The 144,179-nt window shown below is 37.5% G+C and overlaps 2 protein-coding genes and 1 long non-coding RNA gene across 6 annotated transcripts in view; all 3 read right to left on the bottom strand.

Annotated features, from left to right (window-relative positions):
• Window positions 1–9,815: 9,815 nt before the first annotated feature.
• Window positions 9,816–22,788, bottom strand: POLR1F (RNA polymerase I subunit F). Its single transcript, XM_017659418.3, is given in 5 exon segments — window positions 9,816–12,308; window positions 12,310–12,676; window positions 13,927–14,135; window positions 17,747–17,888; window positions 22,339–22,788. Coding segments are annotated over 5 exon segments (1,038 nt in total). The 5' UTR covers window positions 22,593–22,788; the 3' UTR covers window positions 9,816–12,242.
• A 16,810-nt stretch (window positions 22,789–39,598) lies between these two features.
• TMEM196 (transmembrane protein 196) lies at window positions 39,599–95,829 on the bottom strand. 4 transcript variants are annotated; one of them, XM_017659414.3, is made up of 5 exons: window positions 95,590–95,829; window positions 49,090–49,146; window positions 44,908–45,162; window positions 43,698–43,771; window positions 39,599–42,540 (listed from the first exon to the last, which is right to left on the bottom strand). In XM_017659414.3, the coding sequence occupies exons 1-5, from the start codon at window positions 95,752–95,754 to the stop codon at window positions 42,534–42,536; spliced, it is 558 nt and encodes a 185-aa protein (XP_017514903.1). In that variant the 5' UTR covers window positions 95,755–95,829; the 3' UTR covers window positions 39,599–42,533. The 4 variants fall into 4 exon arrangements, with proteins under 4 accessions (XP_017514903.1, XP_017514904.1, XP_017514905.1 ...); XM_017659415.3 differs by having other exon boundaries at window positions 95,608–95,829; XM_017659416.3 differs by lacking the exon at window positions 43,698–43,771.
• Window positions 95,830–142,469: 46,640 nt separating this feature from the next.
• The window catches only part of LOC140850087 (uncharacterized), a 12,588-nt gene continuing 10,878 nt past the window's right edge, over window positions 142,470–144,179 (bottom strand). The window contains exon 3 of the long non-coding RNA XR_012132832.1: window positions 142,470–144,179. This exon is cut by the window's right edge and continues 2,788 nt beyond it. This is a non-coding gene — a long non-coding RNA (uncharacterized lncRNA).

Raw genomic sequence — 144,179 nt, 5'->3', positions numbered from 1 at the left:
CATATTTCTGTGTATTAGTTTTGTATCATTCAACTTTGCTTAATTCAGTTATTAGTCTAGTAGTTTTTAGTGGATTCTTTAGGGTTTTCTATGTATAATATCATGTCATCTGCAAATAGTGACAATTTAACTTCTTCCTTACTAATTTGGGTGCCTTTTACCTCTTTGTGTTGTCTGATTGCCATGGCTAAGACCTCCAGTACTATATTGAATAAAAATGGTGAGAGTGGGTATCCTTGTCTTGTTCCCAGTCATAGAGGAAAAGCTTTCAACTTTTTGCTATTAAGTATGATGTTGGCTATGGGTTTGTCATATATGGCCCTTCTTATGTTCAGGTATGTACCCTCTGTAGCCATTTTTTAAAGAGTTTTTATCATGAATGGATGTTTTTTCAGCATCTATGGAGATGATCATGTGGTTTTTTTCTTCTTTTTGTTAATGTGGTATATGATATTGACTTACAAATATTTTACCATTCTTGCATCCCTGGAATAAATCCCACTTGGTCCTGATGGTTGACCTTTTTGATGTATTTTTTAATTCAGTTTGCTAATATTTTGTTGAGTATTTTTGCATCTATGTTCATGAGGGATATTGGTGTGTAATTTTCTTTTTTTTATGGTGTCTGGTTTTGGTAGTAGAGTGATGCTGGCCTCATAGAATGAAGTATTCTCTCCTTTTTTACTTTTCAGATTATTTAAGGAGGATGGGTATTAAGTCTTCTTTAAATGTTTGGTAGCATGTTTTTTTGGGAGTTTTTGGATTATCAAGTCAATTTCATTGCTGGTAATTGGTCTGTTCAGATTTTCTGTTTCCTCTTGGGTCAATCTTGGAAGTTTTTTTTTTATAGGAAGTTGTACATTTCTTCTAGGTTCTCCAATTTATTGACATACAACTTTTCATAGTATTCTCTAATAATTCTTTGTATTTCTGTGGTATTCATTGTGATTCCTTCTTTGTCTCTGATTCTGTTTGTGAAAGTACTCTTTTCTTGATAAGTCTGTCTTGGGGTTTATCTATTTTGCTTATTTTCTCAAAAAAAAAAGCTCTTGATTTCATTGATTTTCTTCTATTGTTTTATTCTTCCCAATTTTATTTTTTCTTCTCTGATCTTTATTTTGTCCCTCCTTCAATTGACTATGGGCTTCATTTGTTCTTTTTCTACTTTCTTTAATTGTGATTTTAGACTATTTATTTAGGATTGTTCTTGTTTCCTGAAGTAAGCATGTATATGCTATATACTTTGCTCTTAAATCTGCCTTTGCCACCTCCCAAAGATTTGGGGCTGTTGTGTTTTAATTTTCATTTGTCTCCATGTATTGCCTGATTTTGTTTTAATTTGTTCATTGATCCATTATTTAGAAGCATGTTGTTTAGCCTCCATGTGTTTGTAGGTCTTTTTCTTTTTCTAATTTATTTAGTTTCATACATTGTGTTCTGAGATGCTGCTTAATACAGTTTCAGTCTTTTCGAATTTGAGTTTCTTTTTGTGGCCTAGTATGTGATCTATTCTGGATAATGATCCATGTACACTTGAGAAAATGTGTATACTGCTGCTTTTGGGTGGAGTGTTCTATAGATTTCTAGTAAGTCCATTTGACCTAATGTATTGTTCAGTGCCTCTTATCCTTATTTATTTTCTCCCTGGTTGATCGGTCTTTTTGGTATGAATGGTTATGTTTAAGTCTCCTAAAATGAATCCATTGCATTCTGTTTCCCCCTTTAATTCTTTTAGTATTTGTTTCTGATGTTTAAGTGATCCTATATTGGTTGCATACATATTTATAATGGTTATATCCTCTTGTTGGACTGATTTTTTTATCATTATGAAATGTCTTTGCCTCTTGTTACTTTGTTTTGAAATCTGTTTTAAGTACTGCTAATCCTGCTTTATTCACCCTATTATTTGCATGCAATATCTTTTTCCATCCCTTCACTTTCAGTCTCTGTATGTGTTTGGGTTTGAAATGAGTCTTCTGCAGACAGCATAGAGATGGGTCTTGTTTCCTTATCCATTCTGCCACTCTGTGTCTTTTGATTGGTGCAGTCAGTCCATTTACATTTAAGGTGATTACTGGTATGTACTTATAGCCATTTTATTAATTATTCCCTGGCTGTTTTTTTAAAATTTTATTTTGGTATCATTAAGCTACAATTACATGAAGAACATTATGTTTACTAGGCTCCCCCCTTAACCAAGTCCCGCCCACATCCCCATTCACAGTCACTGTCTATCATCAACATAGTAAGATGCTGTAAAATCACTACTTGTCTTCTCTGTGTTGCACAGCCCTCCCCATGCCCCCCCACACTATACATGTTAATCGTAATGCCCCCTTTCTTTTTTTCCCGCCCTTATCCCTCCCTTCCCACCCATCCTCCCCAGTCCCTTTCCCTTTGGTAACTGTTAGTCCATTCTTGGGTTCTGTACTTCTGCTGCAGTTTTGTTCCTTCAGTTTTCTTTTGTTCTTATACTCCACATATGAGTGAAATCATTTGGTACTTGTCTTTCTCCACCTGGCTTATTTCACTGAGCATAATACCCTCTAGCTCCATCTATGTTGTTGCGAATGGTAGGATCTGTTTTCTTCTTATGGCTGAGTAGTATTCCATTGTGTATATGTACATCTTTATCCATTCATCTACTGATGGACATTTAGATTGCTTCCATGTCTTGCCTATTGTAAATAGTGCAGTGATAAACATAGGCGTACATCTGTCTTTTTCAAACTGGAGTGCTGCATTCTTGGGGTAAATTCCTAGAAGTGGAATTCCTGGGTCAAATGGTATTTCTATTTTGAGCATTTTGAGGAACCTCCATACTGCTTTCCACAATGGTTGAACTAACTTACATTCCCACCAGCAGAGTAGGAGGGTTCCCCTTTCTCCACAACCTCGCCAACATTTGTTGTTGTTTGTCTTTTGGATGGTAGCCAACCTTATTGGTGTGAGATGTTATCTCACTGTGATTTTAATTTGCATTTCCCTGATGACAAGCGATGTGGAGCATCTTTACATGTGTCTGTTGACCATCTGAATTACTTCTTTAGAGAACTGTCTATTCAGCTCCTCTGCCCATTTTTTTAATTGGATTATTTGCTTTTTGTTTGTTGAGGTGTGTGAGCTCTTTATATATTTTAGATGTCAACCCTTTATCGGATCTGTCATTTATGAATATGTTCTCCCATACTGTAGGATACCTTTTTGTTCTATTGACGGTGTCCTTTGCTGTACAGAAACTTTTCAGCTTGATATAGTCCCCTTTGTTCATTTGTACTTTTGTTTCCCTTGGCCGGGGAGATATGTTCAAGAAGAAGTCACTCATGTTTATGTCTAAGAGATTTTTGCTTATGTTTTTTTCTAAGAGTTTTATGGTTTCATGACTTACATTCAAGTCTTTGATCCATTTCGAATTTACTTTTGTGTATGGGGTTAGACAGTGATCCAGTTTCATTCTCTTACATGTAGCTGTCCAGTTTTGCCAGCACCATCTGTTGAAGAGACTGTCATTTCCCCATTGTATGTCCATGGCCCCTTTATCGAATATTAGTTGACCATATATGTTTGGGTTAATGTTTGGAGTCTCTATTCTGTTCCATTGTCTGTGGCTCTGTTTTTGTGCCAGTACCAAATTGTCTTGATTACTGTGACTTTGTAGTAAAGCTTGAAGTTGGGGAGTGAGATCCCCCCACTTTATTCTTCCTTCTCAGGATTGCTTTAGCTATTCGGGGTCTTTGGTGTTTCCATATGAATTTTTGAACTATTTGTTCCAGTTCATTGAAGAATGCTGTTGGTAATTTGCATAGAATCTGTGTATTGCTTTGGGCAGGATGGCCATTTTGACGATATTAATTCTTCCAAGCCAGGAGCATGGGATGAGTTTCCATTTGTTAGTGACCTCTTTAATTTCTCTTAAGAGTGTCTTATAGTCTTCAGGGTATAGGTCTTTCACTTCCTTGGTTAGGTTTAATCCTAGGTATTTTATTCTTTTTGATGCTAATGTGAATGGAATTGTCTACCTGATTTCTCTTTCTATTAATTTATTGTTAGTGTATAGGAAAGCCACAGATTTCTGTGTGTTAATTTTGTATCCTGCAACTTTGCTGAATTCCGATATTAGCTCTGGTAGATTCGGAGTGGAGTCTATAGGGTTTTTTATGTACAATATCATGTCATCTGCAAATAGTGACAGTTTAACTTCTTCTTTACCAACATGGATTCCTTGTTTCTTTGTTTTGTCTAATTGCCATGGCTAGGACCGCCAGTACTATGCTGAATAACAGTGGGGATAGTGGGCATCCCTGTCTTGTTCCCGACTGCAGAGGAAAATCTTTCAGCTTCTCGCTGTTCAGTATGATGTTGGCTCTGGGTTTATCATATATTGCCTTTATTATGTTGAGGTACTTGCCCTCTATACCATTTTGTTGAGAGTTTTTATCATGAATGGATGTTGAATTATGTCGAATGCTTTTTCAGCATCTATGGAGATGATCATGTGCTTTTTGTCTTTCTTTTTGTTGATGTGGTGGATAATGTTGATGGATTTTCGAATGTTGTACCATCCTTGCATCCCTGGGATGAATCCCTCGTGGTCTTGGTCATGGTGTATTATCCTTTTGATGTATTTTGAATTCGGTTTGCTAATATTTTGTTGAGTATTTTTGCATCTACATTCATCAGGGATATTGGTCTGTAGTTTTCTTTTTTGGTGGAGTCTTTGCCTGCTTTTGGTATTAGGGTGATGTTGGCTTCATAGAATGAGTTTGGGAGTATTCCCTCCTCTTCTATTTTTTGGAAAGCTTTAAGGAGATGGGGTATTATGTCTTCTCTGTATGTCTGATATAATTCTGAGGTAAATCCATCTGGCCCGGAGGTTTTGTTCTTGGGTAGTTTTTTGATTACCGCTTCAATTTTGTTGCTGGTAATTGGTCTGTTTATATTTTCTGTTTCTTTCTGGGTCAGTCTTGGAAGGTTGTATTTTTCTAGGAAGTTGTCTATTTCTCCTAGGTTTCCCAGCTTGTTAGCATGTAAGTTTTCATAGTACTCTCTAATAATTCTTTGTATTTTTGTGGGGTCCGTCTTGATTTTTCCTTTCTCGTTTCTGATTCTGTTAATGTGTGTTGACTCTCTTTTCCTCTTAATAAGTCTCGCTAGAGGGTTATCTATTTTGTTTATTTTCTCAAAGAACCAGCTCTTGGTTTCATAGATTTTTGCTATTGTTTTATTCTTCTCAATTTTATTTATTTCTTCTCTGATCTTTATTATGTCCCTCCTTCTGCTAACCTTAGGCCTCATTTGTTCTTTTTTTTCCAATATCGATAATTGTGACATTAGACCATTCATTTGGGATTGTTCTTCCTTCTTTAAATATGCCTGGATTGCTATATACTTTCTTCTTAAGACTGCTTTTGCTGTATCCCACAGTAGTTGGGGCTTTGTGTTGTTGTTGTCATCATTTGTTTCCATGTATTGCTGGATATCCATTTTAATTTGGTCATTGATCCATTGATTATTTAGGAGCGTGTTGTTAAGTCTCCATGTGTTTGTGAGCCTTTCTGCTTTCTTTGTACAATTTATTTCTAGTTTTATGCCTTTGTGGTCTGAAAAGTTGGTTGGTAGGATTTCAGTCTTTTGGAATTTACTGAGGCTCTTTTTGTGGCCTAGTATGTGGTCTCTTCTGGAGAATGTTCCATGTGTACTTGAGAGGAATGTGTATCCTGTTGCTTTTGGATGTAGAGCTCTATAGATGTCTATTAGGTCCATCTGTTCTAGTGTGTTGTTCAGTGCCTCTGTGTCCTTACTTATTTTCTGTCTGGTGGATCTGTTGTTTGGAGTGAGTGGTGTGTTGAAGTCTCCTAAAATGAATGCATTGCATTCTATTTCCTCCTTTAATTCTGTTAGTGTTTGTTTCATATAAATTGGTGCTCCTGTATTGGGTGCATATATATTTATAATGGTTATATCCTCTTATTGGACTGACCCCTTTATCATTATGTAATGTCCTTCTTTGTCTTTTGTTACTTTCTTTATTTTGAAATCTATTTTGTCTGATACTAGTATTGCAACACCTGCTTTTTTCTCTCTATTGTTTGCATGATACATCTTTTTCCATCCCTTGACTTTAAGTCTGTGCATGTCTTTGGGTTTAAGTTGAGTCTCTTGTAAGCAGCATATGGATGGGTCTTGCTTTTTTATCCATTCTGTTACTCTGTGTCTTTTGAATGTTGCATTCAGTCCATTTACATTCAGGGTGATTATTGAAAGGTATGTACTTATTGCCATTGCAGGCTTTAAGTTTGTGGTTACCAAAGGTTCAAGGTTAGCTTCTTTACTATCTTACTGTGTAACTTAACTCACTTATTGAGCTATTATAAACATGGTCTGATGATTCTTCATTTCTCTCTCTTCTTATTCCTCCTCCTCCCTTCTTCATATGTTGGGTGTTTTGTTCTGTGCTCTTTTTAGGAGTGCTCCCATCTAGAGCAGTCCCTGTAAGATGCCCTGTAGAGGTGGTTTGTGGGAGGCAAATTCCCTCAACTTTTGCTTGTCTGGGAATTGTTTAATCCCTCCTTCATATTTAAATGATAGTCGTGCTGGATATAGTATTCTTGGTTCGAGGCCCTTCTGTTTCATTGCATTAAGTATATCATGCCATTCTCTTCTGGCCTGTAGGATTTCTGTTGAGAAGTGTGATGATAGCCTGATGGGTTTTCCTTTGTAGGTGATCTTTTTTTTCTCTCTGGCTGCCTTTAATACTCTGTCCTTGTCTTTGATCTTTGCCATTTTAATTATTATGTGTCTTGGTGTTGCCCTCCTTGGATCCCTTGTCATGGGAGTTCTGTGTACCTCTGTGGTCTGAGAGGCCATTTCCTTCCCTAGTTTGGGGAAGTTTTCAACAATTATTTCTTCAAAGACACTTTCTATCCCTTTTTCTCTCTCTTATTCTGGTACGCCTATAATGCGGATATTGTTCTGTTTCAATTGGTCACACAGTTCTCTTAATATTCTTTCATTCCTGGAGATCCTCTTATCCCTCTCTGCATCAGCTTCTCTGCATTCCTGTTCTCTGTTTTCTAGACCATTATTGGTCTCTTGCATCTCATCAATTCTGCTTTGAAGTCCTTCCAGAGATTGTTTTATTTCTGTATTCTCCCTTCTTAGTTCTTGCATATTTATCTGCAAGTCCATCAGCATAGTTATGACTTTTGTTTCGAATTCTTTTTCAGGAAGACTGGTTAAATCTATCTCCCCAGGTTCCTTCTCAGGGGAAGATGTAGAAGATGTCAAAGATGTCTGGGTTAGTCTTGTCTGGATCAAATTTTTTTGCCTTTTCATGTTGATAGGTGCAACTTATCAAGCTATGGACTCGTCTTTCTGCTAGGAGAGCCAACATTCTTTCCAGTTACTCCTGGCCTTTCTTTACTAGGACAACTGCGTCCCCTAGTGGCTTGTGTTGGGCAATTGCATGTAGACTGGGTCTCTGTATCTTGCCTGCCGGTATGGAGTAAGCTCCCTTGCTGTGGGCGTGGCCAGCCTCAGTCTGCTGCTCTGCTATGGCGGGGCCCCAGAGGGTTAATGGACGAGGGGCTGTTTGGCTGTTTACCTCTGTGAGGGTTCTCAGAGCTGTTGCCCAGTGGGTTAGTGCCCCCGGAGTTCCCTGGAATTTCCAACTGCTGGACTGTGATCCGGGATGCTTCCGTCCAGCTGTGCGGTCTCTGTCCCTTTAAGACTTTCAAAAAGCACTCGCTTTACTTTGTCCCAGGGGCACTGGTTGCAGGACCCGCTCACAGGTCTTACTGTCCTGCTTCCCTAGTTTCCAGCACCCCACACATGCACTGTGTGTCTGTGCTCTCGTGCGGATAGCTAGGGCTGGTTGTTTAGCAGTCCTGGGCTCCTTCTCCCCACTCCGACTCCTCTCCTCCTGCTGGGAGCTGTGGTGAGGGGTCTCGGGTCCCACCAGGCTTCGGCTTGTATCTTACCCCTTTAACCAAGCGCTGGGTTCTCATAGGTGTGGATGTGGTCTGGCTGTTGTTCTGTGTCTTCTGGTCTCTCTTTTAGGGCTAGTTGTGTTGTATTTTCAAAAATATGTTTTTGGGAGGAGATTCCCACTGTCCTACTCATGGTGCCATACTGGCTCCGCCCCCTCTCTGGCTGTTTTTTATAGCTCCTCTCTGTTCCTTTCTTCTACTCTTCTCTTGTTATTGATGGTTTCCTTTAGTGTTGTAATAGAATTTATTATTTATTTGTTTGTGGGTTTGTTATCGTAGGCTTTAATTTTGTTGTTACCAAAGGTTCAAAGGCAGCTTCCTTACTATATAATAGTCTATCTTAAGTTGCTGATTACTCTTATTTCAAACACAATCTAAAGGTACATTTTTTCTCCTCCTTCTCCTCCACATTTTTCATATTAGATAGATGTCATAATCAGCACTTTTTTGTGTATCCCTTCATTGATTTTGTATATAGCTGATTTTGCTTTTTTTGGTTTAATTTCATACTTGCTTGGTAATTGGTCTACTACCTTTACTGTGGGTTTATTGTTATTGGTGAAAGCTATTTAATTTTAGGGTCATTTCCATCTACAGTAGTCCCTTTAAGGCTGGTGGTGGCAAATCCCTTCAACTTTTATCTGGAAATTGTTTAATACCTGCTTCAAATTTAAATGATAATCTTGCTGGGTAGAGGGTTCTTGGTTGAATGTGCTTCTGTTTCAGTACATTAAATATATCATGCCATTCCCTTCTGCCCTGTAGTCTCTGTTGAGAAGTCTGCTGATAGAGCTAATAAAATTTTAAAAGTACATAATAATGTATTTTAACCAGCTATCAAGTTTTACTCCAGAATTATGCATATTACTTTCCTATTGCTATTTAACAAATTACCACAAACTTACTGGCCTCAAAGAATATCCACTCAATTTACAGTTCTCTAAGTTAGAAGTCCAGCAGGTGTGGGTGGTTTATCTGCTCAGGATTTTCTAAGACTGAGATCAGGGTATTAGTTGCCTGAATTCTCATCTTAAGAATTTGGAGGAAAATCTTCCAATATCATGGGTATAATTCAATTCCTTATGGATGCAGGACTGAGGTCCTTGTTTTCCTGCTGGCTTTTGGCAAGGGGTAGCTCTCAGCTGCTCAGACCTTTGCCACATTGTCCCTTCATCTTCACTAAGGGAGATTCTCCCTTCCAACAAATCCTTCTCAAGCTGCAAATTTCAATTCTGCCACCAGCTGGAGAAAACTGATTGTAAGGGGCTCATGTGATTAAGGTTAAGGGCACCCAGATCATCTCTTTCTTAAAGCCAATTGTGCTGTATTATACATTATAATATAATAAGTATAATGTAAGATAACATAATAATAACCAGTGGAATAAAATTCTTCATCTCCAGTTATGATTAGGAGGGTGGAAAATCACAAGGGCCATCTAAGAATTCTGCCTACCACATTCTAAACAAACAGTGTGGTTCTGTACCAGAATCCATAAGTACATCAAAAGAGAAACAGGAGGACTTATTTAAAGTCTGTGGAATGTAGTGTAAACTAATATAGGTCTTCAAATCTACAGAGAAATTGTGGATTAATCAGAAAATAGTTTGGGAACATATGAACATCAGTTGGAGAAAAAATTAATTCCTGTATCAAACCATACTCTATTTCCAGATGGGCTAAAATTTTAAACATAAAAAAGTAAAAGTAGAAATACTGGAAGAAAGTATGAGTATTTTACAATGTTAGGATGGAAGTGCCTTTATGAAAACACTAAGATAAACTCAAAATAGGTAATTATGTAAAATAAACATTGTGAACAGCAAATGACAGTTAAAATATAACAGATTTAAAAAATAGAACATGAATAGAAAAATACATAATCCCTAATATTCAGAGAGCTGTTAAAAATAATAAACAGAAAAACATCCTATGAGAGTGATAAAAGGATATGAAGAGCAATTCACAAGAAAATAAATGCACAGACAGTAAACTTACAAGTGTTCCAAGCTCACTAATAATCAAATAAATATAAATTACTGTTTACATCATCTGTTTCCAATGACTAATGAGATGTCTTACAAAGTTAGTGAATAATAGGAATTGGAGAGGATAAAGGGGTCTAGTCTAGGCCAAAGGATTTTAATAAAGCAAATTGTGAGAGAAGATAGCACCTTTGTTAACATAGCATGTGACAAATATTTTGAAGAATTATACAGAGGGCATCATCAGAACTTTGTATCAGATAAAAAAAAACAGTCATTGTATTCTAGGCAAAGCAAGTAACTATATATGCCTTTTCAAAGCTACTCACATTGTGAAAAAGCATGAGTAAATCTAGTTTCAAGTTTAGCATGTTTTCTTAAAAAAGTGCAAATTAATTTGTAATACAACCTGATTGACAAAAGTACCAAGTTAAGCAAAATACAAATAACATGGGAATTTGCCTCTTTTGCTAAGCCACAATGTATTTTTCATTAATAACATAAAGTTGCCAGCTTCCTTGGCATTTATGAGGGGGGGATTTAGAAATATTTCACGTAAACTGATTTCCTATATATAAAAGTCAGACATAATCACAATTATGTATTCAAACTTAAAATGTTTAAGGAAGCATTTATGAAACATTTCCTGGGACTACCACTAACTTAATCCCTAAGAATATAATCTAGCTTGTTTTATACCTTTTTTGACTCACCCTCAGTGCTGTCCAAAAGAAAAAATGTGAACCTTATTGAACTTTTTAATCTTTTTTAGTAAAAAACAAACTGAAAAAACCCTAAATTTTAACATTTTAATTAACCCATAATTCCAAAAAATAATTATGCCAATATACAAAATTGAATTATTTTACTTCTTGGCACATTTTCAAAATCTGTTGTGTATTTTATGCTGACACCACATCTCAATTTTGACTAGCCACATTTCAAGGGCTCAAAACCCACATCAAAAGAAGCTATATGGCACGACATTGGCCTGCATCTTTCCACCATCTGGCAACCTACTTGTAGATAAACATTGTGAATGTCTGTCACTCTGCAAAGTCTAGATTCTAGTTTTATAGATTTGGATCAAAATACATTACTAGCAGATTTGTAATTAACAAAAATTGAGCAATGTGAGACCAGTAGTATGTCTGATACTGGATAAATCACTGTCATGTGGAGTTCAGTCATTCACATGTTTTACAGACAGTAACACAACTAACGGTGAGTGGACAATTTTCTTCTTTGTAGGATATATCACAATGACTAATTTTCTGTATGTTCTTACTTACATTGTATTTGTATGCATCTGTTTCTCCTATGAGACTCTATGAGGGAAGTAAGTACATCTACTTTGTTTGCTACTATATCCCTGGACCTTGGTAGAATGTATTATATTACATGTAGCAGATGGTCAAATACATGTTAAATGAATAAATATGACCATGCCTTGACTAGCAGCCTAAACCAGCTTGTCATTTCTGTTATCAGTGCTTTCCATTAGTTAGGACATAGTGCATATTTTCTCAGTGACAGCAGTGAACAGCTGTTTTCAGAGTAATTTCTAGTAACCTAATCCAATTATTACAAAGCAATTGAAGAATTCCCCACTAGTCAAACTCATTTTACCCTGTCTTCATCAAATGACTCCTCCAACACAACAAAAGCATAATGGTTGAGGCACAAATGAACAGATATGGACACGCGAATGCCCTCTCCACCAACTCACCCAGGAGAACAGTGAGGATGGTTTCCTGCCACCCGGTCAGTAGCGACACAGTTGTGATGATCTTTGGCAACTTCAGAAGCTCCTTTTTCTAAGGTAAACCACAGCAATACTGCAGTACCCATGATAAAGGAATATCTAAAACAGGCAAATGCCTTGAATTTTAAAAAAAGCAGTTTCAAATGGCATGTAATATTATGACTAAAGGTGAAAGCTATTAAAAAAAAAAACCCTAGCTCAAACTCCTTTTTTAATGATAAAAGTAACACTATAAGTCCTTTTGTTAGTCTTGACACTGTAGAAATAATTTTATTTACAATGTAAAAGTTGGAAGACTATTAGAGTTGAGAGTGAAATCAGCTCCTACTTTATTCTGTATACAATAAAATTGCACTTTAATAATATTGGTATTTCCCAGATTACCAGTTTTATAATTTTAGCACCAAAGACTCAACTCCCTATCAATGTTTCCTGTTTTGTAAACTACTAAAAAGTATAAGCATTTCATAGCATTCAAATATTTATTCATCTGTTGTATGTAAATCAATCTTTTAAAAATGGAACCATATTTAAAATGCACTGAAGAAAATTACTTTTCCCTTTTCTTTTTATGGGAGCGTTCCACCAGGGGGGTAAGTTCAGCCTCCTCACGGTGCCTTCTTTTCTTTTTATGGTCACTCTGGTAGCCACTGGAGTCACTGCCATGGAAAACAGGATCCTGCTCGTCCTGCTTCTTCTTCTTCTTCCTCTTCTTCCTCGGCTCCTCCTCCCAGAGGCCATTCACATTATCATTACTCTGCAGATCTGATTCTTCCTTCATGGTGACATCTGAAACACCAGCTGTGCTACCACCTTCCGCTTCACATGGCTCTGGGGCTTTCTTCTTCTTCTTTTTCTTCTTTGGAGGTTTTCCAACAGCTTCTTCGGTACCAGTTTCCGTTACTTCTTCAGCAGGTACAGAACACTTGGTTTGTACACTGTAAATTAACAGTTTAAAAAATTTACAGAGCAATAAGCAAAAATAAAAGAACAAAGTGAGATCAAGTATATCCCAACATGCTAGATGTTTCTAAATGACAGTAGTATCAGAAACATAATGATGGCACAAATTTCAAATATTCTATCCTATTATCCTCTGCCCATGAAATGTCTTGGAAATGTTAAAATTTTTGTTTCTAAAGTGCTTCTCTCAGTACACACAAAAATGACACAAAAATTTTGTGAAAACATGGCTTCTAGATTTTTATTTGGTTAAGAAAAATTTGGTCACTGAACATTAAACATCACAATATCCAAGCCTCTTAGCCAAACCACTGCCTTTTGACAGAAAATATACTTCTGGTATCTAGCAAAGTAATGGAGTCTCCAGTCTACTGTCTCAATCCTTGTTTCAAATAATAGTTCATTGTTCTTAGCCTATGCTGAAGTAGCATAACTTCAAAGGTATGAATTATTTCCTATCACTAAAATAAAAACAAGGATCAACGAAGCACTTTCTCTAGAACTGTACAGTCCTATATATACAGAAGCACTAGCCATACGTAATTATTTAAATTAAGTAATTTTGGTGAGATGACTTTAAAAATTCCATTCCTCAGTCACACTCATCACATTAGGTTATTGTATTGCCCAAAAACAACATATTTCTATCATCACAGGAAGTTCTACTGGGCAGCTGCTCTAGAACTTTAACCCATACTCTTGTTATTTATCAAGGCACAATATGGAAAACAGTTAACACCAGCAGTATTCCAAGAGGTATTTTTCTTCCCCCCCTTAAACTTGCCTCTCATGGAATCAAGCTCCAGATTAGAGGAATTCTTCTAATAATTTAATACAGAAACATACAGAAATTACCTAGTGGACATAATGACAATAACCAAATTATTTTCGTTTCAACTGTGTAAAAATAAAAGCAGGCTAACAGACATGATTTAGCTTTTGGTAGTTTCAAGCTCAGGGATCAACTTTTTAAAAAATTAACAAAAACACAGAATATACTCAGCAAAATTGAGTTATTAAATATAGACCAGCTAGCTAGATGCAGAGCTTCAGAATATTCAATGCACTTAAGTCATAGCACTTAAGATTCCAATTTATACTGATATTATGATTTGAAAGCATGAATATTCTTATAAACAAAATTAATTTTTAAAAAATGGGGCTATGATCTCTAAATTCAGAATTAAACAAGTATCAAAATGATGTAATGTGATTAAGAACTGACCTAGTGACATTTAGTTTTCCCCGAATGCAGAAAACTCCAGCAGCATCTGAGTCTAAACGAAATACTTCAAATTCTAGTTCATCACCCATGTTTATCTCCAGGGTCTGCCACTGCTCAGCTGGCATCTGCTCAGGTTTAGGGATGGAGGCATTGAAACACCCATGTACTAAACAGCCAATGTGGCTGGAAGACACTTTATTAACCGTACCCTAGGGAGAAGAAGTATAGCATCAGAAGAGATCCAAAGAGTTAAAAGGTGAATCTAACCTTACAAACTTCAAACTGATTTCAAAGAGAAAACACCAATATAATGGTATAATTTAATATGGAAAAGTTTATTTCAATTAAAATTTACCACATGTTATACTAAACATCATTTTGGAGCATTGTAGAGATTTTGGAAAGCTCAAACTTTATCAGATAAGTAACTGCATATCAATTGCCTAACTGGATCTCGTCCTACCCCACAAATACACCCTAGCTCCTACTGCAGGTGAGGATATTATTCAATAACCACATTGACACCAAGCAGAAAATACTTTCTAACATGACCTACATGTTAAAATACCTCAAAGCAGGAAGCATATGCTTTTTATAACTAGTATCCACATTATATTTCTATAAGTGGTCTGAATTTAAAGCTTAAAGAGCATTCTTCAACAATTAAACAGCACTATTAGAGGGCAGCCTACCTTGTATATGTAAATCTTGAGCATGGTTATTTTGACTAAATCACAAAAACACTATTAGAAACTTTAAAACTAATGTGCTATATCATTTCAAGTTTAAAATGAAATCTTCCAAAATAGTTCTCTATTGTTCCCCTAGGAATCAACATATATAAGGTATATGAATGAAACTTTTTTTAAAGTCACATTTAAAATTTTAGAACTATAGGTAATATTAACATATATGCAATGCTGTTTAATGTCAGCATCTCCTTATGTATGTGACAAAAATAAACTTTCTTGTCTGTCATTATCAGGATCTGGCATCCCCAGTGGTACCTTCTGGATGGTCTAGATACATGTATACATGTATACAATGGAATATTATTCAGCACTAAAGAGCTATGAGCTATTAAGCCATGAAAAGACTTGAAGGAACTTTAAATAATACTGCTAAGTTAAAGAAGCTAGTCTGCGAAGGCTATATGCAGTAAGATTCCAGCTATGACACTCTGGAAAAGGCAAAACTACGGAGACGATAAAAAGATCTGTAGTTGTTGGGGAGTTTTAGAGGGAAGGGAGGGAAGGATGAATAGGTAGAGCACAGAGGATTTTTAGAGCAGTTACCAATTATTCTACAGGATACTGTAATGGTGGATACATGCCATTCATTATACCTTTATCAAAACCCACATAATGTATAAAACAAAGTGAGCTCTAATGTAAACTAGATTTTATTTAATAATCATGTATCAATATGGGCTCAACAACTGCAACAAATGTACCACACTAATTCAAGATGACAATAGGAAAAGCAGTATATTTGTGTGTGTTTTGGGGCGGACGGGTGAGGAGAGGTTATTCAATTGCTCTTCACTCAATTTTTCTATAAATCTAAAACTATATAAAAAAATAAAGCCTATTATATATATCAAAATATTCAATGGGAAAAGGAAAGTCTTTTCAGTATATAAGTCTGGAACAACTGGAAAAGCTATACAGAAAAGAAAATGGATCTCAAGGGCCTATCTCACATTGCTCACAAAAATTCAGAATGATCATAGACCTAAATGAAAAATCTAAAAACTACAAAAATCCTAGAAGCTTACTGAAGAGTATGTTCACAACCTAAGGGTAGGCAAGGGTCTTACATAGGGTCTAGAAATTAATAACCACAGAAGTATAACATGATAAATTGGACCTCATCAAAATCAAAAGCTTCTGTTTGGCAAATGATTCCATTAAAAGCTAATAGATAAGCTACATTGAAAAAATTCACAATACATTTATTTGAAAAAAAGATTTAAAAACTATAAAAAGAACTACTACACCTCAATAGTAATGCAAAACCCCACTGAAGTGGGCAAAATACTCAACAGACCCTTCCCATTGAAACACTTGAAAAGGACCTCATAAAGAAAACAAATTAAAACCACAATGAGAAACTACTATATGCCCACCAGTACGATTAAAAGACTGACAACACCAATGTAGACAAGGATGCAAGGCAACTGGAAGAGCTGAATGGGAAATTAGCCCAACTAGTTTTTCATAAAGTTAAACATCCATCTTTTCTGTGACCTAGCAATACTGCTTCTAGTTTTTCACCTAGGAGAAAGGAAAACATATGTTCACAACAGCCTTATCCTTAATAGCTCCAGAATGGAAACAACTCAAATGTCCATCAGTGAAAATGTAAAATCAAATTGTGATGTATTATTATAACGAAATACCATGAGCAATAAAAAGGAACAAACCACCAAACTACCAATACATGCCAACAGCAGAGATAAAACTCAAAATCATGCTAAGCAAGAGGCCAGATTTTAAAAGTATATAATGAAACATTCTATTACTAGAGAATTAAGAACAAGCAAAACTAATCTATGATAAATAAAATCAGAATAATGGTTTTATGTAAGATAGAGAGGATTGACCAGGAAAGGGCATGAGGGTCATTTCTAAGGAAACAGAATGGTATATGCACTTGTCAAAATTTACCTAACTGCATGCTATGGTCTGTGCATGATAATTTTATTATGTATAAATTGTTATTGTACATAAATTATATCTCATATTATTAAAAACAAACACACAATAGGGAAAACTGGTCAAGTGTATTTGAGGTCCAGATCATGTTGTAGAGGACAGAGCAAAAAGGATAGTTTTACTTTTTATTTCATACTTTCTATACAACTTATTTCCATGCATATATTTACATTTATGATAATTTCACAAAGCACATTGACAGCTAAGTTTGGGGATTTTAAAATACAAATCTACTGCCAACTTAACAGTATGGAAGCTGGTTGAAGGATCACAGTTTGGCAGGCCACGGATACTATTTCTACCAGTGTAACTAATATTGAAAAAATTTTTAAATTAGGAATGCCTTGTATATTGTCATAGCGAAATTTGACCTATATTTTTATTAACAGTATCAATAGTCAGTTAACAGTTCTTATCTTTAGGTTAAGTAATTCCTATAAAAATTTTTCTTTTTTAAAGAACAAAATATATACATGTACATAAAACTACATATACACATATAAGCATACATACACACACACATACAGAACTTCTGCTGGAAGAGAGGGGCAAGTGAGGAGGATAAAAGGATAGGCTTTACTAGATTTCAGATCAATTTCTGCATTCCCAGCTTCTCTTGAAAAACTTTAAGACCCTTCTCACAGGTCCTTCATTTCTATCAGTTTGGATACCCTGCCCCATCCTTCATTCATTTTCATTATCTGCCTGGTCCTGCAACCATTTGAATTTGCAACTACTGTTTTATATACTGCTATACTGTTTGAATCTTTTATAAAGAAACTGTGTTTGTATAATTGAGAAATTGTAAAATAATAAAAATTGACTTTTTACCCCTTAAGACCATTCTGGTGCTAAACACAGAAAAGAATAAATTGGATGGGACACAAACTCTGTACATGCGTCTGAGCTTCAGGAGGATAGAATTTAAAAATTCACCTAGACTGAACTGATGGAAAGTAATTTTCATTTTCATTTTGAAGTAATTTTTAGTTACCCACAATACCAACCTATTTGAATCCTAAGGTGTACTGGCTCTTAAAATTTTTCCAAAGTACATAATTATATAAGTTTAAAAGGAAAGCTAGATAAAAAGATATACATACCATAAGCTTTTGTCCTGGTTCAGGGCAGAAAATAACAAAATCCGCTTCAATGTTAAGATGAATGTGTCCTTGATCATCATAAATATCTCCCAGTTCGCCTACTACTTTGATATTATCATATGCAATGGGGACACCTAAAAGGCTATAAAGAAAGAAGAAAAATTATGTTTATCCTCTTTTAAATGAGGCCATTGTAGTACTGATTAGCTATTCTGAATCTAAAAAGTAATACATCTCCTAAATATCACCACCCATGCTAAAAACATGATAGCATATGATTTATCTGTACTTTACTAGTCCACTTTCAAAGGGTTCCAATATATTGGCCAAGTTAAAAAATGACTATTCACAATTGGCACCCAGAAACAAAATTATGCATGAGCAACAAGTTGACCCTTCTTCCCTATTTGCTACTCATGTGAATTCCAGTTATGCTACAATGAGAGAAAAAAATAGGACTTGGCATGAAAAATGTCTGTGTACTTCTGTGAGTATGGCTCAATCAAGGCAATTTGGGTATTATTCACCGTTACTGAATTTTGGTACTGGATGGCATATAGCAAGAGAAGTATTAGGGTTAAAGCTTACATCCTGAAGATTGAAGCCAATGACTTAATGAGAGAAATCCCCAAAATGTAACTGTTGCTAGGAAATGGAAATGTTAAGAAATACAACTATATCATTTATTAAGAACTGACTGGACACTTTACATGTTTGACAGTCAAGATAAGGGGGCAACTACTACTTCAAAATGTTATACTTATGTTCTTAAGGAATTACACTACTAAGGAGGCAGTACTGGTGGCTTCATTACCATATCACTACTTGTTCAGGAAAACTTTCCTGACTCCCCGAGGCAAGGCTGAATCACTCCCCCTCTACTCCTGCAGAACTATTCCATATTACAACGTGCTTACTGTTGGCAATCTCATTTTATTGAATCTGTATGTATGTATGTTTGGATTTCACACAGGAGTCTGAGGCCGTTGAGAGTACAGAGCATTTTTTTAACTCAAATTTCTATGATTCATGTAGAATAAAGGAAGAATTTATCCCTAATTGCTGTTGTTTAAGTAAAAAAGCCAGGAGCCACTGGAAAAAACTTCAATAACTGTAACTACCAAATTCAGAAAACTATAAACTCAGAGACTTACTCTGAAAAGCACTCTTTTGAGTTGTTAATTTCTGCCTGCATGGCTTTCCTGGTAAGCAGGAGCTAAACCATCATTTAAGACAATATCGGGCACAGATAACAGAGTTACAGAGTAAGAAGGAGGGGGAAGAAGAAAAGTTTCTGCCATTTGACAGAAAATCAAAGTTAAGAGTGTTTCCCCTCATCAATGATTAGAGAGTGAGTTTCTGGTGGGGGAAATATTCTACAGGGCATTTGGGAATTTGTTGTATTAATCAGTCATCAAAGACCAGGGACAGAAGACATTCTGCCATGTACCGAACAGTCCTGCACAAGGTAGAAATGTCCCTAGCTCTACAGAGCTTCTGAATGAAGGGACAGACCTATTTATAAATAGCTGGACACAGAATCTAACTTAAAAGAAAAAAATCAACATAAAGTCATCTTTGCACAGTTTTAATGTAAGTTAAAATTTTTGTAAATAAATTCAAAGTAGATTGTTTTGTATGGAACTTTACTGAGATTGTCATTATTTCAGAAAATCATTTCACCATTGGAGACACTGTGTGTGTTATCTGAGCTGTCAACTGAAAACCCCTGCATGATCCACACTTGTCATTGACACAATGAATCTAATAAAGGAGCAGGAGACATCTACTTCAGGTTTCCCAGGTCATCATGCTTGAGAATTACCAGTTTAATGTACTGTATCAGAGCACTACATATATATATATATATTTTGCAATTGTGTACATAAGTTGTATTATCATTAAGTTTCACTTCAGCACAGTGAAGAGTTTTCATGATGGTAAAGGTAGTACTGCAAAATATTTCTTACCAGAGAGAGGTACTGGGTTTGGGAAGTGTAAATACTGCTGACTAGAGAGAGAATGCGACCAGGGAGGCTGAGCCAAAAGGATTTGTATAAACCCATCAAACCTTTGGGAAGGCAACTCAGAGCATGAAATTTACTAAAAGGTCATCAGAGATACAAAGACAGACATCTCAGTGCTATCTATCTATCTTGCTTACTTTTGTTTTCCTAAAACCATCCTAAGTAGGTTTCAGTGCTGGGTGGAAGTCTCACCTGAGATATGTAGAGAACAATAGATTGTGTTATTTAAGACTTCTTTGGGACTACTAGAAGGGAACATATTTGCCACTTTCAAATAACTCAGTTGTCATATACAAGAGAGAAGATTTTCTTAATGGCCTCTCAAAGATATAACTTAGTCAAAGTCACATGATTTTAGAAAACTACTTACTTTCTTTAAGCAGACTTTCCAAAACTGAAATGGGATGTCTTTAAAAAATTCTGTCACTGGGAAAAAAAGGTGGATAGTGCAAATAGGGGATAGCTGCTGAGATAATTTTTACACTAGAATGAGTGCCATTCTCAATTCCTCCCCTTTCCTCATTTCTTAATCAAAAGAAGCAAGTCCTGATTCTACAGATGGCCCCCAAATCTAGAAACATAAATAACAACACATGATAAATGGTTGATATTACAGTTTTTGACAGGTCCAATATTGTGTCCCTCCTTAGTAATGCATAATTTAATGTGTAGTGTCTGATTTGCACTGAATAAACAGAAGTCTTTAACATAAGCCACAAGTAATAGGGGGTGTGGAGTGGAACCTGCTCTACACGCCACACTGTCCAATGCCGTTACAGAAATTATCATTCAATCAGTTCCTCATCTTTTTCGTATAATGGCTCCTGCTGGACCCACTCTGGGTGACTTTCCCCAAGCCGTCAAGTGAAGGCATTAACTGGTTACAAAAAATCATAAAACATAGCAAACTGTTGCCTGCGTTTCCAGATTTTATAATCACCTTGTAAAAACCTTAAATCTCTCAAATCAGTCCTCTCTACTTTCTTCTCTTGGACAATTATAACAATCTCTTAATTGGTCTCCATGTCTACTGTCTCACCCTCCTTAAACCATCATCTAATGCTACCAAGTGCCTTTCTTAAACTGTGTATCTAATTATGTCCCAGAGATTATGAATATGTACTATTTCAAAAGTGTGCCAAGTTTCAGAGTAGGAGGGTATTGAGAAGAGTAAGTGCTAATCCTACATAAGCAAACACCCCATCTGTGACCCATTCCCCTCCTCTCCTGACACAAACCTTACTCCAGTTATGCCATACTTACAATTCTCTGGTCAAAGCATTCTATTTCACATCTACTATCCATTTGTTTATGCCACTCTTTTTGCCTAGAATGCTACCATCTGAAAATACTCTCTTATCAATTGTTTTCAAAAGTCCTATGATCCAATTTACAATTTGTCTTGGTTTAACTTATTTTAGATTTCTGTCAAATTCTAACACTTTATTACATTTATCTAGCTTATATTTGTATCCCTATTAGATGTGATTCATGGAGAAGTGACCACTTGAGCTAAAGCCAACCATATCTCTATTAGAGTTTAAAACGGCTTGAAACAGGGGTCTTGTTTTTTGTTTTTCATAAAACAAAAAGTCTCTAGTATACAAAGGTGTGTGTTGGTGCGTGGAGGAAGCTATGTATTCTAGATTTGCTTGATTCTTAACCTGCGTAGAGTTCAGGATCCCTTGATAAAGCGGTCAAAGTTTGAATACTTTGCCCAAAAAACTTATATAGGAAATTGCTGCAATTTCTATGAGTTCATTTAATTCCCAAAGAGCAGTAACAAGTTCCCAGGGAATCCATTCACCCTAAATTGACCCCTTGCTTTTGAGCTAGAATAGTCTAGAGGGAATATTGATGTACATCTGCCCCGTCCCTCTGACTCTCCAGACTTGTAGTTTTTAAAATTTTCAAGTTATTTTGAATATATTCATGTGAATGCACCAAGTTTTTTCACCCTTATGAGCAATAGGCAGGCCAGACAGACTAAACTGTCTGCTCTTAGAAACAAAACAAAATAAAAATACTATTTCTCTCGTCACTGATCAGATCCAAGAGAAGGGAACTCAGGGAAAACACCAGGGCAAAACATCCATCAAAAACTGCTCCTTCACGGTTTACCAATAAATGATTGTACTAATGCTTTATGTGCAATTTCCTATAGAATGAGAGACTATCTACTGAATACTGCAGTCCAACCTTCATTGTCAAAGGGAAAAACAGAGAACTGGGCCTTCGGGTCTCCAGACCCCACACCCGGGTTCTGCAGCGAGCTCTCCACCCCCTGCGCTCACGCAATTCACGTCACCTTACGTTTTCTTCCACGCCTATGAAAAGGATCCTACACAAATCTTGACCAGCGAGGTACGGCCTTTCCGGGAGGAGCTCAGCCCTAGAACGCCTCGGGGCTGAGCTCGCGGTGGGCGGAGAGACCTCGTCCATTCGCCCCTTTCCTGCTGCGCCATCAGCGCGCCCGCGCGGAGCCCCTCCCGAGCCCAAGCGAAGGGCAGACGGCTACTTTACGGCGTTGTCCGCTCGGCGGAGGAAAGGCTAAGAGACTGGTACCTCTCAGAATAGCGCAGGAGCTCAGCGTCGAGCTGTTCTCTGATACCCGTGCGTTTCCGGTGAAGGTAGCGCGGCGACAGCGCGATGTGCCTTCGGTGCGGCCCCGCCACCAGGCAGGAGTAGCGGCTGTTCACCAGGGCGCAAGCGGCAGCGTAGGTCGGCAGCTCGAGGCAAGGCAGGGCGCCGGCCGGTCCCACCCCCGGCCCCTCAGAGGCCGCCTTCGGCCGCGGAGCCTCTGAACTACCTGCAGCCATGAGGCTTGCCAGCTTTCCCACGGCGCGCGCCACTGACGCATCAGAACCTCCTTTCTCCTGACGCCCGGTCTTACGTCATCCACCAGCTGACACGCCCCTAGAAAATTTCTCTCCTTGCGTTGCCTTACTCAGTTCCGACCAGCAGGGGGAAACAACTCCTGACGCTTGGAGGATTCGGGGAGGGGGAGCCTATCGTTACGTATTGCGCGTGCTCGAAAGCCAATCACCTTGTCTCTTAGGTACCAAAAAACCTGTGTTTTTGCTAACGTCCCCATTAGATTTATTTTGTATATTTGATAGGGGTTCACACTTTAGTCATTTACAAAAGTACGGTGATTGGTGAACTTTACAAGCTTGGACAGTATAATAAATTTTAAAATATTTATGGAATATCTTGAAGGTGGGGAATGCAATTCTAAAAAGCAAGCCAGACACCTCAAATGCAGCACGTCTGAAAACAAACCATCATTTCTCACTGGTCTGGCTTCCCTCCTCATTCTGTAATCACTGAGGTAATTGTACTGCTGCTTTCCAAATGGCCAAGTCCAGCTGTCATGGTTGGGACCTCTCTTGTACCTTCAAACATCAAATTAGTCCCAAGGCCTGTGAGGCACAAAGCTGAAACATCACCTTTTTGGACATTTTCCATCCTCGCTTCCAAAACTACAGAAATGCCTGTGGAAGCTTAGCCCGATGGTCAAGAGGACACTCTGGAGAGACACAAGTATGTACATGATTTGACCTGTTTAAAGCCCCACACAGGTGTCCCATTGTCCTCAAGATGATTCAAACTCCTTCATATGGCACTGAAGTTTCAAGGCTATTTTATGATCTGCCCCCAGCAGTTTCATTTATCACACTCCGCACAGTTTATGTTATGTGTTAGTTGGCCACCACTGATGCTGTTTGATCTATTTTCAGCTGACTCACTATCTCTTCAGTTTCATGCTGCTCCTTCTACTTGGGAGTATGGTAGCTTCTCTCATGTGGGGAAATTCTACTCATGCATCAAATTTCAGCTTAGATTTTTACATTCTCTTCTGTAGAGTTTACTACCCCCTTTCCCTTCCACCCCCCCAGCCCCATTAAGGATTAAGTAGATCCCATCTTTGCAAACTACCACCATCAAGCATTTTTTATGTTAATTTGATGTTAATTAACTGCCTGTTCCTTCACTAGACTATAAGATCACTAAGGCAGGGACCATGATTCACTGCAACCCCATATGACACAAAAAATAAAAATAAAACATACCAGTGCACCTTGAATGAATGAATGAAGTAACAGGTGATTAAAAAGCACACAGTCTAAGTAAGGAAATAGGATCTAAACGTAAGCATATAGCATGGATTACCGTGTATTAAGTGCCAAGAGAAATGTAAGCAGTTAGTGGTATAGGTACTAGCATACAACCACCTCACCTAAGTCTTGCAAAAAGCCTCTAACCTCTGTAAACCTGTTTTTATGCCTATAAAATAGAGGCATTTGCCCTACCTACTGTAGGACATGGTTGGAGGTTCACATTAAGATAAGTAAAGAGCCTTTTCTTTAGCATTCTTTAACTTCAAATGATGTGATAATGAGATAACATTCCTTCCAAAGAGCAATGATAAACAAGTCCATAAATGGGAACTTTAACAGCCTTTATCTTGATTTTGGGGGAAAGTCCCACCACAACCTTGTGCAGGACCCCTTTATTCAGTGTTCTTAACCTTGGTTAAACATTGAAATCACCTGAGGAACTTAAAATCTTATACCTAGACAGCACCCCAAACCAATTATATCAAAATCCCTCCTGTAGTCGACATACATATAGATTGCCTGGAGATGATTTTAGTAAAAACGATTTGTCCAAAAGTAATTTAGTAAAAAAAACAAGCTGGACATCAAGACAATTCAGTCAAAATAAAACCTGACATCAATTACCCAGGAAATGATTTTTCACAAATTTTAAATATGGAGTAGTTTTGTAACTGTAACTCTGAGGAACAAATAAGTTCCCACAGGGACAAAATACCTTTGAAGCCAAAAATCAGTCAAAGGGAGAAATAAAGTGGGATAAAATAATTTATTACTGAACTTATTCACTATGTAAGAATTTGTTCACCATGTAAGAACTTGTTTGTTATGCTTCAGAAGATTGGAGACTGTTGAGAATTAGGCTTGGGGTGGATTAATGATTGTGCATTGAGTCCCCTATACAGAATTTTATTGTTGTTAACAACCATTTGATCAATAAATATGAGAGATGCCCTCTCAAAAAATAATAATAATAATAATTTATTACAAGCAGTCATCCACTTTTGCTCACCCATGTCTCTCACAACCTGGCTACAAAAACAGGACCCACCGCCCCAACCTCTTGGGTCCAGATATGTCCTCATTATCCCTCTAATCACCTAGTGGAGATGGACTATTCTCGATCCCTTGGCAACACCTATTAATATGTAGATGCACTAAGGCCAGGCAAGAGATTCTGGAAATATTGCAATTTTATCCACAGCCCACCACTCCAGAAATCTTGCCTCACAATCTACTCACTCCCCATCTTTTGCAATGGCCCCTGTGTGAGAAAACTGGAGCACTGTAAACAGATACAATAACAACAGCAATAAAATCGTGATAATCCTCAAACCAGAGGATTCAGCTAGGTTCAAAGTCCTATGCAGATTTAGTCCATAGCTGCCCATTCCACAGGCAGGCAGTAGGTGAATGGGTAGGGAGATCAGAGTAATCATCAAGTGGCAGCTGCAGCCAGGGGACAGGTCCAGGCCACAGGAACTATAGAAGAAAATAACCACAAGGGCAATAAGATACATGCTTTAATGATACCAGCACAGACAAATCTTGTCCATCAGGTAGGATACATGCAAGAGAGTGGTCCTGTGATAGGACAGTGGCAGGAATGGGATTTCATCCTTGTCTAGTATACCAGACCTTCACCCCCTTCCCTGTGGGACTTACAGATGGGTCAGTATATAGGACTATGAGAGGTACATACACTGGCCATAAAGATCAAACAAAACTTCCCTGTAAGATGCTCTTTCTGCCCAGATGTTTTGTGTACACTGCCATGATCATTGGGGGCCACTCTGCTGTTATTCCAGGAATACACAGGAGGCCAGCTTCCAGGCCTTTTCCCCAAGGTGCCAGAGGCCCAGCCATCACTGGTCCATGTGTCAAATGTCCACGGCCACATCCACTCAACAGTGTGTCCAGGATTTAATGCGATTGGGGCTGGCAGCAGGATGTTGCTCTGCTGGCCATATCCTGGCTTCAATAACTCCTCTTTGGTTTGCACATGCAGTTGTATAGGAGAGGCAGCAATGTGTGTTAGCATGTCCACAGGGCTAAAGACTCCTTTTTGTGGCTTTTCAAATGCCGTAGCCCTGTCCATAAGCAAACTGACCAGCCCCTTGGACTATTGGTGTCTGACTTCAGGCCAGATTTCAACAAACCAGGCTGCCTCTCTATCATGCCTGCCCTGGTAGGGTTATATGGTACATGAAACTTCCACTTTATTCCTAATTGCTCCCATTCTTGTAACAGGTGTCCAGTAAAGTGGGTGCCTTGATCACTCTCAGCACCTGCGGCTGGCCATAGGCTGCAAAGAGACGCTCCAGGCCCCTCTTTGTAGTTTGCTGATCTGCATGTCGTGCAGGAAAGGCAATCCATAGGCCAGTAGCTGTGTCCACAGAAGTCATGGCATACCGATACCCTTCTGATATGGGCAGAGGCCAAACATAAGTCTATCTGCCTCCTGACAAGGGATATCAGCCCCTTTACTATTGTCCCATGTTCCTGTGGAACTCGGTGTAAGTCCCTCTTAGAGCACATAAAGCACTCCTTTCAGGCTATGCTGACTTCTGCAAAAGTCAGCAGTTTGCCCCACTGACAGGCTACAACTCACATTGTCTTTTGCCCTGCGTGCAACAATCACTGATGTAACCATTGGTCTACATCAGAGGTAGGCTTTCTTTCTAGCCAACATACCTGGGTTGATGTGTCTGCTTCATCATTCCCTGAGGCTGCCAAAGGCAAAGGGTCAGTCACATGATATACAGTAACTGTCTTAGTCTGACCAGAGATCCATAGGTCTTACTACAGTCTTGCCCCCAGTGGGGCTGGTGACCAGCCAGCCAGTTGGCATGGTATCATGTCAGTACCCACAGGGTCAAGCCCCAATAGATGGCCTAGCTGTTAGTGCAGACAAGTATAGAGGAGGGCTCCTGGGTGATCATGAACCATACTGCCCACAACTCAGCCCATTGGCTGCTCTTCCCCTCTCCATCCTCCATCCATATTGTCTCAGTCTTAGGATGGAAAGCCACAGCCCTCCACCTTGGGGGCTGCCCGTGACTGGAGCTCTCTGTATACCAAGCATCTTCAGGTACAGGGGCTTTTCCCTCCTGATAAGGACTCTCGACTACCAATGGCTCAAAGCAAGTTCTTCCTGCTTTCCACTGGTATATGTCACTATCCCCAATAAGTGTTGGAGTTCTCCACTTAAGGGGCTAGTAGAGAAGGCACTATGCTGCTGTAAATATGCTCCCCATTTGCCCAGTGTAGGCATCTATGCCATGCCACTCCATGGCCTTTGGGTCCAGTCTTGCATCCACCTTGCAATGGGATAGGTAGTAATTACTTTGGTCAGAGCTGTTCTCATAATGTGCTCTGTAGCCAGCAAGGCATGGTACACAGTAGCCAGTTGATTCTCTATCAAGGTGTACCAGACCTCTGCTCCTTTCCATAGCTGTGACCAGAATCCAGTGGGTTGGCGTGTCCATTCAAGCTGCTGCCAAAGACTCCACGCATAACCATCTTTGGTTATATTAACATCTAGCTCACAGGACCTTGATGGTCCATTACACTCAAGGCCTATATGGCCTTGACTGCCTGCTTGGCAGCAGTAAAAGCAGCTACACGTTTCATCCCAGTCCCACCTGTGGCCCTTTCGTACCAACCAGTATAAGTGCTTCAGGATTTGTGCCAAGTGCAGGATAAGCACTCTCCAGTAACCCAAAAGACCCCAAAACTCTTGTAACATTGCCATAGTGGTAGGGATGGGGAAAGCCTGGACCTTGTCTATGACTGTTTTCTAGGAGTAACTTTAGTTTTACCTGATCAGACAACCCCTAAGAACTTTACTGACAAACCAGGTCCCTGACTCTTGGTGCTGTTCACAGTCCATTCTTTCTCATGTAGGTGTTGCAGCAGTCTAGGAACTGCCCCTTCTAAATTTGCAAGAGAATCAGACATGATCATGGTATCAGCAATGTAGTGATATAGTCGCACTGTTTACGGTTTCTTATGTGTGGCTACAAGTCTGTGACAAATGGTGGGACTTTGGAGGTATCCCTGTGGAAGGACAGTGAATGTCCACTGCCAGCCTTCCTACATGAAGGCAAACTGTTCCTGACTTTCCTGTGCTATGTCAGTAGAAAATAAAGCATTATCAAAGTTCACAACATAATTATATGCCCCTAGTTCATGACTGAGGGTGTCGATAAGGGTTGCTATAGAGGGGACAAGCAGTATGCAAAGGGGGTGTGACTATTCAATTTCCTGTAATCCATGATCATACAGCAAGAGCTGTCTGGCTTTTTCACTGGCCACACCAGGGAATTAAAAAGGCCTGTGGGTGGGCCTTATGATGCCCACCTTCTCTAACTCCTGTAGAGTTTCTCCAATTTCCTTGTATCCCCCAGGCAATTTATACTGCTTAGTATTTGTCACCTGCCAAGGTACAGGAAGAGCTACAGGTGGCTGTTTAGCATGTCCCCTCAAAACTGCCTTTACTACTTATACCCTAAGTCTGAGCTCACCAGCAGTGGTCTATAACCACAGGCCCTGCAGGATATCAACTCCCAAAATACACTAAGGAATGGGAGAAATGTACACGGTATACTCCTTTGGGGGTAAATGCCCTATCCCCAGTGGGATTTGGACTTTCTTCCCTCTAATTGCCTTATCCCCATAGATATTTATCACAGCAGGGGTCCCAGGAAATCACTCAGGGTCGTCATAAATCAAAGAACATTCAGTTCCTGTGTCCATCAGTGCCAGGACACATTGTATAGACATGGGGGACCAATGAATTGCTAATTCTACATGTGGTGTCTGGTCTTCACCATATAACCCAAGGTAGGGGCCTTGAACTCCCCCTCAGTCAAACTGTGATGCCCAATCATCCTTCTGTGGGGGCGAGGGCCCAGGCAGAGCCTGAGTGCTGTCCCCTAGGACATCTTGTAGGGACCCAGGCCAGACAAGGGGCTTTGTGTCCAGCTTCTGTGTCCTGGACCTCAGTGGCTGGAACTGCTTCTCTGGCTTTAACTGGTGCCACAGTTCTCACAAGATTCTCTTTCACTACCCGGCTTTTATAAAATCAACCCACATCTGGGTCCTCAAGACCTCTCTTTTCAGTTGTAGCCTGCACTTACTTCCATGCTCTTATTGTTTCAACCTCCCCCAGATCTGCTAAAGTATGAGTAGCCTCACTTATGGGTTGCCCTATGTCAGGGGCAAGAATGGTCATGAGGGACCCAAAGAGAGATGGGGGAGCTGTGTGGAGCACCAGATTTCTCATTCCTGCGGTGAAAAACTCCTCATTGGAGCCCTGGGAGTCCATATTATAGATGATATTTTCTTGTGCTCAACTATGTAACACCCGCTGGAGCTCTACACAGTTTTCCAGTTAGTGGGTAAATATGGTAAATGACCCTGATTAGGCCAAACTGCCCTGATGGCTGCTGTCAGCCAATCCAGAAGTGCCTGATTCCCTGAGGTGTGACAGGCACTTTGCAACCACTGATGGAGGGAAGGGTGAGTTGTTAGGGAAGCCAGTCTACCCATTTAAGAACCGGACATAACAATGTTTGACATTCCCATATCCCAGAGACACAAAAGCCATGTAGGCAGGCGTTCTGATGGCTTCTGCCAAAACCAGATGCTCCTATGCACCAGCTCATCCTGGGTATAGGGGCAGAGCATGGAGTGCTCCACAAACTGTGGAGGGGGTGGCTTCTCCCCCTGAGGAGCCCACGGTTGTTGAGTTTTTATTTTCTTAATTACAACTGGGTGGGCCTTTAATAGAGAGGCTGGTACCCTAATGCAGTGGCCTTGGCAACAGATCAGCCCTCAGCCCCACCCCCTCATCCTCCTCTGACATCTCCTCCACCATCTCCAGAGCTGAGGGCACCGCTCTTTCCTCCCCCTCCCCCATGGCCTCCAGCAAGCAGATCCTCTGACTGCCTCCTCCCTCCCTGCTAATATATCTTCCAGGAGCATCACCTATTTTCTCAATAACTGTCTCTCTTTCTTAAAGGCATCCCATAGGTCATCACCCAGCTCCTCCAAGCAATGCTGAAGTCTTTCTCTCTCCTCAATAACACTTTCCACTATCTTGAGAAACAGACATCCCACAACCCCGGCTGCTACATGGCCACTCAGGGCCTCTTAACAGTCTTCTATCTCACAGATGGCTAATTCCACAGCTTCCAGTGTCTCCACCTTTCCCTATTCTGTGGAAGGCCCCACCCCTCTAGGAGTTCCTTTGCCCTAGATCAGTTCCCTACTACGGGCTCCCCAATTGGAAGCCACATGGATAGGGAGCTCCCGGGTGAAGCTGCACCCTCTACCGCTGCGGCCACTGGGGGCTCCCCACCATCTACTGTGGTGGGGGGTTCCAGGTATCTCACCACCATCTCTAGGGGCAGCCCACCCAAGGGTCGCACCCATGAAAACAGATTTCAGGCTCAGAGGTCCTGCCAACTACTGCTAGATGTAACTTTGGTGATAATATGTTACCAGCCTTGGGAAAATTACCTTTGAAACTGAAACCAGTCAAAGAGAGAAATAAAGTGGGAGAAACCCATTTACTGCTTACAAGCCGGTGTTCACTCCTGCTCTCCCATGTCTCTTGTGACCCAGATGCAAAAAGACATCCCACCCAATGTGTCCAGTCTAGATATGCCCTCACTCCCCTTCGTAATCACCTATTTATATGGAGATGGACTACAGCTCTTCACCCCTTCATATGGAGATGAAATACCTATTGATATGGAGATGCGCTAAGGCTAGGTGAGAGAGTCTAGAAATATTGCAGTTTTACCTGCAATAACTCTTTAGGTGTTCATAAGCAATTTAGTGATTTGCTTGGTGAATTTGGAAGTTCTTTTCTACTTTTTGGTCTTTTAAATTCTGGCTTGATTTTTAGTGGCTATCTACACTCTGCACTGTTTGGAAGTGTGAAAAGGATATTCAGCCTACATGTAAATGTTCACCATTATGGAGTTACTTTACTAAAGTAACCTGTTCTACCTACAACCCAGGGAAGAAGAAAACCTGGCAATGAGATCTCTCCTCCCTATCTGCCATTACGCACAAAATGTTTATTTCATCAAGGACCTACAGTTGGACTGCACCATTTTCTTTTTCTCTAAAATTTGATCAAAGTGCCCCAGAAGGCCAGATATCTGGTGATCCCTGTCTCATGAAAACCCGTCAAAGTAGGTATTAAGGAAATCCCCTTTCTACAAGGAGAGAGGGGTAGAAGTGACTTTGACCCCATGTCCATGGGCCCTAGAGAAAGAGAAAGAAGTGCTCCAGCAACTCTGTACTTTCTTAAACCATTGACCTCTCCCTGTCCATTATGCCCACACATCCAGGTATTACGTTAGTGTGTTTCTGTCCTCAGAACTAAAGAATCCTTGAAGCAATGTAAATGTGCAATAACTGTGGTTTCCTGAAATAAATTACAAAGTAATTTGTGTCATATGCACTGATTTTTATAGGAAACATGCACATTTACATGATTAGAAGAAAAGCTGGATCTATAAATATAATGTGTAGTATTAGCTATATCTGGAGGGTGGGTTTATGGCTTTTTTAATTTTTATAAATTTTTATATGTTATGGTAATGATCATGCATTTTTTTATCCTAAACAAAAAATCAGAAATCTAATCAGTGAAAAGATCCCTATTGTTAAACATTTTGGTTGTTACAAGAAATCCTTTATTTTTAGATGGCTTAATATAGTTCAAGGTGAAGTGCCTGGGTGCTAAAGTCACACTGTTTAGTCACACTAAATCCTGGCTCTGCTGCTTATTAAATGTGTGACATTAAGCAAGTTTTTTTCTTTTCTTTTTTAAAACTGGGATTATTAGAGTGATTTCTACACTTTAGTGAAGAAATGGAATTAAAGGTTTACATAAGAGTTTCACATAAAGGGCATTTGGAATAAAAATGACATTGCATCAGTTCGCTTTTGCTGCATAACAAACATTCCCAAATTTAGTGGTTTTAAATAGCTACCATTAATTTAGTTCATGAATCTGTGGATACAAATTTGAGCTGGGCCCAGCTGGACTTGCTTGTGTATCTGTGGTCAGATGTGGCTCCATAAGTCTCATCCTCCATCAGGCTAGAGAGGGCTGGCTTTCCTGGCAGCGGTTCAGGTTCCTGAGAGAGGGAAAAACACGCACACACATACACACATCACACACACAAACAACCTCTTGCCTAGACTCTGGAACTTACACAATAGCAATTCAGAATTCTTCTGATCTCAAGTACTTTTTTCCTTTCTCTAAGACAGGATAAAGGGCTACTCCTATTATATACCAAATGTGTATTAGAAGTCTCTAGAAATGCCTACCCTGGATAATTAATAATAGTATTAGGAATAGTAATAGAAAGGGTTTCATCACACTTGTAGGTTGATTTTATCAAGCTGAAAGAATGAGTGATGATTTCATCAACATCAGAACAGCCACCATGATCATCATTTCATAGTTAAGCTGTATTACAAACGGGCCAGAACTGGTACTTGGTACAAATCACCAACATAGGATCTTTTTGTGCTTATTACAGTCATTATGTATATTTACATATGAGAAGGCTACATTCTAGGGAAAATTTTAAAATATTGGCCCCGTGAAGGTGGCAATCCTATCTGTATTGTTAACAGCTACAAGCCTGGTCCCTAGCATGTATTTCTTGAATCAGTGAATGAATGGCTTTCCCAAGAACACATGGTTGTTAACCAAGGAAGCTAACCCAGCATGACTTATTCTATAAGTAATGCATTATCACCAAAAATCCTCACTTTTCTACACACATGACCAAAGCTTAATAAAAGAAGAAATTCTATGAGTCTGGAAAATGGGTAACTTATTTTATTTAGACTCTATCTAAAAAATGTTAAAGTGGGAATCAGACCACTTTAACATACTCCCATTTTGGCAGGTTTGGGAAGATGTCAGAGAAACACTGGTTTTGGCCAAAGTGTGAATGCTGACAGTCTTGCAGAAAATAATTCAGGCAATATGGCATAGCTGGAAGGAGCCAGGTGCTAAAGTCAGGCCTTCTGGGTGTCAGCCTTGACTCTGTCACCTTGGACAATTTGCCTAGTCCTTTACAGTTGCAACTTCCTGACATGTAGTGTAGAAGTACAATGATCTGATAAGTGAGAATTCAGCAAGGTAACAGTAGTGCAGTGCTCAGCATGCTGACTGGCCTGTATTATGTATTCAATAATACATCCTTTTGAGTCCATAATCAACACTTCAGGTGTAATATGCTTGATTCAGACTGATTAAGGCTATAAAGTCAAACTTGAGCATAGGAGCATATGACCTCCTTCAATGAATAGCAAGGCAGAGCCCTAAATTTAAGAGGAAAATTTGAATAAGTGTATCAATAAAAACTGGCCAAATTTCTTGGCCTGGTCTCTGAGAATTACTTTTTTGTTTGGTTTTGATGTTATCAGCTTGATTAGTTTCAGCACCTCTTCAATGTACTCCCATTCTAAGCATCTGTATATATAAATATTTGATTCAGCCTAAAACAGTTAAAGATTTCTATAGAGTATGCTCTTAAAATATTACCATTGATAAAATTCACCATTTAAACTATGCTTACTAAGATACAACTTTGAAATTTCATTTTTCAGTATGAAGAGTTCAAATAGGTTCAGTATCAACTGAAATAAATGCGTTGAGTTTGGAAAATAGTTTTCTCAGTAGCTCAATAAATTATGAAATGCAGTGTTTTAGGGAAATATACCTGTTTAAGATTTGCCTGTTGGGTTTTGGAAATGAAGAAAAAAACAAACAAAAATCTGAACAAAAAAATCTGAACACTGTACACCAACCAGCGCTTCATGCACACTGCCTGTAATTCACAAATATGTCAGCAGATGGCAGACGTGAGCTTTAAGTTTGTAAAGTTTTCTTTTAGCCCAAAGTACTATAGAAGTGGCAAAAATCAAGACAACTATTGATGGCTTGTTTTTACCTACAATTATTCAAAATAGAATTTAGGATTAATTTTTGACTCTTCAAGTCCTTGCTGTTGCTTATTAGGTTGTTGAACGAACAGATGTACACCCTGCTTCCAATGAGGAAAAAATATAATAGAGCACATTACATTACATTTTATTGAATGTAATAGATTTTACATTTTTCAAGCAATAGCTGTTGCTGAAAACACATAGAAATTAAATGATTCAACTGTATCAGTCTATAGGTTAAGACCCAGCTCCTTTGATAAGGCTATGTCTTATTGGTGGTCCTCAAAGTCAGGTCCTTGGGAGGATCAGCGTCCTCTGGGAAGTAGTTAGAAATGCAGGTTCTCAGACCCCATCCCAGGCTTACTGAATCAGAACTCTGGAGATGGAGACCAGCAGTCTGTTTTACCGAGCCTCCCAGGTGATTATAATACCCGCTGAAGTTGGAGAACCAGTGTCTCTAAATAGTCTTGAAATATAGAAGAGAGGCTCTGAATTACTCATTTTTATTCAATATAATTGATGTAAATGTAGTAATAATTACTAATGTAGATGATTGTTTCTCTCATATGAGTTCATGTTAAGATACAGTAAAGTTTGTAAATAAGAACATAAAATAGTACACAATTTACATAGATTCAGAAAGGTAGAATGCCATTTCTTAATTTCCACAAATTCTTATACTGAATAAAGAATTTCAGTTTATGTTTCCCTTTGGATTATACTGAAAGGAAGAACGTTATGTTAATTCTTTGCATTAGTACTTAACTGATGAAACAAATGAAAACCAAGTCAAAATACAATTATTTTCAAGGAGTATAGAACAATCTGCAGAAAGGAAACAGTTCTTTATAAAACATGTATTACTATTTGTATTAACAGGTGTGGGTGTTTCATTCCCTCTTATGCATAAGCCAAACCCTCCTGCAATTCTTCTGTCACTGAAGGCACAACCGTTTTAAATTAACAACAAATATACCCAAGGCATATTTTCATTTGTAAATAAGAGAAAGTATACATATTGTTTGTCTATGTGGAAATTTTATCCTAAGTACTACTTTACTTAATTATCTTACTAACTGAAAATTTTTTATTACTTCTGAGTTTCTTAAAGAGCACACAAACTACCAGTTCCCATAAAGAGGTAGTCTTTGTTCGACTTCCTCAGTCTAGAGGCAGCCTTTCTTCTTATCCATAATGTACAAATAGTTTGTACACAGTTTTAATAAATGGGTTATTTGTAAATCACATCAGCTGCTTATGAGGGTAATAAGAGCAAAACATGTAAGTAATCATTGTATTCTCACTCTTTATATATGTAATTATTTGTGTCTTTCTCACCCGTGATAGCCAGATATAAGATGTTGAAACACGCTGATCTTTGTGCTTGTGTTTTATCATTGGCCATAGCTTAGGTGTTCTGAAATATTACCTAAGAATGTGTATGTTAGAATTCTTTCTCTCTCTCTATAAATACATGTATTTATATATACATATATATTTACACATTTATGTACATGTAGTATATATACGAAGTACATATGTTAGTATACACATACACACAAATGTTAATGTGTGTATACATACATATATATATATACATGTATATATATATATATGGAAAGAGAGATTGAGTTTAAACCTGAACTTTAAAATATGGATTTAGATAAAAACATATGAATATTTTAGTTCCATCTACCTGAGGTTGCAAATATCTACCTATATATCTATCAATCATTACCAGGAAGGCAACTACATAGCCCTTTTGGATGAAAGATTCTAGTTGAAAAGGATTGGCTTAAAGAATAAACGTAATTTGTGTGTGTGTGTGTGTGTGTGTGTGTGTGTGTGTGTGTGCACGCCCCTGTAGCTGTGAGCACTGATGATGGTTAGGAAGAAGTAAAGAAGGTAACAGAGTGGGTGGGGGTACTTTCTGAGGATATGATGCCATATTTATATAATTTACTGTTATTTTATGAAAGCTAAGATCAGTATTTCTTCTTAGACCCTTGTTCCCTCCCAGTTAGACCTTACTGCAGTGGAGTGTCCACACCCCTCTTCCAAGGTTTTCAAATCCAAATAATCTGACTGTTAAAAGTAACCATGGTGCTTGCAAGAGTGCCTATGGAAATTCTCACTTCCTCCCATCTGTCTTTAGCTTACTGCAGAACAAAAATAGAAAACCATTTCCTTTTTCTATTTTTTGAATATTAATTTAAAGCTGTACATTAATAAACCACCTGCTAGCTAACTGCAGAGTTTATGTGGGTGTTAACTTGCAGACCCTTGACATTAAATATATTCCAAAGACTGTGGTATGGAAAGTTTGAGGGTGGAAAGTAGATAATGAAATTTAGCTGTGGTGCACTTTGATATAACCATTAAAAAAGCACATATTAATAGATTATATTCAGGATTTCCTCTTATGGGCACAGGGTTCTCTTAATACTTCTATGTTTGGAAATTATCACAATAATGAATTTATCTTTGTCCAGGGGCAAGATGGACTTCCCCAGTCATAGAAATGCAACAATGTGCAGAACTTTACAGGGAAAGACATTATATGAAATAAAATAGTAAAATAAAAATCTGGAACTCCCAAGATTTACACTGAGAGGGCTCTTTCTTGGTGAGGAGGACCACTGATTAAATGAAAGCAGCTCTATTCCCCTGTGTCTCGCTTCCTCTTGACATTTCTTGTGATTGCTGCCATCATGCACCCTTATCAGCTGGAGAGTGACACTGCCAGGGTTAGCTCCACTTGAATAAAACCTCTTCCTCTGACGCTCTTTGGCACAGGTGAGTAGACTAAACTAGGGATTTAAAATAAGAAAAAGACTGATGGTACAAGAAATGCACATACCTGACATATTTTAAAGGCAGGATTTTGTTCATGACAAAATTAGTTTTCTCAATAGCTTACTGATCTAATTCCCTTATGAAGCCACTGTGAAAAACGATCTTGCCTTATCTGCAAGTGCCCATTTGCCAGGTGACAACACTGTGAAGTGGCTTCTGTCACTAGCTGCTGTTGGCTTGGGGATCAAGGCTGAATTTCAGGAGTTGGGAACACTGGTAAACACTCCTGAGCGCTAGAATGAATGGAGTGGTTGCAGCGGTCAAAGCTTGACAGCTAGAGAGTCTCAGGTTCAAGTGCAGGCGCCAGAAACTGACATCAGGGCAATACCACAGAACTAGAAATCTGGATATGAAATCAGAAGCACAGGAAGTAAAAGGGAGTAGCTCAGAAGGAATGGAGTTGTGATTTGTTTCATGGACCTAAGTGTGTATAATTTGTATGATTTGGTTGAATAGTTTTAAGATTCATGGGTCTAGCCAGAAATGACTTCACTTTTCAGGTGAAATATTGATGTCTCCCCATTTTTTCCTTATTTCATATTTAAAAAATGATATTAAATATATTGATGGAGGAATGCTCACATTTATAGGCAGTGTACACTATAATTGCCCTTGATAAATGGTTATCTTTTACCTGCCACACCACTATCCTTTTTGCTGGTAGGTAGCAGTAGGCTAATATTAACACTACTCACTCTGTTGTGACTTGGTAACTTGATATTCTCTCCAGTGTTCATTTTATTATAGAGGATACGGAGCCTTTATTTTATTTTATTTTTCTCAGAGATTGATGTAAAAGTATTCATATACTTAGAAGACATAAAAGTACAGATCTCAAAGGACAGAGAAGTCCAGATCTCAGAAGACTTTTTGGATAGTCATGAGGGCAGTGGACATCTAGACTGCATAGGGCCCTCAAGTACATTTATATGCATAAGGTCGGGTGTTACCTCTTTTCTTGGCTGATTTATAATGAGGCACAGAGTGAGAGAGAATGTTGCCTGGCAGAGCTATCCACAAAGGAATCTGTAGACTTTCTTTCCTTGGCAGTGAACTCAAGAGGGTGCAAGGGGTGTCTTCTAGCCTCTCTCAGGGTATTGTGGGCTGACATTGAGGACCTTTGTTCTAGTGAGAAGGCAGGGACCAATATCCTGATACATTAATAACAAGGAAGAGCCGTGAGTCCTTATTCCTTGCGATTTCTAATAAAAGGCTTGATGCAAATTTGACATGATTTTAGGTTTTTCTGTGAAAATTCAACCAAGTTCTAGACTTTCTCTGGCAGTTTTCAGTAACACAATACATTTTGGCTTTTGGGGTAGGGCTTGCCATGTATTGTGTGGCCAAAGAAGTACAGCCTTTGGGTGTTTATGAAGAAAATACTTTGACGTAAGTAGTACCGAGTTGATGTGAAGGAAAGTTAGCATGGATCCTAGTTCTTAAAGATTTCCAATTAAATGATAAAGCTTTCTGCCTATAATTAGTTGATGTTGATAATATTGAACTGTTAAAATATTGAAATAAATTTTTTTAGTTCTGGAGTTTGACTTTTTACAATATATTTTTTGGGAAATACATTCCTAGGAAAAGACTCTTGTGCTGTGAATAATTTTCCTGGCAAAAAAAAGCTTAAAAAAAAGCATTTTGTATAATATTACTAAACACCCACATTTCCAGCAATTTCTGAATTGGTTTCCACTGCTGTAACTAACAACCTGTGATTTATGGATTTGGAATAAATGAATTTCTTGGCTGTCATATACTTTGAGTAGGAAATATGTTTCTAGAAAAATGATTTAAGGAAGAAAAGAGCGAAGTGATGCCAAGTCCTGAAACTTTACTTGGCAACTGTGTTCCAGCCAAATGGTACTTAAAATGCTTCTCTAAATTTCTGAAATGTGTTTGCTAAATAATCTTTGAAACTGTAGTTTTGGACATAAGGTTTCTAAACATGCCACTTTTGAGCTAATGCCATGAAAAAGGGGGAAGGCAGCATATTGTGGCTCTCACCTTCCCAAGCACAAGAAATGCTTGATATGCTGAGTAAATTTCTTCAAAAGTGAAAGTTACACAACATCTCATTTTATCTGTCAAACATAAAATATTTAAGTGGAATCTTTGGATGAGTAGCACTGTTTTTAACGTGAAATTTTTAAAGCAGCTTCTCAACTTTATTGTGGGTTTGATCTACACTGTATTTTTGCTAGTTTTTACTAGTTTTGCTCAGTCCATGGATTTAACTGGTCCACCAACTTCAAATTCCATGAAGCATTTGCCAACTCTTTTCACACATTCTATTACAATAATAATTGGTTGACGATGGAAGAGTCTGCTAAGTACTGAGGGTTAGGAACCTCTGTGTGCTTTTTCACTATTACCTATGTGAGGGTTTGCCTCTGTGTGCTTTTTGACTATTATTGTCCAACAGGACTTTCTGAGATGATGGAAATATTCTACAGTGATTGTCTGTATGTGGCTATTCAGCAGTTGGAATATGGCTAGTTCAACTGAGAAGCTGAATATTTGATTTTGTTTTAATTAATTCACATGTAAATTTTAATAATCACATGTGGCTAGAATAGTGACTACTGTATCAGATAATAAAGGTAGACCTTAGAACAGTGAGTTTATGTATATGACCCTACGCAATTCTAGTCTTCCCTCAGAGGTAGCAGTAGCATTGGTCTTCTATGATCTGTATTTCCTCCTGCCTCCCCAGAGACATTGCCATCTTATGCTCATTCTGTCTGTAGCTTCACCTACTCCCTCTCTACATTTGAACACACATTTATTTTCCTACCTCAAAGAATATCCTTTCTTACTTCCATATCCTCTCGCTGGCACTCTGCCTGCTCATTCACAGCATCCTGTCCCTGCCAATCTCCAAACAGCACATTTGTTCATCTAGCTATTGGGGGAAAGTATTTTTTGGTATCATGCTGAAAAGAAAACTCACAGCATATGTAGTTTCAAAACACACCATTTTATTACATAAACATATCAATAAAGTCATCATACTGTGTTCCACTTCTAAACAATTATATGTGTGTATGTGGACACACACACACACATTTAAAGATTTCCAAGCGGAGTCCACTTTTATTCTCCCACGCTTGTAACTGCACCTTTTTGTAGCTAGTCTCTGCAGCACACCACCACACTAGTTTTACATATTTGTTCTAATGTAGTATCACATTACTTTTCCCAAGTATAGGCTCATACTAAAACTGTAATGTAGTCACTTAAAATAGTCTAGTTCATAGCTCAATGTATTGTGAAAATTAAATTTTTAAATACTTGAACAATCTCTTCCCAACTTTCCCTACATATCTCAAAAAGAATCACTACACATTCCAAATAAAGCACACTAAATAACTGAGCCCTGAAAGTACTGGGTTAAAACAATTACGTTTAAAGACATACCTATACTGTTTATTTACACTGTAGACTATTTGGATAACTGTGATGATTGCATCTCTTAACTCTATGTCAAAGCAGTGATATGCCCACTTTTGTCCTTTAATGGGTGGTTTCATAAATTATTTCAAAAGGTGTTAAAACAAATTATGGTGTATTCTAACTCTGTATTGTATAAACCTGTCTACAAAGAAATATCACCTAAAATTAGTGTTGGTGGTTATTCTTTCAGTACAAAGCACACCCATGCATAAACTCAGTGGAACCACAAACACCCAAAATATCTGCATTGTATAGATTTTCAGTGACAAAGATCACACCTGCTTGTGGCACCAAATGAACAGTGATGGTATTGATTCACCACTTGAGGTTGCATGTATGGGCAACTTCTGTAATCTACTGGAGAGTGAAGTTATCTGTGTGAGTTGGGAGACTTCAAAAATCACACCGAACAGTCACAGTCCAGCTACTTCTTTTGATTATATACATTCAGAATTTTTCTGTGAGCTGATTTAAATAGGGTGGGTGATGATCATGTTGCTCTAAAACTAAAAGACCCTCAGATTTCCACTAACTGGAATTACTGTTATCTTGTTAGCACAATAACCCCATATTTCGCTTATATTTATAACATGTTCTTATCCTGAGTATTAAAGATGTTAACTTACCTATGACTTAATAAGTAACTCATAAAAATGACTTGAAAATTGATTAGCTTTGGAGAAAAATAAAAGTATACAAAACAGTGAGAGTTAAACATTTAAAAATAATAGAGTTCTTTATCTGTTAACAGAGGTTATATTCTCATAAATGTTTTCAAAGACCATGCTATTTTCTTGCTTATACATATTGTCGTAGGTTGCTATTTTAACATTCCATGATGGAAGAGAAGGATTGGATCTAGCTCTATAAATGTAAGCCTATCTTTTCATTTCCTCCTACAGATAAGTCTTTCAGGTTCTTTGGATATATGCATTCTTAAAAATGGTCTCTCTGTATTATTCCAGATGAATTGTAAAATAAATAAACAAAAAACCTAAATTAAATTTTAACAAAGCTAATGGTAACTTCACCTTTTGTGCATCATTATCATCATTGTCCTTTTATGTAACTTAATTGGGCTGTGAAGTGTTTGAAATATAAGTACCATGAATAATAACAAGTCATTATATCTATCTATATATATATATATATTATAAATGTGGAAGTGTGTGATTTCAAGTTGTGTTTATGATCAGTATTAGTAGTTGTTATTACATAAATTCCATAATAATAGTAAAAGAGACAAATAGTTAACCTATCTTTACACTACACTATTTAGATCATTCAACTCCATAAATATCAGCCACATATTTACTCATAGCAGACAGAATACAAAGAATAAAAATGAACAAATTTAGCAGAAATTAAATATGTGATTTTTGTGGGCATAAAAAAGCCTTGAATAATTGTTTTCCGATCTCTGTGGGAATAGAATATTGATAATACCCCCACCGTGTCACGATTTCTTTTCTACTACCTGTTTACATTAATATTGCTATAAATATATGCTGTGTATATTTTCAATATTTACAATATATATACACACACACACACAGACACACACACTTTATTCTTAGGCTCATTCATGAACATGCAGACAAATCTGCACTGTATGATCAAAACATATTTATTTTCCTTAAATGATATTAATTTACAACTTGTCACTCTTGTGCAAAAATGCAAAAATATTGTACAGATTAGTATTGTCTCTCTCTAAAAAAAATCTCTCTTTTATGCTTTAGAATTTTTGTCATTTACAAATAAATTATGAAATATAGTTCATTCACAAATTGGAAATAATTACAATGTTTTTACAACAAGGCATTGCTGAGGTTTTGAATTGTGGCATTCTTGAAGCCATTGTCTTTCAAAACAAAGACATTAATAAGTTATTGTTATTTCTTGATATTTCTGATCTTACTTTTTAATTACTTTTATGAAATATGTCATTACAAATCTAATACTCATGCTAGGCAAATAGTGCTTGAATATGTAGACTATGAATCTGTTTTATCTCTTCCTCTTTTTTTTGACTGGAAAGTCTTCTTTAGAACAATCTGGAAAGCCTGTTGAAATTACTGTTCTAGAACATTTCTGGGAAGTTTTTCATCCAATGAAAAAACTGAAGAAATAAATGAGGCAAATTGAGAACAATTTTAGAGGGTGCTCAGGAGAAGAAACAACAAATGCAAAAAATGTTTTCATTTTATCTCCTAGTCTTTTGGTATTTCCTTGCCTCATGAAAATCCTTAAAAAAGTTCAAAATTCTTTAACACCTTGATTATACTCTTCCATTAAATATCAGGTGGGGTCCTCCATTGCTCATGCTGTCTGTCATTTCCTGTTAGGAAAATAACATGCATTAATTAAAATTCACTTTCAGAGTAAGTCAGTGATTTGGTTAATGGATTTGCAAAACAAATTTCAAGCCACTGAAAAACTTGCCAAGTTTTGAAGAATCCTTGATTGATCAAGGACTGATATCGTTGTTACATCTGAGGAAATGAAATTTCATGGCATCTTGGAGCACATGAAAATGCTGAGTGACAGTCTTAGACCAAAGTCTTCTACCCACAAAAATAGTTCAGCATCTCCCCAGCCCCCTGAGCCTCCCCTTTGGATCAGCTCTGTTTTGGAAAGACCTCACCTAGAAAGAAGATGGTTAAATGCTCATTTTTCTCCCACTGTATAGGCTCCTCTGCTGAGTATGTCAGCAAAGTGCCCATATATTCTAGGGGTTACTTTTATTCTAGACAGAAATGTGCGACCTTTCATGAAGAACGGAAAGAGACTCACAAGTGGATTGTTGCTTATTTGTGACTGGGGATCACTGATAAATCACAGTGGGAAAGATTGTTTTTCATGATGCTATCACTCATACAGTAAAAAAAATAAAACAATTGGAAAGTCTCTTAACATATTTTTTAGGGATGAATTACTAAGAAGTTACTATTTCCAATAATACTATTTAACCAAAGCAAGAAAGGTAACTACTTTAAGCAATCCAAAATATGGGAAATAAATTTGAAAATATCACATCAAGTAATTTTACCAGAAGAAATCTTTCATATGGAACTTTTACTGTATTAGTGCCAAACTTTGTTATCTGCTCATGCAATTTTGGCATGAGGGAGATACAGTTTGTCTTTATTAGACACATCTATTATTAAATACAAAACTCTGGTCTGTGAATGATGATATTGAGTCAGAATCATGATGTAGCAGAGAATAGAAGGAGCCATGAGTCATCCAAGCAGAATGTGTTTGGATGCTTACAGACAGGCTGACTATTTCAAATACTCAACCAACTTGCAGGCTACAAGCCTCTGCCATATAGGTTTATGTCAGGTCCTCAAAGAAGTTCTCTTGAAATTGATCCTTTGAGGAACAACATACCAGCATCAGTCCAGACTGATGTGCTGACATCATGGCTTTCAGGAAGACCCAGCGCTTCCTGGAGTGACAGTCCAACATGTAACTCCCTAGAGATCAGCGTACCTTGTAGGTAACTCTGGTGTCGGGGGCACCACCGGGCAGCTGGGCAAGTCGGTTATTTCAATAGCCCTCAATCTCTAATATAAATATAACAATCATACAATAAATATTGCACAAACATGAATACAGAAAACTAAATCACACATGTATAAAAATAGAGCACAGAAGAGCTACTATGCAAATGTATAATGATAATCTAATTTTACCCATTTCTTGAAGTTTTCAGTCCTGCTGTTTGTACCTTTAACTCTTTTTTAAGGACGTGGGGATCTGTTTAAAATTGCTTTCTTGAAACAGTTTAAGAGCATTTACTTTCCTTAGCTGATTGTATAGATAGTGTACAAAATGGAAACATAAAAATACAAAATACTTTTTTCTTCAAAATAACATTTTAAAGAAATATGCAATAGCACTTCTTGCTACTCTTTCTCCCACTTTGTGGCTAACAGTTGTTATTTCCATGCTCTCAAGTAAAATGTGATGTGGCCGTTATATTAACGAGTTTATTTTACAGGTGTTGTATCTTTTCCTTAGTAGATGTAGTAGCAGGAACTGAATTATGAAATATGTGCAAACTGTAGTAGAAACACAGCTCACTGCATCATTTGTCCTTTTATGCAATAAATGTAACTTCCTGTTTGAATGGGTTCCATGAAACAATTATGTAAGGAACCTTATTTAGAATAGAGGCAGAACCACCTAAATATGCATGAAGTTTAGATGAGAATTAAATGAAGCTTTATGTGGATTGTAATATCTACTCTGATAGGCGAGGCTTTTTGTCGCCTTATTAAAAGACCCCTTTATGCTTGAAAATCTCATTTACATAATCAAATGCATCTGCTTACAAGCATAAGGAGTGAACTAGAAAGGGGATTTCATACAGTTTTGAAAACCAGTATTACTGAGTTGAGACTGTATTTAGTTTATGTGTTTTTCCTCAGTATAATACATAAAAATTTGTATTTATAATGCATTCTATATGTTATGAAATGCTATTTTGGGAACAGTGCTTTTGTATAGAAAGACTACAAAATCATGTTGAGAATAGGTGTACCCCAAATTGCAGAGAAAAATAATAATAAAAAAATACCTATTCGTACACAAAATCCAATTCATCAAATTCTCATCTAAGGCTGCAAATGGATTCACCTCGATTTGACTGCAGTCTTCATCACCTGAGAGCAGTGAGAGGAAAAGGCACAGAACTCACTTTCTCAGCCATTTCATGAGAGTGATGCAGCGAGTGCTCCCTTTCTGAGAACATCCTCCTCTGTTCGTAGCTGGCTAGCCGGCAAGTGAGCCATGAAGAGAGGGTGCAGCCGCCAATCCCAATGCACGCAAGAGACATGGAGGCAAGATGCAGAGGGTAGAGGGAAGAGGTCTTCTTGGTCACTGCCCGGAGGAACTGGAAATTCAGGATGCCCCCTATCAGTCCACAGATGCAGCAGGCAGAAAAGAGGATCATCTGATAAGGAAAAGAAAGTGGGTGTTAAAGGGGAAGGAACAACAAAGCTGGCAAGGATGCACGGTACAGTCCTGTTGCGGGCGGAGGGTGGCTGCGCTGTCCTGAAGAGAAGTGCCTGGGTGCTTCTCAAAAGACGGGAGCTTCCCTTTCACCAAGTTTCTATGCCCTCTGACTCAACAGGGAGGGCGCAGGCCCAGCCCTTCTGGAATTAACAGCTGACTATATACAGAACGAGGAATGCTCATGAAACCTCTGAACTCTGAAGTAGGAAAATTTGTCTTCTAGGTAGCTTTAGATTTAAATAATATTTTTATCTATTGTGTGTGCCACTATGGAATTGGAACAGGTATCATAGCAATGAACCCACCCAGCAATCCTCTGAGAGAGAGAGTATTACGCATTTTGGAAAACAAATGGTGAGCAGATAACACTCACATTTAGGGACGGAACTCAGATTCTCTGACTCCATCCTGTTTCACTATGTTAACCCCCCCAAAATATCTAAATTTCTTCTCATCAAATTGTCATTAGTTCTGTTAAGCTTCAAATCTTTATATACTGCTCTAGCTAGGTGAGCTTAGGGAATTTACTTAACTCCTTTTTTTCACTCATAAGAATTTTATTGTATGGGTATCTATTTCCCCAAAAGGTAGTTTAGGGACTCACAGTGAACTGGCCCTTGATTTTACAAATCTTTTGTTACTCTGTGGCACCACAATGAAGAATATACAATAGATATTTCAAAACTATTGTTGGGTTGGTAATTTTGGAGAAACACAGGATGTGGCTTGTTTTTAATGCTACTATTGGTTTAACCTGGGTCTCTATTAATAGAACTAGGGGATTTTATTTAACTTAAAGATCACAGAATCCCCAGAAGAACCAAGCACAATGTTATTATCTGCATCATATATGTTTGGACAATATTTAATGAACTTAATTGAATATTCCAATAGCTTTAATAATTTTATTTTATATTTGCATCTAGCCTAAATTCTCCTGTGAGCTATCATGACACTAATAACTGATAATATGATACTAATTTAATTATCCAAACATTTCCATTTTTCTCTGGAACACAGTCTCTTCATCAGTCACTTCTCTTGTTCATCAGTATAGCTTGTTCATTCTCACCTTAAGGATGTTTTTCATTTCCTGGAAATTATTTTGCTTTTTTCTTGGACTCCTAGATGGAAGACCAAATAGTCCTAACTTCCTCAGAAAGCCTTCCTGGACTTTACTAATCTTCTTTGGCAAATTTCCACAGGGCAAACAGCTGTATAACTTATTTTAGCATTTAACCTTAAACTATCAGGTATTATTTGCTGTTAACAGTTGTGTTTAACAAGCACTTGTTGAGTCCCTAGCATCTGTTAGACCCTGAGCGAGGCAGGAGCTGGCTTTTCAAGAATACCTCATAGTTATAACCCTTGAGAACACTGTAGTCTTGTGTGAGAAAAGATACAACATTCCAACATGGCATGGCATCTATGGAGAAGGAAGGATGAATGGGTTGCCCTCAGAGTAGGAAGGAGGGGAATTTAGCCCAACTAGGGGTTTCAGACAAGGTCTCCTTGACAACACGTCATCTGAGCTATGTACATGCAGTTCCCAGCAAATTGTAGGCCTTGGATGTGTGAAATAGCACAATGAGGTAGCATGTGGGGAGTAGTTTGCTGTGTTCCCGTAACTTAAATTCAGCATTCCTTATTGTGTGTCTCACAGTACTTATTACCAAAACTGAAAGCCCAGAGATGGATAAGTATATTCCTTTTAAAACTGATTAAAATAATCCTAGGCGTCAATTGCCAAGTAATTTAATCATTAACTATTTGAAATAGTTTTATTCCCTTTTAAAGTATACTCAGATGGCATGCAGTCTTTGGGGAGTATATTTTGGTGTTTACCTATTCTCAGAAAATAGAGAAAGATATTACATTGTAGTCTTCAAATAATGAATTACTACTAATTAAGAAAATAAATTATAAATTTAATTGACAATCACAGAAAAACACTCTCCTGATGTTATTCTTATTAATTCTTTAAAGGCATGACACTTCATCAACCTGTGCAGATGGGACATTCTTACCTAGGAATTAGCATGTTAAAAATCTGTACCCAAGTGTATAACCATATACTATTTTCACATCTCACCAGACTGGAGATCCTAGACTCCAGAGATAAATGGAGTAGAGAAATTTTCACACTTTGATTGAAGGGTAGTGAATCCTTGACAGCGAAATGTCTGTGAGAACTTCATATGCTACAGGAGGATACAGTAGATGGTAGTTCCTAAAAAGTTCAAATCTTAATGATTTTTTTCCTCTAATAGCTTGTAAGAGAATTAGAAAGACAGAAGAAAGTCACGTCTTTAAAAAAAATCTCTTCCCTTCTGCTACGAACCGAGTGTCTATGTCCCTGAAAAACTCACATGTTAAAGGCTCAACCCCAGTATGATGGTATTTGGAGTTGGGACTTCTGGAAGATTATAAGGTCATGTAGGTAAGACCCTTGTGAATGGGGTCAGTGCCTTCCTAAAAGAGATTCTAGAGCGCTCTCTTTCCCCTTTTGCCATTGGAGGACACAGCCAGGAATTTGCAGCTTAGAAGAGTGTTACCACAGCCCAACTCTGCTGGCACCTGATCTGGGACATCTAGTCTCCCAGACTGCAAACGATAAATTTCTGTTGTTTATAAGCCAGCCAGTCTATGATACTTTGTTATATCAGCTCAAACTGACTTAAACATCATCCTGCCCCTCTTGTCCCTCCCCCACTCCTCCCTTTCTCTCTTTTTCTCCCTCCTTCCCTCTTTTCCTTCTTTCTTTTTCCAAGAAATCATTCATATATAGACATAAAGATTCTTGGCAGAGGAAAAGCTTAGAAAGAATGAAGACCATGTGTGAAAAGTGATGGGAGAATCATAGATGCAAATTATAAGCCTCCAAAAAATTTTTTGCCCAAAGGTCTCCCTCTATGTAACTAAAAAAAATTACATCTCACATGTCTAAGCAACGGGGACCTCCATCTGTTTTGTTGCAACAGGTATTCTCACAAAGAAAGATACAACTAGAAAAGGAAATTAAACAAAACTACTTGTAATATTCTGCATTCCTTGTCCCCCAGATGACTGGCCTCTCCTGGAAAACTCTTTCCAGGCTCCAAGGCTACTTTCTATGGTCCATATGTAGTATTAATATATAATACTATATATCTTTGCCAAAATAAAGATCTATGATCTTTCCTGTTGTACTTAACAAAATAAACTATGCTTTTCTCTTCTTTCCAGCTCTCAAAAAATGTCATGGAAGGCAGTGGGGAATCCACACACCAGTCTGCCTTTCTTTCTCTTGCAGCCAGTGTGAGAGTCAACTGGGACAGAGTTCCACAGCCCCCAAAACCCACAACAGTACCATAAAACATCTGATAACACTTATATTTGCATGTACAGTAATCAAATATAATTAAATAAAAAATATTCTGGAATTAATTGTAACTATAACAACACAGCTGTTTTGTAAAATTAACTTCACAAAGTCAGTAATCCGTAGACCCAGTTCCATATTTAAACAGTTAAATTCCCCATGAACTCAAGTTATGTCTTTTTCAGCTTACTGAAGGATTCATCTGAGTGTCTGGGAGCCTATAAACTGGAAAAGTGGAGATTCATCCACAGAAGTCATTGAGTGTTGCATGCTCATGTATTTAAAGAGCATATCAAAGCTTTCCTTTCTTGTTCTTTGTCACAATCTCAGATAATCTTGATGGTTTTCTTTGAAAATGAAAAACCCAGGGTTTATTTGTCAGTTTTCCTTTTATCCTAAATGAGTAACATTCAGCATGTGAAAGTTGGCTAGTCATCATTTTCTTTTCTGAGTTCTTACATTTCACATACTTCAATGCACAATACAAACAAGGCAGAAACTTACGACAAGTCCAGATTTTTTTTTGGCGCACAAGATTCCACATATGCCACAGAGAAGAAACTGAAAAAAAAAAGAATAACAATTATTTCATATCCAAAAATAAGAGAACCCTTCATTTTTAGCTCATGGTTCACTCATGACACTTGCTCCAGGGAAACTAAACATTTTATGTTACCATCAAAAGCTACAAAGGAAAATAATCTCATTCTAAAACATGAGACAAAAATGCAAACTCTAATGAAAACTGTGTTTTTGCAAGGTTAATATAGGTATTGAGGGGTTTAAGCAAAACTTGAATCAGTTTTACCACCAGGCAAAATTTTGAGGTAAATGAATTTAGAGTTTTGTTTCTTCTATTTCCTTTCACTGTTTTCTTATCCCTTCTTTCTTTTTCAGGGAGAAAAGTGGTGTGATACATTCATTCATGCTAAGCAACTAGAAATCCATGGGTTCTATTAAGGTAGGAAATATAGCACAAATGAAAAGCTGAGGCTTCAGACAGGAAGATTTTTTTCTTGTAGAGACATTCTTCATACCTTTCAAACTATGTCAGGTAAAATAGCTACCTCTTCATTCTACCAGAAATATTGTCCTTGTGGATGTGTCAGAAGAACACATGGGGATGAAGCTATGGATGATATGTAATTCCTTGTAAATAAGTACACTGGTGACATAATTGTTTTGCAAAAGCAGTTGCATAAAATCATCTACCAACAACACACTATTAGACATTTTCATTATCAGAAAATGATAACTTGTTTAACTTGGATAGAATTATTAGGGTCTGTTTGAATGCACATTTATACATACTTCTGGCTGGAGGTAAGCCATATAAATAAAATAATACATTCATTAATAAATAATAAGCCCACTAAAGGCTTTCAGATTAGCAAAGAAAACTTTGAATGTAGCTAAGTTCATTTCCATTTGAGTTTTCTTTTAAATGTTGCTATCTCAAATCAGAATTAATAACATAAATAGTTTGAACTGATATTTCACACATGGATATATTTTTGAATATACATATCAAAATATTCCAAGGATTATCTGAAATAAATCATATACTTGTGAGAAGCACCAACAAAATTTGATTTTAAAAAATAGTTAAGGGGAGTTTCCCTTTGCAGGGAATTTTCTGGAGAAGGGAACAAAAGGATTATAAAGGAGGTAATGTTGCATTAAGACAATTAGATCAGAATACAAGGATATATAAGACTTGGGTATATAATATAAATGATCTTTCAAATGAATGGTGAAAAAATGAAGACCATTTATTCAATAAATGGAATTAAGACAATTTATTAACTTTCCCTAACATCATATACTAAAAGGTGTATGAAACAGTTTGAATACTTAAATGCATAAAAAATATAAATGTAGTAGAAGATAGTAAGGGTAAATACTTATATAATTTTAGAGGAGTGGAAAGCATTTTCTATACATAGCAGCAAAGTCATAGACCAAAATGGAAATTACATATAAGTATTAATACATAAAATTAAAATTCTGATACTAAAAAATATAATTCTCAAAGGCAAAAAAATAATTAAGATTATATTCAGAAAGCATTTAACATGCAAAGGTTTAACATTTTATGTGCATAAATGTATCAAAATAATTTTAATATCCTAAAACTGTTAGAAAATAAGAACTCAGAACTTTATGATACTTGAATACTTGCATTATTTTCAGAAGCCTTAAAAAGTTACTTTTGAATGACCATTTCCCCACCCCACTCCTTTTTTTCCTAGGTCTAGATGATCTTGTCCTTTTTTGGGCTTTTTCTTACTGTCTTATATCTTCTAAGGTTGTGCCAAGACATTCCAGTTTGGACCAATTCTGTACCTGTCAGTGCTTCCAAGCTTCAAATCAAAGCTGTAGCATGTCCTTCTCCTTGCTTTTCTGCTAACCTGTTATTCACTCTGTAAGTCAACTCACCCAGAACTCATTTTTAAATAATCTGAAAGTAGTGTAGTTCTGTGTTCCTTGGATCTTCAGAAATCTATGAACATTGCCATGTTTATTCACAGCAAATCCTGAAGGCACCTCAGGACCATAAGCAGAGTTCTTCATGCCAGCCCCTTGGGTAGAACATCTATGTGGCAATAAAATTGCTTCTCTCTATTGTCCCACTAAGACAAGGAAATTCAGGGCTTGGAAGGAGGAAGGTAGAGTAGAAGGGGAATCAAACAATATTTTTCCACTCTCCATCAGGCATGGAAATACATCCCAACAGTTACTTCTCTTAGGCTAGCTCAAATCCACATTCTTTAGAGGAAACCTGTAATCTGAGAAAAAAGAGACCCATATAATGGGAAGGATATAAAACTGTGGAATTTCTGAGGTGGCTTTAAGGGATCTTGGCTGAAGTTTAACTAATTCACAGTTTATAGAGAAGAGTAAATGAAGTACAAAAAAGCAGTAAATAATTTCTATTTCATTGGCTACTTTACCCCAAATCAGAGCACCAGAAGCTCTTATAAGATGACTCAATTCAGCCATTGAAGTTTGCACATGGGGAATGAGAGGTCCAGACAAATTTAGCGACTTGCTCAAGGTCACACATCAGAATCACAAATCACATATAATCTAAGGCTTTATTAAGTGTGTAAGTTAATTTATTTCTAATAATGTGATAGAAACACTTTTCCAAAGGATTTTAGTGCTAGCAGTGGGCACTCTAACTGGAAGTGTTCAATGAATATCTGATCATCTATAATCCCTCTTCTTGCCCTTGCCATTGTTAATGTTTGCTGTGATAAATAGATTAGTTGATTAAAGTCTAAAATTATGTTATTAAACAGGGAATGTGCTATAATATTTCAAGATACTTTTTTTGCTCAACATAACTTTACCCAGGAGGCAAAGCTGTCACCCACATTTTGTAAATTATAAAGCAGGTGAAAAACAAATTAGTTTAAAATAAGTAAAACCAATGGCTGGGAATACATATCTGAATTAAACAGAATTTTGTATAATATACAATTGTACATGATAAAATACAATTTTATTTCTGAGAAGATGTGCTGTTTAAATCCAGGGAGAGTTATTTGTTTTGCTCTTACTACGAAGTTATATAAATGAAAACATCTAATGATAGGGCATCAAGTGCAACTATGTTATAAAGCTAGTCCTCTGCATGGAACTCATTTGATTCCAATTTAGATTAAATTCAATAGACAACTAAGGTTGTGAGTCATAGGATTAAATGGAGCTATGATGGAAATAGTGTTCTATATTTTGAGTGGATTTTCTTAAAGGGCCATGGAGCCTTCTTCTTTTGTTTAGGATGTAGAAAGACCAAAGACGTCATTCTCACCTTAACAGTAAGGAAAAGTGGATAAATTATAGACCGGTAACTTCTCGAGCCCATCAGAGAGCTGAGGCTCCAAGGCAACAGAATGAGCCCCTGGAAAGACAGACTGTAGACGCAAACTGATCACCTGTTGTGGAGATGGGAGGAGATGCTGGTTGTCACACAAGGGGCGCAGAGGGGGTGCAAAGCCCTGATCCGTCCTTAGGCCTCCTTTCTCATGAATCAAATGCTTTAAGCCCCTGGCAAAGGGGTAGCAAAGCCTGTCATTTCAGGCTTTTTAAATGAATTGCTATTATAATTAGAAGAAAAGTAGAAAAAAAAATTATTTATACAGGGGGAGGGGCAAAAACTCATCTAAGGCCTAACGTCCTCTGCGTATGCTAAAAGGGAGTCATTAGCCACTGCAGGAGGGGCCTGAACCTCCTATACAAGGCCAACTTCGGCTGTCGCAAGGAGGCCAGCACAGAATGCTGAGCAAGTCCCGCCCTGAGGTCAGAGGCACAGCACCTTGTTAAGCAGTAGTTGGATTAGAACAACCAAGAAGCCTCTCCACTACTCCTTCCCGCTCTTCACCAGAGCCCAACAGGTAGGAGTAGTCTACACTGACAGGCAAGAGCATCACAGGAGGGGACTCGCTCGGTAGGGGAGGCAAGCAGGGACAATGAAAAGCTGAGGCAGAAGCACCAGATGCTGAACAGTTAAGGCGCCATCAATGGGCTTGGAAGACTACGTGCACCAGGGGCGATCAGTCCAACAACAAAATCAATTCCTCTCGACAATGACTCCACCTTTCACACTAACGGCCTAAAAGTAGATAGTAAGATATAATACTTCCAAGGTTCTGAAAAGAAGGACTTTTGAACTTTGAGCTGGGCATTCAGCCAACTCTTACTGACACAAGAGATTACAAGAAAGGCATGCGCATTTGGGCGAAACACGGAATCAGGCTGGGCTGATTTATGGCTCTCCAGAGGTAGACATATCCTAGTCCCCGGACCTTAGATGGTGACAAAAGCCTTTGCAGATGTGATTGAACTAAGAATCTCGAGATGAGGAGATTTTTGTGAATTATCCAGGTAGGCTCTAAGCATAATCACAAAGGTCCTTCAAAAGAAAGACAAGAAGGTCAAAAGAGACAGAAGGCTATATGAAGACACATGAGACAGAGAGAAAGACATTTGGAGAGGCTACACTGCTGGCTTTGAAAATGCAGGAAGAGAGACATGAGGCCAAAGAGGCAGGTGCCCTCGGAGAGCTGGAAATGGATTCTCCCAGGGGACCTCCTGAAGGAACGCAGCTCTGCAGACTTCTGGCCTCCAGAACTTGAGAGAATAAATTTCTGTTGTTTTAAGCCACTAACTTTGTGATAATTTGTTCCAGCAGCAATAGGAAACTAATACAGGCTCCAAAACATTATTTTATATGAGAATCTCTAAAAGATTTACTAGAAGCTGCTCTTCAGGAAAACAAATAGGAAAAGAAATAGGGAAAGAATGTTGTAGCAAAAGCAAAAAACAAAACAGTGAATCTTTTAAATCAAGAAGTATTTTGGGGAAAATTAATACCTGTTTAGAAGGAATATCCCCAGTGATTTGGGCATGAGAGATGGTGGGTTGGGGATAAGATGTAAGTAAAGTTTTCTAGGATTCTTGTATCATTAAGTAGAATAATAGGGGAGCTAACTGTTTCTAGATAATTATAGACAAGTAGAGCTTTAAATTTGTTCATTGAAATATAGAAAACTGGAAAAATAAAGGCAAAAATACAATAATGACAATAAAGATTGAACAGATGTCAGCAACATTTAAAGAAATGAAATAAAGTGAAACTGTTAAATAAATTGATGTAATTTCAATAATGTAAGCAAACAGACTGAACATGGCTATAAGCAATATTTCTAATAAAATAGAGGAAGAGAGACACTCTGCTAGGTAGAGAAGAAAAGATATTTGTTAAAACTTCTCTAAAATGAAAGAAAACCTCCTCTTGCCTTATTGGTTTTCTCTCTCTCTCTCTCTCTCTCTCTCTCCTCTCTCTCTCTCTCTCTCTCTCTCTCTCTTTCTCTCCCCACTGATCTAGTTGCTTGTGCTAGTTAATAAGTTCCTTATTAGTACTTCATTCTCTTCAAGAAAGTTTATTTAGGAAAAGGGCTAAGAGTTTTAAAAAAGTTTTTGCAGCATTTCTCAGTTTAAATGATGTAATGGAAAGTTTTGAAACCATGGTTCTATTAGCTGGCCAGGAGAGCAAGTGTCGGGCGGTGGGATCGTGAAAGAAGGTGGGCCACTCCAAAACAGCTTATTAAAATTTTTGCCACCTCAGGTGAAATACTTTTCACGGAAATTTACAAGCCTTTACAGAAGATGAGTACATTAGAAAATAGAAATGGCACTACCTTTTCCCCTCAAGATAATGAGCTGAAGCACAAATTTAACTTAATACTTTGGTAACCATTAATGATCTATATAATTTCATTAAAATTAATCTGTTTATTTAAAATGTATTAAAAAATTATCAGGAAAATGCACAAATATAAAATGTTGAGAAACTGATTAAAAAGAAATTTATTTCTGGCTAAAGGGTATATTTCTCCTTATACCTGGATTAGAAGTTTGATGATTTGCTTTGCTATCACCAGTTCTTGAGTAGTTTTACATGAATATCATCCTATGAAGGGATGACAATTTTAGTCTCTTAAAGGATTATTTTGTAGTATAGAGCACAAAATGTGAGTGTGCTGAAGCGGCTCATATTTTTCCTGGTACTATGCCGATATGATTGTGATTTTCTTACCTGACACCCTGGCTAGACTCAAGGATGAGTGGTTTTTATACTCAGTCAAATATAATGAATCATAAACCACTACATAGTAAATGCAATTTCACCTTCAATGACCACCATATTTCGTCTTTATTTAAAAAAGATTCAGTAGCTTTATGCATTTGTAATAATAGCTGAAATAGAGCTTTTAGTTTGCAAAGCATTTTGATAGTTTGTCAATCCTCTAGGAAAGAATGGGTTGAAAAAAAGAATTTTGCTCCATGATGGGCAAGTCAACGAAGGAAAGAAATTACGGAGCAAAGAAACAGTTCTGAGCCTCATATTATACAAAAATGGAATTGAATGTGTTATTTCATTTGCCATTATAGGTACTGCTGGGTGAGAGATTGTCTTTTTCAATGTCCAACTTTTGCTATAGCTCCTCAGACAAAGCTGTGTTGGTGAAATAAAGTTACTAGATGACATAATGGAATTTCACACCAAAAGAATGAATTAGTCAGGTGGATGGATGAATGTATTACATTATGCATGGGGAGGGGCAGAAATTAATCAAATTTAGCTAATTCCAAGGCGCACAAGTGGGTGCAATCAGTCTTTTCACTGAATAAAATCCAATTAACTTCGTTTTTCATTTTTCTGAAACACTCATGATTGGTCAGATTAGATTAATTCTCTTCTCAATGGTGGCATTTGAGAATAATGTGGATGGTGTTGGGCTTTTAAATGTCACAATCATAGCTTTGTGGGTTTCAAAAGTTTCCTTTCCAAACCTCAGATGCTCTTGAGTTGTCACCATAAGTAGACCTATCTAATAAAAATTACTGAAAAAGATAATATCTTGGCATTGAGTGATAATTGCCAGAAGACCCTTGTTAAAGGTGGGAAAGTGATTTCCCAAACTAGAAAAGATAGTGTTATTTTTCACTTTTTTATTAAAATTCTTTATTGAGATATAATTGACATGTAACATTTTATTAGTTTGTGTTCTTAATTATATGAGACAGAAAATGACTTGGGAAATATGACTATGAGACTATATCCCAGCTGTTGATTCATTTTTCTCTCAGAACACCAGTCTTTGGCCTCCAATCAGACAGAAAATAGCTTTCCTCCCCTTGGCGAAACCAGCAGTTGGGCCGTGTCTTGGCACTGTCATCTGAACGCTATTACGTACTCTCAGCTGGTCTGTTCTGAGTGATTATCGTTCAATCTTTCCTTTAATCACAATTTAACCTTGACACGTACACTATTTCAATCCCATTCAGAAATTTGTTCCTGGAAGAAATCCAGGTATTTTTCATTCAGTCAAGATCAAATGATGTAAAAACAATGAAAAGATATCACAAAAATTTCAGGATATTAAAATATCAGTATAGGATATTTTAAAATATAGGGTCAATTGCTTTGTTACTTTGTAGTTCTTTTATGCCTTCAGGTACTATACCTGGCAAGCCAAGCCTGTCTGAAAGCAGAGATTCTAAAAGGAGAGGAGAGGAGTCCCTCATTTTCTGATCAGAAGCAATAGCCTGTCCTGCGAGGCTATGACTAAAGGTGAGTAAGCACTGTCTTTGAGTTCCTTCTGTGGAAAAAGAGAATACAATGATGTGCAGAGTAAGAATCCTAAAAACAACTCCTTTAAACCCTAGGGTTTATATCACAGTTAGAATAATCCTGACTTTACATACCCTATTTGAACTCCTTTGTAAGACCTCATCCAAAGTGATCTATCCCCATTTGAGGACATATGTTTCATACAGTAATCCATCTTTATCTGTATCCATCCATTCTCAAGTATCATGATTTCCCCCAACATTTTTGGGATTTATGTAATGTACAAAAGCTGCCTGTACTCCCTCCCTTTTTCTTCTGCAAGGAAAGTGAGAATCCTCTCCTGGCTGTCTTAGCAATGGGACCCACTTCAGCCCAAATGATCTGAACTACAGAGCATTGACAAGAATTTTTCGAAGAAAATCTGTAAACCATTTTTATAAGAATGACATGGTATGCTTGTTATAAATGCAGAGTTATGGGCCCCTATTGAATCAAATTTTGTTGTGATGTGGTCTAAGAATCTGCATCTTGGTTAAATACCAGGCTAAATAAATCCACAGTAAATAAATGTTATGCTTCTACAGTTTGAGAACCTTCCCGATAGATTCACAGGACCAAGTTAATTCTTGTTTGGCTTAGATGAGCTGGCCCTACTGGGAGTTGGCTGGATGTGGGGCCTTTCATGGGAGCAGCAGCCCTGAATGGAGTAGCAGACTCAGTGGAGGAGCAGTGGACGTCTAATATTAGACCCGAAGATTTCCATGCCTTAGAGGATGAACCAAGCTTCTTCTCTTCCCTAAAGGGTTTAAACTCTCATAGAGAACATTTAATCTCCACTTCCAAGTGTTAAGCCAGTTATGAGTAGTATTCTAGCATAAGTAAGAGAGTTTTGTGCATACATTGCTCATCAACCACAGAGAGGGATGGGGGAGTGACTTGATGCTGCTTTCTCTAGATGTAATTGTAAACATTTTATGCATTTGCATGACAGATTTTAAGTGGTTTATCTTTGACAAGTTCATTTCCCCCAACAAATATGGTATAATTGAGCTCTGAAGATCTTTTAAGCTTTATTTTTTTCTGTTTCCAATGATGACGAATCATTTTGGGTGATGAGAACACCTAGACTGAAGTAAAGGCAGAGCTATCAGTGTTCCACAGAGAGTCTCTAATGAATAAGAGAATTGCTTCTTTAAAGGGCATTAACAAAAGTTTTCTTGCTCAACTTTTTCTGTTCATCTCTTTCTCTTTCTGTGTCCTTCTCTCTTTTAGGGTAGTCTGGAGCTGTTGTATTTAGTCTGTGACTAAATACAGAGAAGGACTTCTCTTCTACTCTGTGGTTCAGCATTATGTTTCTATTATTTAGCCATACTTCTCTGTTTGCTATATATTTCTTATAATGAGTATTTTGGATCATGTAGGAAATTACAGTTTTCCTACTGAATATATTTGCCAGAGCCTGTCAGTATACATAATTGGACTGTGAAAACCAAGAAGTTCAAAAGAGTAAACTAGAATAAGGTGTTTCCAAACTCCACGGGTAACCAATGAATTGCGGAGCACCATTTATTACTAACCTGAAGTTTCCTAAGGGTGAAGTGTCCCTCCTCTCTGCATACCTATTCAGTCACTTCAAACTGGTTTTAAACAACACTAAAGATGCATTATATCTTTCCTGTTCCTGGTTCAACTTGATTTCTAGAGAAACCTACAATCTTCATAAGGTAAATAGTGAGATTTATAAGTGAATTCTCAAAAGAGTTCATTGGAAAGCTTATAAAATTGAAAACTGATTATAAATTTCTCATTGGCTTAAAAAAGTCTAAATAAGATCTTACAAGAACATGAATCAGGCTGTTAAAACTATCCAATTCTGGGAAATGAATCTGGAGAGCGAGGTTTTTGAGGACTAAATTTTAGAAGGTATCATTGTAACTGAAGTATAATAATGGTGCAGAAGACTTATAAACAAGCTAACAAAGGACACAAGGAAGATGATGATGAATTGTTTCAGAATTGCTCTGAATGGTGGTTTCTTAGTCTCATTGATTTATGTTACTAATGTGATGGCTTTCAGGTCTTTCTGGATAAAGAAGACCATTATAAAATAACTGAACCCTCCTTCCAGCCTTCCACGGATTCATTTCTTCATTACTCAGCAACTTTATTATGACAATATAGATGCATAGAAACTTACATGTCTTTGTAGTGTCGTAGTATTATGACACTACAGTGAATTAAAAACAAAAACTTAGACTCTTAGCAGAGCCAGACAATAGGTACTTGCTCTTAAAGAAGCAAAAAGATTAAGCTAGACAGATTTTCTATTTCCTGGAGTTAAGGTATGCTTTTACTGAAACACACAAAGACTGTAGGAAGAAATAATAATGTGGCATAAAAAAATAATTGGGGAACATAAAAAAAAGCACTTGAGTAACAGGCTTTGGAGAAAATCTTAAACACTACACTCTCCATCAATATTATTTAGCATAAGGATTATTGCCTCACTGGAATAAAGTTTACAAGATGTCTTAGCAGATGGTCCTTTAGCCTCATCATCCAATTCCTTTACTTTTGTTTCTTGTTAAAGGACCCCAAAAAGAAACACTTTCTCAAGTATTCTGTTGGGATGAATTCTCAAATTTTCATAGTTAACTTTTTAAAAATTTGCAACATCTGCTATTTAGGTTCTCTCTCCCAGTATTTCTGGGAAGACTGAAAAAAATCCCACTAATATTATTTCTATTTCATGGGTAGGGGAATTAAGATGCAAAGAAGTCATACAGAAAGTCAGTGGCAGAAATTCGATGAGAACTGAATATTGGGTTTCCCAAATCATTGTTCATTTGTGCAATGTGCCCCTTTTTATGTTAACTCTAAGCATATTAGGAATACCTTGTCAAAAAAAAATCCTCTTTTTAGTAGACAAATCATAAAATGTTGCAAATGAAAAGCTTTTAAGAGAAATCACTGGTATGCAGGACAGCTACACAAGTATGTCTATCACCTTGGTTTTAAAATTCCCTTTTAAATTCTTTTCTCTTTTCCTTAAGTCACTATCACAGTTAGCCTCAGGCGCCTGGCTGTATCACTCACCCAGTTGTGGATGAAAACTAAGAGCGCATAAGTCCCTTTCTATTTATCCCCTCAACTCACTAAAGTAAGCTTGATAGGAAACTTGGTAAGGAACTTGATAAGAAAACAAAGGGGTCTAAGAGCAAAATTAACAAAGAAATTGTAAGATGCATGGCAATTATCCCCTTTGTGGCAGAGGTCTCATCTAATAGGCAACCCCTAAATCCATCCCATGTCTTGCCTGAAGGACCCAGTGCTGATGATTCCAAGAGAATAGCAAACCTTAGGGAAACAAAGGGCCAAAGGCCACTTTCATGGTTATCTGCTCCCAATGGAAATAGTTCTTTCGCATATTCTGTCAGTTGCTTTGATACAAACAGTGACTCTTTAGCATTTCATTCTGATTTCTATCCATATTTTTTTATCAAATAACTCAAAGAATATTTTTCTTTATTTTAAAGTGCTGAGACCATAAAAATGCCTGTCCATGACCTTACATGACTGCTGAAAGGTCAGCTACAGAGAACAGGTGCATTTTTTGCTGCAGGATGTGCTTATTCATAAGTTGAAGCTCATGTCACCAAAAAGCCTATTCTTTGGTCTATCTGGGAAATGGGAGTAGTCTAAAACATTGCCAATTATTTTTTGGATTTAAATGCTAGAACCAGGAATAACATATAGGAGTTACATAAAGGGAGATACCTACTTATTACCAGGAAAATTTTTCTAATGAATAGACCTGTCCACAAAGTAGCTTGGGCTTTCTCATAACATTGAGGTCCCTTTGGAAATGTTTGGGTACTAACTGAATGACCACTTTCTGGGGTACAGAGGACAGGTTGGTACAGATCTGACAAGGGGCTGAAGTATGATCCTATGAAATATACTGACATTCCAGTTAAGAGTAACTTGCCGCATGGCTACATGATCAATTTTGAAGAACTGGAATTCAGTGACAAGTATGTGCACTATGAAATCTATCTCTGATGAAACAGAAGGCATTTTAGGCTCCTTAGTGTCCTGGGCTATTTATTATTGTGACCATAAATTAGTCCAGACAATGTATAAATATATGGACATATTGGTTAATTGAGGCCAGTGAATATGGTATGCCAGATAACAGTTTACTGTAACTGCAGAAATGGTCATGCTATTTTTATCTTTCTTTTTATTTAAGGTGAATGAATAATAGATGACTCTTTATGGTGCCTAGTATCTAAAATTATAATTGGCATCCATATACAGAGTTTATAATTTAGGCCACTTTCCAATACATTAATTAATTCATACTCTTTATAGCACTTTGGGAGTTAGGGGACTTGATTGCCTTGCCCAGAACCTTAGCAGGAAGGAACTATTGCCAGATCTAGATTTAGAACAGAGTGATGTCACCGAGATGGCAAGATAGGTTGTTCTTGACTTTGCTCCCCTTACAAGAAGTACAACTAACAACTATTTAATAAGACACACTGAGAAAATCCTAGAATAGGGGGTGAAGCTGAAGCACCCTCAGGACCACAGAGACCAAGACACACTGAGGCAGAAAGGTGAGAGGAATGGCTACATGTTGGCCATATTGCCCTGCCCCCAAGGCCAGCACACATCATATGGAGAGGTCTCCCCTGAGCATCTGGTTCTTCCAGTGAGAAAAGAGAAACCAGAGAGGACAAACAGCCTCACCGCCCATTGCAGGTCATTTAGCAGAAGCTCCCACTTTGATCCTGTACCGTGGGGATTGCAGAGAAATCAGCAGGACCCAGCCACTGGGAGTCTGACAGTAACAGAGAAGGGGGAAGGGCTTGCAACAATCAGCATGAGGATCTTGGCAAATTGAGTCCATACCTGGAGTGCCCAAGTAGTAAACTCAGTCTGTGGCTTTCCTCATCTGCTGAACCAAGTCATTTTCTGGGTCCTTAAGTGAGGAGTTTTGCTGGTCCAGGAAAGGAACTAAATCACAGGTTCACCCATCATGGAGAGTGAAGGCCCCATGACCAGAGGGCTAGTGACAACTCCTGGAAGCTGTGTGGCCCAGTGGCACTCAGTACTGGCAGATGGGCAGAGGTGATCGCCCCCAGAGCAAAACCAGTACTGAGCATGGAGCCCAAAGTTAGCAGAAAAAAGGAAATAATAAAGATTAGGGCAGAAATTAGTGAAATAGAGAACATAAAAACCTTTAAAAAAATAATTAACACCAGTCTTTCTCAAACTTCAAAATCATCAAAGAGGAGAGAACACTCCTGAACTCAATTTATGAGGCCAGCATTACCCTGATGTGAAAGCTAGAAAAGGATACTACTAGAAATGAAAACTACAGGCCATTATCCTTGGTAAATAAATGCAAAAATTCTCAATAAAATGCTATCAAACTGAATTCAGTAGCACATTAAAAGGATCATATACCATGATTAAGTGGGATTTATCCCTAGGATGCAAGGATAGTTCGACATGCACAGATCAGTCAATGCAATACATCATGTTAATAGAATGAAAGAAAAGAATCACATGACCATCTCAAAAGATGCAGAGAAAGCATTTGACAATTCAACATCCATTCATGAAAAAAACTGTTTTAACAAATAAGGCACAGAAGGAATCTATTTCTATATAATAAAGGCCATGCATGCAAGCCCACAGCTAACATCATACCCAATGGCAAAAGATTGAAAGAACTTTCCTCTAAGATCAGAAAAACAAAACAAAGGTGCCCATTCTCACCACCCGTATTCAGTTTAGTACTAGAAGTCCTAGCTAGAGCAATCAGGCAAGAAGATGAAATGAAAGTCATCAGAATTGGAAATTAAAATTGTCTCTATTTGCAGATGACATCATTTTACATATAGAAAATTCTAAACAGCTGTTAGAGCTAATTAATAACTGAATTTATACAGTTGCAGGATATAAAATCAACAGGCAGAAATTAGTTGTATTAACAATGAACTCTCTGAAAGAGAAATAAATAGAACAATCCCATTTATAATAACATCAAAAACAATAAAATATTTATGAATGAATTTAACCGAGGAAATGAAAGATCTGTACACTAAAACTATCGAACATTGATGAAAGAACCTGAAAAAGACACATTTAAATGGTAAGATATCCTGTGTTCATGGATCAGCAAGTTTAATATTGTTAAAATGTCTATACTGCCCAAAGCCATCTATAGATTTGACACAATCTCTATCAAGATTTTGATGGCATTTTTATACAGAAGTAGAAAAAAAACCCTTAAAATTTATATGGAACCTTAAATGATCCCAAATAAGCCAAATAAATCCTTAGAAATAAGAAGAAAGCAAGAGGCATCACACTTTCTGATTTCAAGCTATGCTATAAAATAGTTATCAAAACAGCATGGTACTGGCATAAAAATAGACAAATAGATGAGAATTGAGAGCCCAGAAATAAACCCAAGCACATATGGTCAACTGGTATTTGACAAGGGAGATAAGAATACTCAGTGAAGAAAAGACAGTCTTTTCAATAACTGATGCTGGCATAATGGGATATTCACATGTAAAAGAATAAAACTGGACCCATATATTACACCAATCATAAAAATTAATTCAAAATGGATTAAAGATTTAAATGTAAGACCTGAAACCACAAAACTCCTAGAAAAAAAACATAGAAATAAAGCTCCTTGGCATTTGCTTTTGGTAATGAATTTTTGGATATGACACAAGCCTAAAACACAAGCCACAAAATGAAAAAAAAAAAACAAGTAGAACTATATTAAACTTAAAAAGCTACTGCACACCAAAAGAAACCACCAAAAAACTGAAAAGACAACTAATAGATGGGAAAAACTTTTGCACACTATGTATCTGATAAGGAGGTCCTTATATATTTAAATATGTATAAAAAGCTCATACAATTCAATAGCAAACAATAACAACTACCTGATTTTTAAAATGTGCAAAAGACCTGAACAGACATTTATCCAAATAAAATATATGAAAGGCCACTGGTATATGAAAGGATGCTCTAATCACTAGTCATTAGGGAACACAGATTAATCCACAATGAGATATCACCTCACACGTTAGAATGGCCACCATCAAATGACAAGCAATAATAAATGCTGGTGTAGATGTGGAGAAAAAGAAACTCTTGTGCACTGTTTGTGAATTGGTACACCCTTTGAAAGCAGTATGGAGGATCCTCAAAAAATTAAAAATAGAACTACCATATGATCTAGCAATTCCACTTCTGGGAATACATCCAAAGGATATGAAAATACTAATTCAAAAAAGGTATCTACACCTCCATGTTCACAGCAACATTATTTACAGTAGCCAGGATGTGAAAAGAACACACACACACACACACACACACACACACAATGGAACATTATTCACCCATAAAATGTGAGGAAATGCTACCATTTGTGACAACGTGGTTGGAACCTGAAGTCTTGAATATACCTTTATTGTATTGCTTTGTGCTCAGTGAAATAAGTCATACAGAGAAAGACAAACATTGTATGATCCCACTTCTTTGTGGAGTCTAAAAAAGGCAGAGAACAACAAAACAAAACAAAACAAAACAAAAAAACAAATTCATAGAAAAGGTTACCAGAGGCAAAGAGTGGGGGATGGGAAATTGGAAGAAGATGGTTAAAAGGTACATTTTTCGAGTTGTAAGATAAACAAGTACTAAGGATGTAATGTACAACATGGTGATTATAGCTGACACTGTTGTATGATATATAGGCAAGTTGTTAGGAGGGTTAATTCTGTGAGATATCATCACAAAAAATAATTATTTTCCTTTTTTCTTTTCTTTTTATTGTTTCTACATGAGAAGGTAGATGTTAGCTGGACCTATTGTGATAATCATTTCACAATACATGTAAATCAGTGTTGTCTACCTCAAGCTTATACAGTGATGTGTGACAATTATTTCTAAATAAAACTAGGGGAAAAAAATGCATATAGGTGAATAAAAAAAAAACTTAAGGATGACTTCATTCTTGTCTTCTCTCTCTGGCTCTCTCTTTGGAACCAGGGAAATCACAGAACATCCCCATCATGCTTGGCAAAGTTTGTTCTAGCAGTAGGTTTGTACCTTAGATTGTACCTCTTTAGGTTTGGATTAAATTTTATTAATAATAATTGTAATGGCAATACATATTTAATTAAGTTTAGGGAAGGGAAATGTAGTATAATAATCCTATTAATAATAAGAAGGGGCTAACATGTATTGAGCACTTGCTAGATACCAGGCTCTGGGCTAAATATTTTACATATGTCATCGAATTCGATCCCCATATTCAGCTGAGAAAACTGGTCCTCAGACAATTTTTTTACACTACACAGCTGGTGATTGACAGAATTAATATTCAAACAAAGGCCTTTCTAATTTTAGAGGCTTTACTAATTTAGGATTTCCAATCATGATTTGGCCCCAACTGTCTCAGCATTAATTGCAGTAAAGTTGCCTTTTTCTTTCTGTATTAGAAATCTCCTGGGACAGAGATTGAAATAAACCCCGAGTTCTCTCTTTTGAAAGGAGGATATTTGGTAGTATGGTAATAGAAATCAAGGACAGCCTGTCATTGAATGAAGATCAGATCTTGGGTGGTTATGATACAATGGGGAGGGATGGAATAAATTTGGGTCCAGAGGTCATTACTGTGTTGTGATAGGAAGCGTTTCCCCATGAAAGCTATTGGAGTCTAGTCTCTGAAGAAGAATTTTTGTACCACTTGGTGGCAGTAGTTACCAATTAATTAACAGTGTTCAATTTACAACCAAAATAGTACACTTTATTTCTATTTGGAAGTAATTTTTAAACAAGATTTCTCCCTTCAATTTAACTAACTTTTTCATGTAATACCTTTATTTCCACCAGTTCCTCTCCAATGTATATTTATTATTATTATTGTCTTGGACATCACTCAGCTACTTGGAGTTCCATTTAGAATAAAGACCATACATAATGACAACAGAAAAGTTTCCACCATTCACTGTTATAGCTTCAGAGGTGTTCAGTGTACAACCAACCAAAATAAGATAATGATGCAGCTTGGAAAGAATGGACAGGAGGGCTTATCAAACCATATAATAATAAACACAGCTAATAAATACAGAAAAGTCAAATTGGCAACAGTCTGACTCCAAAGCATGTGCGTGCACACTCTATGGTCTCATGCTGCCGATTTGATAATGATATTATTCTAAGGAAAAAAGCAGCTAGGAAAGACTTCTAATTTTCAAACTCAAAAGGGAATATCAAAATTCTAACGATGCTCAATTTTCCAACATAGAGACAAGAAGAAATGATTTTACGGTGATAAATAATATATTTTGCTTAGCTTTAAAGTCAGGTAGAAAGTAGGTGTGGTCTACTGCAATGAGTGAAGGCAAATCTTTTTTTAGAAAGTGTAGGTAGTAATAATCTTAAATTGTTCTGTGGAGCTATCTCAAAGCAGAAAACTAAGGAACTAAAATTCAGTGCTTGAAGTCCTGTTTTCTTAGACTACATTCGAACATAATGAATATTTCTAACACTATTTAAAAAAACAGCAGAATACAAAATTTTATGCACATTTTGTTCTTATACTGCAAAAATCATTACTTTCGAACATACAAAGCTAAGGCAATATATGGCAATGTAAACAGTGATTATCTCCAAGTGGTGGGAATTATTGATGATTTCAATGTCATTTTTGCTCTTTTGCATTTTCCCAGGTCTCTACTGTAAACTATATAAAATAATAGGATATTTCACTTAATAGTTCCAAAGCTTTGTTTTGGTTATATCATATAAGCCATTGGTCTCTGGCTTTAGCATTTAGAAGAGTTAATGAATATGAACAAGATGCAAAATAAACCAGCAGAGGCAACGCTTCTCAAAAGCAGAGGAGGACCTACTTATAAAGTGATACATGGAAACACCTAATTAAAAAAGTATTCCTTGCTGGCTTTAAGTTCCAACTGTGTTGAATGATTTATTGAATTAAGTCACAAAGACCCCAAAGGGCATCCATTAAAATCTAACCTATAACTTGGGTGGGTTTTATACAAAAAGTTAGTATTCCTATGGGGAAAACACCATTTTTTTGCTTTATGTATATGCCAGAACCCTTGATAATAATCCAGTGCTAAATGTACTGGAGAATTCTATTTTCAAAGAAAGAGAAGGTCAAGGCTTTCCGTGAGTTAGCCGTGTATTCATTAACAGCTCCTCCAGACTCCTCTCTTCCTTTTATCCTCCTGTTTCCAAACAAACAACATTCACAAACAATTCTCCTGCTTACTGGGTCTAGCTTAGTCTTTTGCAGTAGAAACTAGAATGTTGGTGAACCATACAATCATAACGTGCTCAGCGCCATTGTATTTGCATTTCTTCCTTGACAAGAGGCTTTACTGTTTAGGAGCAATCTCTTTCATTAAGAGAAGCAGATTTTTTCATCTTCAAGTAACTTCAATTTTGTTTACTTGACTTCAAGATTGACTTCAAGATTGTCAATTACTTCAACTTTGTTTAAGTCTGAAGTCTTTATTCCTGTGGTATCTACCTGTTGTCCACATTTGAAGACAAGTACACCGTTAACCCTGTATTTTCTCCAGGGTAAACATGCCCTCAGCCATCTTCATGATCATCTCTCCTGAATGTTCTATGGTCTTTCTCTCTGTGTCACTTCAAGGTAAAAGTGTCAGCAATGGAATTGTGAGGAAAGCAAATCAATAAACTAGCAGACCAGTATTTTTAGTCAGGAGAAGATTTCTTCCTAGCAAATTTCCAGATTGTTGATGTCCCTAATCATCATTACATCTGGCCCATAACATTCACCCTCCTGGCAGGTATTTGTGTCCCAGGAGAATCAACACATACAGGTCTTAAAGTGGTGGGAACTGCTGTTGGCATGGTAGATACTTTGAAGCCATGGCCCTCTGGTGTTTGTCTATTGCAGGCCATTTTCTACTTTCAAACAGGACAACAGAGATGAAAATATATGAGGTCTATAATGTTTAGAAGTCTATAAACAACACCATCTATTACCCAATTCATTTCCTTTATAGATAATTCTAGACTTTATGGAACTCAATAAAAATAACACCATTCCCTCAGAAATAAAGTGAGGCTCACATAATTTGTAACCAAAATAAAACTTCAGCATCTCTGAAGGAGGAACAGTGATGGATTATGCCTTTTAAAATACTTGTTTTGAAGGTTACAATTTCCCCATGCTCATTTCCTTGAATAATGCTTTGTCCCAAAGGTGTCTGTGAGGTGTAACTGTAATACTTGGAGCAAGTTGAGGGGAATGTTGAAAAACCTGTTCTTGGGGTGAAGCAATGTGGCAAGCAGCTGATTAGAGGAAAAGGATGATACGGCTACTTTTTTTTTAATGCAGAGCTAGAAAGAAGCAGGTTGGTGTGTTTTTTTGCTGAACAACATGGAGAGGAAACACAAATACTAGAAGAGAAAAATCACCCCTTTCTCCTGGCAAGATAGATAGCATGAAGGTTGCACATTAGCTGGAAGAGATTATGAGTGGGAGAAAGGTATCTGCAGTGGTTCTTCATGTTAAACTACCCAGTACTCTGAAGCATTAGGGGAGCAGTATTTGTGCTCCAGGACACTTCTTAGTGGATGCATCCTGTCCATTAAGGTCTAGGATATAGAACCAGCACTGCTCTTTACAGCCAGGGCTTAAAAGAAATGGATGGAGTATACAGCATAATGGTTTAAGAGCACAGATTTTGTCTGGAAATATGGGCTTTAAATCTGGCTATGCCACATTTTGGTGCCACTTATAGCAGCTACTTAAACTCTTTGAATCTCAACCTCTCCATCTATAAAATGGATATATTACTGCAGTATCCTAATACTTATCTTACAGTGATATCAAAAGGTTTGAGATAATGCTTATGATGTACTTGGTATAATTTCTAATACCCAATAAACTATAAATAAATGGAGCTATTAATAATAACAACTAAAATTGTATAATATTTTGAGTTTCTGATGAATACAGAACAGCATCTGAATTTCTAACAGGAATTAAAAACTATTTTATACATTTATTGCTTTTTTTTTCTCATTCTCAGAGTCTTACACCAAAACCATGTGTATATTTGCTCATGTTCCCTCCTTCATGGAGGTGAGTGATCCCATATCAAATCGATATATACTTAGGGATTTGCACACTATCACGCTTTCCAACTTCTAGCCCTGATATGCTGAGCTGCAATTAGGAAGACCTCATGGCTTACAAGTGGGCTACCTTCTAGAAAGGAATTGTCAAACATATTAATTTCTATTTGATGCAGGGAAGTCTAAGTGTTGCCAATAATACTGCCTCTGAATGTGATATTTCACAGCAAAACTGCCATGTCTAAAATGTGTCCATGTTCCAAGAGACCAGAGAATAACACAGGATGTTGGTCTCAACCTGAAAGCTTCCTCTATTTTTAGCTCAGCCTACAATCATTTTGCAATGCATTGCGCTCACAGCCAGATACACGAGTCAAAGAAAGAGCTCTGTCAGGTACACTCGCAAAAGGAGTTTCAAAGCGTTCCTACTCATCCTTTTCCTATTTCTATCACTCTTACTACTGTTCTCTCAAAAATCAGAGGAACGGTTAATTTTTCTCCCCTTTCCATATTATTTTCATTGAATTAATTAGAGTGTCATTAATTCTACATCCACAATGAATCTCTTATTTCATTCAGGTCCTCACCAGCCCTCACTTGGACCTTTAAGGTTGTGAGAGCCCAGAGGGTTTCTTTGACTTCTATTTCTCCAATGTCTTTCTAAGTTCATTCTAAGCATAATTTTCAGTTACCTCACTCCTGCCTTCATACAACTTTTTTCAAAGGCTCAACAAACTTCTTGGCATGTCATCTGGGCTCATATGGATAGTTCCAACCTAATTTATGAACTGGTATCCTGCTGATGTTCTACAAAGACTGCAGGACTTTTCATTCTCTGTACACTCTTAGTTTATTATCTTTGTTTATATCCATTTCTCTACTTGGAAAATTTTGTTCTTATTCTTACAAATTGTCCAGGTCCATCTAAAATTTTCCAACCAGGTGTGATTCTGTCTTTTTTTCTGAATTCTCACAGTACCTTATGTGTATCTTTTATGGACCTTATTATGTTTTGACTCATATTATAGTTATTTATGTTTATCATCTGTATTATTAGACACTAATCTAAGAAAGAGACTGTCTTCATACTCATGTTTGTAACTACCAACAGCATCCTACTCTCAGCCAGAATATTTAGCATGCGCCCTGGTTTATAGTACACACTTGGTTGTTGGAATGGAAGAATAAGGTCCTTGGTTACAGTCCTTAACAACCAGTAGGTTCTCAATAATTATTTGTTGAATAAATACATGAATATCATTTTTATTTCCACACTTCACTAAAACTGCTCATTCCAAGGTAATCAGTGACACCCTATTGGGCATTCCTTTATTTCTGAAATAGTCTCCTCACAGGATTCCATGGTGCTGACCTCTCCTGCCTGCCTCCCACTTTTCTGCCCACCACTCCTAGGTCTCTGTTGCTGGATTCCTTTTTCCTACTAATCCTGTAAGCTGGTATTCCTGGAGTTTCTGTTCTATTCTCACTGTATGCTGTTTGTAGCTGTAACTATTACTTCTCTGCCAATGACTTCTAATATCTATACATCAAGTACTGGCCTCTGTCTGACTCAGAAACAGAGTTTCAACTGTCTTTTTCACAGTGCCTCCCAGAATTTCAAATGTCATATTTTTATCTCTGTTATTGACTGCTATTATACCAATTATTATGTGTGGTGGTAGAAAGCTATTATTTTGCTCTTTAGAATTTATTTCTCCATCTTCTGGCAATCATACCTAATTTTTCTGCTAAGGAAACCATCTACCCCTCCCTCTCCGTCATGTGCTTCTTACTACCTACAGTCTTGCAAACCAGGCTTAAGGAGTCAGAACATTCCGTCCCCCTTGTCACCATGACTGTTTCAGATAGGACCACAGGATACAAGGTCAGTCAGAAGAAAAGAGAATGGATCCTAGGAACTTTATTTCAGGGAAGCAGACTACCTTTTCTACTGGCATATGTATGGTGGCGATATGATCTAAGACCTGCTGGGATCCACAGTGTGAAAACTGTGAATGAAGCCACCCAGAAGAATCAGGCAGTGAGATGCCTCAAAAAAGTACTTTACACTCAGTATCATGTCTTAATCACTGCCCCCTGAAAATATTGTGAAAATATTCTTTTGAAAGGCTGTCATCTTGCCCCTGAAAATATTTTCCTCCTCCAATATTTCTCACTTCTGGAAATAGCACCTCCATCCACTTGATCCTCATTCTTTTCATCTGGGACTTCTTATTGCCACTTGCTTCCTACCCTTATGTATCACAGTCAGTAAACTGCACAGTATTCTTCTTTTTGCCTTCAGGATGTAGCTGAAATACATCTGCATCTGTTCCCTTCCACTGCACCCACTCTATCCCAAACCACCATCACCTCTCACCAGTGTTACAGTAAAAGCTTCCAAAGACCCTTGCCTTCATCAAATTCACTCCTCTCTGACCTTGTTACTTTCATGATCTGCCTGCTGCTTTCTATGGTGTCAGGCTTCACTGATCTTTCTCTTATCTTTTGGAACTCATCAGATTCCTTCCCAGTTCAAGGACGTGGCACAGGCTTGTTCTTCACCTGAAATAGTCCTATTCTTCTTGAACTGGTTCACTGCTATTCCTGATTTCAATATTACTAAATATTATTTCTTCATGGAAGTCCTCCTTAACTTTCTAGACTGAGTTCTCATTTTAAGCTCTTAAAGCATTCTGACTTTTTCTTCTGTAGCATTGCAATCAAATATTTATTTTTGTATTTATTTGTTTAATATTTGTCTCCCTATCATAGATCTATGAGTGTCTTAAAGGCAGGGATCTTACCTTGTTTTTTATTGTATCCCTAGTGCATAACACAAAGTCTATTATAAATTGATGCATAGATATTTCATGAATAAATGAATTAGAGACACAACTTGTCTAAACTTAATTTGTTTTCTTGCTCTCCAAACATGCCTCCATTTCTGTTTTCCTGACTTTGGTATACTCTCTCATTGTCTCTAATCCAGCCAGAAAGTAGGCCTTAATATCCAATCTCTTACACCCTTATTTTTCATTGCTTGCTTCCCACCAAGTCTTACTGAATCTGCCTCTATGAAGTTCCTCATATATTCCCTTTCTATTTCCATTCCCAGAAAGTTATCATCTGCTTCTAAATTTTAACATGAAAGATAATACATCACCCCCTGGCTCTAATTCTTCACACTGCTGCCTACGAGATTATTCCTAAAATACATCGACTCATGTTACTGTTATCCTCAGTACCATCCATTTCGTGAAAAGTATATAATTGAAATTCCAAACTATAGTAGTGTATCTAGTTAGTACTCAAGTTCCTCCAGGTAGGTCAAGCCTACCTCTTTACATGCTCTTCTTTCTGCACATTTTGTGCTCTAAAACAATTTTTCTCTTTACCAGTCTCAAGCTCTCCATTGATCATGTCTCACCAACCTGGAATGCTTTTCCCGACTCACGTCCCATCAATCCCTCCCTTCTTCATTTTGCCAGATTTGCCACCATGAAATTATCTGTGTCCTTCTTCATCTTCCTTTGTGCATTTTTGGGTATTCATACACTACCTTTTGTACTTATCTAGACTTATTTGGATATAGTAGGGGGCCATATAGTTTAGTGATTAAGAATGTCTTCTGTAGAGTCTGGCTGGGTTTAAATCATTTTCCATCTGTGTGACTAGAGAAAATTGCTTATTTTGCCACAGTTTTCTCTTTAATTAGATGCATAAGAGAACATACTTCATAAAATTGATGTAAATGTTAGACAAAATAATAGGTGTAAAGCTCTAAGAAGTATTCAAGTGTTTCATGACTGATATTGTTTGCATACATTTATCCCACCAGCTATAAGCCCTTGGATCCAGAGTGCAGATAATTATCTATCTTCAAATTCACAGCAACTTGCTTCATTTGCAGTAAGACCCGTAATTCTTTTTCAAATTGATTTATTGGTCCTGTGTATCTTGTAGTTTTGTAATGTTAGAGTAGGTAGATGGCTGGACATAAGCAGGGCGAGAGAAGGGGACTTTAATAGAATGCTTGCCTATATTCTACACATTCTGTGCAAGCTGTTACCATGGGGTGGGGAGTGAGGGCATACATAATAGACTGGCCAAAACTCGCTGGTTCCAACATGGAGGAGAAATTGACCCTGACTACACCTCATACATTATACAGTCACACCTGTAAAATAGTAATAAGCACACCTCCCCAGGCCATGGCAGTTATGAGAACCATAGATAGTCAAAAAACTTCCCCACCCAAAGTGAGGGTGGAACAAGCCTGAATTCCATGAAGACTTCACCTGTTCCCTTTGAAACCTGACCCGGCTTAGTGAATATTCATCTCCCTTTATATAAAAAAGTTTCCCTATTGTTTCCTGGCCATGACCCCCTCTGGATCTGCCCAAGTCCCAACTCTTGGGTGTGCACCCTTGTCTTTTTCTGAACTCTAAATCTCCAAATGAATTCTTAATGCTCAATGGCATTTTTGTGTCCATTCTTGAATTCTTTCAAGGATCAGTCTCCTATAATAGTATTACCATAACTGCCTCTATAAGATCAGTTCTGTTAAAGGAACAACTATTTAGAAAAACAAGTAAAGCAATGGAAAAATCAGAAGTTCAAAAAAAGGGGGAACATATGTGACAAAAATTGTCAATGATATTATAATTGCAACTTTAAATAGGAGAATACAGACAGGAACCATGTATAAACAAACTGAAAGCTTATAGTAAATGATTGAGTAGAGTTTGATATGTACTGTTACCGAAGTACAGCTGTTGATGGAATTTTTTTCAGTCAAGGGCTAAGGTTGTAGCCATGGGCTAAGGGGTAGACAAACACTATTGCCAAAAAAAATCTGCATTTTACAAGAGAACCCTTAGGCTTCCATTCAGTTTTCCTTTGTCATTTAATTACATTAGGCAAGTCAGTTGAATTCTCTGGGCTTCATCTTTAAAAGGAGGGAGTTGGATTGGATGGGATTGGTGAATTTCTGCTCTGACATTCTCTGATCACTAATCTAAGTGGCCCTATTTTTTCCCCCACTCAGTTTTAGCAGACATTTCTCCATTATTTAGCACATGTACTAGATATGTCTCTAATATCTACCATGACACATATTACACTCTCTGACACTAAACATATCATTTATTATTTATTATACAATCATGGTCTCCATTCCTTTTATAAGAATAAGGAGACTAATACTAATATCACATGGTTATGGAATTAAAAGAGACAACCCATTTGAGATTGCTTAGCCTTGGCTATGAGACAGGACGAGTGCCAAAAAATGTTTATTTTCTACCTTTATTTGGAAAATTCTTTCTTAAGCATCATGCTCCAGTGTTAAGTATTAACTTTATTTTTGAAGTCTTTTTCAACCCATCTCAGCATTCCTTTTCAGAACCTAACAAAATATATTACATTCATGTCTATTGTAACACTCATGCACTGATCATGTTTCACAGTAATTATTTACTATAGATCTGTCATTCCAAAAGGTCTTGAATTCCTTTTAGTCAGGTGTTATATGTTTTTAATCTTTAAAATTTGAGCACTGACACTGGACCTGGCATATACAGACAGACCAAGGAATATTTATTGATGACTGGATAAATGAATGAATGAATTTCAGGTTAGGAGGAGAAATACGGAAAAGCTTCTCCTCTAAAAAGGCACTTTGGGTACTTGCCAAATGGTAGTTCAGATCTCTTTAATAAAAAGCTACACAGAGATTTTGATTTTAGCACTTTTAGAAAATGAAAGTTGAAAGGCTTCTGTCATGGGAACAAGTACCTTGGTGTCCACTTTGAGAAATGTTACACTTTAATACTCAGCTATTTCAGTACGGGCCAACTCCGCCAATTCAGCCTTCCAGCTCACTAAATACTCAAATTGCCTTAAAGGCTTTCCTTATCTATATTTCACCTACAGTCTTTCCTCATCTATAGTCTTAGTTAAACAAAGCACAAAGATGTTCCTGACCAGCTAATTACTTCTTTTGATATGAAAAATATTTGTAAATGAGAACAGTCTAGTAGAAATCTATTGTAAGTCACAAAGTGAGCCACATATATAATGTTGCATCTTCATCTTCTATAGCCACATTAAAAAAGAAAAAGGTGAAAAATCTAATAATATATTTCATTTAACTCAATATATTGAAGTCATTATCTTTTCTTCATGTAATCAATATTTAAAAACCTTGAGTTATTTTATATTCTTTTTTTTTACATACTCAATCCTTGAAATTCTGTGTGTATTTTATACTTACAAAGCACATCTTAACTCAGACTAGCAGCATTTAAAGTGCTCAATAGCCATATATGGCTAGTGGCTACTCTGTTTGAAGGGTCCCCACCAGTAAGATGGCAAACTTCCGGCTTCTCTTCGGGGTCCTCGGTTCCCACCGGTGCCACCTGAAGCCCAATCACCTCTCGCCCCCCTCCCAATCCCAGCACCTAGCCAACAGCCACCAGCCCCGTAGAAGTAACACCACAATCACCCTATGCCCCTTCCTATATAACCCAGCACCTTTCCCTAATAAAGCGGAATTCTCCGGTGAATTGCTGCTGTGTGTCACTCCTTTCCTTTCATTGGTGCCGAAACCCGGGAGACGGGACACCCCAACTGTGCCCCGTCTTCCCCCCAACACCAGCAGCAGCTTGCCCTCGTCCTCTTTTTCCGGCGCTGGCTCATCACACTCACCACTCCTCTCTGGCCTTTAGGTAAGTTTTCCCCCGGAGTGGGCCACTCTTCCCCGAGCTATCGCAGTGCCATTGACCGTGATTGTCCGGCAAGGACCTGACACTTGGGGACGAGGAGGGAACTCTCCCCGCCTCAGGCCTTCATGGCTGCGGCAGACCCTCAGGCCCCTCCTCCAACCACCATAAACCCCCGCCTCAGGCCTTAAACTTTTTAAGCAAAATTTCCCCGGAGTGGGCCACTCTTCTCCGAGCTATCGCAGTGCCATTGACCGTGATCGTCCGGCAAGGCCCTGACACTCGGGGACGAGGAGGGAACTCTCCCCACCTCAGGCCTTCATGGCTGTGGCGGACCCTCAGGCCCCTCCTCCAACAGTCATAAATCCCCACCTCAAGCCTTCACGGCTGCAGCGGACCCTCAGGCCCCTCCTCCAACAGTCATAAATCCCCACCTCAGGCCTTCACGGCTGCAGCAGACCCTCAGGCCCCCCTCCAACAGCCATAAACGAGGTGACTCCTTTGCAGATGAGAACGCTCCCTTCCCCCCCCACCTCCTTCTGTTCCGTCCGCCGAAATCTGTTCTGTCTGCTGAAAACTCCTAGCACTAGGTACCTCGTGACTCCGGCAAACTGCCTTCTTAGGGAAGTCTGGGTGATGACTCACACTTCCTAAGAAATTCCGACTCATGTACGAGTTTCCACAGACCACCAAGGATCACTGGGGATGCCCTTTGTCTCCTTGCGGTCTGCTTCCAGTCCGAGGATCTCCGTTCGTCTTCCCCTGTTTGTCTCCTTCTCTGTCCTTTAGCCATGGGAGCCTCCTCATCCCTCCATGAAAGTTCACCTCTTGAATGCCTGCTTAAGCATCTGGCTACCCTCTCCCTGACGCCTGATATAAAACCAAAACTTCTCCGTAAATACTGCTCCCAAGATTGGCTGACATACCCCCTAGACAGTAACAACCAATGGCCCGCAGGGGGATCTCCTGATCCTAACATCACTCGCAATCTCTTTAACTACTGCCAGCACCTGAAAAAATAGAAGGAGATTCCCTATATCGAAGCTTTTTGCCTCCTAGCTCAAAATCCCAGCCTCTGCACCACCTGCTCCCCGCCCCAAGTTCTCCTAGCCTGCAAGCCGTCTCCTTCCCCTCCACACATTCCCAGTCCCTCTTCGATTACCTTTGACCCGGCCAATGAGCCTCCGCCATACAGACTTCCCCCTTCGGCCCCTCCCCCTACTACAACCCCTCCACCCTGTGCTGCCGCCGCTGCCTCTTTCCCCACGGTGGAAGCCTCCCGTCCTCTCCCTTCCCCTTCTTCTCCTACAACGGCCCCGCCCCCTTCCTCTGCTGCTGCCGCTGCTGCCACCACCTCTTTCCCCACAGAAGCCTCCCGTCCTCTCCCTTCCCCTTCTTTTCCTACAATAGACCCTCCCCCTTCCTCTACCGCCGCCGCCGCCGCTGCCTCCACCCCCGCAGAAGCCTCTCGTCCTCTCCCTTACCCCTCCTCCCCTCCCTCCACCACCATCTCCTCCCTCACCTCACCCCCTCCTCCTCCGTCCCCCTCACCTTTCCCCCTCCCGCAGATTGAGCCTGAGCCTTTCAGCCCCCCTCTAACTAAGTTCCAGGAGCCTCCTCCATCTTTGCCCCCTCAGACTCGGTCCCGAGGGCCTCCCAAAATTATCGCGGCTTTGCCCCCATCACCTGTTTCCCCCACACAGACTGAGCCAGAACCCTTCAGTCCCCCTCAGACCCGGTCCTGAGGGCCTCCCAAAATTATCGTCCCCCTCTGGGAAGTAGCAGGATACGAAGGCATCGTGCGCGTTCACGTCCCTTTCTCCTTAGGAGATTTAGCCCAACTAGAGAAACGCCTAGGTTCCTTTTCCACTGATCCCACGACATACATCAGGGAGTTTCAATGGACCCTCCAGTCTTACAGCCTCACGCATCATGACATTTTCATGCTCCTGGCCAATACTCTCCTCCCTGAAGATCGTAGACGAGTTTGGGACTTCGCCCAAATGCACGCTACCGAAACCCACAGGACTAACCCCACCTATCCCCCTGGCCCCACTGCTGTCCCTGAACAAGACCCACACTGGGATTATAACATCGCCGTGGGTCTCCACTCTTGAGATATTTTTGCCTCCTGCTTAATAGCAGGTCTAAAAAAGGCAGCTCGTAAAGTAGTCAATTTTCAAAAGCTCCAAGACATAATTCAAAAGAGAGACGAAACCCCCTCCGAGTTCTTAGACTCACTCAAGCCCTATTACAGTATACCAGCCTGGACCCAGAAACACCTGAAGGAAGACATACATATGTCTTTATGACATACTTCCTAGCTCAAAGCTACCCCGACATTAAAGCTAAACTCAAAAAGTTAGAACAGGGCCCCGCTACCCCACAGACTGAGATCCTAACAGTGGCCTTTAAAGTCTTCCATAACCGGGAGGAGGAGAAAGAACGCTGTAAACAAAAGGCTGATCAGGCCAATTTCCAGATGTTGGCCCAGCTGATAAAACCACAACCTGGGCGCCCCTCTACAAACAAGCCTCCCCCAGGAGCTTGTTTCAAATGCGGAAAAGAGGGACATTGGTCAAGGGCGTGCCCCTCCCCCAGATATCCTACCACCCCATGCCCCAGATGCCATAAAAAAGGCCACTGGGGGTCTGATTGCCCAACCACCCGAAGGGGAGGCTGGACGAACAACCCCCATCCTAAGCCCGCCATAGAGGGGCTGGCAGAAGAAGATTGACGGGGCCCGGAGGCTTCTTGCCCGACCATTTCCATCACCAAACAGGAGCCCAGGGTTACTTTAACAGTAGACGGTCACCCCATCTCCTTCCTCCTAGATACAGGAGCCACCTTCTCAGTTTTGCGAGAATACCGGGGCCCTACCATGCCAGCCATTACTCCTATAGTTGGGGTAGGAGGTAAACAGATTTTCCCATTAAAACCCCCGCCTTTTATGCACAATCCTAGACAATCCCATACCTTTCTCCCACTCCTTCCTAGTTATGCCCCAGTGTCCCATCCCTTTACTAGGACGAGACATCCTTTCCCTCCTCCACGTTTCCATAACTATATCCACTCCCACAGCCCCCAGCACTCCCTTTCTGATGGCCCTCATAGCCAACGACCCCCCTCTACCCAATGAAAGCTCCGGTTCCGCCCTCATACACCCTGTAAATCCCAAAGTTTGGGACATTACAAGCCCCTCCGTGGCCCTATGTCCCCCTGCCTCTATCAAATTACGTGACCCCTCTCAGTATATCTGTCAGGCCCAATACCCCCTAACCACTTCAGCCCTCATAGGCCTCCCACCCTCTCCCATTCAAGATCTCTTAAACAAAAATTACCTCAGACCCACTCACTCCCCATTTAATACCCCCATATTAGCTGTTAAAAAAACCAACGGATCTTTCCGCCTTGTCCAAGACCTTCGCCTTATCAACATGGCCGTTGTCCCTATCCATCCCTTAGTTCCAAATCCATACACCCTTTTATCGCAGATACCTGCCTCAGCATCCCACTTCTCAGTCCTAGATCTCAAGGACGCATTTTTTTCTATCCCTCTAGACCCCTCCTCCCAAGATTTTTTCGCCTTCACCTGGACGGACCCATGCACCAGACATTCTGAACAACTTACTTGGACAGTTTTGCCACAAGGCTTCCGAGATAGTCCCCATATTTTTGGACAAGTCCTAGCTCAAGACCTCAAACAGTTTCATCATGATCACCACGAGTCCACTTTATTACAATATGTAGATGATCTTCTACTCTGCAGTCCCTCGTGGGAACAGTCTCAACTTGACACTGCGTCTCTACTTAACCTTCTAGCTTCCAGAGGTTACCGGGTATCCCCCGTCAAAGCTCAAATCTCTTCCCCTTCTGTCACTTACCTTGGATTCCTTCTGTCTCAACAAAGAAAAGTCCATTACCTTAGACAGAAAACGACTCCTCTCTGACCTGCCCGTTCCCAAAACCAAGACAGAAATCCTTTCCTTTCTAGGCCTGGCTGGGTATTTTAGAGCGTGGATCCCTAACTTCTCCCTGTTGGCAAGACCCCTATATGACCTCAGCAAGGGCCCCCCTGAAGAACCATTATCATCCTCACCCCGACACTCCTTCATTAAGCTCCGTCAAGCCCTTGTGGAAGCTCCAGCTCTCCATCTCCCTGATTTGTCAAAACCCTTCTCATTATACATTCATGAGAGGTCCAGTCAAGCTCTAGGAATCCTAGGCCAATATTATGGCCCATCCTTTGCCCCAGCAGCTTATCTGTCCAAGCAATTAGACCCCACAGTTCGGGGATGGGCCCCCTGCCGACGGGCATTAGCCGCTGGACAGCTCTTGCAGAAAGAAGCTCATAAACTAACATTCGGGGCACCCCTTACCATTCTGTCCCCACATCACCTAAAAGATCTCTTAACCTACAAAAGTTTACAGACTCTCCCTCCCTCCAGACTCCTGACCTTACTATCCTCTTTCCTCCAAAATCCAAACATTTCTTTCCTCCCCTGCCAGCCCCGGAATCCGGCCACTCTTCTTCCTCTACCCTACTCTCCTCATACTCCCTCGCATGATTGCCTGGAAGCCCTTCACAACTTCTTTCCGTGCCACTCCACGATCTCCGAAGGAGCCCTCTCACACTCCGACCTCATCTGGCTTACTGATGGGTCCTCCTTTAAACATGAGGGCACCCACTACTCAGGATATGCAGTAGTCTCCCTCGAAGATGTCATTGAGGCACGAGCCCTACCCCCTGGTACAACCAATCAGCAGGCTGAACTCACTGCAGCCACCAGAGCTTGCACTCTGGCCCGGGACACGTCTCTCACATTGTACACTGACTCCAAGTACGTATTCCACATTCTCTTGTCTCACTTGGCAGTATGGAAAGAACAAGGCCTCCTCATCACAAAAGGAAATTCCATAACTAATTCAGCCTTAATTACTAAACTTCTAGAGGCTTCACAACTCCCACACCGACTAGGCATAGTCCACTGCAAATCACATCAAAAGGATGACTCCCCCATTGCAAGAGGTAACAACAAAGCCGACAGAGTAGCCCGGTCAGTTGCCCTATCAGAAGACACACCAGACAACAATCCGTCTGCCCTTGCAGTTTTAGCCTTATCACAAGACACCCTCTGATCCCAGGACAAAGAGTCTCTCTTCCGCCTCTTACATGATCTGTTCCATCCAGCCCCCAATCCTTGATCCATTTTTTACAATCTTTTTTTCCTCTCTCTCCTGAAGACAAAATCCTACTTAACCAAATCACCTGCAAGTGCACCATCTGCTAACGCACTAACCCTAATACCCCCCTCAAGGCCCGACCCTTCCCGGCTCATCAAGCAAGGGGTAATGTCCCTGCTGCAGATTGGCAAATAGACTTCACTAACATGCCCCCTGTATGGCGTACCAGATACCTACTTGTGTTAAGTAGATACATTTTCAGGATGGGTCGAAGCTTTCCCCACCACTAACAAACGAGCGTCCGCGGTTGCCTCTATCCTCCTCACCCAGATCTTTCCTAGGTTCAGGATGCCCACTTCCCTCCAATCAGATAACGGCCCTGAGTTCACTGCCCAAATTATCCAGAATCTCTCCAAGTCGCTCTTGCTCCCCTGGCATTTACATTGTCCTTATCGACCACAAGCTTCGGGAAAAGTAGAAAGAGCCAATAGGACTCTAAAAGACATCCTGACCAAACTATCTCTAGAACTACACCTTGACTGGGTTCGCTTACTTCCCTTAGCTCTACTCCGCATTCGAGCCCTCCCAAAGAAACCTTCCTTCTTGTTGCCCTTTGAGATCATGTACGGCCACCCGATTCTACCCCCGGGGCTCCCTTCCCACAAAGGACCAATTCCTCCCAATATGGCCCTTCCACTACTCTCTCTCCTCCGCACTGAATTGTGGAAATATCAGGATTGGCTCCTTCCTGATCCATCCGCCTCCCAAAATCCTCCTGTCTTACAGCCCGGCCAACTAGTGTTTTATAAGCCACCAGAGGATCGGCCCTCTCTCACCCCGAAATGGGAAGGTCCACACCCAGTTATTCTCTGCACCCCCTCGGCCACCAAGCTCTCACTGCCTGATAACTCGGTCACCCCTTGGATTCATATCTTCAGGTTGAAACCAAATACCCAAGACCCACCTTCTCTGTACACCCAAGACCCATCAGTCACAATCCAGAGTCGTTTGGATACAACCCAAGACGCTGTCTACTCTACCACGCCTCATCCCTCTGATCCCTTGAAGCTCCGCATCTCCCGTGCACCTTTATTAATGTGGCCCTTCAAAAAGCATCTTTATGAACTATTTTAACAATTTTTGACACAGTGTTGGATAAAGGCATAATATATATACATATGTTTATTCCTAGCCACTTTAGGCAAATTGTACACTAAATATGACTGTTAATTTTGATTCTTCTGTGTTTCAGTTAAGTAGACACCCCTCAGACAAAAACATTCATAACTACAGGATTTTGACATTCCCTGTCCAAGCCCTTAGAATGTGTATAGCTTGATAAATGAGCTTTGGAACTTGTTTTTAAAGCCTTCTTGAAGACAATTTGCATACTTAGACTGATCATTAATTCTGATGGGTTTAGAAATATTAGCTAACTTCTAAAAATTAACTTCAATTTCCCAGTTGCTTTGGAAAAGCACCATGGGGAATATGCCACAATTTCTGTAGAAAGCTGTTTCCTTGAAACTCCCAACTGGAGCCCCCTGAAATCTGTTCAAATACGTACTGTATTTCCATTATAGCTTAGCAGTGCCAATAATTTGAGATCATTCCTGTTCAGTTTGGGGAGGTAGCCAGATAAATGCATTTTCCTTTTGGTTGAGCACTTATTTAAAGACATTTAATAACATTTGGAGGCATCTGTGGAGAGAGTGTTAGCCTAAGAATTAGATGGCTTGGACTGTTGTCCTGGCTCTACAGTGAGCCAGCCAGCAGAGCTGATTCTCTGGGCTATGGTCTACTTATCTGTAAAATGGTGAATTTGAACAATTTATGTGTCTCTATCCAGTTTATATTATGTGACTTAATTAAAATTTTCAACCAACAAAGAGAGAGAACATTTTAATGGCATTCTCAGTACCCCTTAAACCAGACTTCTATTTCTTCTTTCCTCTTAGATATTGAAAGATCTCAGATTAGATAGAAAACATAGGAGCCGCCAGAGACTCCTCTCTTCATTTGCCTGCCAGTAAGTGTGACAAACTTCTGCATCTTCACTCATGTTTGTCCGTCTCTCTGTTTACAATGGACAAAGATACAATCATCAACACGAAAGCTCCACTTCGGCTTCGAATTCAACCAGCCTCACCTATTCAAAGACTCTCTCCCTTTCTAGCCTATCGGTCACATCAGCATGCAAAAGTATTCCAAAAAGTCCCTTAAAAATAAAAACCTTCCTTAACTCCAAATCCCTTTATATCAATTGCTTTCTCTCTTTACACAGAACCATCTTCCCTTCACTGCCAAACTTCTACATTTACTATCTCCATATTCTTGCCTCCCATTCTCTCATGAGCAGACTTCAGACTATCTTCTGCGACCATTGTCTCACTTCGATTATTTTGCTGAGGTAAGCAATGACTTTCACTGTTCAGTCCTCACATTACAAAATAACTCTCTCTCGGAGCTTCTCTGACACCACACTCTTCTGGGCTTCAGCATACTTCTCTGGTCACAACTTCTCAGTCACCTTTTCCTATCTCCTCATCATTGCCCAGCTTCTGAATATCATAGTAACTAAAGGTTTTGTTTTGGGTGGTTTCAACCAGTCATGTGGCTTTAAATATCTTTAAATGTATTTCATGTATTTACAGACTTCTCCTGTTTAGAGTTCCAGCACAGTCCTGTCTTCTGAACTCTAGACTATCTCACAGTCAATAGCATCTCTCCATCTGGATATCTCACAGGTACCTCTAACTTAACACATTACAAATAAATAGCTCTTTCCCATCCCCCACAATTACCCTCTACACACACACACACACACACACATACACACACACACACACACACAGGTTTTCCTTTCCTAATCATCTAATTCTCAAAAGAGAAAATGGGATGTTATCAGTTGCTTGACCCCAACATCTTGAGTCTCATTCTAAATACTTCACAAAGGCATTTAATCAAACAAAAAGTCTTGTCAAATCTGTATCTCAAATTTCTGGGCTGCTTCTCTTTTTAGTTTATTCTTTCACTCTCACCCATGTAACCACTGTGTCATACATCCCAGTTGTCTTTTAACTGGACTTCTGACTCCTCAACTTAAGTCTGACTCCAATATGTTTTCCGAACTGCAGTCCCACATGAGCTTCTTTTGATGCAAATATAATCTTCGCACTTTCCTGCCTAAAATATTTCAATGGCTCCTGTTACAATTAGGGAAAAAAATCAAAACATTGTAGTAAGTGTACAGAGCCTGAAGTGACTTTCTCCCACTTGCCTCTCCACCTCCCACACCTGCTATCCCTCCTCACCTGCCATACTCCAGTCACTCTGGTCTTTCTGTTTCTCAAACACATCAAATTTTCCTGACCTCAGAGTCTTTACCCATGCTGTTCCCTCTGGGTAGAACAATGTTCTTCCCCTCTTTATAAAGGTAATGCCTCAACATCCTTTAGAAAATCTATTTCTTCCTTAGAGATGCTTTTCCTGATTCTCCCATTATTAGTAACAGTTATCTTATATTCTTCATAAACCTGTATTTTTCCTGTTTAACATGTCATAACCTGTAACTATTAATTTTTACATTGTTCATTGTCTACATTCTTTTTAAAATTAAATTCCAGTTATGAGGCATCATGATTATTGCTAGATCCTCAGGATACAGAATATTTTAGCAGTGGGATCAATATCTGTTGACTGAATCTTGTAGGAAAGAAACTGAGGAGAATGAGAATCTGGCTCATGTAAAGGGTAACAGGCACCTGACTCCTGAGTTTCCGTAGCTCTTCCTCCACACGACACTGTTGTTCCTCTTCTTTACTCATCACAACCCAATGCAGACCACGTAGCTCAGACCCATTAAGGGTCTTTGCCATTGACCTCAATGCTGATTTGGCCCCATCTCCATAAACCTAATCTCTGGGGGTTCCCAGGTCTGACCTGTGCTATCTCACAACCCAATTTCCTGGGCTTTCTCCGCCTTTACTATATTTACTAGATTTACAGGCCTCCCAGTTATTCTGGCTTTTTAGCATAGTGTTCATCTTTAAAAGAAGTCACTTTTCTAGTCTCCTATTTATGTATTTTTTCTTTTCTTACTTTGTGGAAAACTCTGCTAATTATGCAGTGTTCTTTTTTCCCTGAAGCTAGAACTAATCTCTTATTTCTACACCCAAAGAGAGCACTGAAATAAAGTAAGGCACAGAGATCCATATACCATGTTTCTACCACTCCAGGAAATTTTGAATCTTTCAAAATTTCAAAAGCTTAAACAGGAAAGGGTCAATGCACATTTTTATCAATAAAGCCATGACCTCTCACAAATATAATCACCTTCACAGAAAAAAAAAATACCAAGAGGATAAAATGTACAATAGATACGTTGATGAGATAAGTAGTCCTCTATAAACACCAAGTCATCTTGATGGCTTAGCAGATAGCACAGGGTAAGAGATAAGGAAAGAGATAAGGAAACTGAGTCAAAAGCATTCAAGGAAGAGAAGGAGGAAAACCCCCAAAGTGGTAAATGGGGATGCACAGCAGGAAGTGAGAGCAACCTTTTGAGAGACTGTGAAGTAACTGAATGAAACTAATAATACACAAGAATAAATTTCAGAAGAAATTGTCAAACATAGCATCTAGCTGGTTGGCACGACAAGCTCTTCCAAATGAACTCAAGTCCAGAAATCTCCAGACTTCCCACTGGCCCAGGACCCAAATCTTCAGTATCACAAGGAATCAGCCTTGATTCTCAGAATGCCATTCCCTTGCATCTCCTTCTCAGTGTTCATGTAATGCAGTCTTTCTTGTATTTAATGCATTATGCATTGTGTTCTATTCCAATTCTCTTGGATTCTAATAGTTTCAATTGTTTTCTTTTTTAAAAACAATCTCTTAACTATTTGAAGTATGCTAAGTAAGTAGGCTTTTTGATGTTAGAGCTGTTCCTGCCCCAAAAGTACCAAAGGAAAATTATAACTAAACTGGTGATTTGGGGCTAAGAGGGACCTTGAAGTTGCTATATATTTAAATATCAATTGTCCAAATAAATCTTAGGTATAGAATCATTCACGTTAGTCCTTAAAAGGAAAATAAAACTACCTCATAGATAGCAGGAACGACATCAGAAGAAATTGTCTTCTGAGTCCAAATCTTTGTTCTTTTAGACAAATACAAGAAATCAATGAATTTTAAAATTCAAACATAAAAATTTAAGATAATGATTCCTTCTGGAGGGAAGTAAGAAAATACAAATAATATTGAACATCCTGGTATATAGATAATGTTGTCAGTAACATTCTATTTATTAAAATAACTTAAACTTTTTATATACATTTTACAGGATCTCTGCATGATATATTTCATAATAACAGCTTAACAAGTATTTTTATATAACTTAGGGTAGTTCTACATTAACGGGGGTTATCAATTTGCATGATTCATGCTTATATTTTTATGTTTAAGATTCCTTTGTGACATAGATAAGTAAAAGTAACTTAGATGCTTTAATATGTTTGGGAACATTCAAATATAATGCTCACAACTTGATATTTGTAGAAAATATAAGAATTTAAAAAAGATGGATTTGGTGAAGAGGAAAGACAAAAAAAACAACTCCCTGAGTACATGCCAGCTTTGAGTCTGTGATTTGAGATGCATCTTTACAGAGTTGAAAATAGCCAGGGAGTCCAGGGGACTACAGGATAGAAATTGTGCTCTTCCCAAGAACTGTCAACACTTCAAATAAATGTCCATCCCATGTGCCTGGCAGTTTCTGAAAGCCAGCCAGTTATAGAAATAAACTGCAGCTGATGGAGGGTCCCGACATTGTGAACTTGTCCCCAGATCAGGGCATTAGCCCAAATGCAGCTCCTATTGTATATCCATGACAATGACTAACTTCCTCCTAGACCTGCTTCTCTGCATCTCCCTCGCAGACCTGTATGAGCACACATACAGGCACACGCAGTCTGTCCTCAGGTGGTTTAGATTTTTATGCTACTACTGTTACTGATTTCACTATCTCATCTTAAATCACTGATTCCTAAATCCTTTACATTCTCATCCCTCAAATGAAGAAACTCACCTGCTGAGATAAACGGTATAAGGAGAGCAGTTAGAATTCTTAGAGCTCTGTAGTATATTACAAACACAAGCTGCCACTGCTGTTATTATTAATGTTGCTATTATTATTATTATTTTAATTCCTCAGAGTGATCATGTAGAAAAATAATTGTCAAGAAATAAGTAGAGAAAGAAGTAAGAATTTGAACAGCCCACACCAAAATAATAAGAAAATCAAGTACACATCATTATTTCATAGAACAAAAATTATTATACCTCTTTATCCCAATATTGACCGAGAAAATATTCCTGGGACACGCACACTAAATCACAACTATTAATCCCCAAAATTGGTTATAAAAAGTATCTGTTTTTTAAGAGAGGGTAAATGACTGAAATGTTACTAAGCCTTGAGTCCAAGGTCAGTTCCATCAACAGTCTTACAATAAGCTCCCCTTCAGAAATGTGTAAAAATAAAATGTCTTTAACACAAACAGAAACCACACACAGAAAATGAATTTTCCAGAGACATGGCAAAAACACAGTCATTATTGTGCACCAGTCATAGTGAAGGAATTCCTAACATGTATGAAACCCCTTATATAAGTATTATATTTAATTTTTAGAACAACTGCATAGGATAGGTAGTAGTATTGCTGTTTTACAGATAAATTAGCTGATTGCTCAGTGAGATAATGTAATTCACTCAAATTTAAACAACTAAAAAATGCTAGAGCTAGAATTTGACTCCACCTCTTAACACAGCCAAGACCTACTTTCATTTCTTTGTGTCATGCTTATACCTCTGATTAAATAAATGAAATCTTATTTTTATGTCATGCAGCTGTAATAGTAATTGAATAAAAGGAGTTTATAATCCTACAAATCCACCATCAACAGGAAAGTCACTTGAAAGTTGGGGGTAGGTTTATGATGGTAGATTTACACTGTCCTCAAGTCTCAAGATTTCCTCAAGTCTTTCTTCTGGTCCAGGATCACATCTTGGAACCAAGGGCTGGTGTTTTGCCTTGAAACTGAGCAGCCACTTGGTCTCCCGATCAAGTTCTACCCAGAAGAGCTCACCAAGCTTACGTGGGACTCAAGGGCAGACAAGTTTGCCATTCTTTCACAACCCTTTTAATGCTGGTCCCACTCTTTTGGAGGAAATACATATTCACTTGCCAGTTTTTACGTGTTCTAAGAAGATCAGTGAGTATCCTCAATTTCCTACAAACTCTCTACTTGATTATCCCTTCCATGACTTCACAAGTTAATAGCTTTGCTTAGCACATCTTCTTCTCTCTTCTCCTCACTGGAAACTGTCCCCTCAAGCCCCTCAATTTCCAAGGCCTGGATAAAGTGTGCACTCCATGAGAACTCATCCTTGATTCTTTACTGATACCTCTCATTTTGAACTATGTTTAAATATGTTGTTTTGTGTCTTCCTGATTTGCCCTCTTAATATTTAAGGATCAATTGAAAGAATAATTTAGTTTTATATTTTAAGGCAAAATCTTAAGCTTTAAGGGTAGAAACATTTTAATCTAGTATCTCATACCCTTCTGAGAACATGGGAATCATATGTGTTGATCAGTTTGGCTATACCAGTCTTTTCTGGGAAAAGGATAGTGATTGGGACCTGGCCTTTATGCCATCTTTCTTGGTTCCTGTATATTCAGGGTTGGGAGTGAATAAAGAGGTCAGGCTTCAGTGAATGACTTTCTCATGAACATTTCCTGTATTACACACAATGCAATATAAAAAGTACAGATTTTGAAATAAGACTGCCTTGGCTTTAAATACTAACAGCTGATTAAATAATAGTGACCCTATGTAAGTTCTTTTTCCTACATAAACCTTATAAAATATTACATTCTTCACAAAGTTGTTAAAATAATTAAAAATAATTATGACTAAAAATTATATAATTTTTATGATCAATAAATCATATCTAGTATTAATTCTACCAAATAGTTCAAGGTACCCTGTCTCCCAAGGTGATTGATCTATTTAACCACTAATATTTTCTTTCTGTTTTGACCACATAATTTTGCCCAGTATTTAATCATAGATCATAAACTAATGGAACTTAGAATTGCTTCTCAGGAGTCTTAATACTGTTGCTAAAAATCATGGGCGCTAATTAATGTTATAAGAATCATTGTTGAAATCTAGATACTTCATTGAAGCACCTGTTAATCTACTGCATATAAACATTGCTTCAAAAGCTGCTCAAGTGGTTCAAGTAAAACCACACAAGTCTCCAAGGTATTAAGTATGTATATTAGAAGTATTAGTTTGCACTTTTATTTTGACCTAATGACAAGGACTTATATATTTTTGGGGACTTTGTTATATGGCATAAATAGTAGTTACTGTCTCCACTGTTTGACTTGCCTAACTTAAATAATTGTCTAATTTATCTGATTACTGACTATTTTTATGATAGAGCTCCCAACACCCTCTCTACCTCCAAAAGAAAACAGAGAGGTGTCTTTAAGCAGCAGCCATCCCCATTCATTTTTAAGCTGAATATTTATGTAACCTCTCTAATCTAGATACTTTGCTACATTTCTGTAGTTGCTAATGTATATATCCCTGAATTAAATCAAAAGCTAACCAGACACAAACTATACATAAGAAAAAAAAAGGGATGAGTCAAACTATGATTGATTAGGGGTGTTGAAGAAATGTTGAGAAGAAGTGCTCCATTGCTGGGCTCCAAGTCCCAGGCAGCAATGGGGCAGCACAAGGGCAGCCGAGGAAAGGAGCAGCTAAGGCTCACTGAGGGCTTACTCTCTACTACAGCAACCCTTAAAATAGGTACTGGTATTTCTCTCCTTGACTGAGTGAACAAACATCAGTCATCCAGTGCCACAGTTATATTGACTGAGATGTATGAATTTCATCTGCCATTCAATTTGAATAAAGCACATACAGATTAGGTCTGCATTCATGAGGTCTGCATGGCTTTGCACATCACAGAGGAAAGTAGGCAGACACTTTCTTCTCTCTCTTTTTTCTCTTATAAAGATGCTCAGTGAGAGTCTTCATGTACTACTGTCTAATTACGCTGGCATTGTCCATCTAGCATGTTGAAATAAACATCTATCTGTAGAGTGATCACCTGGCAATTTGACTAAGTTACTAAGACAATGAAGTCAAATATTTTGAACAGCTCTGGGTTAGTTATTTAAGACAAATGCCATTTGAATGAATAGGATTATACACAGAATATATACTGCAGTAATAAAATAAAATTTTGTTCACTGCAAAAGTGAATGATGCAATATCATTTGAATGTACAATTACTGGGGGTTTCCCCATTGTTGGGTGCATATCACACCTACCAAAATCTATTCTAGTTTTTCCTGAATTTAAAGTCAAGCATTTCAGGCTGGAGAGCTGGCCTATGTCTCCCCATCTACCAATAAAATCAAGCATTATATAAGGGTTAAGTTTAAGCAAAACAAAAAAGTTAAATTGCTCATCATATGTGCAGCACATATTGGATGATTTGGCCAATAATGAAGTCAATAAGAAAGCCAACTTGAACATTTTAGACAAAATCATCCAAATGAGAGAGTTTGACTATATTCAGATCATGTTCGTATCAAGCAAATTGTCAACAAATAGGTGGATGATGGAATTAATATCACTTATTCCCTAACATTTCTATTGAAAAGTCTTCAAAACCAGTTACACTCTTGAATAAGGACTAAAAATCTCAAAGCAGACTTTGTCATGGGCTCTGGATAAACATTCCAACACATCACTTATATGTGGATAAACTATAGACTAAAACAAAAAAACTTATTAGATAATGGCATAACTCACCACTTTACTTTCATTTTACCGTTATCAGTCAACAGCAGAAATAAATTTTATGTTTCTTTTGATACACAGTATGGTTCCTTGGATAATAACTACATTTTCCAGTAGTTTAGCTTAGCTAATTTACCTAATTGCCAATTACCTAATCTCCCTAACCTTAGTAGATAACAAGTAGCACTTGAGAATAAGAGTATGAATCAGATAAGGAAGAGATTCTTTACCTGGCCTCTATAGAGTCCATGAATGGGTTTTATTATGTCCTGAAACTTGATCAAAATTGGTCCATATGATCAAACAATACTGTATATGTCTGAGGCAATATCTGTGAGATCACACACTAAATTTACAATGGTGGTCAATTTTGATATTTTTTTTAAACCCTTGAAATAAGAATTTTATTTATTTATATTTATAAATATTTATAATACATTTATAAATATGAAGAATAAATTACTTGTATAGCTAAAATTAATCTCTAATTTCAAAATTTCAACTTTTTATGAGGTTAGGGGCAATGTTTTATACTAAAGAATATGAATCCCTTATGTTATATATTTTGACTCTGGAGAAAAATGATACATTATCTGGTCAGAGATATGATACAAATTGGTCAGCTTCCAATTTATTTGAAGTAATTGATTGAGGGGTTTCATTCACTTTATCATTTTGTTTGCTTGTTTTTCCTTAAATGAATTGGACATATTTAAATATTGAAAATAATACTTTGGAACAACTATCATTTATATTCAGCATCGCATTTATGTTGTTAATTTGTGGATCAGAATGTATAGTAGGTGAATTTAAACACACCCTTATAATTGGCTGAGTTGCCAGGGCGTATCAGAGGTTCACATAACAGATATGTGCCCAGCTTATGCTATGAATTCCACTCATCTAAACAGATATATTAAGCAAATAAAAGTTAAGACATACCAATCAAGTTTTCTCCAGAAAAACAAGCAATAAAAATCACTCAAAATTTATATGATTTAGATAAGGAAAATTTTGAATATTTTAAGAGACTGTTTATATATGGGATAAGTGAGGCTTAGAAAAATCTTTTAATGTATTTAATTTATAACATATGTAATTATTTTAGATATAGATGGATGGAATTTAGCATGGTGCATATCAAATACAACTGTTCTGGACACCACCATCTGAATCTGTAGATCTCTGAGTGCCAACCTAGAGCAACAAAAGAAATCAAAATTCTCTTGAATCTGTGCATCTGTGTAATACTAAAATAATCCATTCCCATTACAGATGATGCAGTGTAGAATGAGAAAAACACCTATCATCAGCAACTTGGAAATAAAGTCCTGTCTACTTAACTTCCTGTCAATAAATATTACACATCAACTATATTTCACATGACTGTGTCTTTGCCAAAGCAATTCCCTCAATGGTTCATTCACTACTATCTAACCATAATGTCTTATTTTATGCTTCCAATGAGGTGACTATATCAGCTATAACAAAGAATCAAGAAGAAGCAAAAATCCTGAAAAGGCATTTAAGAGTTATCTTTCGCTATGAAATTTTAGTTAAGTGATTCTTGCCTTCTTATTGTCTACATCTTTTAGACTGATCACAAAAAGCACCCTTTGCCTGATTATGACATAGCAACTGGAAATAATCTGTATGAGTATTCACTCATGGATTTTAAGACCTTTGTCTTGGTACTATTTTATTTTTAAGTCACATTTTTAAAAATCTGTACATTTGGGTCCAAATAATTAGAATACTTGCCTGAATTCTTAGTATACTTGACCTAGAAAAAAAGCATGTCAAGGTCTATATATACGAAGTAATCCCTTCATAGTAGATTTTATTTCCATTGACTTCTAAAGTTTAATTTAGAAGTCTTGTAATAATTATATTAATGTGTTGAAAAAATCTTCATGGCACAAATCAAAACACACTCTAATTATAGACTATGGCTATCCTGACAGGTTATCATAAAATCCTATCTAGTGTTCAAAAATAATACAGATTTTTAGTTCATAAAATACAAAAAAGACTAATAATTTTTTATTTAGCTCCTCTGCATCTCTCTGGAGTCTCTTTGGGAAGTAAGAATTGGCATTATTATTAATTGCTATTAAAACTATAAGGAAAAAAATATTGTCATAGGCACACAAACTCTCATGGTCTGGCCCCAAGCACTATTTCCATTCTTTTCTCCCCTTCCTCCAGGAAGAGCCTATTCTGTCCGAGGTTTTTCCCTTCATCCATATTAACTGAAAGGCTTTGTTTTCTCATGCCCTTCCTTACCAGTTTGTGCACCCAGTATAAGATGCTTGAATTTATCCAGTGCTTACTGCATGCCATGCCTTTTACTAAAACAATTATTTCATTTGTGTCTTCTAACAACCCTATTTTACAGAGTATGAGGCAACTCTGACTAGTCATCCAGATAGTGAATGGCAGACCTGAGATTTGCACCCAGGGGACTACAGATTTTACTCTGTGATACATTTACTTAACAATGATACATTCCTAATCCCAATAAGCTTTCAAGATCAAGAGAAAAATAGTTTTCCCATGTACATTTCATTGACCACCCAACCTCTCTTCCCTTTATCTGGTCCTGTATCTCTCTGAGGTAAAAATCTAATATTTCTCACTACTGATAGAATTAGTGATGTACCCATTTTGTTTCCTCTGCTAGGCATTCTGATTCATTGTAACAGTCTTTGTGTTACATAGTAAAATGCCTTCCACATGGTAAATGCTTTGTAAATACTGGTTATATGAATTTATCGCTGTTAGAATTAAGAGATCACTTGGACTATATCACAAATGATCTTTGACAAATATTTTTAAAAATCAATCTAGCAAGCCTATAATTTGATAAACATTGATCATGACTGAATATTTATTTCTTCACAAATTTGATCTTCTAACTTGAGCTTATAAAAGTGATCAACTGTTGGGACATTCTAGTTTCAAATCCATTCATTCCAACACATGTATTTTTTTATTTTACTGGATCAGACAATAGAATTCAAAACTACTCTTTGAGAATCCTAGGTGAATTTTGATTACTTAAAAGAATTAGTTATGAAAATAATTCTTTATGATAGTGACTGTGTGTGTGTGTGTGTGTGTGTAAACAGTTTGATGTGCTTTTCACTGAGCTGGTTCAAAGTTGTCATTTTCTGTACATATACAGATGACAACTCATCGAGATAACAGTAAATAGTTTGGGAAGAGAGAAAATAATTTAATTGCTTCTAATGCCAAGCAAATGTAACCATTTTTTTTAAAGTTTTTAAATAAACTGGATACTTTAATACCATTTAAAGATAAGTTATTCACTCAATTTCTTGAATTTGAGAGGGGAAGAGATTTGAAGAGTATTTGAGGTTTCTCCCTCATAAGCCATTAAAAGATCATATTTTCCTCCCCTTGCTTTAAATGTGGACATTGTTTTATTTTTGACAATTGTCTAAGAGAAATTTTAAAGCCAGACAATTTCTGTTTTAATAATAGTAATAAAAAGCTACGACTGTCAAAATAATCACTATCACATTTAAGATGTAAAATTACCAAATTTAAGATTTGGTTTAAGTTTTCATACTTAAATTTAAAATATATACTAAGAGAAATTACATAATAAAGGAAAAGTTTATTTGGAGACTGGTATTAACATTGAATTCAGAACAAGGATTCTTGGAGGAATTAATTGTTAGAATTGAACACCGTCTTTTTATTTTTAACTTCTTCAATTTAAAAGCATTTGTCTCATCTTGAAAAATTTAAATATAAAAACTATATAATTTTCCGAAGCACAATTATACCAGTTGTAAGAATGCTGGAACTTCCCTCAAAATGAATTACTTTGGAATCATTTTTCTTGAACACATTAATGGTATTTTTTCTCAGTGACTTAAAGCACATGTAACTAAGCTATGACTGTTAATTACACCTATTGATTATCAGTGACTCCCCACTAAATATCTTAAAAAGTAGAATCAAGCTAGATACCCAGAAGGATATATCAGCTGTATAACTTAAAAGAAAAGAACAACTGATTTTTCGTAATTAGGCCCATACTAGGAATAGTGCTGAGTTATTCTATGATCCTTGGTGGAAGAAATGGGTCTCTAAGGCTTTCCCTGAGTTTTCACCCAAAGTAAATAAATAAGAAATTTGTTGGGTCTGTCATCTGACACAGAAAATTTTCTCTGAGCATTGGGTACTCTTTAAACTGAGTTATTCTCTAATTAGAATGTTGTTACATATCATATCATCTGTTGTTTAACTTATGCCTAGAACTTACAAAAGAGTTTTTAGATGTGGAGTGCCAGAAAACTAGCAAGGGAAAATTAAGAACAGTGTTTTCTTGGATAAAATATTCTTTCCACACTCACAGCACAATTCTCTTTTTGTCTTATCTGTGTTGCTCGTGTACCTTGGGCACTGCTGCCAGACACAAATGCCTGACTCTCTAGCCCCTTGTTTGTTCCCGGTACAAGAAAATGATTTAACACTTTCATTTTGATTTTCATTATAAAAGAAACAAAAGGCTAAGTGAATCTGCCCTTGACAGGTGTGACCCCCTCCATGAGCACCACTGGGGAGTTTTTTGCAGATGCAGCTAGTGGAAACTGCCACCCTCGCACCCTCCCACCCCCTCCCAACTTGAATCATAGCTATTTAATTTGGTCTTAAGCCAAGGTTAAAAAACAAAAAACAACTAGTAAATAAAAGGACAACATAAAGAGGCATAGCCTGCCAACGAACCTACATGCACGCCAGAAGAGATTTATGATTTTCTTCCCCAGGGAAGGAGTGACTAACGCACGCACACTGACCGTCACCAAAGAGGTAAAGAGAGAGTGAAATGGCTCAACGTACACACACCCCGCTCCATACCGGGGACGAGTCTCCGAGCTGCGGCTTGTGCTCTCGGAGGGCCAGGCTGAAGCTGACCGCCCCCACGGCCACGCTGGACACCCCCAGCCCTATCTCCAGCACAGAGAGCACCAGGAGGCTCCCAATAATCTGGCCGCTGGTGCACATCCTTCTTCGGTCATCATTCCTTCCAGATCAAAGAGGGAAACCAACCATCCACCTTCTTTCTTCCACTAGCCTCCTTACCCCTTCCGCCCCCTACCAGACCCCAAAACTTTTCTTTCTTCACCAGCGAAGCATTATCCACAAGGACTGGATTTCCAGAACGGGGGACCCACTTCCCTGACCGGACCAAAGGCAAAGGAGCCGCTCCGCCCCTCGGCACGTTCAGAAGGGGACCGTGGAAGGATTTTCCCGGATTCGGCGGTCGGAGTCCAGGAGAGGCGAGCACCCCGGCAGAAGGGCTTCAGGCAGGGGCCGGAAACCTGGGGAACCCGGGAGCTCGGAGCCGGCTCGAGGCGCTGTCCAGAGTCCTGCCGCGTCCCAAGCGTCCGCGGGGAAACCCAGCTGCCTCCTTGGCCTCCCAGACCTTTCCGGCTCCGCTTTCTTTCCTTGCCAAGGAGAGGAGCTTCGCTTCCCGGAGATCCAGAGAGGAACTGCTCGGGGCTTCTCTCCCCTTCTCTTCGTCGTCTCCTCTCCTTTGTTTTCGCGGTAACACAAAGTGCTTCTGCAAGTCCCTCCGTCCCCAGGCTGAGCCGGCGGATGATATTCAGCACCACGCTCTTTGCAGTTGCTGTGTCGCCAGGAAAAGCGACCTTGTCTGATGGCCTTTTCCCGTCCGGGTTTCTTCCCCCTCGTCGTCGCCCACTTCCTCCCCCTCTCTCCCGATGTGATTCTCTCTCATCGCAGTGACCTCATTGGGATTTAAGAGGTTGATGGAGGAGGGAAGAACTGGATCTGTTTGTGCGTCTAGAACCAATACTCCCGGCTGGCCCTGGATCAGCCCCGCCCCTGGACCCTAACCACAGCGATCCACAGCGATCCACACGGTCCCTACCTCCGCCTCTCCCCCACTCACTCCCTTCTGGGCTTCTATCCAGGTGGGAGGGGAGGTGCTGCTACGTCAACGCGGGGCTCATTCTGTGTAAAACTTTCTTCTGTGTGTACGCAGGGTGGGGTGGGGTGGGGGCGCATGGGCAAAAAAAAGCAGAGAGCACAGCTGCTGGAGAAAGGCCAGATTCCTAAATTCACTAGAGCTACGAAGGACCCTCACCAAGAACGCCTTTCTCTAGACAAGCTAGGCTCAAGCCTGCTCCTTAGAAGCGCCCACTCCCGCTGCCAAGACCTGTCACCTCTGGGTTCACTCCTGGGGAGGATTGGGTGGGGGAGACGCATTTGGCCGGGGCCGCACTTCCGTGAGGATGTGGCTGCAGTTGCTCCCCAGCCCGCGGACCCTTGTTCTCACCTAGCACGGCTGCACGTTTGCGGAAGCGTCCTCAGACTGAGAGCGACTGGGACCGTGTGTTCTTACTCAAATTCAAGAGAGGTGTACATTTAAGTACTTCATTAGAAAGGGCATTACTAAAACAAAATTGGCACATTGCACAACTGTTTATGAGTCTGCCTTCGTCTTTGGGCAGGGGTCAACCTTGGCTTGGGTATTTTTTGTTGTGATCTGATACTCATGAGACTATAAATTTGGGAATTGCTGTGTCCGGACCCTGTTTTCATATCCCTGATTTTATCACATGAAAAATCACAAGGTAATCCATCAGGGTGATCCTGGAAGTGGAGGGATAGGAAGGTGTTTTGGGGTTTCTGTCATCTTTCTCAGAAACTGAGCTCCCCAGTTGGAGACAGACTGAAGGGAAATAGAAGAAAGGATTCGTTAGGACACATTACACAAGACCCAGGTGTCTTGACCTCTATATGCAGACTAGTGCAGTGCAGCCACCTCTCTGATTAGAAGCTTCTCTTTCTAGAGCCCCAGTGCTAAGAACATTAAAGTTGAGTGATATACAAGCTATAGCATCAGTGCCAGTTTGTTTTCTTAAATTTGATTCAGGGCTTGTTCATAGTTTAAATTCAATTCTTCACTATAACTCACTTTCCTTATATTTATATTCTACATTTAAAAACATTTGAGTCCTCTTCCCCTTAAAAATAGAAAAGCAAGGAAGAAAGAACTGTAAGTTATTAGACTTTGAAGAGTCTTTAGTTATTGTGGTATTTGGAGAACATTTATGTTGAATAATTAGTGGATTCACTTTTCACTTCTTGAAAACTCAGTCCACCAAACAGCCAACCATTATAATCCTTCAAATACTTTTTGGCTTTAATGATGCATAGTTTATTTTATTTAAGTATTGTGTAAGTCATCTAAATGATCTGATGTATATGTAGAAATAATGAAGCACCAATGTTTCCAAACCTTTGGTTTGTCTTTAGTTACTGTTTTTTTTTTAAAAAAAATTCTTCCCTATTAGGAAAAGAAAAATGAAGTACAGCAACTGTTAAACTAAATTGTTAATGCAGGCATATAGGAAGGAGGGTAACGTATAGTAAACAGGATTAATTTTGTAGAGTACATAGAGGTAGTATTAACAATAAATGAATTTCACAGAAAGAACTGAGTAAATCATGTATTATGGTTGCACTTTCATCTCTGAATGTGATGGCTTGAAATATGTTCACTTAAATACCCCAAAACCTAATCATATATCTGAAAATAAACATTTTTTAATGATCTTGTATCATTGACACAAAATCCAGAACTTTTGAAAACCAAATGTACATGGAAAAAATTAAATCCATCTTCACTTATAAATGACTACCAGTCAGTTACACTAAAACAGAAATACTGCAAATAAAATAAAAACAATCATTATCCATAGAAAAAAATTACCATTTTGTGTTTTAAAATATGAGGATCAATGTTGTTACAACTTTCAAAAGAATATTTCATTACCTGTTCTGAATGACAGAGTATATTTTGCATGCCCTTTTAAGTAATGTAAATATTTCCCCAAAGTTTACCGACAGCTAAAATCTACTCTTAAATGGAGAAATTGTAACAAAAACTGGGTTTGAATTGGCACCCCTATCTCTGAAAGCTATTTGTTAAAGAAAGAATTTATTCAAATAAAAGATAAAACAGTAAACCAAGGGAAAACTAAATAAAGTACATTACTATTCAAATACCAGTGGCTCCATAATTAAACGGTTCAATTTTTCTTATGCCATGGTATACCAAAAAAACTATTCAATATTTATTATACATCTTCAACAAGAGCGAAAGTATTAGAGAAATCTCAAGTTTGCCATCTGCTGGCTTGTATATGACACACTGAATATGAATGTGTGGGTAACCTCAAAATAATTCTTATTAAACTTATTAGCCAATAAGAAGAAAAGCCTTCATAATCGCTCTCTTTAAGGAGCTAAATTCTGCTAGTAAGTATTTAGGAGTTTTGAGACCCTCATGTACCTATTTACCCATATAAGATTTATAGAAATTTTAATATATGGATAAAGGATCATGGAGTTGGGAAACAAATACTACCTGTCTTAATATAATTAAGTTGATGACATAGTTCAATCACTGATATAGGGCTAGAAAAGATCAATATTTTAAATTAATTAAAATTTTTGAGATCTGATTTAAAGTGTTTAAGCTACTATAAACTAAATTTGTATGGCGATCCCAGGCACTGGACAGAATGACCAATTAGTATAGAAGATTAAGGAAGAGAAAATCTAAAGAGTTATTACAAACCTTTTAGGAGTTTATAAGTATTACAAGTCTATTTAATATTTTAATACTCTTGTCAGTGTTGTTAGAGAGGACTGTACCTAAAGAGTTAGCTCAGATTTGATAAAGTGGTCCTACTAAAAAGAGCAAAAAGAAACATTATGGGGATTTTTTTTCTTTAAAGATCAAGAAGCAGTAATAATCAAACTTGAATTCATCTTTTGTTTTCTTTGTCCTCTATTGATAATATAGCTTAGAAGTTGTTATCTAATAGTAACATCAGTGCCTGTGAAAATAAAGAATAGTACTTAGTACTGTATTTACCATAATTTTCCATTTATGTCTGAAATAATCTTCTGATTATTAGTGGTTTTAAACATAAAAAAAACCAAATGATTTTAACAGTTTAATAAAGAGCGTGTGTGGTACCATTCCTGGCCATTTTGGAGTAATTAGGAATGGACTTACTCCCCTACTATATACAATATATTCAAATAAACAGTATTCGGATACTGTACAACATGCAGTGCAGAACTGTAGTCCCTAAGAAAAGAGAAACAAGAAAGGTGTTCTGTCCTGACCTATTGTCTATAGGCACTTAACAGGCTGTGTTACAAGAAGAGGGGTACCAAGCAGAACATGGTGGTCCTACAAAATTTATGGGACAAACAGAATTCTTGAGATAACATAGCCCACATTTTTAGGACAGAGTACTAGAAAGGAGGGTTTCATTGTCATTTCATCCACAAATCTCCATAGGGATCCCTTGAATCTGTTAAATTCTAAACCACATGATCATGGGGTACAATACCACAAGGCTAGAAATGGAATGGCTAGATAACTAAATCTGAAGCTTAAAAGAGGTCTGGGAATGTTTGAGCTCTTAATAACCAAGAAGAGTCCTTGTTAAACACCCAGCCCTCAGTGGAGGACACAGGTGTGGCACACATAAGTAGTGGGGCTAAGCTATGCCTGGAGGAAAGGCAACTCTGTATTTGATGCTTTAAAACAGGCCTCTGAAGTATCAATCTGTTCTGTAACTTAACAAAGTATCAAATCTTAAAGAATATGAAAAAACCATCACTCAACAATGTAAAACTCACAGTATACACTATTCAATTAATATCTGAAATATGAAGAAGCAGGAAAATGTGATCCATAACTCAGATATCCAAGATGAAGGAATGAACTAATATTTAAAAAATCCATTATAATTATTAGAAATATATTCAGTGAAGAAGAGGAAAGCATTAATGTAATTGGATATAAAGTAAACATATAAGAAAGAACAAATAATAATTTCTTTAAATGAAAAATTGTATACTGAAATGAAAAATAATACATCTGAGGTTAATAGCAGACTAGACACTAAAGATGAAAAATCAGTAAACATTAAGACACAATAATAAAAATTAAAATTACAGAGAGAAAAATCACAATGTAAATTAAATCACAGAGACAAAAAGAAGACTGAAAAATAAATGAACAGAGACTCAATGACTTGTAGGGCAATTCAAGAAGTAAGACATAGATATAAGTTCTAAAAGAAGACACAGGTAAAAATATTTGAAGTAATAGTGGCCAATTATTTTCCAAATTTTGTGAAAATTATAAACTCACATATTCAAGAAGCTCAATAAACTATAAATAGAATAAACACAACAAGGCCTATCAAAATCACATTGCTGGAAACCAATGATAAGAATTAAAAATTCAAAGTGTCCAGAGAAAAGAGGACATATTATATACAGAGGGAAAGATGGAAGAATTCTAGTCTCATCTAAAATTATTCAGACCAGAGGACAAGTGAATGACCTTTTAAGTACTGAAATTTAAAAGCAAATGAAAATGTATTAATCTAGAATTATATACCTGGAAAAAAAACCTTTAATAATGAAAGGGAAACAGATTCTTTCAGGCCAACAAAAGTTGGGAGAATATGCTTAGTAAATTTACTAGTAAAGACATAAGATCTTTACTATAAGAAATATTAAAAGAAATATTCTTCAAGTAGAATTAAATTATGCCAGAAGGAAATTTGGGTCTACACAAAGGAATGCTGGACATCATAATAGTACATATATGGATAACTGTAAACAATATACAATTTTTGAAATAAAAATATACTATAAAGATTTAGCTGAATGGACATGACAGGAAAAGAGTAAGTTAATTTGTAGATATGTCAATAAAAATTAATTGCAATAAACAAAATAAATATTTTAAGTGAATGGAGACCCAGGGCCCTGTCAAATGATATCAAACATAAGTATTGGCATAAGAAGAAAGGTAAAGAACATTGGACAGAAACATATTTGAGAATATAATGGCCAAAATTTTACAATTAATTTCATATTGAAAGAGAGAAATTCAAATATTTGAGATGCTAACTAAACATCAAGCACAGGAAACATAAAGAAGCTAGCAACAAGGCCCAACAAGGCCAAGTTAAATTGTTGAAATCCAGTAAAAAAGAGCATCTCTTGAAACAAGAGAAAAATGACATGTGACAGAATCAATGACTTCTCATAAGAAACCATGGAAAGCAGAAGATAGTGGAATTACATATTTTAAGGGCTTAAAGAAAAAAAAAATCAACCCAGAATTCTATATATAGCTAAAATAAAGGCAAAATAATGATATTTTTAGATAAAAAATATTAAAATTCATGTCCTTCAGACCTGAACTACAAGAAATCACAAATTCTCCAAACTGAGGAAAATGATCCTTGGATCCTAAGGAATAAAGAACATCCAAAATAGTTATCTGGGTTATTACAAAAGATTATTTTTTCTTTTTGCCTTTTTCCTCTTAATATCTTTATAAATCTTATAACTGTTTAAGACAAAAATCATTGCATTGTCTTATGGAGTTTATAATGTATGTAGATATATATAATAAATTGTGATATATGAGAAATATGTCCTATGTGCTTATAAGATTTTTATAGTTATATGAAGTAGTATATAATTGAATATAAGTGGACTCTGAGGAGTCAATGATGTATTTTAATTCTTGAAGTAACAAGAAGTGTGTATATATATATATATATATAATGCAAAATATATATAAGAAGAGAAATACAGCTAGCAGCTAAACAGAAAACTTAAATGGAATTTAAAAAAATTTTTTTAAAATCCAGATAAAAATTAGGAAAGGAGAAACAGAGGAACCAAATACAAAGGAGACAAGTAGAAAAGAAAAAATCAAAAGGCACACCAATCTCCAACAATATTAGTAATTAAATTAAATAAATGAAACACTAATGAAATAAACATGATAACCAAAATGCAGAGATGTTGGAAAGAATAGAAAGAAAACAAAAGACTATATAGTGTGCACAAAATACACACTTAAAAAAATAGAGTGAATGTTACTGGAAGGAAAAGGATATTCCAACCAATAATGACTATATTAATATAAAATACATTAATGAAGTGTATTAATAAAATATACTTCAAAACTGAATTATTACCAGAGATAGAAATGGATAATAAAAGGATAGAAGGGTTAATTCAACAAATAGTTTGTGGTAGTTAGCTTCTCAAATGTCTCACAATGATTTCTGTCTCCTGGTATTCAAATCTTTGTGTAATACTGTCCGTGTGCATACTAGACCTAGTGACTTACTTCTAACAGATTTGGTAAAAGTGATGGGATGTTTCCTCTGTGATTAGGTTACAAAAGACTGTGACTTATGGTCATTTCTATTGCCTTCTCTGATTGTATGTTTTGAGAAGGCATGTTGATATATTGGGAGACCCACAAGAGAAGGAATTGAGGGCAGTTTTAGAACAACAGTCAAGGAGGAATTGACATCTTCAGCCCAGCAACAACAGGATGAGGGACTGATTCCTGCCATTAAACATATGCATAAACTTGGAAGCAGATGGTGACCAGACAAGCCTTGAAATGACTGCAGACCTAGACAACACCTTGATTGCAACATACACATAAGCTGCACTTGGATTCCTCATCTCCAGAAACGGTGAGATAATAAACATTGTTTCAAGCCATTAAGTTTTGGCATAATTTTTTACAGAGCAATATATTAATTAATACAAAGACATAACAACCTTAAGTGTGGAAATTCCCAGTAATAGAATGTCAAAACATATAAGGCAAAAATTGATAGATTTTAAGAGAAATGGAAAATCCCATAATCATATTTGGGAAATTTTAATACCCAATTGATTGAACAAGTTGAAAAAACAAATCAGCAAACACATAGTATAAATAAACAACACTATCAACTGTTATAATCCATAAATCAGGAATAATAATATCTGCCGAGATTTGCTTTCTAACTTAAAAAGAATCAGCTGCTTAGCAATTGAGATTCAGTAAAATACAATGTTCTTCAAATTCTTGGAGCCAAAAAGAGATATTTCTGATACTTTCTTGAACACTTAAAAAATAAGTCCTAAGATAATTAATAATAATTTTGCTATGTACTTATTAGCTGAGCAACGATTTACATAATTACTTCAGAAACAAAGAAATTGATGAGAATGAGAGCCTCGTTTATGTGAACAAACATGAAAAGTAGATTAACATAGAATGGTAAGGCCTTCAGGGCTGTGAGAATCCCTCTTGTCAGATATCATCCTATATTTAAATCATTTCTACCACATTCCTGACCTCTTCAACTCTTCCAGTAACCAGGAACACACTATGTTTAAAAAAAGTCTGAATACTAAACCAACATTTATATATTTGTGGATTCCATCCACTGCACTCATCTCAATCTCTGGAACAACAGAGAATAAGGTAAAAATATTTTTATTACCAGAGTCATTAAAACATTTTACAATTTTCATACCTTGTGTTGAGTCCAACATTTACAGAAGAAATTTCCAGTTCCCTTAGAGGTCATATAAAATGGTTCTGGTCATTGATAATACTGAGTCTTATCTTGCCCCTAATTCTGTAACGTAAAAACACAACTATGTAAAGTACAACAGGTGTGTTCTGAAAATGACCAAGTATTGGAGGATAACTATCTCTGTGATTCTGTTGCGGGCTGAGTTTGCTCTCCGTGGTACTTGTCCCCACAGAAACAAAGAACTGAAAGGCAGAGACACAATAGCAAAGCAGAGCAAAAATTTTCATTGAATACACTCCAAGGGAGGAGTGGGCCAGAGCCAAGGTAGACAAAGGCCCCCAAACCTTAGGTGAGGGTATGTGTATCATGTCCTAGCTGGAGATGTCTCTTTGACTGGCAGGGTGAGGTCATTTGATTGACAGTTCTATTTATACACCCATTCCTCTTGGTGCACATGTCTTTTTTTAAAATACACATGGAAGAGCCTGTGGGAGAGAGGGGGAGCAAAACCATAACTTTATTTTAATGAGATGATGAGGTATGGTTTGGGCAGTTCTTAGTTTTGCTCAATTGCATCTGTGTGGGATCTGTTTGGGACCCCTTTGGTCTGGTCCCCTTAGGCAAGGAAGTTATCTCCCTGCAAAGCTTTTGTTGTCTTCGAGTGGGGCCCCCTAGCTGGGCATTTTTTCATTGGACTTTATCTTCCCTTTAATGGATGCTCATGTTTATCTTTTTACCTGTTTTGTAAATATGCTCTATAATAATCGTGGCCATTAAGTTGGCCATGTGCTGAACCACTGATTCATACTGAATTTTCAACCAGGGAAAACCTCAGTGTTTTCCGTACTTGTACAGTTTATTTTTCTTGTATTCTAAGGGCAGGTTGACTCATTTATCACTTTCTGATTTCATCTTGTTGGCTTTGGCCCTTCATTCTTTCTTGAGATCATTTTTAATCCTTTTTCTGTCATCCAATGTATTAGCTATTCCTTCCAGAATTATGTCATATGCCCCCAGGCAGTGGACCTATTTCGGCCTCATTCTTCGTGTTCTGAACATTTCTAAAAATGTCATTTTTATTGTCTTTGGTATTTTTAACAAGGCTTTGTTTATTTATGCCTCTTGCTTTTCCATCTCTGTATTTCTGGATTCCTGCCCCTCTAGAGTATTTCATGTTTATGCCCCAGCTTTTCATATTTCCCTCAAAATATATGCTTATGTTTCCTGGGCAGGCACAAGATTTAATAGTTTGTATCCTTTCATCTTCTCTCAAATGGGGAATTTGTAGTTATAATCAGAATTTTAGTTTCAGGAGAGTTCTGTCCAGTTCAACTATCTTACAAATCAAAGTATGTAGGTGGAGCTATGCTTACATATTCTAGAGACTTGGCTCTGTATTTCACTATGTCAGTGCTTCTTTACCTTATTTTGAGTTAGCATTAACTTATAAACTCACTGAATACTTAATAAATATCTGTTGAACAAATGTATGAAAAATTAAAAAAACATAATTGGTGAAAAACAGAGAGATAAGATATTGTTTTTCCAAGACTTTATCAACACCAACTTCTTCAACTACTTATGTTTAATTACAAAAAATCAAATCAACATGGTGCTTACTCTCCTTGCTTCCTTCACTGATTCACTTAAAAATAAAATGAAAAAGGCAAATAATAATCTGGGATATTCTTCACATATAAATAGCTACATCGAACCAAAAAGAAAGCAACCTTATTAAAAAGGTCACAGTGCAGGAACAGGCAGTTTTCATACCCAAACAAAATATTACAAATGGCTAGTTAACATGTTAAAAAAATGTTCAGACTCAACAGTAAACAAAAAACACAATTGATCCTTAATTATCCTATTGAACTGGCAAATATTTATTTTAAAATGATAGTGTTGTTGGAGTGAAGCTAATGGTTACTCTGATAAATACTGAGGAAATATAAATGGGCTCAATATTTTAAAATATTTTAATATTTAAAAAGATATTTAGCAATAGATATCAATAGTATTAAAATGCTTATATACTTTGACTCAGTTACTTAACTTTTGCATTTTTACTCTAATAAAATACCCATTGATGGCCAAAAGGATTTACATATGAGAATACTCATACCAGTATTGTTTTAGGAAAAGTTAAAATCAGCCTGATTTTTCAATTTAAGGCTAATAGCAAAATAAAGAATGGAAAGGTTATGGTAAAATAATTCATCATGATTAAAGTAATATTTTAAAGTCATATTATCTAGCTATAAATATTATTTGACACGACTTTAAAAATAATAGAAGTAAACAAAATAATTTCTTTAAAGTATGATAAAAAGAACACTGCATAGAATTACACAGTCATTTTCTTGGTGCTCTAGGTGACATTTATAGGTGTTTTTTATTTTCTCCTTTAGACTTCCATTTGTGAACAAAAAACTTGTATTAATTTTTAATCAGAAACAGTCATACAATGAGAAACAGGAAGTAAAAAGCACAGCAGTCTGGGGGTCACTTAATGTGGGCGGGAAAACACCTATGAATCTCAATACCTCCAGAGAACACAATAATATTAAAATTTAATTAAAATCTAAGTTAATAATAATATTTGGAAGTTGAAGTTATATTACATTCAAAAGTTCCAATTAAAAAAGCTAGGGGAATAAATCACAAATTTTAAAAATATTTTTTTAATCACAAATTTTTAAGCTTTAAAAAAAAGTACTCTTCTGCTCTTAAAGAATGATAAGGCAATATGGTAAATAAACTATTTTGAATGTGTTTATTCCTCTAATGATAGGCCATAACTGTAGTAGATTCTGTGCCACAGGGTTGAATAAGCATAAAGTTTCTGACATTTTAAAGGAAACACTTCTGTTCAGCCAACACATATTCTCTTAGCAGGTATGCCAATTACTGGAAATATATAAGAAACACCACAAGTTCTGTCCACTTTTTCAGGTTATTGAGACATGAATAAAGTCAGCATTTTATTTCACTTCCTGTGTCTTCAGTTAATAAAATCTTGAGGACTAAAAGCAGCTTTTACATTTCTTTCCTAACTTAGGAATGGTTCTTCATTCAGAATTCTGTACATAGCTAACAGCAAATAAAAACTTCAGGTTTATTGATTGGACAGCTGCATTGTCTATAACAATAGAAGATTTAGAGAAGTGGGTCAAAGTTTATTTTGAGGGACATGGGTTCGGAAGAGAGATATACATAATATTGAAAGTAAGTCTGATTAAATTAAGTTTCTGAGTCATTCTGATTAGTTTATCCTCACTCACCCACCAGATCTTGACTTGGGGGTCCTATGTAGCGGCTTAGACCCTGAGAACATTTTTGGGCAGGAGGACAAAATAAAACTGATTCATGAACTAATACTGAAGGTGAATTAATGGGGTGCTTACAATGTAAAATACAATATTCTAACCCCTATAAATAAGAGAGAATATTAGCCCTAAAACAGTTTACATTCTATGGAGGATTCTTAAGTCAACAAATAATTACATGATACAATTTCAGATAGTGATGTAAATTAAATCAAGATAAGAGAATGAGAGAGGTATTTTAGATAGTGTCCAGTAGGTGACACATGGTCAGAGAGAACTGAATAAAGTGATCATTTGAACCTGAGGAAGACCTGGAAAATAAAGTATAATAGGCAAAGGGTAGAAAGAAGCTTCAATGTTTCTAGAATGCCTACAGCCTAGTGAGTTAGGGGTAAGTAGTTGGAAATGAGGTTGAAGAGGTAACTAGAAACCAGATAACTAAATGCTGTTTGACTATGGTAATATTTTGTATTTAATTCTAAGTGGATAGATTAGAGAGTTTTGAGAAGGGGAGTGACATGATTTATACTGTAATAGAGTCAATTTCCTTATCTGTTGACTCCACATAGAATCTACTGAAATGGGGTGGGGATGAAAGCAAAGGAATCAATTACAATTATAAATAAAGGCTTTAACTAAAGAGGTATTATTAAAGGTGGTGAAAAGTACATTTTGACAAGAGTGAGTGACAGAAAACTGAATTTTAAAAAATAAGTAGGGCATTCAACTGCAGTCTTACTTTATGGTGCTGGATTGAAAAATTGAAACTAGGCCAAAAAACTAAAGAGGAGACAATTAGGAAGAGTGGGTTCTGTAAAACTGCCGAAGGAAGAGGTTGACACTGGTATTTCACCACTTTGTAGCATGGTAAATGGGTTACACATGTGCCAGGAAATAACTGTCTTCTCAATCTTTAGAGTGGTTGGTGGGGTGGGGTGTTGGGTGGATGGAGCTCTTACTCTTCATTCTCATCACCTTCCCCACACCCTCTGTCTGGACACTTCTCACTGATGGATGAATCAGTACTCACTGCGGGTAGTAGAGTATTCAGGATCCTCTAGTACTTGCAGTGGTAAGCTCTGTGATAATGAGCATTGCCAAGGAGGTGCACCACCTTTTGGGCATCTACTTCCGTAACCATGTGCAAACTTGCTCCATGGATAAATTGGCTCCTGGAGGAACCCTTTTTCCAGGTGCCTAAGGATCTCTGAATCAGCACCTGGTGATAGATTCAGGGAAAGAAGGATGAGTGGCTAGGTGGAAACTTCTAGACAGTACAGCTTTAGGTAGTAATGTTTTTAAAGTTTTTGGAAAATTCTTCTTGTGGCTCTTGTGATCTTTTAATGTGTTGTAAGCCAGTTGCAAGTTTTGTGACTACAGATGGTTATTAGAAAACACTTGACATAAAAAATCTACTTGAATTTGAAGAGCATTCACATTACTCTAAGATATTTAAAAGTAATTTGGTAAATTACAGAAAAGAAATAGATGACTAGGCAGAGCCAAGATGGCGGTGTGAGTAGGACAGTGGGAATCTCCTCCCAAAAACATATATATTTTTGAAAACACAACACATACAACTAGCCCTTAAAGAGAGACCAGAAGACACAGGACAACAGCCAGACCACATCCACACCTGCGAGAACCCAGTGCCTGGGGAAAGGGATAAGATACAAGCTGCAGCCTGGGGGGACCCGAGGCCCCTCACCCCAGCTCCTGGCAGGAGGAGAGGAGTTGGAGCGGGGAGGGAGAGGGAGCCCAGGACTGCTGAACACCCAGCCCTAGCTATCCGCACGAGAGCACAGACACACAGTGCATGCGTGGGGTCCTGGATGCTAGGGAAACAGGACAGTAAGACCTGTGAGCGGGTCCCGCAGCTGGCACCCCTGGGACAAAAAAAGCAAGTGCTTTTTGAAAGTCTTAAAGGGACAGGGAACCCCATAGTTGGACGGAAGCATCCTGGGTCACACTCAAGAAACTGGAAATTTCAGGGAACTCTGGGCGCACTAACACCCTGGGCAACAGCTCTGAGACCCCTCACAGAGGTAAACAGCCAAACAGCCCCCCGTCCATTACCCCTCTGGGGCCCCACAATGGCAGAGCAGCAGCCTGAGGCTGGCCACGCCACAGCAAGGGAGCTTCCTCCATACCGGCCAGGCAAGATACAGAGACCCAGTCTACACGCAATTGCCCAACACAAGCCACTAGGGGGTCGCCGTTGTCCCAGTAGAGAAAGGCCAGGAGCAAGTTGAAAGAATCTTGGCTCTCCCAGCTGACAGATGAGTCAATAGCATACCACTGCACATATCAACATGAAAAGGCAAAAAAATTTGATCCAGACAAGACTAACCCAGACATCTTTGACATCTTCTACATCTTCCCCTGAGAAGGAACCTGGTGAGATAGATTTAACCAATCTTCCTGAAAAAGAATTCAAAACAAAAGTCATAATCATGCTAATGGACTTGCAGAGAAATATGCAAGAACTAAGGAGGTAGAATACAGAAATAAAACAATCTCTGGAAGGACTGCAAAGCAGAAGAATGAGATGCAAGAGACCATTAATGGTCTAGAAAACAGAGAACAGGAACGCAGAGAAGCTGATGCAGAGAGAGGTAAAAGGATCACCAGGAATGAAAGAATATTAAGAGAACTATGTGACCAATCAAAATGGAACAATATCCACATTATAGGGGTACCAGAAGAAGAAGAGAGAGAAAAAGGGATAGAAAGTGTCTTTGAAGAAGTAATTGCTGAAAACTTCCCCAAAACAGGGGAGGAAATGGCCTCTCAGACCACAGAGATACACAGAACTCCCATGATAAGGGATGCAAGGAGGGCAAAACCAAGACACATAATTAATTAAAATGGCAAAGATCAAAGACAAGGACAAAGTATTAAAGGCAGCCAGAGAGAAAAAAAAGGTCACCTACAAAGGAAAACCCATCAGGCTATCATCAGACTTCTCAGCAGAAACCTTACAGGTCAGAGGAGAATGGCATGATATACTTAATGCAATGAAACAGAAAGGTCTCGAACCAAGAATACTGTATCCAGCACGACTATCATTTAAAAGTGAAGGAGGGATTAAACAATTCCCAGACAAGCAAAAGTTGAGGGAATTTGCCTCCCATAAACCACCTCTACAGGGCATCTTACAGGGACTGCTCTAGATGGGAGCACTCCTAAGAAGAGCACAGAACAAAACAACCAACATATGAAGAAGAGAGGAGGAGGAATAAGAAGGGAGAGAAAAAAAGAATCATCAGACCATGTTTATAATAGCTCAATAAGCGAGTTAAGTTAGACAGTAAGATAGTAAAGAAGCTAACCTTCAACCTTTGGTAATCACAAACTTAAAGCCTGCAATGGCAATAAGTACATACCTTTTAATAATCACCCTAAATGTAAATGGACTGAATGCACCAATCAAAAGACACAGAGTAATAGAATGGATAAAAAAGCAAGACCCATCCATATGTTGCTTACAAGAGACTCACCTCAAACCCAAAGGCATGCACAGATTAAAAGTCAAGGGATGGTAAAAGATATTTCCTGCAAACAACAGTGAGAAAAAAGCAGGTGTTGCAGTACTAGTATCAGACAAAATAGACTTCAAAACAAAGGAAGTAACAAGAGATAAAGAAGGATACTACATAATGATAAAGGGCTCAGTCCAACAAGAGAATATAACCATTACAAATATATATGCACCCAATACAGGAGTTCCAACATATGTGAAACAAAAACTAACAGAACTAAAGGAGTAAATAGAATGCAATGCATTCATTTTGGGAGACTTCAACACACCACTCACTCCAAATGACAGATCCACCAGACAGAAAATAAGTAAGGACACAGAGGCACTGAACAACACACTAGAACAGATGGACCTAATAGACATCTATAGAACTCTACATCCAAAAGCAACAGGATATACATTCTTCTCAAGTGCACATGGAACATTCTCCAGAATAGACCACATACTAGCTCACAAAAAGAGCCTCAGTAAATTCCAAAAGATTAAAATCCTACCAACCAACTTTTCAGACCACAAAGGCATAAAACTAGAAATAAATTGTACAAGGAAAGCAAAAAGGCTCACAAACACATAGAGGCTTAACAACATGCTCCTAAATAATCAATGGATCCAATTAAAACGGAGATCCAGCAATATATGGAAGTAAATGACAACAACAACACAAAGCCCCAACTACTGTGGGATACAGCAAAAGCAGTCTTAAGAGGAAAGTGTATAGCAATCCAGGCATATTTAAAGAAGGAAGAACAATCCCAAATGAATGGTCTAATGTGACAATTATCAAAATTGGAAAAAGAAGAACAAATGACGCCAAAGGTTAGCAGAAGGAGGGACGTAATAAAGATCAGAGAAGAAATAAATAAAATTGAGAAGAATAAAACAATAGAAAAAAATCAATGAAACCAAGAGCTGGTTCTTTGAGAAAATAAGCAAAATAGATAAGCCTCCAGCCAGACTTATTAAGAGGAAAAGAGAGTCAACACACATCAACAGAATCAGAAATGAGAAAGGAAAAATCACAACGAACCCCACAGAAATACAAAGAATTATTAGAGAGTACTATGAAAACCTATATGCTAACAAGCTGGGAAACCTAGAAGGAATGGACAACTTCCTAGAAAAATACAACCTTCCAAGACTGACCCAGAAAGAAACAGAAAATCTAAACAGACCAATTACCAGCAATGAACTTGAAGCGGTAATCAAAAAACTACCAGAGTTAAACCCCCGGACCAGATGGACTTACCTCAGAATTTTATCAGACATACAGAGAAGATATAATACCCATTCTCCTTAAAGTTTTCCAAAAAATAGAAGAGGAGGGAATACTCCCAAACTCATTCTATGAAGCCAACATCACCCTAAAACCAAAACCAGGCAAAGACCCCACCAAAAAAGAAAACTACAGACCAATATTCCTGATGAACGTAGATGCAAAAATACTCAACAAAATATTAGCAAACTGAATTAAAAAATACATCAAAAGGATCATACACCATGACCAAGTGGGATTCATCCCAGGGATGTAAGGATGGTACAACATTCGGAAATCCATCAACATCATTCACCACATCAACAAAAAGAAGGACAAAAACCACATGATCATCTCCATAGATGCTGAAAAAGCATTCGACAAAATTCAACATCCATTCATGATAAAAACACTCAAGAAAATGGGTATAGAGGGCAAGTACCTCAACATACTAAAGGCCATATATGACAAATCCACAGCCAACATCATACTGAACAGCGAGAAGCTGAAAGCTTTTCCTCTGAGATCGGGAACTAGACAGGGATGCCCATTCTCCCCACTGTTATTTAACATAGTACTGGAGGTCCTAGCCACGGCAGTTAGACAAAACAAAGAAATACAAAGAATCCAGATTGGTAAAGAAGAAGTTAAACTGTCACTATTTGCAGATGACATGATATTGTACATAAAAAACCCTGAAGATTCCACTCTAAAACTACTAGAACTGATATCTCAATACAGCAAAGTGGCAGGATACAAAATTAACACACAGAAATCTGTAGCTTTCCTATACACTAACATTGTACTAATAGAAAGAGAAATCAGGAAGACAATTTCATTCACAATAGCATCAAAAAGAATAAAATACCTAGGAATAAACCTAACCAAGGAAGTGAAAGACCTATACCCTGAAAACTATAAGACACTCTTAAGAGAAATTAAAGAGGACACTAGCAAATGGAAACTCATCCCATGCTCTTGGCTAGGAAGAATTAATATAGTCAAAATGGCCATCCTGCCCAAAGCAATATACAGATTCGATGCAATCCCTATCAAATTACCAATAGCATTCTTCAATGAACTGGAACAAATAGTTCAAAAGTTCATATGGTAACACCAAAGACCCCGAATAGCTAAAGCAATCCTGAGAAGGAAGAATAAAGTGTGGGGGGGGGATCTCACTCCCCAACTTCAAGCTCTACTACAAAGCCACAGTAATCAAGACAATTTGGTACTGGCACAAGAACAGAGCCACAGACCAATGTAACAGAATAGAGACTCCAAACATTAACCCAAACATATATGGTCAACTAAAATTCGATAAAGGGGCCATGGACATACAATGGCCAAATGACAGTCTCTTCAACAGATGGTGCTAGCAAAACTGGACAGCTACATGTAAGAGAATGAAACTGGATCACTGTCTAACCCCATACAGAAAAGTAAATTCGAAATGGATCAAAGACCTGAATGTAAGTCATGAAACCATAAAACTCTTAGAAAAAAATATAGGCAAAAATCTCTTAGACATAAACATGAGTGATGTCTTCCTGAACATATCTCCCCGGGCACGGGCAACAAACACTAAAATGAACAAATGGGAGTATATCAAGCTGAAAATCTTCTGTACAGCAAAGGACACCATCAATAGAACAAAAAGGTATCCTACAGTATGGGAGAATATATTTATAAATGACAGATCCGATAAAGGGTTGACATCCAAAATATATAAAGAGCTCACACACCTCAACAAACAAAAAGCAAATAATCCAATTAAAAAATAGGCAGAGGAGCTGAATAGACAGTTCTCTAAAGAAGAAATTCAGATGGCCAACAGACACATGAAAAGATGCTCCTTTAATAGTCGTCTTTAATTGTCATCAGAGAAATGCAAATTAAAACCACAATGAGATATCATCTCATACCAGTAAGGATGGCTACCATCCAAAAGACAAACAACAACAAATGTTGGCAAGGTTGTGGAGAAAGGGGAACCCTCCTACATTGCTGGTGGGAATGTAAATTAGTTCAATCATTGTGGAAAGCAGTATGGAGGTTCCTCAAAATGCTCAAAATAGAAATACCATTTGACCCAGGAATTCCACTTCTAGGAATTTACCCCAAGAATGCAGCACTCCAGTATGAAAAAGACATATGCACCCCTGTGTTTATCACTGCACTATTTCCAATAGCCAAGATATGGAAGCAACCTAAATGTCCATCAGTAGATGAATGGATAAAGAAGATGTGGTACATATACACAATGGGATATTACTCAGCCATAAGAAGAACACAAATCCTACCATTCGCAACAACATGGATGAAGCTAAAGGGTATTATGCTCAGTGAAATAAGCCAGGCAGAGAAAGACAAGTACCAAATGATTTCACTCGTATGTGGAGTATAAGAACAAAAGAAAACTGAAGGAACAAAACAGCAGCAGAAGCACAGAACCCAAGAATGGACTAACAGTTACCAAAGGGAAAGGGTCTGGGGAGGACGGGTGGGAAGGGAGGGATAAGGGCGGGAAAAAAAGAAAGGGGACATTACGATTAGCATGTATAGTGTGGTGGGGGCACTGGGAGCACTGTGCAACACAGAGAAGACAAGTAGTGATTTTACAGCATCTTACTATGTTGATGGACAGTGACTGTGAACGGGGATGTGGGGGGTACTTGGTGAAGGGGGGAGCCTAGTAAACATAATGTCCTTCATGTAATTGTAGATTTATGATACCAAAATTAAAAAAAAAAAAAGAAATAGCTGTTAGAATTTTTACAATTCAAATGTTATCATCTTTGATCATTTTAGTAATGATTTAAAATTATTGTCAATTACTGATCCAAATACAGTTGTTGTCAATAATGTGAAAAGATAATTTTAGCAAAGTTTTGAATGGAGATTACATGTTCATTTCTGGAAAAAAAAACCCATCATTAATCTTATTTTCCATAAAAATATTTGTTAGATTTTCTTATACAACTTCAAAATATGCTGTTTTCTCTAATACTTTATATGTTTTATTATCATAATTGTTCCATACAAAGAAAATGTAATTTTTAAAATTAAAACCCCATAGAGATGTCACCAGATTCCCTAAATTTTTTCCTAATGGGCCATGACTTCCCATCATTTTCTCTATCTACCATGATTTGAAGAAGGTCAGAAAGCTCAGGAAATACTGCACCTCAGGAAGGAACAGTTAAGGGCATAGAGTCAGTTCACATAATCATATCTAAATAGATGAACTGAGAACTTATCTTGCCCTATTGCCTCTTTAGCTCTTCAAGGCACAATAAGAGGTGATCTCTCTTTCTTCTTTCAAAAGAGCATGTTGATCTTGAGACTTTGCACCCATAGTGAGCCAAGAGCTTTTGTTTTGGTAGAAGGAAAGAATTGGAGGGCCTTGGAAGGGTTGAAGGAGAAGCTGGGGAAGATTGGATTTCCCAAAACTAGGGGACAGGGGAGGAAGTAATTTCTCTGTGAGTCATGAAACCTAATCCCTGTGTTCATGCAGGACCCTGGGAGGTGGAAAGACATCCAGTGGAGCTGTTATATAAGATTGCTCATACAGGGGCCTTGGAAATGTCTAAACGTCCCTGTGAGACATTGAGAGATGAACAGATGCTGCAAGTAGCCAATAGGCATAAGATGGACCACATGGATTTAAGCCACCCTTTCCCAACCAAGCTCCTGCAAGAAAAATCAAGTTTATGTTGTCAATTCTCCCACGGATAGTTCATAGTAGTGCCATTCCAGGAGCATAGGAGAAAAGTTAATTTGTTACATACCATTTTAGAGCTTTAGCTCTTATGGAATTCTTGGTTGAGAAGGGCTGATTTGGACAATGACTCAGGGTGGACCATGATGGATCAAGGATAAAATCATTTTCCAACCTTTTGGGTTGTATATGATGTCTTGAACTCTTATACAACAATTCTTGGGTAGGAGTCAGCCCTCCATTATAATGAAACTCTGGAAATGGTGATTTAAATCAAAGCATTTGAATTAAGAAGCAATGTGATGCTTCAGATGTGTAGGTTCTGAGGAGAATGTTTATACCAATTTTACATAACGGACAATTTATAAACAAGAAGACATCAAAAGGTTGAAAAAAGGCTGCTTTCATGAGAATATAATTTTTCCACAAGTTATAAATTGGTCTTAGATTCTTACTGTCATACTTTGTATTGTATGTGTAACATTCATTTACAGAAAGAGATTGCAAAGAACCTGGAAGAACATGTTTCCTCTGGGAGAAAATGTGGCATTTCAGAAAAATAGTAACTTGTCCATTTCATCTACTATGGTTTTGTTTGTTCTATATGGTCAATGATATTTGCAAAAAATTTGGTAAGTAGAACCTGATAGAATCTCATTGTAATTTTATTTCCATATAGAAAATCTAATACTGTACTTTTCTTTGAATTTCAAGGAGCTTTAAAGAACAAGAAAAGGCAAAACAATTTATTTCCAAATACATAAGAATTGAATTTACTCCAGAGTACTTAAGTACCCTAATAGAAGCTGGGATTCGGTATGGCACTGAAAACTGGATTTGGCTTGGCGTAATAGTTTGTCCATTTTGTATTTAAATACCGCACCTAATTTAGGTATGTGGGTTTTCCTCTAAGTCCAATTTTTTCATCATGTATCCAAGAATATTTACTGCTTGCATACAAAGCACTTTTATGAGCTGAGAGTAGAACAGATAAACCTGCTGGTGTTTTGGCCAAAATTTTCAAAACATCATTAGTTTTAATGACATTACAGAGACACATTAACATATTCTGTAAGCAGATCTTTCATCTCTTATGAATCCACTCAAACACCCTGTAAAAAACAAGCTAAAGAAAAAAAAACAACAAACTGAAATCACATCTCTCTTAGTGTATTTTAAAATGTGACCGATTTTAGTATTTTGGGTGCTAAACCAAACCAATATCTCGTCAGCAAAGTACTACTCCCTGTAATTCAGCCTCTGCTGCTTAGCCTGTTTACACTGTCCTGAGAAATGGAGGTCTCACACTGCTTGTCTTGAATGGGTCGTGAATAGTTGAACAGTTGTTACTGTCAGGAGACTTTTCTTTTGGTGTTTACACTAAATTGTTCTTTTAAAAAGCGATATCCTACTACTCATACATGCGCCTTCTTACACTTGACTATAATCATTCAACTTCTTATTTTAGAATTTACACTTTTCCTATATTTATTAGCTATTTTTATGTTCTGCCCCTCTCACCACACTGCAAGAATAACCAGAATCCTGCCTGCTAACAATGCACAGTTTTGTCTGCTTTTGTATTTTAAATCAGGGGAATCCTATATTACACTATATTTTATATTTGGCTTCTTTTACTTAACATTATGTTAGAGAAATTTATCCATATTGCTTTATATCATTATGCTAATTGCTGTATGCTCTTCTAGAAATTGTAAATATACCACTATTTATTTATCCACCCTAGTGTTGATAGCACATTGATATTTCTAGTTTTAGGCTGTAACAAATAGCATTATTATGAATATTCTAGTACAGTAATCCCCCCCTGATAAAGTTTAATTTATAAATTAGGTACAGCTAGAGAATAACAATTACTATTAATAAAGTAGAGTAATTATAACAATATAGGGTAATAAAAGTTATGTGATTGTGCCCTGTCTCTTTCTCTCAAAATATCTTATTGTACTGTACCCACTCTTCTTGTGTAGTGTGAGATGATAAAATGCCTGTGTGATGAGAAGAAGGGAGGGGAATTGTGATGTATTATAAGGCTATACTGATCTCCTGACAATATGCCAGAAGGAGGATCATCTGCTTCCCAACCACTGTTGATCTTGGGTAACTGAAACCATGGAAAGTGAACCTATGGATAAGGTTCATGTATCTACCATCAGAGCATCATATAGTGAAACCTCCACGTTTCACCTATACACCCCTTCCTTCAAACCTATGTACCTACCACTGATGTATTTACTGTCTCTATAGTTTGCCTTTTCCAGAGTTTAATGTCATTGTAATCATATAATCAGATAGCCTTTCAGATTCTTACATTTAGCAATATGCATTTAAAATTAATCTATGTCTTTTTTATGGCTTGACAGTTCATTTCTTTTATCACTAAATATTCCATTGTATGTATGTGCCAGTTTGTTATCCATTTACCTATTGAGGGTGTGTCTAGCTTTTGGCAATCAAATATAACACTTTTATAAACATTTATGTGCAGGGTTTTGTGTGAACATAAGATTTTGAATCAGTTGAATCTTCAAACCAGTTGACTCCTGCAGTCCATGACCTCAGACTAGCTCTTCATGTATTTTTATCTGATTTTTTTCATCAGAGTTGCATGGTTTTCTGCAGCTCTGGTCATAGATCTAGGAACTCAGCCATGACTTCAGGAAAGCATCTTTCTCTACATTTGTGTTCTATGCTCTTCTACTTTGGCTCTTTGCTCAGACTGGTTCTCTCTAAGCAATGGTTTTGAACAATTCACTTATTTTTGAAAAGTTTAGTAACATCAGCAGAAAAGGATGCGTTTTCCAAGCAGTGAAACTTTGGGGTTGGGACCCTTGAGCCTAAGTTGTATCTCATGCCCATTTAGGACCAATTGCAGTTACTCTGATTGGCTGATGAAGCTAGGGGATAAGGTCAGTCTCATTATGACCACATAGATTGAGAGTAGGAAAAGATTGGTTCTTCAAATGAAAATTGAAGTTTTGAGAAATGAGATAGAAGATTATTAATGATGGCCAGACAAGAGTCTACCATGGTGGGGAAGTTTGACATATAGTCACAATCTAAACATGCGTTTTTTTTCATAGTAAAGACATTTGGGTTGTGTCCATATAAAGAAGAAAGAAGTGGTCGAAAAGGGGGAAAACTGTTACTGTGGTGGTTAATTTATGTATATGACAACAAACCGGTTTGGCAGATTTATATTCTTAATTGATTCAGTTAATGGGGCTCTAATTTATTCAACTTTAAAAGACTATACAAAATTGCACTCTTGAATTTCTAAGAATATGGCTTAGACTTGGATTTGGCAGCAAATCTCCACATTTACATTCATTTATGTATAATTATTATTCTAGCAGAGCAGATGAGACCTAAAAGTTTATTTTTAAAATTGAGATATAATTGACATATAACTTGTATTGGTTTTGGGTGTACAGCATAATGATATGATATATGCATATATTGTGAAATGATTATTGCAGTAAGTTTAGTTAACATCCTTCAACATACATAGTGACAATTTTTTTTTCTTGTGATGAGGACTTTTAAGGTCTGCTCTCTTAACAACTTTTAAACACACATATTGTTCACTACAGGTACCATGCTGTACATTACATCCCCAGGACTTACTTATCTTATAACTGGAAGTTTGTACCTTTTGAGCCCATTCACCCATTTTGCACACCACCCCCTGACCTCCCCAGCCTCTTCCTCTGGCAACCATCAATCCTTTCTCTGTAATGAGTTTGGGGTTTTGTGTTGTGTTATTGTTAGATTCCACATGTAAGTGAGATTCACACAGTGCTTGTGTTTCACTGTCTGACCTTCAGTGTGCATGGTTTTAAAACAGGTCCCACTTAAACTCTTCTTCCTCTCGGGGAAGATGGGATAAGAACTCTTCTCCTTTGTAAACAATCACAAATAAGGTTCCTGTGTGTGGCAGGAGAAAAGAGTAGTCAACTAATATCCAATCAAAGTAGTGTTACTACACATTAATAGAGCAGATATGGATGAATCAGAACTTCTCTACCAAATGAATGAGCAAGTTCATTTTAGAAATATCAATACTAATGCTTTCTGTAGGTGGCAGACTCCCTTTAGCATAGGCAAAGTCAATAGATAAGGAGGCACACATTTAAAAATAGCTCTCACAAAATGTGAGTTAGTCAGGAGAAAAATATTACAGTATTTGTTGAGCTGAAATTTGCATGGTAAACATTTCGTCACTCATTCTATTCCCTTCTCTCTCATTGAGCTCCTCCCATATTCTTAGGAGGGAGAACACGCTGAACCATGTTATTTTTGTTAACAGTCCAGAAAGCAATAAGCAGGTTATAGGAGGCTTAACAAATCAGCACTGATCCAAAATAGAACACACGCATTATTTTTTCTCCTTGGCATGATTTCAACTCTTTGTCCAAACTGCTATTTCATATTTAGAAACGTAATAATAATATATCCTATCAGGTACAAAGAATGGAAAAGTGAGTCTTTTATCTCATTAAATACTCTTTCCTGGAGTCAGTCTTGAGTCTTAGACTTAGGCATGTAACAACTCTACTTTGTTGTGATTATTAATAAAGTAGCTTCTTTCTATTGTCTGTCTATTGTCTATTTCTAGGAGGCTGCTATTTTGGGGTCTATAGAGGCCATGGCCTTGCTCTCTGCTACTTTATGGCTATCATCCCTTTTAAGAATAAGTTCAAAACACATCATATGGAAGAGGGTCCATTAAAAATAACCTAGTTAGGAAAACAGTTCAGATACTAAAAGGGAGTATTTCACTCTTTCTGAAACCAGGTGCTGATTCAAGGCATATTTCAGTTCTCTGTCTTGGACTCTTCCTCAGTGAAACATGGTGCCATTAAATCTTTTTGCTTCACTCAATTCATGGATGCTTAAAAATGAAGTAGAATGGATTATTAATAACTTACAATTTACTTAGAAACACCTGAAGTGGAAAGTTTATATATATGTTTCTCAAGTAGATTATTTATCATCTCCAGTAATTTTTCAGCTCAGTATTCACTCTATCTTACTCTTAATTTAAATTTAATTAATTTAATTACTTAATTTAGTAATCATGGACTAGATGGAGGATGCTCTGCTGAGATGAATGACACACAGTTCCTTCACTTACAATCTGGAGGAAAAAAGACACACACAACTATATACAAAGTAGAATAGAACACTGAATAATTTTATGTTACTTGTCCAATTTGATCTTCACAAAAATCATTTCAGGGAAGAAAAGAACCCCCAAATCAGTAATCCTCCTAATTCCTCCCTTTTCCTCCATGAGGGCAAGGACCAAGCAAGCCTTTATCTCTTGTTTTCCTCAGTGTATCTGGATCATACTAGCTACTCAGTCTACGTAAATTCAATAGCTGAATGAATGAAGGAGTGTGTAAATAAATGATTTAAAAAGGGATAAAAAGGATAAGTCTTACTTGGAGTAGAAGTGATGAGGGATAGAATTTCCTGTGGTTCTCAGGTTTCTGATTTTAGTAGCTAGATGGGTATTAAGGGCAGAATTTGGTAGGGGAAGGTAATGCACAGCTTTGGAAATGTAGAATGGGAGGTGAAATAATGCTTTTGAGACATTCAGAATGAGGTAAACAGTAAAGAAAAATACAGGTGTAGATCTCAGAAGAGCACATGGTACAGATGTAGAATTGGAAGACATCACTTGAATTCACAAGATAGGAGTATGAAGCAAGCAAAAAAGATGACTAATAACAGATCTTTGGAAATGATCCTTTAAGGGCTGCATATTGAAAAATCTTTTCAATGGAATTCTACTGCAGATATAATTATATAAGACAAAGCTTCCTGAATCATTGTCTAAAGATATTTCAGCCTGTCTTTGTCTTGAGGTTTCATATAACATGATGAAAATCAGCCACAAACGCAAAGTTTAGAAAGAAGGAGAGCAAAAACAGGATTTAGAATAAAGATAATGAAAAATAATTACAAAGAAAAATATATTGCTCATCTGCTTATTTTGGAATAGAGATTTTACTTTCTTTGGGCCATTTCTTTAGATTGGTCTATTAGAGAAGTAGAAGCTGGAGAAACAGAAGGAATAGAACGAATGCAGGAGTCATGAGGAGTGAAGAATAGCACCCAGGATGGGGCCCGCTGTGGTCAGCAGCTATAAGGTCCCTGGACACACATTAATTCAGTCTTTATAAATGTCCAAAGATCAGGTGTTGATTCCTGTTTCCACAGGAGAAACTGGACTCTGAGAGGTAAGGGATTGCCTGAGGATATGTAACTCTAAGCAGGGAGCATAAAACATAGATCTCTCCAGTCTCTCCACTATTCCTTGAATGAATCTTTCAAGAGTCAGAATTTGTTATGACAATTCAGTACATAGAAGAGATACAGTCAGTTGAGAATTGTTTGGATGGCAATAATGGTTTATCAATTCCAGTGGGATACTGACCAGAGATATATTTAGCAGGTCTGTATCAGAGCTGTCATTCTGTTTGTTTAGGGCTGAGCCTAATTGCTTGGTGGTCTGTTCTGACTGGTTGCTATCATGCCATATCACTTACTAAGTATTCTAAATTTTTCTTAGGAATATCCTCTAAGGCTCTCAGTCTGAAGCAATTAATCTTGATAAATGTAAAAACGAGCCAAGAGAATAAATAGGAAAAGAGAAATTTTGTCTAAGATCTCTATTATGGAAAATTCAAATAACAGAATTGATTGGAAGATACAATCCAGACTAATAAAATTTACAGGCTTTTTATGCAAGAAAGACCAGATGTTGAATTTACTGCATATTCAGTCATTGTTATAGTGGGTAGAGTATGCTCATTTTGGAGTCAAAGCATCTGTGTTCAAATCTTATCTCGCTTAATATGTGAGTTATAAAGCAATTTTGTCTCTCAGATCCTGGGTAAAATTAGTCCAGCAATACTATACTTGAGGATTGTTATGGGAATTAAATGAAATGATATATTTTAATAGGCTTGTCACAGTGTCTGGGATATTACAGACACTTGATGAATCACACTTATATTATTAATAGTTGAAATTATTGTTATTGAAAGAGAAATTTTGGCATGGTCATATAAACCAATTCCTTTTATAGGAGAAGAAATGTCAAATAATTGAAGGTGATACTTTCTTGTTTTAGTAAACTAAGAGAAATAGGAAATGAGAATAAAGAGTCATGCAAATATCCCAGGCCCTTTCCAATACTGGCTTGAGAAGCATTGATCTTTGGAGCCCCTCTGAAGAGGACTTCCACCTCTTTAACAGAGAACTGACCCTTATCCTGATTTCTTGTTTTAGTAAACTAAGAGAAATAGGAAATGAGAATAAAGAGTCATGCAAATATCCCAGACCCTTTCCAATACTGGCTTGAGAAGCATTGATCTTTGGAGCCCCTCTGAAGAGGACTTCCACCTCTTTAACAGAGAACTGACCCTTATCCTGATCTGAACTATTGTATTCTTACATACTCTTATGGGTTGTTATCAATCAGTCATTATATGATTCAAATTTTAGACATTGTTCCTGAATTAAAGAACTACACTTAATGTGCTATAAAAGATCCTCTAAAGGCTGGACCCAATCTGTACTTCCAAACATTGTCTACTATTGCATTTCAGTTATGCTATGCTCTAAATCAACTGAACTATTTGCTTTTACACCCCATACTTTCCCACTTCTATTCCTTTACTTGCTCAAGTTGTTGCTTCTCCCTAATATAACTTCCTTATAATCTTTGTCTATATCTATCCTATGCCTATACCTACAGGCCCTGCTCTTGAGCTGTGATCTACAAAGACTTCCTGCAAGCAGAAGTAATCCTCCCTGCCCTAAATTATTCCAACACTTTACCTTTATCCCTCTGATGACATTGTCACTTTCTCCCTTAGATTATATTTAGGTATTTTAGCTTCTCTGTGAGACATTATTAGCACCTAGAAAAGAATTGTAGCTGATTCACTTTTATACTCCACAATGACTGACATAGTGTCTGGATGCACTACAGTAAATAGATAAACAAAAAATGGAAGAAATAGTTTATCTAGGTTTCATGAGATACACTGTATCCATTACCATTTTAACTATTTCTAGGACTTTGAAGTCATCTGTTTTCCTCAGGACATGCAATAAATGTGGACTCTGTCTTTTTGGAGTGTGTATGTAATTTCTATGCCTTAGAATCTTAAGGAGGCCTCTTTTAAGTCGACTTTGCAACTATCACCAAAGTTATGTAATTTCTATGCCTTAGAATCTTAAGGAGGCCTCTTTTAAGTCGACTTTGCAACTATCACCAAAGTTAAACAGACAATGAGTGATATTCAAGTCCTCAATTACTTTGGTTGTTGCCTTTACGTTCCCTGAAACTTGGTTTCCTCTTTTGTAACATTTGGAGTAAGACCTTTACCAACATTATAAGAAAGAACTTCCAAACAATTTTGCAAATGCTAAGTTCTTTTAAAATTTTGTCTTTTAAGTGCAGAAAATTTCCTATACTGCTTTCTCTTATTCACACATATTTTTATAAGAATCAGATGTTTGAATATATTACAAATGTATTTAAAGACCAGTCCTTATGTGTTTCAAGTGGTCTACATTATCATTCTAATGTAACCAGACTGTATTTTTACATTTAATGTGTCAATCAGAAAATTTATGAAGATTATAGAGTACTCATAATAGCACATACTTGATATTGAATATTACTACATGCTTTCATTTATTTAATAATCTCAAGTCTTACTTTATATAGAATTATATTTCTTGCTATTTATATGTTGAGTGTGTAACATACACTATCATCGTATAAGAAGAGGCAGCTTTTATAAACTGTAAAGTGGTATTTAAAATGAACGATACTATTACATGATGATTAGAATGGTCAAAATTCAGAACATGGATGATACCAAACATTGGTGAGAATGTGGAGCAACAGGAACCCTCATTGATTGCTGGTGGGAATGCAAAATGGTGCAGCCACTTTGGAAGGTACTTAGCAGTTGCTTACAAAACTATACATACTCTTGTACCTGGCAACTCTCCTCTTTGGTATTTACCCAAAGGAGATGAAAACTATGTCCACACGAAAGCCCTCACATGGATGTTTATAATAGCAGCTTTATCCATAATTGCCAAAACTTGAGAGCAGCCAAGATAACCTTCAATAAGTGAATGGATACATAAACAGCAGTATATGCAGACAATGCAATACTATTCAACACTAAAAAGAAATGAGCAATCAAGCCATGGATAGACCTTGAAGGCATTATGCTAAATGAAATAAGTCAGACAGGGAAAAACAAATACTGTATAATCTCACTTCTATGTGGAATCTAAAAAAGAAAGCTGAACTTAGAGAAACAGAAAGTAGAATGGTGGGGGAGCAAATGGGGACATGTTGATCAAACATTATACATTTTCAATTATAGATGAATAAGTTCTGAGGATCTAATGTACATCTTGGTGACTATAATTAACAGGACTATTGTGTGCTTGAGGATTGCTAAGAGAGTAAACTTAAATGTTCCCATCATAAAAATAACTGTAATTATGAGAGGTGATGGAAGTGGTAAATCAGCTTATTGCATAATCATTTTTCAATATACACACACATCAAATTATCATGTTGTACACCTTAAACTTATACAATGTTATAGGTCATTTATAACTTAATAAAGCTAGAAAACAAATTTAAAAATTAAAGAAAATGAATGAAGTAGGAAGTAATGACACTGAAGACTAGCAAAGTAAGCAGATTATGAAGGCCCTGAGACCTCAGGACTCTAGACAAAGGCAGTAAGAGCAAGAATGAGAACAAGAATGATGGGATAACACTTCCATTTAGAGAGCCATCTATGATTGTAGTATAATTTTGATAGATCATATTGGATGCAATGGGCTCATTTAGGATACTACTGAAATCCTGGGGAAAGAGATTGGTTTTTCTGTTTTTGTAGAATATTTCTGAAAACAGAAAGGGATCTAGATGCGTGTGATTAAGAGTTAGAATGATTGTATTTTGGAAATTGTTGATGTGCAGGGTGAAAGGAAAGAATTAAATATAATGCTATGTGAGTGCCTTGATCACTGCAAACTGGAGTACAGAATTGGCTGGTTTGGGACATGCAGAATTAGAGCTGTGACAGACCATTCAAGCATGTGGCTGAATGGATAGTTGGGTAATCAGATCTACGTTGGGGGTGGGATTTGGATTTGGGATTCCTATCAATGATAATTAAAGATTTAGAACTGGATGAAATGCCCAGTTAGAGAAGAGGGCCGGGGATAGAAAGAGCCCGGAACACTGCCAATGAGGTGATGGACTAGCAGAGGACGCAGCAACTGGCCTGAAGGCTGACTGGCATGAAGGCTGACTGGCATGAAGGCTGACTGGCGTAGCCAGAAATCTAAAGAAAGGAAAACCAGGAGGATATGGGATTCTAGAAATGCAGTTAAAAAGGCCTTCCAGAAGGATGGAGTGAGCATCAGTGAATTACTGAGTGGTTGAATAAAATACATTCTACAAGATATGCATTGTATTTCATACCTTATTTATTAAAATCTACCACCAGTAAGAACACAGGTGATTGTACTAATGATAGATTAGTATCATTCTTGTTTCCTTATCGATGCCACTATTATTGATTAGAGATATCAGTTTATTTTTAGCTGAGTTTTGTAAACATATTTTGTCCATTTATCCTCTAGAAGTAGAATGAATAAGCAGTTCTTTATTACTGAACAAAATTGACAATCATACATACTTCAATATCCAAGTAATAATATTCAGTTACTTATCTAATAATAATATGAAGATGCCTACTGTGATGCTTAAATTTTCTAAATATCAAGGATCAGTTGGTCTAGAACTTAAATTTAACTAGTTTATGCTCTTAGAATGTATTATATTGTCTGTGTAGTGATGTATTATGAAATGTTTCACAATAAACACTGTAGTGTGTCTGATTTACTTTAAACCTGGGAAGTAGTTTTTAGTGTCCAAATTGCCGTAATTAGGAATCAATGCTCTGGAGGTGGCTCTATAAACACTATAAATATCATTATCAAAGATGTTATCAGGAACATGCTAATTAGCAGAAAGGATATTAGAAATAACTGAAGATGTGTTATTAGCTGTAAAACTCAATGAAATATAAAAGCTTAATTTTCCAGCTAAGAGATGGAATAAGAAGGTAGCCTTTTTTAATATACAGAAGTTGATATTCTAAAGTAAACAATCTAGAAATGAACACACATGCTTATTTTCTGTATAAACAAACTATACAAATATTTTTAGAGGTCATTAACTTAATTCTCTTAAGAGGAAACAATTAAAACACAATTATAGATTATGACTGTTGAATTCAGTGATGTTATAATTTAAACGATAAATTACATGTCCCCAAAATGTCCATTAAGAAGTATAAATTTTTTTTCAAATTGAATGCAGCACTGCCTATATTTTAGAATGTGCACTACACTGTTAATCCTGAAGACCAATGGGGGTGTCTGATAAATTTTGGAATTAAGAAACCACTAACTCTCCCTGCCTCTCCCTGGTCGTTTACTCTCACGGTGGGTGGGTAAGGAACCCAAAGACGTTTGGCCCTTACAGATAAGCAAGTCCAGTTTGAGAAAATCATTCTAAGTTGGTAAAGGAAAATGAGCAGAAGAAAACACAACTCTTACCACAACTCTAATTTATCTCTCTGATAGAATTTATTTAATTATCTAATTTATCTCTCCAGAAGAATTTCATGTTAGCCAGCCTAGGGACTTCTAGAGAAAACTATAATACATTCGATGTTTTATAATTCTCAGTGTCAAAAGGTTTTCCTATATCTAATGCAAATGCTTAACTGACAAAAATCATCAGAGCTACTTCTTTTTTTCCCTCCTGGCAACATACTCTGTTCAGGAAGATAGCATGTACTTAGAGTTTATTATTTAGCTGCTTACCTGTTTGTTATTCAATGAATTGTGGCCACTGCTAATTGTAGTCTAACTCTAATACTAGTTTTTAAACTCCAAATCAGGGGAGTAATCCATCAGTCCTGTGGGGCTGAGGATAAAGGCAGGATAGAATGCAAGGAGCAAAAATTATAGAAGACAACAGTCCATGAATAGATGATAGGTCAGGTCCAGAAGTTTTCTTGCAGAGAGGAAAGAAGCTAGCCAGAAATGGCATATCATAGATTATAACATAAATTAACAACACTGGATTTCTTATAAACTTCTAACAGTTCATATATGGGAGCACATTTTGCCTTTGAAGGTTGTTAATGAGAGAGATCATGCACTTACTGGAATGTTGGTGTAATTGCCCAAAGCTCTTCTGGAATTTTGGGGAGAAAGTCTTTAGACCTTTGGCATGTTCACCTAGCTTTCCTTAAGAAATGGAAGCAGATTTCCATGCATTAATGGAGTATTTATCAAAATATATGACTTCCCATAAACTACCTCTGAATCATCTAAAAATACCTAGATGAACAGGAATTTCTCAGGCTAGGGTTCAGGGGTTTGCATTTTTGTAGGCCTTGAAGGTCATCAATGAACCACTGTGTTGAAAGATGCTCTGGTAAACCTATGGAATTCTATGGGGCCAAATCCGGTGGCTGTACAGTTACACAAATATGGGTCATAGCTATATATGACTATAAAGGAAAAAGATGGATTTTCTTGTCTTACTTATCAGTTACATTAGACTTTTAGATGAATAAATTAGACGAAAATTTCCAAATGTTTTGAGCAACATTATAATCACTATAATGGTAACATTTAGGTCATAGTTCCTTGAAAATTTTGAGGGCTCTTGAAAATATATAAATTGTCATATGTCTATGTCAAAAAAAGTGCCATTTAAAAATAGTGATAACTTGCAGTAAATTATTTCAAACCTTTTAAAACCCTTGTCTGCATAATACAAAAAAAATATCATGTTTCTCCCCCAGGAGATTCTGGTATATCCCCTTGTGAAGGGGATCAGGCATGCTTTTCTGAGCATTATTATTAGCATTCAAAAGGGTTATTTTTTCCAAATTATAATAGTTTAATTTGAATGCATTTTATTGAGCAGGCTGTATTTTCATCCCTTCAAGATTCTGATATTTCCCTTGAAGGAGTCATTTTTTTCCTGATTGAGAACATTAGCATACAAAGAATGTGGGAAGGAAACTGAGAAGTAAATACTCATCAATATACATTCTTTTATTTTTTCCAGACAAGTGTTAGTAAACTTAAAACAACCATCAAAGACAATGCTCCTGCCCATTGGAGGTGCTGTTTAGCTAGAATTTTTCATACCTACTGTGGTTGAATTCATAGGATGATTATTTAACTTTCTTTTCATATTAACAACTTCATTTATTAAAGACAATGGTTGAACCTATCTCCTCCTACTGAATTAATAGTGTCATCAGTTCAGCAGTGGCCATAGGCAGAGTTTTGTTTTGTTTTGTTTTTTCCCTATGTGGAAAGATAACAGCAAAATGTTAGAGAACAAAATTTCTAAAGTTTTCCTTTTCAGCAGTGTTGTCTCAGATGACTGCTAAATCTTAGAGTGTCCAAGTTCAGCTCAAGTTCTATCTTGGCAAAAACAATGATTTGAAGTTTAATGATATCCGGGTGTGGAGATGGTGGAGCCTCTCTTGGGAGGTTCAGACCCACATGGCAAGTCTGAAAATTAGTTTCTGAATTCCACACATATGCATTTCATTCTTTATGATCAGCACAATAGTTCTGCTGTGCTAAAAAAACTTTGCTAACATCTCATTTCAGAAGAGTTGGTGAATGGTATTCACAGAATGGGTAAGATAAATTGAAATCTTAATGACATAGCAGCCAGATCTCAGAAAGAAAGTTTGCTGGATTCTCCAAGTTCCCTCATTTGGACTCAGATGCTTACATTTGGACACTTGGGAAAACTCACACCATGAGCTTGTTAACCAAGGAATCACATGTGACTCATCAAGATCTGGCTAAAGCAGCTGCATTTGGAGACATAATGAGGATTTTAGATTGTTAATTTAGTCTTTGGCATTCTAGTTGTTTGTATTGACTGATTTTCAGTTTTCTCTAGACATATTTCATGATACTGAGTTCGCTGCAGCAGTTTCTAGTTGTGGCAGTGATTTCTCATGTTATTTTTTGTTTTGGTACTTTTAATAATTAAATTATATGATAGAAAGCATCTAAGTAATGCAAGAAATCCTTTTAATTTTTTTTCAGTTGTTTTGTGACATAATAGAAAGCCTCACTACTACCCTGTTCCCCCTCCAAAAAAGGTAAATGACAAGGGGAGGTGCTATTGCCACCCATGAGGCTCCAACTGTAAGTCATAAAATCTATTTCTAAATAATGGTAGTGGCTAGAACATGGGTTTGAATTTCATAGGGAAATGTCAAGCAATAGGGAATGAATAAGAGCTACCTAGTTTCTAGCTGTTTTACAGATTCCTTAACACCTTAGTAGAGATGTTTTTGTTTTCTCTGATGGGGAAGAGGGCGTATGGAAATGATCACATCATAAGTTCTACAGAATGGGAAGTCTGGATAGATACTGAGCAAGGATACTTTGCATTACATCTTGTTTCAGATAAATGTAAATATAAAGGCTTATGGGGATTGAGGGAGAATAATTTCGCCTTTGTTTAGGGCAGTAAAGGCTACCTCCAGGGATACTGCATAAGCATATGTACTGAGACTATTATATGTCTAACTGATTTGCTGGTGTGGGTGTGTGTGAGAGTGAGTGATGGCTCTTATTATTTATGAAGGCAAGGAATGGAGATAGTAAAGAAGGCTCTCTGTCTTGTTAGAGATATATTTCTTCATAGTAGTTTTGAAGCTTCCTAAATTATTCTTATCTATCTCTTAATAATAGGAAATGATAGAAATTTCTTAATTTTAAACTGAATTTAAAATTTCTTAATTTTAAAGTGAGACTATAAGGCTATGTATTTTTCCCACTGAAGTTTTTTCTGACCCAAAACCATGATTTTCATTATTGTAACATTCAAATAATTTCTTCGTGTATCATCAGCAACCCCCAAATCGATCACAATCTTGGATCTACAAGAAAGGTCCTTTTCTCCTCCTCCAGAGCCAATGGACTCTAATCTCCTTCCCTGCTATGGTGCCTCACTCTGCTTGACCTGGTTTTATTCATCTCAAGGCACTTAGTGGGATAATAACATTGTAGAAATACTGAATATCAAGGAGCTAAGCAGCTGCACCATTTGGACCTTGGACCAAAATGTTCATTTTGGAAAAAATTACCTCTAGAAAGTCACTGTCACCAGGTCACTGAGAGGCAGTGTTATTGCTTCTTGCCTGCTCCAAACTATTGCAAACCTGGGTACTAGGAGGTTAAGCACTGGTTTTTAAAAATCTGTATGTATAATATGATATAAAAAATATTTTCAAATCATATATCTGCCAAAAGATTTGTATCCAAAATACACAAAGAATTCTTAAAACTCAACAATAAGGAAGCAAAGAACTCAAAGATAAACAGATGGCAAATAAGTATACATGAGAATATGTATGAACACTATATGTCAGAACACTATACAGCAGAGTGTATAAGAATCATATTTCCTTATAATAAATCATATACACACACATATATGCTTTATTATAAGGAATTGGAACATGTGATTATAGAGGCTAAGAAGTCCCAAGATCTGTAGTCAGCAAGCTGGAGACTCAGGAAAGCCAAAGTTTAGGTCAAGTTTAAGTCCAAAGGCCAGGAACTAGGAGAACTGATGGTGTAAGTTCCATTCCTAAAGGGGGCAGGCTCAGGAGCTAAGAAGAGACCATGCATTAAAGGAACATTGTCCCTGGTGACCGAATTCTGGATTCCAGCATAAGTCACTGGGAAAATTATTTTGTATGATACTGTAATGGTGGCTGTATGACATTGTGTATTTGTCAAAACTCATATAACTTTGGAGCAGAAAAAAATGTACCTTGGTGTAAACATTCTTCTTATATATAAACTACTTAGGAGGTCAGGTGAATGAAGGATGGAATGATCAGCATGGAATAAAGACTGTGATTTTTTTAAAATCTAGGAATGAAGACTTATTTTTAAAATCTGGTTATATTACAATGTCTGATATAACCTCCCTGAGGGTGAGGAGAAAAGATGCTGACATAAGGCAGTCTGGAAACGAATGAAAACGGTGAAGCTTCATTTTATATTATCCATGTAAACTGCATGCAGGCACTGTTCTCTAGGTGGTAAAGATGTTTCTCATGGTGAGTACAGGTTTACAAATATGAAACAATTCAGAAACAATCTATTCCCAAGTATTCCAGTCCCCCTTACACCTGCTCTTTTTGTTTTCTCCCCATAGCACTCACAATCTTTGAAAACACTAGATTATCTATTTATTTATTATGCTAATTATCTATTGTTTCTTTCAATTCTAACATGAGCTCTAAAGAGTCAGGCATCTTGGGCCCGGATCATAGTAGGTTCTCAATATAGTTTAATCATTTTGGATTGAACTGAACATGATTTGCTAAATATCAATGTAATGTCCATAGAGATACTATTGCAAAAAGTGTTTAATGTGTGAGACTCCAAAGCCAGCTCACCTAGAAATGAATCCTATCTCCAATACATACTTGCTCTATGACCCTGGAAAAGTTATTTAAAATTCAGCTAGGGAAACTGCCATAGCATATCATTAAAAAGCAGGTTCAAATATCCCTTCATTCTTCCATATATTTAAATTTAATTTTCTTTGGAGAGTAAGACTAGATTTTTTTTCTCTAGTAGGAAGTTAGTGCTATTCAAGCCAATATTATGGCAGAAAGGAAAATTATTATCATATATTTTAAAGATGTACCACTAAAGACTTGAAAACTTTTATTTATTAAAAAAAAATACATGGACAGCCTGGAGTCCTTGAAGGTGAAAAAAATAATGTTCTAGTTGACTTTACCTACATTAGAGTTCAGTCACAGCAGTGTTTCTGCAAGAGCAGTTGAATGAGTAAATCGGTCAGCAAGTTATTTCTTTTTTTCTTTTTTTTTTTTTTTGAGAGGGCATCTCTCATATTTATTGATCAAATGGTTGTTAACAACAATAAAATTCTGTATAGGGGACTCAATGCTCAATGCACAATCATTAATCCACCCCCAGCCTAATTTTCGTCAGTCTCCAATCTTCTGAAGCATAATGAACAAGTTCTTACATGGTGAACAAATTCTTACATAGTGAATAAGTTCTTACATGGTGAACAGTACAAGGGCAGTCATCACAGAAACTTTCGGTTTTGATCACTCATTATGAACTATAAACAATCAGGTCAAATATGAATATTCATTTGATTTTTATACTTGATTTATAAGTGAATCCCACATTTCTCCCTTTATTATTATTATTATTATTTTTTTTTTTTTTAAATAAAATGCTGAAGTGGTAGGTAGATACAAGATAAAGGTAGAAAACATAGTTTAGTGTTGTAAGAGAGCAAATGTAGATGATCAGGTGTGTGCCTGTAGACTATGTGTTAATACAAGCCAGACAGGGGCAATAAAACATCCACGGATGCAGAAGATTTCTCTCAAAACAGGGGGGGTGAGGTTCCTAGCTTCACCTCTGTTGATCCCCAATTTCTCACCTGATGGCCCCCTGCGACTGTGCCTGTCTTAGGTTGTTCCTCCCTTGAGGAATCTTAGCCATCTCTGGCTAACCAGTCATCTTCCGGGGCCATACAGGGAAATGTAAAGTTGGTAAGTGAGAGAGAAGCCATATTGTTTGAAAAGGTTAGCTTTTTACTTCTTTGCAGATTTATGCCCTGTGGCTTCTATACCCAGAATTTTTCTTGAGGTATCTTTACCACTTGGAGGAGTTATGATACTCAGTGAATTCGATATGAGGCACGAATTCTATTTAAGGGTTGTAATTAGGAAGGAAGAAGAAAAGCTATAGAGGTAGCAGACGGAAGAAAACATGGGAAGATTGATTATTTCTTTGACATATCTTGATTTATACTTGCTTAAGTAGAGTAACTTAAGCATGTATAGGCTTTAAACTACTAATTAAATTGCACACACACATTAACATAATAGGAATACAGTTACATAACCAAAGCAGATCTATAATTACCAGCCATCTCCAGTGAAGCCAAGAAAACCAGTTAGGCATGCTAAGTATTTGTGAAAATTTATCTGTGATGTGATGGATATTGTCCAACTGCACTTGAGCAGTCTGAGAGAAATCAGACAAATTAAAACAACCCATTCCTGGGAACTGTTCACATCCCATATGTTCTTTTAACAGTAGATAGTCTGTAGTTGTAAGATTTTGGAGCGCTACAACGTGCACTTCTCCTAATTCTTGGTTGAGTTCCAACAGTATAGAGCCAGTCAAATTTGTTGTTTTACTGTATGCACAGGCCAGCTTAGGTATCTCCTTCCTCATTCCAATGGCAAGTTCAGGAACTGGTGGGATGAATGCAGCTACAGCTGCAGCATCACCTGGATCTTTGTTGAGGTTTTTTGATGATCATCTTTCAGTATGTCTCTTCCAGAGAGTGCTGATGTTGGAAGTTCTTCTTCATATCATATCTTAGTTCATTTTCTGGGTAGCCAAATTAGGCTTTGATCCTAAACACAAACAGACCCTTTGCCCACACTTTGATATGCCCTTTATACCATTGTGTAGAACTCAGTGGAGGTCGCCACACAGGAACTGCCTTTTTATTTTTTTAAGAGAAAGGAATATTATCAGAAAAGTGTACCTCCATAGCCTATCATCTGACATGCTTTAAGTGATCAAAATTAAGGATATTTAAAGCATACATTAATCATTGATTTACAGTTAGTTTTATCCTATCAGGGAGTAATCCCCCTTCTCTTTCTTTCTTTCTTTCTTTTTTGTTATCTTTAATCTACACTCACATGTAGAATATTGTGTTTACTAGGTTCTCCCCTATACCAGGTCCCCACTATAAACCCCTTTACAGTCACTGTCCATCAGCATAGCAAAATGTTGTAGATTCACTACTTGTCTCCTCTGTGTTGTACAGCCCTCCCCTTTCTCCCACCCCACTATGCATGCTAATCTTAATACCCCCCTTCTTCTTCCGCCCCTTATCCCTCCCTACCCACCAATCCTCCCCAGTCCCTTTCCCTTTGGTACCTGTTAGTCCATTCTTGGGTTCTGTGATTCCACTGCTGTTTTGTTCCTTCAGTTTTTCCTTTGTTCTTATACTCCACAGATGAATGAAATCATTTGATATTTCTCTTTCTCTGCTTGGCTTATTTCACTGAGCATAATACTCTCCAGCTCCATCCATGTTGCTGCAAATGATAGGATTTGCCCTCTTCTTATGGCTGAGTAGTATTCCATTGTGTATATGTACCACATCTTCTTTATCCATTCATCTACAGATGGACATTTAGGTTGCTTCCAATTCTTGGCTATTGTAAATAGTGCTGCGATAAACATAGGGGTGCATCTGTCTTTCTCAAACTTGATTGCTGCGTTCTTAGGGTAAATTCCTAGGAGTGGAATTCCTGGGTCAAATGGTAAGTCTGTTTTGAGCATTTTGATGAACCTCCATACTGCTTTCCACAATGGTTGAACTAATTTACATTCCCACCAGCAGTGTAGAGGGTTTCTCTTTCTCAACAGCCTTGCCAACATTTGTTGTTGTTTGTCTTTTGGATGGCAGCCATCCTTACTGGTGTGAGGTGATATCTCATTGTGGTTTTAATTTGCATTTCTCTGATAATTAGTGATGTGGAGCATCTTTTCATGTGTCTGTTGGCCATCTGTATTTCATTTTTGGAGAACTGTTCAGTTCCTCTGCCCATTTTTTAATTGGATTATTTGTTTTTTGTTTGTTGAGGTGTGTGAGCTCTTTATATATTTTGGACATCAAGCCTTTATCAGATCTGTCATTTACAAATATATTCTCCCATACTGTGGGGTTCCTTTTTGTTCTATTGATGGTGTCTTTTGCTGTACAGAAGATTTTCAGCTTAATATAGTCCCACTTGTTCATTTTTGCTGTTGTTTTCCTTGCCCAGGGAGATATGTTCAAGAAGAGGTCACTCATGTTTATGTCTAAGAAGTTTTTGTCTATGTTTTTATCCATGAGTTTAATGGTTTCATGACTTACATTCAGGTCTTTGATCCATTTTGAATTTACTTTTGTATATGGGGTTAGACAATGGTCCAGTTTCATTCTCCTACATGTAGCTGTCCAGTTTTGCCAGCACCATCTGTTGAAGAGACTGCCATTTGGCCATTGTATGTCCATGGCCCCTTTATCGAATATTAGTTGGCCATATATGTTTGGGTTAATAATTCTTTGTATTTCTGTGGGACCTGTTGTGATTTTTTCCTTTCTCCTTTCTGATTCTGTTGATGTGTGTTGATTCTCATTTTCTCTTAATAAGTTGGGCTAGAGGCTTATCTATTTTGTTTATTTTCTCGAAGAACCAGCTCTTGGTTTCGTTGATTTTTGCTATTGTTTTATTCTTCTCAATTTTGTTTATTTCTTCTCTGATCTTTATTATGTCCCTCCTTCTGCTGACTTTAGGCCTCATTTGTTCTTCTTTTTCCAATTTCAATAATTGTGATGTTAGACTATTCATTTGGGATTGTTCTTCCTTCTTCAAGTGTGCCTGGATCGCTATATACTTCCTCTTAAGACTGCTTTTGCTGTGTCCCACAGAAGTTGGGGCTTTGTGTTGCTGTTGTCATTTGTTTCTATATATTCCTTGATCTCTATTTTAATTTGTTTGTTAATCCATTGATTATTTAGGAGCATGTTGTTAAGCCTCCATGTGTTTGTGAGCCTTTTTGTTTTCTTTGTAGAATTTATTTCTACTTTTATACCTTTGTGGTCTGAAAAATTGGTTGGTAGAATTTCAATATTTTGGATTTTGCTGAGGCTCTTTTTGTGGGCTAGTATGTGGTCTATTCTGGAGAATGTTCCATGTGCACTTGAGAAGAATGTATATCCTGTTGCTTTTGGATGTAGAGTTCTATAGATGTCTAGTAGGTCTATTTGCTCTACTGTGTTGTTCAGTGCTTCCGTGTCCTTACTTATTTTCTGCCCAGTGGATTTATCCTTTGGGGTGAGTGGTGTGTTGAAGTCTCCCAAAATGAATGCATTGCAGTCTATTTCCCCCTTTAGTTCTGTTAGTATTTGTTTCACATATGCTGGTGCTCCTGTGTTGGGTGCATATATATTTAGTATGGTTATATCCTCTTGTTGGACTGAGCCCTTTATCATTATGTAGTGTCCTTCTTTATCTCTTGTTACTTTCTTTGTTTTGAAGTCTATTTTGTCTGATATTAGTACTGCAACCCCTGCTTTCTTCTCTCTCTTGTTTGCCTGAAATATGTTTTTCCATCCCTTGACTTTTAGTCTGTACATGTCTTTTGGTTTGAGGTGAGTTTCTTGTAAGCAGCATATGGAGGGGTCTTGCTTTTTTATCCATTCTATTACTCTGTGTCTTTTGATTGGTGCATTCAGTCCATTTACATTTAGGGTGACTATTGAGAGATATGTACTTATTGCCATTGCAGGCTTTAAATTCGTGGTTACCAAAGGTTCAAGGTTAGCCTCTTTAGTATCTCACTGCCTATCTTAGCTCACTTACTGAGCTGTTATATACACTGTCTGTAGATTCTTTTCTTCTCTCCCTTCTTATTCCTCCTCCTCCATTCTTCATATGTTGGGTGTTTTGTTCTGTGCTCTTTCTAGGAGTGTTCCCATCTAGAGCAGTTTCTGTAAGATGCCCTGTAGAGGTGTTTTGTGGGAAGCAAATTCCCTCAGCTTTTGCTTGTCTGGGAATTGTTTAATCCTGCCATCATATTTAAATGATAGTTGTGCTGGATACAGTATCCTTGGTTCAAGGCCCTTCTGTTTCATTGCATTAAATATATCATGTCATTCTCTTCTGGCCTGTAGGGTTTCTGTCGAGAAGTCTGATATTAGCCTGATGGGTTTTCCTTTATAGGTGACCTTTTTCTCTCTAGCTGCCTTTAAAACTCTTTCCTTGTCCTTGATCTTTGCCATTTTTATTATTATGTGTCTTGGTGTTGTCCTCCTTGGATCCTTTCTGTTTTGGGGTTCTGTGTATTTCCGTGGTCTGTTCGATTATTTCATCCCCTAGTTTGGGGAAGTTTTCAGCAATTATTTCTTCCAAGATACTTTTTGTTCCTTTTCCTTTCTGTTCTTCTGGTACCCCTATAGTATGGATATTGTTCCTTTTGGATTGGTCACACAGTTCTCTTAATATTGTTTCATTCCTGGACATCCTTTTATCTCTGTCTATGTCAGCTTCTATGCGTTCCTGTTCTCTGGTTTCTATTCCATCAATGACCTCTTGCATCTTATCCATTCTGCTTATAAATCCTTCCAGAGTTTGTTTCATTTCTGTGATCTCCTTTCTGGCATCTCTGATCTCCCTCTGGACTTCATCCCATTTCTCTTGCATATTTCTCTGCATCTCTGTCAGCATGTTCATGATTTTTATTTTGAATTCTTTGTCAGGAAGACTGGTTAGGTCTGTCTCCCTCTCTGGTGTCTCTGTGATCTTGGTTGCCTGTAATTTTGTCTTTTCATGTTGATAGGAATAGTTTGCAGAGCTGGGACTAGTGATGGCTGGAAGAACTTCCCTTCTTGTTGGTTTGTAGCCTTCTCTCCTGGGAGAATAGCGACCTCTAGTGGCTTGTGCTGGGTCGCTGTGCACAGCCAGGGCTTCTGCTTCCTGCCCGGCTGCTATGGAGTTTATCTCCGCTGTTGCTGTGGGTGTGGCCTGACTTGGGCTGCTGCTCCAAAGTGGTGGAGTTGCGTTGGAGGGGGAGCGGCCGGGAGGCTATTTATCTCCATGAGGGGCCTCCGTGCTCCCTGCAGCCCAGGGATTAGAGTGCCCAGAGATCCCCGGATTCCCTACCTCTGGACTAAGTGTCCCGCCCTGCCCCTTTAAAACTTCCAAAAAGCACCCACCAAAACAAAACAATGACCACAAAAAAAAGAAAAAAAACGGCTGCTTGTTTTTCTTTATTCTCTGGTTCCAGCCTCGGGCACCTGCTCACCAGACTTGCTGCCCTGTTTCCCTAGTACTGGGGTCCCTATCCCTTTAAGACTTCCAAAAAGCGCTCGCCAAAACAAAACAACAACAACAACAACAAAAAATGGCCGCTTGCTTTTCTTTTGTTCTCCAGCGCTGGCTTCCTATACCTGCTTGCCAGTCTTGCTGCCCTGTTTCCCTAGTATTGGGGTCCCTGTCCCTTTAAGACTTTCAAAAAGCACTTGCCACCACAAAACAACAACAACAACAAAAAAAGATGGCAACTCGCTTTTGTTTTGTCCTCCGGCGCCGGCCTCCAGTACCTGCTCACCGTTCTTGCTGCCCTGTTTCTCTAGTATCCAGGGCCCCGCGCAATCACTGTGTCTGCACTCTGGTCTGGATGGCTGAGGCTGGGTGTTCAGCAGTCCTGGGCTCCATCTCCCTCCCGCTCAGACCTCTCTCCTCCTGCCGGGAGCTGGGGGGAGGGGCACTTGGGTCCCGCCGGGCTGGGGCTTGTATCTTACCCCCTTTGCGAGGTGCTGGGTTCTTGCAGGTGTTGATGTGGTCTGGATGTTGTCCTGTGTCATCTGGTCTTTATTCTAGGAAGAGTTGTCTTTGTTATATTTTCATAGATATATGTGGTTTTGGGAGGAGATTTCCGCTGTTCTCCTCACACCGCCATCCTGGCTCCGCCCCCAGAAGTTATTTCTTGAGTAAGTTTCCAAATTGGAATTTTTTGTTTTCTGGTTTACCATATATAGGGGATACTAACAGTATTGTGGACAAAATGGGTTGTCCTCAAAATTGGCCCAATCTGCTAGCAGCTATCATGGATCAGAATGGAAGAAATCAAATATCCAATTCTAATGAGTTAACTATTTACATAAAATGATTGTTTCTCTACTATCCACTAAATTCTGAATATTTTATCTACTGCACTTAAACTGCCATGTTTTTCTTAAAATAAGAATAAAAATGTGATCTACAGGGGGCTGTAATTACTTCAAAGCATTAGAAAATATTGTTTTAAGTATTTTCTAAACATCTAAGATATTTAACCATATTATGTAGTAAGTGTAGCCAAGTTTGATGAATTTTAAAAAATATAAATAAATATTTTCTATTGTCTCGGTCTGAATAATAAGATAACCACAACCAAATAATGTGGAGAAGAAATAAGCCTATGAATACAGGACTGAATGATAAATTCTCTGTAATAAAACTTGATAGAAAGAGAAAAATTTCAGTAAAATATTAATTCATTATCAAACTGTTCTGTTTCCTTGCAAAGATGAGCTAATGATGGTAGTATCATTCCTGGTACCAAAATGGTCTTTACATCAATATGTACCACCTGTTTCTCTTCTTCCTAAGAACTTTACTGTCTCCATCTAGCCCAACCACAACAGTAGCTTAGTAAGGTAATTCCAATGGTCATTTAATGTGGATCATAATCCTGAATGATTTTGGCTTCAATTAGGAAAGTCCAATGATGTCATCCTTTCTTGAGGATTTATTAACAGTAACCCAGAAAGCAGCCACCCCACAACTCAAATTCCACAAATATTTCCTGAGTGACCTACATAACTCTTCCCCAGATGCTGAAACAAGAACAGGAGCAATACATTCTATCACAAAAATGAGTAATACATTCTAGCTTCCCTTAGATTGTCTTGTAAAGGAAACAGGCATGTAAATAAAAAATAATAATAAGAGTGTGACCTATAATAATAGAATTGTGTACAATGAATTTTACGGAGTGGAGATTGTGTTTAACCAATCAGAGAGTCATGAAAGCTTCAAAGAGAAACTTAAATATGTTTTTAATTGATGAATAAGAGTTTTATAGCCAACAGTCTGAGAACTAGACATTCCAGGGAATAAACACCATAGAAAAGGCATAGAAGAAGTATTCAAAGAATTACTAGTGTTTTGATATTTCTAGAGCAGAAGGCCAGAAACAAAGTCGATACTCAAGATTCAAATTTTTGACACACTGTAAAAACATTAGATATTAGGAATTTAGTCACTGACAGTATTTTAACTCAAGGGGGGAAAGAGGATTGTGGTCATATAATCCTTTCTGGTAGCAGTGTGGATGGTATACATCTTAGGGAAATGAGACTGAACGCAGATAAGTCAGAGTCTGCTGCAATGGGAAGGTGACAGATGACAAGTGCTTAAACTAAAGCAGTGAAAAGTGGAGATGCAGAGAAAAAAGAAAATCTGAAATCAATCTAAGAATTTATACTGACAGGACTAGGTGATTAATTGGCTCCTGGGGTGGATTATAAGAAAAGAGAAATTATAGAAGGTCTCTTGAGGACTTTGTATACTGCATGAGTAAGGAATTAGTAACAGATACCAGAAATAAGTAGCAATTTATTTCTCATTTTGAAGGACCAAATGTGAAGGTAAGGATCCTGGGCCCGATAATAGCAAAGGAGTGGTAACAGAGACCCAGGGTCCTTCAATCTGCTGCTCCAGCAACTGGTTTCTTCATTAGAATTTCCATTGTCCAAAATGGGTGCTAGATCTCACCTATGATTTCCATATGCCAGTCAGGAAGCGAGAAGTAAAAGGGTCAAAATAAACATAGCCTGTTCTCTCCCTTTTAAAAGGCCCACAGAATTCCCATCTAAGGACGTCCACATGTATCTCATTGGCCAGAACTTAGTCACACGTTCATACCTCATGGCAAGGCTGGCTGGGAAGTGTATTCTATCTGAACACTTTGCCACTCTGAATATATTCAGTGTTTCATTATTAAACAAGAGGAGAAATAGATGTTAGATGGGTGATCACTTTTTTTACAAGTATCTTATAACAAACAAGAAAATGTATACTGTTAGAGTTGAGATAGAGATAGAGAAGGGGCAAGAGGGGTTAAAGTGTTTGCTTTTGGATCTGTTCAACCTGGTACATTGTTGGCCTTATGGAATCTATATTGGTCAGGTGTACAAATGCCCAATGGACAATTTGACTCTTAGTTTCAAAGGAAAAGTAGAGCTAGCTCTTTTGACTTGAGAGGCATCTGATGTTATGAAAATACTGACAGTAAGCAAGATGAAGACAGGCAAAAGTGTGATAATGGATTCAAGCATAATAACCATATTCAAGTACATTTCTACACCTCCCCAGAAGGGTGGCTTTTATTGGATCTGAAGTGTCATGAAGAATATATAACATATTCTCAAACACAAACCAGGCTGAGGTCAGTAATGTTATAATTTGTGTTATTCCTCTAGATTAATGAGAAATAGATACTCTTGCTACCTCTTTTTATTTGAATAAATATTTTTTAAAGCATCTACTACCAAGCTGTAAGCACTGGACTGAAGAAAAGTCTGAGGGAAAGTAAAAAAAGGATCTATGTTATACTATTAATATGACTCAACTCATGCCCTTTTATTAATCAGCATGGAAATGGAAATAGGTAGCCTATTCTCTTGACGTTCACATTCTCGTCAGAAACTTTTCCAAATCTTCGGCATTTTACTAAAACAGAGTTACATCTCTGGCATATGGGGAGATACCTATGATTTTGTGAATATCCCATTATTTCAAAGAGTCAAAGCACTCTTTTTCCCAAGTTGCATATTGGAGATAGATGAATATACACTGTATATTTGTATTTATATCTTGTGAAAGACCAGGCCTATAATTTTAGAGATGATTTCCCAGTGGAGACTATGAGACATGAGGATACAAACAGGTTTGGTTGAATGTGTTCCCTATGGGATATTAGGCTTTGTATTACTTGAAAATTTTACAACAAAAATGCTTTTATGTATTCTATGTTGTTTTTTTTTTGATAAACTATAACACAGACCAAATACAGTTTTGTTCTCTTCATAATGTCCTAATTTTCAAGTACATTTCTTGCACTTGGCTTATATTCTATAAACAAGACTGGTGTAATGAGTCTCAGACATAAAATTTGTCTAGGCTGGTTCCTAGAGTAAAATCATTTAGTCTGTAAAAAAGGTTTGTATTTATCTTCAGGCTGAATTACTGAAGATTCCAAATTCCATCCTATTGACTTACCAAGTTTTGGAACTTCAAGGAATTTTAATTTAAAATTTGTTTTGTATCTCTGGAAATGAATTCTCTCTGCTAGGACTGACATTCAAAAGAGCTGAGTTATTGACATTAGAACTAGTGCTAATTTTCAGACATCATTTAACAAGTTTCTGGGAATGAGTTAATGAAAGGATGTATGTGTATGTGTTTGTGCCATGTAAATACCATGACTTGGGAATTCAAAACATAATGATATTTTTCCAGTTATACATGATAAATGCATTCCTTTGCTTATTTTCTAATAGGTTTGCTGTTGACTTTAGTAATACTGAACAATTTGGCTATCCTTTAAAACATCAATGTAATCATCTCATACTGGTAACTGGGTTTCAACAATCTTTTTATTAATATAATCTCTTTGGTAACATCATACTCTAAGCTTAAATGATGCAGTATTTAAGGAATTAAATAGAATCCCTCAGTAAAATCCCTGATATAATTTGTAGCAGTAGTATGCTTTAATCACTATATAATTTCCCTCCTAAATAAATTCTTTCTAATCCTCAGAACCACATTTCTAAATCCTTAGGACTATGCCTTTTAGAAAGGGATACTTTATTCCTTATTAAGTAGCTTTTCAGGAGCTTTTGCCCAAACAAATGACCAAGCTAGATAAAATAGAAAAGGTTAAGAGAAAATATTTTATTGTACTCATCAGCTATGAGCCGGTTGTTTATCTTTTACATAACTTTGGTTGAAAAGCTTTTCATGTTCACAGATACAGAGTTATTTTCATGTAATTTTGCAAAAATAAGCCTAAATGATAATAAAATAAGTCTTAAAGTCCAGTGCTACTTTACATCTTAATTGAATACAGTGCTTAATCTAATTTTGTTGATTAATTCCATGCTACCTTTGGTTTTTAAACCTTGTGATTCAAATGATCAATCAGATATTTCATTGCTTTATTGTAGTAAGAAAAGTGAAGCATTAAACAATGAACTTCTATTAACTAATTAAGAACTTCTTAGTGTCACTACGCTGTAGTTTAATGTAGTCACTCTCATGGTGTAAAACTCTGGGGT

Source organism: Manis javanica, chromosome 6, assembly GCF_040802235.1.
Source record: "Manis javanica isolate MJ-LG chromosome 6, MJ_LKY, whole genome shotgun sequence".
NCBI lineage: Eukaryota > Metazoa > Chordata > Mammalia > Pholidota > Manidae > Manis > Manis javanica.
The sequence above is the reverse complement of the archived record's forward strand: the minus strand, read 5'-3'. Positions and strand labels throughout refer to the sequence as shown.

Excerpts from the sequence above, each read along its gene's own strand:
- TMEM196 (XM_017659414.3), bottom strand. The coding sequence starts at position 95,754 with ATGTGCACCAGCGGCCAGATTATTGGGAGCCTCCTGGTGCTCTCTGTG. Across the intron at positions 49,147-95,589 it reads CGGTATGGAGCGGGGTGTGT|TTTCTTCTCTGTGGCATATG; the intron begins GTACGTTGAGCC and ends TTTTTTTTTCAG. Across the intron at positions 43,772-44,907 it reads CTCATGAAATGGCTGAGAAA|AGATTGAGGGCTATTGAAAT; the intron begins GTGAGTTCTGTG and ends TATTTATATTAG.